Source organism: Marmota flaviventris, chromosome 2 (genome assembly GCF_047511675.1).
Source record: "Marmota flaviventris isolate mMarFla1 chromosome 2, mMarFla1.hap1, whole genome shotgun sequence".
NCBI classification, from domain to species: domain Eukaryota; kingdom Metazoa; phylum Chordata; class Mammalia; order Rodentia; family Sciuridae; genus Marmota; species Marmota flaviventris.
Genome location: NC_092499.1, coordinates 67,975,406 through 68,111,532, shown reverse-complemented (window position 1 = coordinate 68,111,532; position 136,127 = coordinate 67,975,406). Strand labels below are relative to the sequence as shown.

The window sequence follows — 136,127 nt, the reverse complement described above, 5'->3', positions numbered from 1 at the left end:
GGTTATCTCATCTGCACCTGCCATTCAGGTGTCTCCTTGGAGCTTGGACTCAGAGAGAGTCTGTAAGAGAGAAAAGGGGGCCCAGAGCCTTCAAATCCAAAAGAGCAAAAGAAAGGTGGGGGCTGGAGGCAGGGTGGCAGGCAAATGACCAATGTTGACAATCAGTGACACACATCTCATTCTCACACACATAGACTCACATCCAACACACCAACACACACACACCCAAACAGGAACACACACACAAAAAAGAAATGAGGTCCACTGGCCAGCTTGAGCAGAGCTGCAGTGCTGTAGCCCTTGCTCCTCAGAGTCAGAGTCACTTCGGACTCTTCTTCCCCCAATCTGACTAATCAATCCCACCACATCCTTTTGAGGTGAGACAGGAGCCAGAATTATCCACCTAATAATTGCACAAGAGAGAAAACAGGCCTAACACAGGATGAGGCCTCCCCAAGGTCATCGAGGAATGACTGCTTTGCTTAGACCAAAGACCAAACTGTAGCCTGGTTTGTCTCCCTCCACTGGAGGGCTTTTAGGGACACAAGGAGGGAAAGAACATGGCCCCTGTGGACCATTCCCAGCTGCTAGGGATGGGCAAAGGTGTCTGCCACTGGGGGAGGGGAAAGTGCAGGGTGTGGAAAGCAGATATCACCCTCAACACTGCATTTCCCACCATGCCAGGCCAATGCCCAAGCCCACCCTTGTCCTCTGAATAGCTATCCTCCACAGAGGACTTGATGCTTCCAGGACTGAGATTTCCCACTCAACTGGCTGAGCAAAGAGACCTGGGAAGGACTCTACTCCCCAGGCGTCCCCCCGGTCCCTTGAGGGGAACTACTACTGACTTGAGGTCAGAGCTAGAGGGACTGACGGGCTAACCACCTCCTGCAGGGCCATGATCCTGTCCAGCAGCCCCTGAGGAGGGCCGAGCTGCCAGACACAGACGGTGGTGGCGAGGTGAGATCAGCCCCTGAGCACAGGAGGTAACCAGACCCTGGCGCGTGCTTGCTCTCTCTCTCTCTTTCTCTCTCTCTCTCTCCCTTCATCCTGGGCTATTTTTAAGAGTGGCCGAGAGAGGCCCAGGCTGCCGGGCCAGGGAGTGAGATTACCTTAGCCATGGCTCCGTAAATAAGTCTGTCCCAGAAAGATGAGCCTGAGCCCGCAGACCAGCAGAACCAGCGTTCAAGGCAAGATTGATGGCCCAGGGTGCAGAAGAGCAGCAATTCATCCTGCTTAAAACGCCACCCTTCTTGAGACCGCGGCTCAGAGAAGGCAACAGCCAGGCAGTGGCTGTGCCGGGAATGTGAAAAAAAAAAAATGTGTGTTTAAATACACAACTGTTTGTTTGTTTTTGCAAGGGTCAGTTCCCTGAAGGTAAACACCAAAGAAAGAAGATTCAAAAATGAAAGTAAGACCCTCTTGCTCCTCCTGTCCCCACCCCAGGCCCACCCCAGCCCCTGCCCAGATGGCAAGGTGGGGGGCAGGATGTGCTCAGGCAAGGAAGCTCTCGGAGAATCAGGTGGGAGAAGCAGAAAGGAAGAAAACATGAAAACCGGAAAGCTACATACAGATGGTTATTCCAGAAAGAAAACCCCTAAGATGTGCCTGAAACCAAATTCAACCCTGCTTTCTCAGTGTCAACCATGTCTATTTCCATTACCGTCAGAATGGCCCTTCAAAAGCCCAACTATAAAGAAACCACCGTGACTAAAAAGAATAGTATGCATTGGGGAATTATGGAGGGGGCACCTAAACAGATGAGGAGCCTCGGAAATGACATTCAAGTTGAAACCTGAGGGAAAATTAGAGATGAGATGATCTGGTCACATTTTCAAGGATGTAAGTAATCTGTGCATCTAGAGTGGCCCTCCATGAGTCATAGAGGACCGCAAGTACATGGCTAAAATTAGTCCTCATGCCCCTGTTAGCAAACTCAGGGGATAAAAGGCATATGAAGTAGCTCTTTGTCCATTCATTCCCCAATGCACCCTCAAGCCCCCAAGAGGTCCTCCTCTTAAGCCACCAGATCCCCTGTCAAAGTGTAAGATGGGTATTCCCTGGTCTGTGTGACTCCATGCCCAGGGGAGTTCACCTGCCTTGTCTATCCACCTTCCTGTCTAGCAGCTGAGCAGTGCCATCTCCAGCCCCCTTTATCTGTGAATTTCTGCCACCCCCTGTCCCCAGGTTTTATTTTGAGTAGGATGGGGCCCTATAAACTTGTACATCCACAGAGCAATTCTGAAAAGCTCATCTGATTGCATGGGGCGCTCAGTCTCTAAAGGGATGCTTACTTGGTAAACGGGTTTCACAACATCACTGATGCAACCCCCAGCTCTGCCCTTCATGCTTGTCCCCAAAACCAAGAACCCAATGGCCACTGGGTTGAGTGCTATGCCTTGCAATCTCAGCCTCATGTGCACCTCACTGAGGTGGTGAGAGGAAGTGGTAGTGGCTGCTGCGCTCTCCCTGCCAGGCCAAGCTAGGTCTCACATCAGTCCTCCCCACAATTCAGAACAGAAGGGACACTCTTCTCCCCTCTCCTAACCACCCACCCCCTAACAAAGTAACTGGTATCCCCTTCTTTTCCATGGGCCACACATAAGCGAGAAGCAATAAAGCACAGATCCACTTCAGCACTGGGGAACGGGAGCGAAAGACGGTGATGCCACTCTTCTTTAGTGGGGCTGAGGTATAGGTCCATGCAGCCCTAACATCCTTAAAAAGAATTTAGATCCACTTTTTATTTTCACCCTACCTGTAAGCTTTGTCCCCTCCCTTGCTTTCTGGTTTGACCTTCCCTTATGCTACCCCAAACCTGCTTTTAACTTATTTGGGTTCCATGGCAACCCAAGGCAGGAGATTAAATCCTGAAGTTCCCCTGGTAACTTTTCTGCCAAAGCAGCACCAACGAAGGAACAGCCCCCTTCCACTTTCTCCGATCATAATCTCACCGAATATTCAGACACCTTAAAGAACAAATACATATATACACACACACACACACACACACACACACACTTGCTAAAACAGACACCATGCGGTCACCAAGTTCTTCCTCTAAATCTGCTTGCAGTCCTAACCTGCTCTCCAGCCCCATGCATTAGTCTGGCACTTCCATCCTCCTACCAGTCATCTCCACATAGAAAGTACAGCTCAGTCTTCATATGGCTAAGACTGAGTACATGGCTTCCAGGACAGCAGAATGGGGAAGTTCTACCACCATAGGGTGACAGTGAGGCCCAGGTAGCCATGCCAACTGTGGGTGGCCCTTCCAACAGGTGGACATCACCAGCGATGCCTGGATAAGCCATTCCTCCTCCCCAGAGCACATTCTGCTCTTCTGCGTCCTGCGATTCCCATGCTAACCCAGCCAGCTACTAGTCCATCAGCCACAGGACACGGTTTAGGGTTCTGAAAGCCCCAAGGTTCCTGTGCATGGCTGCCACCATTAAGGAGCCCCATGCATTTGCAATATCCTGGTCATTCCTGCTCACTGCTGTTGGGGGAGGCCTATCCTGGATCCTTCTGCTCAGGTTTCTGTCACTAGGCGGGGCTTCAGGCCCACATGTCATAACTTGTTCACTCTCATCATGGAAAAATCTCCTACTAAGAACCAGCTCCAGTTATGCTGCAGCTGCTGGAATAGCAGCGGGGTGGTGGGAGCCTGGCTCCAACCTTTCTTACAGGGATTTGGCTGGGGAACAGGTGCCACTCAGCTCTGGGACAGTGGTTGGCTCATCAGCCCTCTGTGTTAACAACAGCATCTATCAGCACCTCTCCTCCTGCCCAGAGGCAAACGCCCAGTGGGAAACATTAAAGGCAAGAGGAGAGATTCTATTCTTACATATAGGTAGAGCATCCCTAATCTGAAAATCCAAAATCAGAAATGCTCCACAATCTGAGACTTCTTGAGTGCTGACATGATGCCACTATGACCTCAAGCAATGGGTCATTGTCAAAATTCAGGGTCACTAAAAATATTATATAAAGTTATCTTCGGGCTATAAGATGTATAGGAAACATAAATAAATTGTACATTTAGACTTGAGTCCCATCCCCAAGATATCTCATTATGTATATACAAATATTCCAATATCTGAAATCCCAAACACTTCCAGTTCCAAACATTTAAGTAAGGGATACTCAACCTGTATATAGGCTTTCAAAGATTATTCTCTATTGAGATTCCTATATATCTACATTTACAAAAGACCATTACTATCCAGTCCTACGTCCTCTCATCTCTCCTGCTTCACTCCCCAGAATAAGTAGCATTCAATAGTAGCTGAATTGAAGTGTCAAATGCCCAATTTCTCTTGTTCCATGAGAACTTTTCCTCAATAACATATACTGACTTCTCTCTTCTCTGATTTCTGTGGGAAATCATGGGGTCTCAACACTGGAAGAGGTCAAGAATTATTAATGAAATGATTGATTCAGAAAAAAATCATTGAAAATAAAACCATTAGATAACAGGTTGATGGGGGAAGTTTACACAGGAAGGATCAAGTTTCTAACACCTGAATTCTCTGACAAATCTCAGTAGCACCAAGAACAGGACAAGCTGGCATTATGCGCCTCCTGACAGGATCCATCATGGAGGACACTGTGGTGTGTGATGTTCCTGACAAAAATGTGGGACCTCAATTAAGTCTTTCAAGCTAACTTTCCATTTTCAGAAATTAATAAGAAATTGAGAGATAGGTGGTGCAGGACTGTAATCCACCAACTTGGGAGGCTGAGACAGGAGGATCACAAGTTCAAGTCCAGCCTCAGCAACTGAGCAAAGCCCTTAGCAATGTAATGAGAACCTGTTTCAAAATAAAAAATTAAAAAGGGCTGGGGATGTGGCTCAGTGGTTAAGTGCCCCTGGGTTCAATCCCAGTGAAGAAAAGAGTTAAATGACAATATGAGGAAGCAGAGAGGCAAACTTGGCATGTAGGAAATTCTACAGGAACTGACTCAAGTTTCTTCAAGTCAGTGGCATTAAAACAAATAGGTAGAAAAGAGACAGGGAATGGGGACTGCTGCAGATCAAAAGAGACTTAGGAGAAGTCACAATGGAATTGATGTGTACCCTGTTTGGATCGTGATTAAAACCAACATCTATCAAAAAAACATTTTCAAAACAATTGGGGATACGTGAATTATAGACTCAATACTGGATGATCATCAGGAATGTTAGGTGTGATAATGGCATTATGGTTAAGTAAGAAAAATGAACCTACTGTATATTTAGACACGATGTCTGTGACTTGCTTCAATGTGTTTCAGCAAAGTAGGAAGCAAATGAGAAATGAAAACCCCCTAATAATTGACTTGGAATGAGCTACCTATGGGGGGTTCATGACACTATCCTTCCTACTTTGGTATATCCGTGAAATTTTGTATAATGAAACTTTTGATAAACATATTTAATAAGAAATTAAGTTTATAAACTATAGTAGCCAATGCTTACCCATGAGAGTTATTTATTTCTGAGATGTTTCCATTTAATATTTTCAGACTGCAGTAACCATGGGTCACTGAAAGCCTGAGAAGTGGATAAGGGGGACCACTGTTCAGTCATCTTCCCTAGACTGAGATGGCACTCAGAGTGAAAGTCACTCCTTACCATGGCCCTGATGCCTAGCATGCTCTGGCTTGTGCCTCCCTTTCCAAGCTCATTGCCCCTCCTTGCTACAGGCAACCTTCAAACCTTCTTTCTATTCTTCAGATTTGCCACTTCCTCCTTCAAAAGCTCAAGGGTGTTGCGTACACTGTGCCCTCTGCTTAGGACAGGGACACTTCCTGGAGCATCCTTTCCTGTCTGGCTCCTCCTCATTCTGCACCTCTCTTCTTAGACATCACTTCCTTGTGCAAGTCCTCCCTGGGGACCTTTCAAAGGTCTCGGCACTGTGCATGACCACGGCACTTACCATAACTGTACTTACTCATACATCTGTTGGTTTACTCCCCCCACACACTTTCCTCTCCTTGCTGAGTCCATAGGCTCCTTGTAGGTAGCAGCCTTATTCATTTTTCTTTTCTGCACTTTACTGCTGCACTTGGGATGTAGGAAGTGCTCAATAAATATCTCAGTCCTTCTAGAGGCCTAATCTCAAGCTACGGAGTTTCTTTAAGCCTCTCCCCACCATATTCCTTGACCCATGCACTCACTTCTTCAGTTATCCCATTGAAGTTCTCGTTCAACATCTATTCATCACCAAGGCCATGGTCATGCCTCTGTAAAGCATCTTTCATTCATCATTTCTTTGTTTTCTAAAGCTTCCAGTTCATTTCAGGCCCTCATCACTTTCTTCCTGGCCTTGTGGAATGGTCCCTCTCGGCCCATGTTTTGCCTCTTCAACCCCCTGCATAGCTCCTTCTAATAAATACCCCTCCTCTCTAAGCTTCCAGCAACACAGTCTAACCCAAAGCCACGCCACTGGGGCTGAGCTCAAACTCTCTTTTATGTTGACTCTGCTCAGCCTGGAGGGTCCACACCTTGAATCCTACTGTCTGTCATATGCCTGTACTTTATCTGTGCCACATCCCATACATTGAAATTTCACTATCTCTCCCCTCCACTGGCACCTTAAAACAAATACAATTATCAACATTTTAAAACATAGAGCATTTTCTCAGAGTCTAAGTGGGTTACCTTTTCCCTCCTGTCCTACTCCATGAGTCCTCTACTGCTTTTACATCCAAGGGCAAGGGACAGTCCAAATAGGCTGAAAGCTGGGGGTGGCCGGTGCACCAGCTCCCTTCCCCCCCAACCCCATTGCCCCAGCCAGATGAGGCCAGATCCCCAGCGTCCTTTTTCTCCCGCTTCTGGGAGAAAGATGAATGCTTAGCCTTTGCTCCCTTCCATTTTCATCTTAACATGTTCAAGTTCTTCCCACCTTAAATAAATCTCCTTGCCATCCTCATGTCTCTATTTCAGAGTCAAACAACTTGAGAAAATTGCCAAGGACAGGAACAGGTACTTTACAAAAGAGGAAACCCAAAAGGCTAAGATCCTGTGAAGACATGCACACTTGTTAGAGAGAAGCCCGGATTAAGGCAGGGACATGTCACAGGCAAACATTAGCCAGCTGGAGAATGCCAGATGTAGATGGTGTTGGGGAGAGGGCACCTCGAATCTTGCTGGTGCTGGTGTGGACTGGCCCAGCATCGTGCCAGACACCTGAAATGGGGCTAAAAACAATGTGTTGGATAAATAGTTGAGAACTGAGAAATGCAGAGTGCTGATCTGTAAGGACCACTTCTGTTGAGAACACGCTATTTGGAGCCAGTCTGTAGGTCCAGATGGCTGGAAACGCTACATGTGGCAGTAGTGCCAAGGATCCACCATAATGCCCTGGCCTAGTCACGGCAGCCCCTGCTGCCTCAACCACACATTCTCAGAGGCCTCTTCCTCTGCTGCTGGACAGCCTGGTAGAAGGGATGAGCAGTGGCCTTGAGGCCCAAGCTCCCACGAATCTCTCTGCATCTTGAAACCCCTCCGAGCAGCTCTGACTCAAGGGACACCCCAACATCCTCAGCCTCAACTCCAATGAGAGTGGCAGCCTCTCCCCCAACTCTGTGCTGAGAAACTTTTCATGTTTCCTTTCTCGTGTCACAGAAATGCCAGTCACGGAGTGGTTTCTGTCCTGACATCTCTGCCACGCAAACGAAAAGAGCTATTTTAAAAGTCTAACCCATAAATAATATATGAGTGAAGGGTGCCAATTTAGTTATTCATTCATGTTGGAGCTTTTATAATAATTAAAACTCATCTTTTAGAAGTTGCTGGAGCCCACAAGGACTCCTAAGGGAACAGATGCTGGCCAAGGGATTTTCCCATCCCTGGCCAGGGTGCAGAGCCTGACTCTGTAGGGCTGCCCTCTGGGGACAAATGGGAAGGTGTCTCCAAGGGACAACAGCTCCAGTCCTGAGCTGGATCCTGCTGGGCCTGTAGGGAGGGCACCACTCAACCACTGGGGTCTCTTCAGCCCTCTTCCCTGGGCTCCACAAATGGGGAAACACAATCTGTAGGTTCACAAAGTTACACTGTTGTCCACAGTTCTCAGGAAAGATCCTTGGCTCTTTCTAGGACTGTGTAGCAGATCCTGTGGCTAGGAACGGAACCTGGAACTTATTCAGACCTTTATGGATACTGCCCCATTTAACACACACCTGTGCTCACAAACTGTTAGGTATCATTATTGCTATTATCATTTTCCCATTCTATCCAAACAGAAGACCTAGGGGAAATCCTAACTCCTGAACTTAGTAGCTGTATATCCTTTTATAAGTCACCTGATCACTCTGTACCTCAGTTTCCCTGTGCTGCTGTGGCAGAGGCTGCTTGGCCCACCATATCCAAATGCTACTCTTTCTACACAATAATCAGAGACACTTTTCAGTCACCCTCATGGCTAGGTGAGGCTGTGACTGAATGAGCAGAAATGACATGTACCACTTCAAGGTCACAGCTATAAACCCTTCCCCGTTGTTGCCTTATTATTTCCCCTAAGTCCTGAGAATCTAGAGGGCAGGGCCACAGATGAAAGGAATCTGGGGAGCAAAGCTTCTCCCTTGATTCACATTGAGTTAGTTGTCCATGATATAAGCAAGAAATAAAACTTGATTTTGCAGTTCTTTATTAGGGCAGTTAATTCCTAATTAGTATCCTCACTACCTACTGCATAAAGTTGCTGTACAAGATTGCATGGAGTTACGTGACAAAGAGTCTAAACTATAGAACCATAGAGCCAAGGGTATTGTAATTAATAAATTACACACAGTATCTCTTTGTATAAAGTTTTTGAGTTTGATCAAGTTGTTCTCATGGTAAAAAGGAAGGAATGTAGTCGGTGGAGTTTATTATCATTACTCCAATGTCCCTTCTGTGGTCCTCTTTTCCCTTTACCCTCGCTCTTCTCACCTACCCCAAAGTCAGGTTCCTCAGTGAGCTGAACCACCCATGCAGCACTCCTTTCTCAGACTAGCAGCCTTGCCTGCTTCCAAGCAACACTGACTTGGACGACCTAATTCCCTATCGCTGTAAGGTCCTCGAGGGAAGGATGCCATTTCACTTTGGAGGTTCAAAAGGGCCTTCTGCATGGTAGGTGCTTGATTAATACATGTTAATCAGATGGAATAAATCTAAGTACCTATATTCCCCCCATGGAACAAATGATTAATGCCTTATGGAAATATAATACCTTACCCAAAGGAATGAAAGGCATGATGTAAAAGAAGCAGGTTTGGAGCCAAATCAGGCCAATGGGTGAGAAACAGTTGGTCAAATAGACTATTCAGCACCTCAAATCATGCAAGGGAGGTGACTATCTGTGGCATCTACTGAGAAAGCCACTTTGGCTCTTTCTGTCCCAAAAGGTGTGCTAGGAGGCAGACCCTGAACAGAGAGAAATAGCTGTTGAAATACATTAAAAAAATACATATGTATATATGTTTTTTTGTACCAGGAATTGAACTCAAGGGCACTCAACCACTAAGCCACATCCTCAGCCCTTTTTTATATTTATTTAGAGACAGGGTCACACTGAATTGCTAAGGGCCTTGCTAAGTTGCTGAGGCTGGCTGGCTTTGAACATGAGATCCTCCTGCCTCAGCCTCCCAAGCCACTGGGATTACAGGCATGCACCACTGTGCCTGGCTAAAAATAATTTAATTTTTAATCAAGATTAAAGAATGTGGCAGGGAGGGTATCAAATGAAATCCAGATTTCTTGCCTCTTAGAGTTATACTCAGATCTCTTACCTCACTGCTGACCTGTTCATAAGTGAGAAATTTGTTGAATTTTCCAATCTTATTCTAGCACCTTGTATTTGATTACAGAGCCAAGACAGGCACTCACAAGTAGGTTGGCACTGTTTATTTATTCATGAATTCAACAAATACTTACTGAACAATAGCATACCCCAAATCCATTAAATATTTATCTGTAAGTATACAAAAATATGTGCAAGATCTAAAGAGTGAAAAACACAAAATGCTGATGAAATAAATTTAAAAATCTAAATAAGTAGAAAGATATCCAATGCCTAAGGTATTAGAAGTGCCAATATTGTTAAGATATCAATTCACCCCAAATTGATCTATATATTTAATGCAATGCCAATCAAAATCCCAGCAGCACATTCTAGTAGAAATTGATAAACTAATTTTAAAATTTCTATGAATTGGTTAAAAAATAGAAATAGTAAAAAAACATCCTGAAAAGAACAAAAACTCATGAGAACTGACATTACCTGATTTAAAAACTTAACATAAAGCTTCCGTCGTGAAGGCAGGAAAGTTTAACAAAAGGATAGACATACATATAAATGGAACAGAACAGAATCCAGAAATAGATGATGTACATATGGTCAATGGATTTCTGATAAAGTGTGAAAGCAACTTCACAGAAGAAGGATCGACCTGAACAAACAGAGCTGGAGCAACTGGACAATCATATGCAAAGTCAATGAACCTTGATCCATACCTCACACCATACACAAAAATCACTCAAAATATTAAAACATTTAAATGAAAAATCTACAACTATAAAACTTCTAGGTAAAAGAAAGCAGGAAGAAATCTTAGTGATACAGGGGTAAGCAAGATATTTTTGAACCAGCACCAAAAGTGCAATCCATAAAAGAACAGGTTATCAGAAAAGAAAAATTTTTTAAAATGAGGCAACCAAATTTTTAAAAAGACACTGCTGAGAGAATGAAAATACCAATGGTAAACTGGGAAGAAATATTTGCAAAACACGTATCTGATAAAGAACATCAGAGTACAAAGAACTCTCAAAACTCACTAATAAGAAAACAAACCTCAATTAAAAAATGAGCAAAAGATTTTTGCAGATGGTTCACTAAAAAAGATGTATATATGGTAAATAAGCATGTGAAAAGATGCTTGATTTCATTTGTCAAATGCAAATTAAAACCACAAGAAGATACTGCTATGCATCCATTGAATGGCTTTAAAAAACCTGATGATTTAATAATATCGATCAGGATACAAAGAAACTGGCACTACCATACACTGCTTGTGGGAATGCAAAATAGTCCTGCCACTTTGGAAACAGTCTGGCAGTTGCTTATAAAATTAAACATGCATTTGCCATATGGCTCAGTATTCCTCTTCTAAGTATTTACCTAAGAGAAATGCAGACTTATATTCACACAAAAACAAACTTCTATGAAAATATTTATGGTGGCTTTACTTATACTGATCCACAGTTAGAAACAACCTCCTTGTTCATCAACTGGTGAATGGATCCACCAAATATGTTATATCCATAAAATGGAATTTTACTTAATGATAAAAAAAAAAAACTTGTGGAAACCTATAAAAATGTACACGGAAAAGAGTGAATTTCACTACATGTAAATTAAACCTCAAAAAAAAAGTCTAAAATCAAAATAATCAGACTAAAAACATAAACAAACATGATTAAAAAAATTCTGGAGCACCTACTACCTGGCAGGCCCATTGTGATTAACTACTCTGATAATAATAATGATATAGAATAATTATTACAGTTTTTTTTCAGTAATGAAAGTGTTTTCTCAGGCAAGGTACTATAATGGAGGCTATAAATATGGTATAGACATCAATTCTGCCCTCAGGTTGCCTAAGATTTAGTATAAATAATGGCAGAATAAGACAGAATTATGCAAACGTCAAAAGGGAAGCATAAATAAAGTGCCATGAGATTTCAGCAGGAAAGAATATTTAAAGCTAGAAAAACTAGAGACGTCTTTGTAGAAGGGACAGTTTATATCAGGGAATGATGTTTTTTATTGTTCAATGTAAACCATGTTTATCAGAAGGTTTTCCCATGTGACTTCTCTCTTTGGTCCTTCTTACCACCCTGTGAGACAGGAAGGATAGGAACTACTAATCTCAACTGCAGTTAAATAAACTGAGAGTTAGAGGTCAAGTTCTGGGACGGCAGAACCAAGATTGGAACAAGACTGCTCTTCAGAGAGCATGGATTGTGCCCTGTTCCATGGTGTGTCCATCTAGAAGCAGAGCTCTGCCTTCTCACAAGATAGACAGAGAGCGCTGATGTTCCACTTTCACTTTGGATCTCTCCAAGTGGTCAGCTGCTCCTTGCCTCTCCGGCCATTGAGAATACTCAATGTTACTAATATATTTATTTGAGTCCCTCCTGCATTTGGAGGGGAGAGCCAACAGACTGCAGGGTTTTGTGGCATTTATTTATTTATTTAGATGGTTTAAAGATCTCAAAGCATTTTTTTTTTTTCCTAAACACTAAAAAAGCAAAAGCCTTGAAAGTCACAGAGATAATACTAACTGCCTCAAATACATGATCGTCAACCAAGTTTTGTAGTGCAAACTCAGAAAGCTGTGCTCACTCTTGGAGGGAACTAGTTCCCAAAAAGAATGCTGAGGCATTCCAAGGAGCCTCCTTATGACCTAAAGGAGAACCCATGTTCACACAATCTCCTGGCTAAGCCATGGCTTCCAGAGCACTTTCTACACCATTCCTTCACACACTGGGCACATCATGTACTGAGCTCCTATGTCTATGTGTCAAGCACTGGACTAAATGAACAGCAGCAACAGAGCAGTCCTCCTGTAGGGAAGAGACCCTGGCACCAGAGGGATGGTGTCTATGGCATGTACATTTGCTGCTATCTCCATCCTTTCACCTCTAACTTTGAAAATAATGCACTGCAGTATCAATACAAACATCAATTAAATATTTCCAGAGTGGCTGCTGTATCTATGCTCATAAGGAGATGATCTGTCCTTGTCCTCAAGGAGCTTACAATCAGGCAGGTAACTTCACATTCCTCGTTGGCACAGCGGGAGAAACTGCCTCCTCTCTCTGTGCTCTAATTTTCCCACCTGGCTCACAGGGAGCAAAGTTTCCCAGCTATGAAGTTGTTGTCATCAAATATTTACTGACTAGGCTTTGCAAACACCATCACATGGAATCCTCAGAACATCCTTAAGAGGCAGCCCCCTCCTTATCCCCACTTGATAGGTCAGGAAACTGAGGCTTACAGGGCTCACTGACTTGTCCCAGCCTGTCGGCCTGTAAGTGAAGGAGCTGGAATTCAAGCCCAGGCAGTCTGGCACAGAGCCCCAGCCCCTTAAGTGCCTTGGTCACTGCCCATCCACCCAGCCTGACTCAAGCCCTCTGCAGGAAGGAATGTGGAGATCAAAGCAGTGGGGAGGTTATAAACAGTTTTTAAATCATCTGAGACAAATTCTTCCACATCCAGCTCAACACCAGGAACAAGGGCATCAAGAAAAGCAACAGGAAAGAAAGATGATCTTTGCTGGGAGGGCCCAAGAGGCCCTTTAGGGTCACAGCTAATCCGTGCTCTGGGATTTCACAAACAACAGGGTCTCTAGCCTGCACCCGATCCCCATTTCTTATGAGAGTCACCAGGCACCTTTACCCCCAAGTTGCCACAGACAGAAGGGACAATAGGCAGAGTCAGAAGGGACTGTAATACATAATCCCCCAGTGTCCCTCTTACATCCCCATCTTTAAGTTTTTAGGGTCTTTTTTTTTTTTAAAACACAGCACATCCACCTAATGGCAGAAGAAGGGAAACCCCAGTGTGTGAAACCAGAAGAGGGTTTCTAGCAGGTTTCCCGAGGCAGGCACTGTGGGTGATTAACACCCTCCCGTATCTGCTAAAGAGCGCGGAAGTGTTATCATCTGAAAGCAGCTGGGACAAGGTACCCCTATTTCTGAGGACTGCAAACAGGCTACCCAGAAGCTACCAACTGGACACCATGTCACTGCCTCACCCCGAATCAGGCTGAGCTGCTTGCAGAGTAACTGCAATCCACATTCCTCCCGTACGGCCATCTGACTCCAAATAAGCTTGCATGGAAAAAGGGGCAGCAAGAGCTGCTGAGTGCCAGCCGTTCCTGGGAAGGCGCGTGCGTATGTGGCCAGGGCAGTGGACACATAAGCCGGGGTAGGTCATTTGAAAGGTGTGGAGAAATGAGTGGTCATTGCTAAAATAGTCTTCAAACAAATCCAAGATGCCAGCCATGCCCCAACGTTCCCCGGTGGCAGCACTCCTCCATTAAGCAAGGGCTTGAGACAATTTCCAGAGAGAAGCAGAAGGTGGTGGGCAGGAGATTTAGTGCCAGAAAGAGTAGACTAAGGTGACTTTGATCTAGGGGAGTGAACCAGGCAGTGCGGTGTGATGGTTAGGCACATCCAGAGCTAGAGCACCTGGGGATAACTCTGGACTTAGCCACTTACTAGACTTTGGCACTTACTTAAACTCTTTAAGCCTCTATTTTTTTTTTCATCTATAAAGTGGAGTTAATGACAGTCATCATCTCCCAGCATGCTGTTTGGATCAAGCGAGTTAATGTGTTTAAGGTCCTTGACAGAGATCCTGGCACCACAACTGACGTGTGGGCACTGACACTGCTCTAAGTCACAGAAGAACAAATGGGTAACTCCTCTTTGTGCCTCAGTTTCTCCAAGTTATAAAATGGCAACTATTCCCCCCTCTGTTCAAGGCACTTATAAGAGAGGACATTAGAAGAGTGTGTGTGTGTGTGTGTGTGTGTGTATATTTTTTTTTTGTCATCAGAAATACGTTATCCAATGTTTACATGGCACCTACACTGGTACTGGCTCTCTTACCCTATCTGAACATCTGTGTGGAGTCCCAGAGTATTGGATGACAGATTTCTGATTAAACAAGTAGCATACACTTTGGCACTGCTCAGGACTTCTATGGTGCCAAAAGCAGACATGAGGAATCCATCTCCCAACATGATGTTCCAGACATGTCTGTGGAAGAGATGCTCAGAGGAAGGATGCACAGAAGCCACACAGTTACCACTCAAGATGGCCATGCTGTTACCCCCTTCTTTCCTTCAGAAGTAGAAAGAAAGATGCTTTTACTCCTTTGGGAGGAAAAAAATCAGTGTTTGAATGTTTGCCACAATTCTTCACAACAAGCAAAGCAGTCGCTTCATTACTGCCTCATTACTACTTGGTCACATCCCCATCTCAGCACCTACTTCCATCAAACCCGTTAGCCTTTGCTGCTAGGAGAAAGGCCTGGGTGTGACATTCTGTCAAGAATGTTACTTCAGGCTCCAGACTTGCACTGGTGGCTGCCTCCTCTGGACAAAGGCCACCAGCTGTCAAGTCCACTGAGGAACTAGGCTCAGAAATGAGTGTGTTTGCATAGCAAACGCTGCCTGGCTCCCTTCAGCAGCACATCTCACCTGGCTGGTTGGCAGTCTCAGAAAAACCAGAATTCTTCTCCTAATGTTCTTAGCATTCGCTAGTGGGCCTTGACCTAAACCACTCCATGCTCCACTCAGAATTTGCCCATTCTTTTGAGTGGACCTTGCATGCAGCCACTGCTGTCCATAACCTTCCATACCAGATAACAACTGTGTTTTCGTCTGTGTATAGACAGTGCTATTACTAGTTTGGTGTATTTTCTGTCTGTCAACATAGCATGTTTTATTAGATTTTGTGTATGGAGGGAGGATACTAGGAATTGAACCCAGAGTAGCTCTACCACTGAGCTACGTATCCCCAGATATTTTATTATTTTTTTACTTTGAAACAGGGCCTAAGCTGCCTGGGCTGGCTTTGAACTTGCAATCCTCCCTCCTCAGCCTCTGCAGTCACTAGGTTTACAGGTGTGTATCACCATGCCTGGTTCTATTAGATTGTTTTTAATCATAAATATGATATATGCCAGGCCTTCAGGAAATACCAACAAAAAAGTTTGTAATTCAGATCCAACAATAGTGGAGTCTACCCATCCTCAAAATGTACATCCCAGATGAAAAGAAGATCTCATGATGAACCGTGTGTGATGGCCTTGGTCTCTGAATTATGGCATAAAAATAATGAGCTAGGAAACCCACCCTGTGTCTATTTTTACAGTTCCTCTTGACTGTCAGTGAATGAATGCCTCAGTTGTGAATTATCTACACATATGTGAAGGGATCAGGTCCCCGACACACAACAGGAATTTATACCTCCAACAACAGAGTTTTGTAGAACACCAGCGACGAGAACAATCATATTTAGTCCATGTGAGGCACTATGTTAAAAGCCCAACGGAACACCTCCTGTCATTACCAGTGCACACCTGTGAGTGATTTTCACTGTTTTATAAATGTAGAAACTGAAGCTTACAGAAGTTAAGGAGCCACCCAAGGTCATACAACCATGAGAAGCAAAGGATGAAATGTGACCTACACCTACCTAATAGCAATCTGACAGAACAGCTTTTGTATGAATTGCCTCTAAGGATAAATTTCAACTTTGTTAGCAATCCAGTAATTCACACAGACCCTTAGCAGGGCCTTCATTGAAAAGAAATGTGAAAAAGATGTGAGGGTTTCCCATGAATATCTCCTCTTTGTAAAAATCAGAATTACTATTCTCCTCCCCCTCTTCCCACCCCATTTCTAAAAAAAAAAAAAAAAAATCCCAAACTCATCCAAATCCCAAATCACATTCCAGGGATGCCACCTGCTCTTCACGTTTGGAAAGATGTGTGGTTCCTATTCCTTTTATCCAGGATGCTACTTTTAAAATGGAGAGGAAGCTGCTGCTCCTAAAAGGCTTGAGTGTTTCATGTCACTAGCCCAACCAGAAAAAAGACGCAGAGTCCTGTGTCCTTGAATTGCTGCCATCCATTCTACACACAGCGCTCTCTGGTTAAAGAGACAGTCATGGAAACAAGCAAAATGTCTAGGCAATGAAATATCCAAAGTAATCAATTCATCACCCAGGGGCTATGTAATGAACTCCTCCTGAGCCCCCACCCCATTATCTAGGCATGGCAGAACTGGCCCACTCCCCTTCCTTATCTCTTTGTGCCCCACACAGTTTGCTCCACCCACTGCATGTGAACGTCCTTATCAGAAAATATCCACTTAACAAGTTTGGGCTTTTGAACAGAAGCAGCTGCTTAGCCCGCCAAAAGATGGATAATTCTGTATGTGCCTGTTGGAACGTGTACTACTGACACATACAAGAAGCTTGTGGGTACAGAACAGGCGCTGACTGCATGGCATCAGTGGCTAAGTGTCTTTGGAAACTATAAACCTACTCATAACCTAGGTCTTAACCCTTCTGCTAAAATACTCACCAATCTCCTCATCCCATCAACTAGAATGAATTAACCATATTAATTAACCATATGAGAATAAAAGTTTATGGGTCATTCCACATATCTTCTGAGCATAATGCTCTACTCGCAAATATCAAGTTTCACCAAACTGTAGGATTCTAGAGATGAAAAGCCAAAGGTTTTCTCGAGGCACTTTTGTGACACTACTATCAGGAGACAATGGGATTACCCGCTACCAGACTTGCCAAGCTGCTGCAGCCTTTGACAACATGAAATTATCATCTTCTGGATCAAAAGTTTCTGTGTGTGTCTGACTTTGTAAAATGATGAACTCTGCCCAGGCTCATCTACTCACTGCGTTTTTGAGTCAAGTTGTTTTTGAAGCTTTGAAAAGTTTATCATTTTAGGGCTGGGGATGTGGCTCAATAGGAGCCTGCTTGCCTGGCAAGCATGCGGCTCTACATTCCATTTACCATTTTGAGGGCTGGGATTGTAGCTCAGTGGTAGAGCATTTGCCTTGCGTGCGTGAGGCACTGGGTTCAATCCTCAGGACCACGTAAAAATTAAATAAATAAAATAAAAATATTGTGTCCATCTACAACTAAATTTTTTTTAACTTACCATTTTGATTTTTAATAAATATAGGTGATTTATTAAATATAGTTCTTGATCAGGCATTTGAGCCAATATCATTTTTTAATCCATTTTACATTTTGTACATAAAGTAGGCTGATCATGGAGTTTCAGTCAATTTGTATTGGTTTCACAGTCTTTAAAAGATTGAATACCACTAACGTAAAGTGCTGTTGCAACCACAGCCCAAAGCACCTAGCGCAACACTAGACACTACGTCCCCATATCACCCTGTGATCAGAATGAAAGCAGAGAACTGTTACTCCTGACTTGTGGTAAGTAACTTGATTATAATGCATCAGGATGGCTGGAATTCCCTTCTCCCTACACAGAGAAGCCTGATCTCAACCACACAACAAAGGCTACACGGTAATTAAACACCCTGCCCCAGAAGTGGAGCAGGGAATGGACTTCATTCTCTGTAAACCCTTTGAAAGGGAAAGGAAATATGGGGGTGGGAGGGGGAGGGAGAGTTGGAGAGACCTTCAAAAGGGCGGGGAGTGGGGGGTATGTGATATTCAGGCTGTGTGTGTATGTGCAAGATTAATGGGACCTCATACTTTGCAGAGCATGCTTGGTTAAAGGGGTCTAGACAGCACAGCTGCAGAGAGCCTGTGCTGTGTCGGGAGAGAGGAGGGACCTGGGTTCCTGCAAGGACAGGGGGAGGCACAGGTTGTCAGTATTCATAGCTGGGTGAAAAGCACAACGCAGATACGTGTGTGCACCTGTGCTGTAGCAGCTGATTAATTCAATTAATATTTATTGAGCACCTGGGGGATTCAGGGCCACATACTGTGAGCAAAGGAGGACCGAATCCGTTGCCTTCAGGTAACTCATGATCTCATTACCAGAAGACAATGGCCAGGGGAGAGTACATAACTGAGTCTATTCGGGTACTGTATGGACCAAAAACATTCATAGCTCATTTAAATTGGGTCTAAATACAGATGTGGCCTTGGTCTCGCTGAGCCTTTACAATCTTGGATGTTCACAGCAGTCAACCAGCAGATCCCAATCTGCTCTGGAGGTGAAAGTGAATATCAGGAGCTCCCGCCACAGCCTTGGAACAGAGGAACAGCGCATGTAGCAAGGAAAGTACTTGCCGAAAGCAGAGACATCAAGGTCAAGGGCAGTCTGTGGTTTGCCCTTGACCTTGAGCTTCCAGGAGCCAATCACCCACCTGTCATGCCTCTATCCTCCTATTTCTTAACAGTCACAAAAGTCACTTGTCTATGTGTAGGGTCACTGCCGGATGTGAATTCCCCAGTTTTCCACAAGCTTAGAACTCAATTAATTTGCTGGTCTTCTCTGCTAAAAACATCAGAGGCCAAAATCATAGGCAAATGAGAACATGGATTTCATTCACATGGAAAAGAGTGAGCAGCCTGGGGCTGTGGCATACACCTAATCCCAGCAATTTGGGAGGCTGAGGCAGGAGGGTTGCAAGTTCAAGGCCAGCTTCAACAACTTAATGAGACCCCTCAAAATAAAAGAATAAAAAGAACTGGGGCTGTAGCTCAGAGGTAAAGTGCCTCTAGGTACAATCCCCAGTACCAAAAAAAGAAGAGTGGGTGGAACGTATCTGCAAGCAGCCCTCTTCCAAGAGCAGGATGGAGTCTCAGGCTAAGAGGATCCTTATATGGGCATCTGGGGAAGGGGAAATTTTCCAACCTGTGTCCAGTGGGAATTGGGGGATGGGTGGCTAAGTAAGGAAAAGCCTGTTCATTTAGTCTTCAGACACTTGTCCAAAAGTTGGCTATAGCTCCTCTCAAGTTCCACTGGCTTCGCATCAGAACAGTGACCCAGAAGTGGGAGTCTAGGGCCTGAGAGGAATCACCAAACTCCTGAACCAAAATATCAAGCAGAACTCAAGAGAGTTCTGCAATGAGAACATTTACTACCATAAGACACCAAGCCAGCTGGTGGGAAATGCTGACCTGTCATATTTCCTTCCTTTTCCGGCCAGATTCTAAATAAACCACTTGAAACTCACTGCAGAGTTCATGCCTACTGGAGCGTCCCACCCTCTGCCATGGTGCCACTCAGCACAGACCAGCTCTGACTGATCCTGTGCCTTGTTTCCTGGGTTCTCACACCCCTGTGGCACACCCTGTCCCTCCCAGAGAGGCCAGGGAGGCTCCACACCTCTGCCTCCTCCTCCATCGGTGGCCAGGAGACCTCAGGCATCCTCCACCTTGAAGTGCTCTCCTCCCTCTCATCTGTATCCCCATATTTATACAGATCCATCAACCCAGGTCACTCTTATATATCTTCTGAAAGAGGGGGAGTCCATGAACCCCTTTGATAATCTTTCCTAATGACACACATGTATCACACTTGTAAATTTTATGTTTTGTTTTCACACCTTGCCAGCCATTTAATTCAACTTTTTAAAAACAACAACCAGCTGGGTGCAGTGGTGCACACCTGTAATTCCAGTAACTTGGGAGGCTGGGGCAGGAGGATCACAAGTTCAAAGCCAGCCTCAGTAACTTAGCGAGGCCCTAAGCAACTCAGCAAGACCCTATCTCTAAATAAAATACATATTTTTTAAAAGGTTTGGGATGTGACTCAGTGGTTAAGAGCCCCTGGGTTCAATCCCTGGTACCAAAAACAACAAAAAACAACCACCAGCACCAAATGATGATTTTTCTTTCAACAAAGGTAGAAATCTGATGAGGATCACACTTTTGCTTTCCAGTGTCTATCCCAATCCCTTTAGCCTTTTATTGTGGGTCCAGTTTTAAAAATTCATAGTTGAGTGCAGAGGCACACACTGTTAATCCCAGAAATTTGGGAGGCTGAGGCAGGAAGATTACAAATTTGAAGCCAGCAGCCTGGACAATTTAATAAGACCCTGCCTCAATTTTCTTTTAAAAAAGGCTGGGTATGTAACTCAGTGATAAAGTGTCCCTGGGTTCAATCCCCAGTACTGGGGGGAAAAAATCACACTCCTGTTCTTTGCTGTTGTTTCTCTTAATTCCCCTCATTTCTATTCAACAGGAACTCTCAAATGAGATTTTAGCCCACATAGGAAGCTGGCCAGATGTTCTGAGAGGATGACCTCATTGCTCCTCTCTACCATTTCAATATTGTTATTACATCACTTAGTCATTTTAGTTGGGACTAGGGCACAATAAACCTTCCCAGACATTTGATTTTCTTCAATATTGTTCAGTCAATTATTGTGCATATTATAGTTATACAATTAGAAATCTGCAAGATACCTCTACAAGTCCCATATTTGATTAAGTACATTTTTAGATTAGAAAAACAGAAAGATACGTCTGGGGTTGTGGCTCAGTGGTAGAGCACTTGCCTAGCACATGTGAGGCCCTGGGTTCGATCCTCAGCATCCCATAAAAATAAATAAATAAAAATAAAGATATTGTGTCCAACTACAACTAAAAAATAAATACTTAAAAAAAGAAAAACAGAAAGACGTATAAGGGCTGGTGATTTAATAGCCACACAAGAGTCTTGACTTAAGTCATCATGCTTATGTTAAACAGCTGGCTTTTGATGAGCACCTACTATGAGCAAGCACTATGCAAGGCTCTGTATGGCAGAGTGGCAGGGGGAATATCCTTTACACTCACACGGCATCCAGTCTAATGTAACAGATATCATATGGATCATCATCCCTTATCTTCAATAATTCTGACATTCTAAAAGCTCTAAAAGCAAAAAGTTATTTATAATTTATTTGGTGGCAAAATCTGTCCTAAATTGAAGTTAGGCTAAGTAATAATTTTTTTATTTACCTTCTTTTGTATAAATATTCATAAGTTCTGTTATAAAAATAATATGTTTGATTATGAGATGCCCTAAACACTGTCTGACATTTCTAAATCTAAAAATTCTAAATTCTAAAATACAGATCCTCTCATGGCTTCTAATATGAAACCATAGACCTGAAAATCAAGATGTAAAGAGAAACAGCACAAGCCCAACCTTCCCCTTTGAGTGAAGGATTAAGCAAAAGATGTATAAAAAATAAATTCACTAAAAATTTTTAAAATGTGTGTTAGCCCTGTTACTCTTTTAGTTCTCACTAGTATCTTAAATACTACTCTATAAATAATAACAACAAAAAAAGATGTCACAACAATATTTAAATTTACCCAGTCCCTTTGAAAAAAGATAGGAACAACGACAACAATATAATCCGAAATTTCCGCCCCACTTTTATGAAAACTTGAACCTGACTCAATTCAGACGAAGCAATATCTCTGCCTCCCCTCTTCACATTTTTACCTCCAGAATGGAATCTTACTCATTTTAGTTCATTAGCTCCAAATCCAATGTCAGGGACTCCCAGGTGAGTCACCAAGATGAAGGCCATTACGAGTGTGAAGTCACCTTCAGAATGAAGTGGGAACCCAGTCTGTTTTCATTAACCAAAACTCACCTCTGTGGCCACTGTTGTCAGGAGGCAAGGAAGAGGGGCTGTGTCTATGGCATTCTCTTCATGCCAAGCCACAAGTCCTCCATTTCCAGATTTGGCTCACAGTGCCACAGTCTATAGACCTCTGGTCTACTAGAGTGCTGACCCATCTCATGCCTTATGGGCTCTACTACTCAAAGACCAAGTTGAGCATATCCTGGGTCTTTCAATCACTCACTCTACAGGGCAGGGTCTGAAGCTACAGGTTGGTTATTACTCAACGCCAGAAATTATCAGATGATCGCTCCAGCCTGCTTTTGTACAGCCTGTGATCTAAGTAGATTCTGCATTTTTAAAAATATTTTTATTTATTTATTTTTAATGTGGTGCTGAGGATCGAACCCAGGGCCTCACACATGCTAGGTGAGCGCTCTACCGCTGAGCCACAACCCCAGCTCAGATTCTGCATTTTGAAAGGATTGTAAAACAAACAAGAATATGTGACAGAGACCATATGTGACTCATGAGCCTGAAAATATTTCCTATCTAGCCCTTCACCCCAAAAAGTCTACTGACCCTGCTTTCTCACCTAGGAAGAGTAAAGGGAAGTCCGAATGCCTACTGAGGTCAAACACCATGACTGCTTGTATGCCTTATCACCACTGTGACACTGGAGAGGGGACATCAGGTGGGCTGATGAGTGACTTCCAAAGCAGTCACAGAATATGGACCAGCCGAGACCAGTCTACACACACCTATGGATGGCTTCCTTAGAATCTCACCTTGGAATTCTCCAGCAGGATTTCAGAACTAGGCGATTCAACCTCAGACTTATTTTGAAGACATCCCACTGTTTCTTACCTTTCCCTCTTTACATCAATATAGACACATCAGCAAACACCTGCCCGTTTCAGGCCTCTCACCAGACCCCACCCCCACCCCTGAAAAACCCTGGCTTCTTCCAGAGCCCCCTGGCAGGGGCTCAGCCACTACTCATTCAAGTAAAGATTCCAGTTCTTGGAAGAAACCAAATAGTGGAACAACAACCCTTTGTATTTTCTCCCCACACTCTAGGTAACCTGTCAGTGTGAGAACTATGCAGTTGACAAAGTTGCTTTTATGGTGATCCCAGCTTTCCCTCCTTCTTAATGACCTCCTTTCCCAGTGAGTTCATAATTCTTTCTACTCTCCCGTCCTCCTATCAAGTCTTGTTCTTCTTAGATATCAATGGTGGCCAGAGTTTTTGATATGCTCCCATCCTCATCCCACAGGGTCATAGTTGAAGGACCCAATGGTTAAATAAGGTGACAAAGGTCACAAAGATAACATTAGAGATAGAAGAAGTATTAAACACAAGATGAAGCTGGCCCCAATCTGGTCCTTCTTTCTTTATGAACTTGACACAGCTTCCCAGGCAATAACTCAGAAAGCTGTGTGTGGTGGTGCATGCCTGTAATCCCAAATGACTCAGGAGGCTGAGGCAGGAGAATTGCAAGTTTGAGGCCAGCCTCAGAAACTTAGTGAGGCTCTAAGAAACTTCGCAAGACCCCTGGGTTCAATCCCAAGAACCAAAAGAAAAATGTTCAGAGAGACCCTTGCTTGCTCTTGTAACTGCTTTTGGATTCTTTTTACCTTCCAAGGACAAAAAATTCTATCAAACCCACCAAGCAACATAAAGAAAAAAGTTGAAAATATAGTTTTGAAAGTTCATGTATGTTATCTCTCATAACAGAAAGGCAGTACAAGGACTAAGAACCAGGGCTCTGGAGCAGACTGCTGAGTTCAAATCCCAGCTCTGCCACTTATGAACTGTGTAACCTTGGACAAAATAACTTAACCTCTCTGTGCCTTGGTTTCTTGGTATCTTCTTCTATAATATGGAACTACTAACATTACCTACTTTATGGGGTTGCTATATACACTTATAGACTTCACACATGAAAGCACCTAGAATAATGCCTGGCACTGAGAAATAGTGCAACAAATACCTGTCAGTGTCAGTAATAGAAATAGTATGAGTCTGTCCCTCAATCCCATTGCTTGCAGCTTATTCTTTCTTTCTTTTAAAAGGCACGCTATGGGGCTGGGGTTGTGGTTCAGTGGCGGAGTGCTTGCCTCGCATGTGTGTTTGACCCTCAGCACCACATATAAATAAATAAAAATAAAAGTAATATATCCATCTACAACTAAAAATATTTAAAAATAAATAAATAGATAAAATAAAAGGCATGCTATATGCCAGGCCCTTTGCTGGGATGGAGGTTTCAAAGATGACTAAAAGTTGGTCCCTGCCCTCAGCAGCTTGCAACGGAGTATTTGAGACTGCCACAAAACAGACTAGGCTCTAAGACCACACGATGAGAACAAGGAGAGAGAAACACCCAGGCTCCATGGTGCACACAGCTGCATACAGAAGCCCTTCTGCAAGAAGGGTAGATGGGGCAGGGATCAGGATTTTTATTTGGGGGGGAGGGGTTGTTTTGATTTTTCTTTTCAGTGCTGGGGATTGAACTCAGGGCCTCGCACATGCTAGGTAAGTGCTCTATCACTGAGCTACATCCCCAGCCCTTTGTATTTTTCACTTTGAGACAGAGTTTCACTACATTGCCCAGGCTGGCTCTGAACGTGAGAACTTTTTGCCCTTGAACTTGTGAACATCGTGCCTCCCCGAGTCACTGGGATTACAGGCATGCACCACCATGTCCAGATCAGAGCGGAGTCGTTAAGAAGGAGCTGCAGAAAGCTAGAGGAGCTGCGGTGAGCTAGGGGGGAGATGCCGATGAGGAGGCCGGCAAGGCAGGCAAGGGCACTCTGAGCAGGAGGAAAGCTGAAGCAAAGACAGCAAAGGAAGGAAGGGACAGCCTTGAGTCCAAGCCACCAACAACTTGATGTAGGACGAGAGATGAAAAGAGACAGATGAGAGAGACAGACGAGAGCCCGCTGCAGTGGGCTCTTTGAGAGCGTGCTAAGGAACTGGAGCAATGGAGGATTCTAAATGCAGTGGGGCATGGGGAGGTTTGCCTTCTGGAAAGAGGCCTTTGGCAGGTGGGTAGAGGGATTGATTTAAAAGAGGAAGGGACAAGATTACAGACAGGGAAAATGGTAAGGTTGCTACTGAAGTCATTCTGATAAAAGATGATGTGAGCATGAACTAGAGGTTTGTAAGTCAGGAGGTAAAAGAACGTTATATGCCAAAACTAATATACTGGTGGGTGAGTGGGGATGGCAAGAAAGAGGAAGGGAAGAGTCAAGGATGACGTCTCCAACTTAGGTAACTAAGGGATGGTGGTTCTGTCAACCAGTTTGGTGATTACAAGAAAGAGAAGGAGTTTTACAGGAAGAGATGATGAGTTCACTGGATTAAAATATGTATCAAGCCCTTGCGCTGTGGTAACCATGGTGTTAGGTGTAAGGGAAGCAAACCAGAAGCTCTTTGGATTTTGGTGCTTTCAGTTCAGTGAGGAAGACAAATAGCTAGTGAATTATTATAAACAATTAATTTATGATTTGCAGATTACAGGGTGCTGCAAAGAAGAACAGGTTTTAGGCAAATGTTAACAGGCTTTGCCTAGATAGGGTATGTGGAAGGCTTCCCCAAGGAAATGGCCTTTAAATGAATACCTATGACAAATAAATTAGATAAAGGAGGAAAGATCATGTACAAGGTGTGTAGCACAAATCTTGGACATCTTGTGGGATATGTGGGTGGAAATGCCTACTCTGAGGTTAGATACCAAGTCCTGGGGCCTGGGGAAAGGACTGGAGGTAGGAAATATTTAGGGTCATCTGCAGTATATATGGCAGCAAAAACAAAAAAAGTGGGTAATATCTACCAAAAGAAAAGAAAAAGGTATATGAGCTGGGTGCAGTGGCGCATGCCTGTAATCTCAGAGGCTTGGGAGGCTGAGTCAGGAGGATTGCGAGTTCAAAGCCAGCAACAGCAAAAGCGAGGTGCTAAGCAACTCACTGAGACCCTGTCTCTAAATAAAATACAAAATATGGCTGGGGATGTGGCTCAATTGTCAAGCGCCCCTGAGTTCAATCCACAATACCAAAAAAAGAAAAAAAAAAAGGCAAGTCAGGAGATGGCCGCATCAGGGAGACATTTCCAGAAGCAGGGAGTAAACAACAGTGTCCAATACTCCCAGATAGTTTAAGTTATTCACAACTGGTGACCATAGTGGGAACAGTTCCAGTAGAGTGACAAGGACCGGGGGGTGGGGGGGAGCCTAATGGTAGCAGGGAATGGAATGAGTGAGAGTAAAATAATGAGTAGCCCATTCCTTTAAAATGATTGATGGGAGAGGTGTGGAGAGTTGGGGACAGGTGGACAGGGTGCAGGGCCAAGGGGTAGTTTTGTTCAATAGAAGAATCCTGAGCTTGTCTACAGGCTATAGAAAAATAGTTAGGGAAGGGGAAGGATTGAAGATTCAGGTGCCATGTGCCAGGACTGAAGAGTTTTAGCATGTTTCTTATGTCTGCTGATCTAGCATCTCACACACAGTGGGAGTTTAGTAAAATCTAATCACTGGGCAAAAACATCCAATAGCCTTCGGGACCCTTGACCAGAGATGGTTTCCTCTCCAACAGAGGGTACAACTCTGGACTCCCCATATCAGTTACGCTTTAGCTGGTCTTGTGGAACTAGCTACCTGGGCGGCGCAGAGTCCAGAAAGCCGCATGGGTGAGAGGATAGAGCCTCAGATTACTCCCCAACCCACCTTCCAGGATGCTGGGTGGCTCAACCCCTGCTTGAGGTCAAAGTCTTGCCCTTCATTAAGAGGAAAACTGAGAAACTTGGTATTATTTCCTGGTGAACAGAATAGTAGCTGCTACCTCACCCCAGAAACTCTCCTAAAATGGGGCCTCTGAACATAGAGAGGCTGGCTGAGAAGGGCCGTAGATGCCCCTCAGATGGGCCAGGCTCCGTGATCACCCCTTTCAGGAAGTGGCGCCTGAATGAGATCATCCTGGGGCCCTTGCCCTGAATTTGCGGCAACTTGCCAGTCTGCAGGCGCCTTTTACAACCAGGCTGTGGTCAAATGACAGCATAGAGGCCTGGAAGAATGCTTTAAGGAGAGATTTTTTTAAAAAGTGCAAAAGTTTAGAAAAGTAGAAAGAGAGGGAGAGGAAGAGGGAGAGGCAAACAGACAGAAGACGGCCAACAAGGTGTCTATGAGAAGAGGAAAACTCTAGAAAGAACTATCGCTCTTACCACAAGGTGAGTCAACAGAGAGTGCCAGCAGCCAGATCCTAGGTTATCACCAGGGAGAATTTATTCTAAACACTTCTCCTTGTGAAAAATGAAAATAAAAGTCTAACCAGTTATTCTTAATGGTTTGAGGAGAACAGAGATAAATTGTATTAGATAAAATATTTGTATCATGAGATACCTGATGTCATTGACCCTTGTGTCTCAACTCAACATAATTGGAGAAAAATGAGCACTCTTCTGCACAAAATAGCCTCCAGGTTTAGGTTTTCCACACATTCTTCTTGAAGCCATTGGGACCATAAAACTCATGAAAAAAGAATACACAACAAAGAAAGAAATGAGGAAAAGAGGGTGTGCCTGAGAGCACCCTTCTAGGACCTCAGAGGGACCTGCTGGAGCCGCCCAGTGCCTCCAAAAGGGCTGGAGGAGGGGCACCTGCTCCGTGCTGCTGAGAAGATCTCAGGGCTGGGACGCAGGGCAGAGTGCGGAGCACTGGCTGAAGCCCAGGCCCAGCCTGAGGAGTGAGGCCTGGCAGATGGCGAGGACACTCACGGCCCAGCTGGCCTCAGAGCCTTCTTGCCCAGTTCAGGGAAGGAAAGAAATGGAAGAAAAAAAAAGGAGGTTAAGAAAAAATGGAGGGGCTGGGGTTGTGGCTCAGTGGTAGAGCACTTACCTAGCCATGTGAGAGGCACTGGGTTCAATCCTCAGCACCGCATAAAAATAAATAAATAAGGATATTGTGCCCGACTACAACTAAAAAAAAATATGTATATATATATACACACACACACACACACACACACACACATATATATATGTGCATATACATATTAAAAAAGAAAAGAAAAAATGGAGGTTTCAAAAAAGGAAAGCAGGGACCTAATGCTGAGGTCTGTAGCTCCTGCTAGCTTAAACAGGAAAAACTCTAAAGCCCAGACTGCTGAATCTCCAGGCCTCTCATCCCAGGAACAGAGGGGACTTCTGTAGTTTTACTAGGAAGCTCACCTCCTGGGAAAGGAGCTTCCTGGTGCTCACATTACAAGTTTGGGCCTAGAGTCTTTCCTGACCCTTCCTCACGGGGACTATTCACAGTTGCTACCTGAGAGGGAACATCCGGCTGCGGGGAGGGAGGAACCCACCATCAAGATCCTATCCTTACATTATCTTTCACAGCACCCACCTCTGAGCCATCAGCAATGATGCCCCCCAAGAAGTTTAGCCAAACTTAGCAAGGAAGCAAGAGTTTCAAGGTTTTGAAGGGAAAATTAAGATCTGCTAATAACTTTGGGATACTCTTAGCAAAGTCATTTCTCTCACTCAAAATCCTTCTTCAGTTTGAAAAGGAAGGGATCATACTACCCAACCTGCCCAGGAAGAATTAGCAAGAGCAGCCAGGCACAGTGGCTGGTACCTGTAATCTCTGTGGCTCAGGAGGCTGATGCAGGAGGATCACAAGTTCAAAGCCAGCCTCAGCAATTTAGCAAGGCACTATGCAACTTAGCTAGACCCTGTCTCAAAATAAAAAAAAAAAAATATTTTAAAAGGGCTGAGGGAAAGACAGTGGAATGAGTTGGAAATAATTTTTCTGTGTGCTTATATGAATACATTGTAGTGAATCCCACCACCATGTACATCCATAAGAATGGGGTCCGAACTAGAATAAGAAATATTCCATGTTTGTACAATAATATTAAAATGAGTTCTACTGTCAGGTATAATTAAAAAGAACCAATTTTTTAAAAAAGGGTTGGGGATTTGGCTCAGTGGTTGAGTGACCCTGGATTCAATCCCTGGGTACTAAAAAAAGAACTATTGCAAGAGCAAATTGCAAACCTGATGCCTTGAGTTTACTAACACCTCCCAGGTAGAACCATCTTCCATGCAGGGCAATGAACTATTCCCGGGGTTTGGGGAATACCCATTCATACAAGGGTTCAAGACACATGGAAGGAGATGGGCTCTGTTAAAGGCAGGTGTCCTTTTAACATTTCTAGGCTGGTATCAGAGTGTGGGAGAGCTGCTGTTAGGAGCCATGAGGGTCACTGGCTCAAGAGATCAAATGCAAACTGTGCCTATTGTTGATAAGCTGCGAGGACAAGTTCACTACTTGTGTGTTTAGGGAATAAAGTTCTTGGTTTGGGACTCAAAGAAAATGGAAGTTCCATGTTTTAATTTCTCCAGGAGGTCCAGTGAAACCTGTTCTGGAATTAGCACCAGGAATCAGTAAACAAAGACAGGATCTCCAACCAAGTCACTCCAGGATGCTCAGTATGAAACTCCCAAATGCAAAATGTCCTCTGCAAGCACAGATTTGATAGTGAGGGTGCCAGCAAGCCACCACCATATTAATCTGTGACAAACCCTAAAATAAGCTGGGAAGTCTTTGCTTAGAAACTCTGTGGTGCACACTTATGTCAATAATTAAACCACAAAGAACATTCCCTCACACAATTGCTGGATCTCAGGGTAGGGACAGATTCAGAGAAGCAATTGGAGTGATTGGAAACAATTATAGTCTAGAAAATACAAATTATTTCTAGCACAAGGGACTTCAATGAGATATCTAAATTCTTATCCTAAATTTTTGTCTCATTATTTTATTTATTACTGCCAGAAATAGAACCACTGGTTGCCAAAATAGTTAATTTCAAGGTTTTACATTATTATAGGGTCCATTTCTAATAGAATCGTGGATCCACTGATTCTTTGGTCCTTTATAACACAAAATGAGATCAGCTAAACACTAACAAATTTGCTAATGAGAAGCCAGGCTATCGTGACAATAGTAGCCAGCATTTTGGCTCAGTTACCAGGTGCCAGGCATCTGACACACATTTTTATCCACACCATAGCACAATCCTATCTGCAAGGTGGGTATTATTATTCCCCACTTTATTAAGGAGGAAAATAAAGCTCAAAAAGATTAAATTACCTGCTGAGGCCACTCAGCTAGTGGAGGGCTGGAACCTGGATTAGAAGTCCTTAGCCAAAGCATGTCCAGTCCCTGCCACGCCACACGGCAGGCATTCCTACTAGAAATGAAATCACCTCGCGAGGGATGGAAATTTACTATTCACTGTACAGTAAGCTGAGGGCGAGAAGTACTAGGTGACATCAAGGAAAGAGGCTGCTGGGGTAGCCCTGTTGAGCTTGATTTTCATTTAACTATTTTAAAGGACAGGTAGGACAAGTGACAGGGAAGCAGCAGGGTTAGCATAGTTTACTTAGAGGACCAGAGGGGAAGCCAGACAAGGACATCATCTAGAGAAAATGGAAATTCAAGAAGGGATAAAAATGAGACCTAAGTCAGGGGCAGTGGGAAGTCCTGTGGGGGATGGGAAGGTAAGCAGAGCCCAGACACCCACAGGTGTTTGGGAGATGAAAGGGGAATTAGAGAGGAAACTGCAAGGGGACACCAAGTCAATCAGAGAAAGGAAGGAAGGGGGAGGGAGAGCGGAAGGAAAGGAGGGAGGGTGGAAAGAGAAAAAACAAAACAACATGGCCATGTCATTCGGTCCCAGTATGCTTCATGACAAAAGGTTGGTGTCTGGCCCCAATCTGGGAGTAGAGGCAGGGACTCCCCTGGGCCACAGGAAAGGTCTTTTCCTATCTGTCAGAAAAGAATGGGAGACAGCCTTCCTCTTCCCCATCGAATCGTGGCCTCATTTTATTAGCCCTTAACAAAAACAGAACACCCAGCTTTAGCAGTCTACAAAGACTTCATATTATTGGTTAAAGCAAAAACAAAGAAGGAAAGGAAAACAACCTAACTTGGCATCACTTAAACATTAATTAAATAACATATGGTTCCTCCATAATGGAATATAATGGAACAGTTTTGAATGAGGTACATCTATAGGTAGGTGTAGGTAGAAGAATGACAGGTAAAATAACATATCTGTTAAAAATCATGTGAAGGCGCTGAGATTGTGGCTCAGCGGTAGAGCGCTCCCCTAGCACCGGTGGGACCTGGGTTCGATCCTCAGCACCACATAAAAATAAAGGCATTGTGTTGTATCCATCTACACCTAAAAAATAAATATTTTTTAAAAATCATGTGAAATTAAAATGTTTTCTTAAAAATAAGAAGCAATTATATTTTGTTGTATTTTTAAATTTTTTTAAATTACAGGAATATGCAAGAAATTGTAGTCAACAATTATCTATGAGATAAAGATGGTGGATAATGTGGAACTTTCACTTTCTATGGTTCATATTTCTGTAGTATTTTATATTAGTAAGACTTTATATCACATTTGTAATCAGAAAGAAGAAAAAGGGGGAAAAATTCAGTGATTCTGAAAAGACTACAAGTAAAAAGTTGTCTTCCATCTCATCTGAATGAGAAAAGGTAAAATTGCGTAAGACTTAAAGAAATCAGACACTTCCCACTGAATAAAATACTTGAGGGGCTAGGGCTACAGATCAGTTGGTAGAGTGCTTGCCTTGCATGCACAAGGCCCTGGGTTCAATCCGCAGCACAAAAAAAAAAAAAACCTTGAATCTCCTAGAAGCTAAGAGAATTACATCAAATATGGCCCAATCTTTGGGCTTCAGCCCTTCCCCAAAATAGAAATTGGTATGGCAGGAGCTGGACTGCTTAGCAAAGAGCTTTCTGCTCATTGGGCAAGAAGGAAATTCCCCCAGTGACATGAACCAAGCAAAGAAAGTGCATTCACACCCAGAGCGCTTTTGGGAAACAAGATCTTCTCTTATCACTATCAACCAGGAGACTCATCTTTCACCAACTCATTGAATGAGTCCCTTTGTTCCCCCTAAAGGATCACCATATATTCATTCCTGCTTCTACAGAACAGCCAGGTGCCCCAGAATTCAGCACTGAGAGGCCCAAGAGGCGTTCCAGTAAAAACTTGGGCACATTTTCAGGAGAAACAGGACCTGGGAGGGCAGGACCCTGGGAAATGGCAGTAGGCAGGGTGGGTGAGGGGACCTAGGTAGGTGCAAAAGTGTACAGCAAAGGCTTTACAAGTATGCTTTGAAACTTCCCTGGGTTTCTCATATTCTTTGTCCTATGTCATATGTCCTACAAGGAAACTCTTAAAGAGAAGGGATAGAGCCTGCCCCCCAGGAAGTAGCAGGGCAGGTGCAATGACTCTATCCGCCTGTCAACAGACATACCCTCTAGCACAAAGAACACGTTTCAAACAAAAGTCCCTGACCTGGTGTAAGTGTGGGATGCCCCTGTGCCCCTAACCGTGGTACCTGGCACCTGGTACCATGGCACCACCCACCATGTGGTAGGGGCTCAGCCACTGCTGTGGAATTCACACCGCTCGTCTACAGCACAGCACGAGCATGGTCATGCTGACCAGCTTCCCTACCCTTGCTGCTTTCCAGCCATCTAGACTCTTCCACCACCAAGAACCCTTCCCCTTCCCCTTCCTCGAAGCTTTCTCTCTCTCTCTCTCTCTCTCTCTCTCTCTCTCTCTCTCTCTCACACACACACACACACACACACACACACACACACACACACACCTCATGTGCTCCGGCATACAAAACTTCCCTTGACCTGTCTCAAACCATCTTTTTTTTCCCAAGACCTCAAAAAAGCAGTCCAAATTCACCCTGGCTTGACTCTGTAATTCCTGACAACTGAGCTTTGATCCTTCACTAAAACTGCCCTCTTGGGGTCACTTAGGCCTCTTTTGGGAATAATGGCCTCCTCTCATCCCCTTCCTAGGAGATCCCTCACCTGCATGAAACATGACTAACCATCCATTTCTGGGAGCTGGATTCTCATGGCTTTGGACTCTCCTGATTCTTCGTCCTTGGTATGTCTGTTACATCCCAATCACATTTACCAGGTCTTCTTCCTCTCCCGGTGCCATGCTGAATGTCAATATTACCCAATCAGGCTTCTGTTCTGCTCTCTTGGGTGCTGACTGAGGTCTGTTAAGCTGACACCCCCAGCCCCAGTCTCTCCTGGGCTCCAGACTCACCATAGCACTCTGTAGCTACTTGTTCCTGCGACTTCCTATCTAACACCATCAATGCTGAATTCTTCCTTTGCATCTCCTCCCCATCCCCAGGACTGCTTCTTCTTTTAAGACTTAAATCTCCAGAAATCAACAACACCAACCTTCCAGATACCTGAGCTAGAAAATTCCAACCACATTCAGTAGCTCTCTTCCCTCTCTCCAGAGCACAGGTACCTACCAGTTTCTGAAGGATCTGCAAAGCAGTTTTTAAGATTTGGGGGGGGAAAGCCCAAACAGACTGTCTTCAATGTACAAAATGAAAACTGTAAATGAAAATTAATTCCAAAATCCTTTCATTCATATATATATATATATATATATATATATATATATATATATATATATATTTTTTTTTTTTTTTGTCAGCAAAACACATTTAATATGAGACCTGGTCCTTTATGTGATGGGTCCTACCACCCAGAGGCTCATTTCTCAGAAGCTCTTATGTTCACATTGTCCATTCCATCCTACTGCCTATTCCGACCTCTGGGGCCCTTTGTTACATTCCTGTAGGATGTTCTAATACACAATGATGCTGTATCACACCCGTATTCAAAAATTCTGATATGTCCCCAAGATCTTTGATATAAGTACAAACTCTTTATATAATACTAAAATTTAGCCCCAACCTAGCTTTTGGATCTCTTCATCACTACATCCTTCCACTCATCCTCTGCCAAAACCATCTAGACTCACTGTACCCCACAAACTACCCGCTGCATTTGGCCCATCGAATGCTATGTCCCTACTTGGCCGGTGGAAAGCTTGCACTTATTTCATGGGTCCAAATGGCTGCTCCTCAGGGAAGGCTGCCTCCCCTGCATCTCCAGCCCAAACCAATTTTGGTCTCCAGAGACCCTGGAGCTTTTTGGAGCCCGACAATGGTACCTGCGTGACTCTATGTTACACTCAATTGCACCTGTGTCTGTGCCCACTTTGATATCACAAGCCTTTCAAAAGCAGAGTGTGTTCCTTCATTGATCACCTCTGTATTTCCCTCCCCTAGCACATACCAGATGATGATGTGTCCTGGAGAGCAGCTGCTTCTTGTTCCCACCTTCCTGCATCATTTCTATCTCTGCTCCACTGTATTTGGTACCTTGACATTGCTGTGTGCACAGTGAACTTCTAGCTAGGTCTATGCCAATCAAACTTGGAAGCTATGGAACCAGATTTGAAATGCTTTGCTTTTTTCAAATCTAGAATCTAGCACTCAATTGGCTGTGTGACCTCAAGCAAACTAGGCTTAGTAACTAAACTTGGTCTCCTTGTTAGTAAAATGGGAATTATAATATCTAAAAGGACTGTTATGAGAATTAAAGAAGTCAAAGCACTTAAAGCTCCTAGCGTGGCCTCTCGCACATGACAGGAACTCCAAAGTAAGTTGTAGCAGCAAATAGAAACAGTCTCAGCTTTCTCAAACCATGTGGGCCACGTGACTATCAGAAGCAATCTTCCTGGGTATTCATAAAATAGAGATTCTTTCTTCAGCATCATGAATTCAGGACTCAAATTCCATGATGCTGCTTATAATTCTGAAAGTCATCGTGAAGAAATAGAAGGAGCATGAGACACTATGCAGCTGTTAAGAATGAAATAGGTCAATCTCTACGCCTGATATGGAAAGATGTCCAAGGTGTTTCATCATTGAGCAAGAAGGCAAGATTCAGTACAGTATGAAATATAAACCCCATAACAACCACAAGTGTACCATGTGTATACCCACACACATATACACAAATGCTTACTTATCTATACCTATGTGCATGTGCCTAGAAATTCTCTAAAGAGATATGCAAGAAATTATTAATAGTGTTTACCTCCAATTAAGAGTCCAGGAGTGGGTTGTGGATATAGTTCAGTTGGTAGAGTGCTTGCCTCACATGCACAAGGCCCTGGGTTCAATCCCCAGCACCATACACACACACATACACACACACACACACACAAAGAGTCCAGGATTGCCATTTATATTATTCGTCATTGTTTGGCTTCCTTTTACCATAGGTATATGTTTGTGTTATAATTTCTAAAAGCTGGTATTTAAAAAGTTGTAGAAGATGAAGAAGGAAAAGGAGCAAGAAAGGGAAAGAGAGAGGGAAGTCTAGGCTGTGGATCAGGAGACCTGGGTTCCACTGAGAATCCTATAACTAACTTGCATGGCAACTTGAGGCAAATCACCTCCCCTCTGTGCATCTCCCTATTGGTAAAATAAAGTAATGGAAGCAGATGCTCTCCTGGGACGATTTTTAGGTTATTAGATGATGCCTACAAGGTGCTTTGAGTATGTTTGATCATAGAGCATCTCTTTCTTTGAGGAGTTTTTATGCTTTAGGCATCAGGTTTTAAAAGAAGGAAATGCATATGTGATTTCATTTTGACCCCCTTTGCAATTCAATGAGAAAGCTTTCCCACTGTTTTACAGACAGAGAAACCAAGTGTAGACTGTAATGATCACTTGCCAACCAAATGCATTGCTCACTAGACTCTGCTGTTTGCAAAGAATTATGACTGCCAGGAGTTTTTTAGCTCCCAATTCATTCTGTGCTTCTTCTGCAGGGGAGGCGCATGGCTTATGCAAAACAAGCAGAAGGCACTCTTTGCTGGTGGAAACAGGGTGAGATGTAAAGTGACTTCCTCTGGGTCACAGCATAAACAAAGCTCACTCCCAGCACAGTCAGGAAGTTATTGAACCCCTGGGATCAACTCCGCATCCCGCATCCCTCCCCCACCCGGACCCAGAGCTTCACCTTGAAGATGAGCACTTCACTGCAGTCATTTTCCGAGCGTTTTCTGGGTCAGAAGCAGTGAGAGCAGCCAAACCGAGGCTGCCAGTGGAACTGCTACATCGAGGGCGCGGTACTCTGTTAACATCTCTACTACACACCCAGAGCTTACCCAGCAACCCCATTGAGAAGGTCCATCCCAACGAGCCCAGCTGAGTATTTTTCCAGTATCCTGGGCAAAGTGACTTTGCAGAGCTTTGCAATGCAAATGACCTGGGTTGTCCTCACAGGTATGGGTCTCTGTCTTGAAGGGTACTGACTTCCTCTCCCAGAGCCCTTGGCTTTGACTCTACCGCAGTACCTCATTCCATCTACCTGAAAATACTTCCGTACTCCTCAGAACTTCACACAGTGAAGAACCCTCTGCATCAGATGTTAAGTTAAACACCAGGACATTGAGACTTCCCAAAAGTTGTAGAAAAACACGTACACAATAAACAATACATCTATGTTGCAGAGAAAGGCAGAGTCTGATTTACCTACTCTACAAATGGTAGCCTAGAGTTTAAAAGAGAAAAACAGAACAGAGCATGGCTGAAACCCTATAAAGTAAACGGTCTCTGAACATAGAAAAGACTGTTCACTAGTTATTAGGCCATTAACAAGTTGCCTACTGGTGACTTCTGCTATGGCACCTGCTAATGCTTGAGGTGGGCTGATGATCACTGGCTTCTAGAAGGGCTACTTGTGACTCTCACTGTCACCTCGGGATCAAGCTTGCTGACTGTTGTCTGCTTATCACTGGCCTCATTACACCCCACTGAATTCCCTGGGACCTTTGCCTCTCTGCTTCAGGTCTCCCTCACAGGCCTAACTTTGTCTTCTGCCCTTCTGGATCGTGGGTCCATCTCTCCAAGGCCTTTGAGGGCCTTCATTTATCCATTTTTTTTTCAGACCCCACACATATTTATAAAGGCCTCCTAGCTCCACTCCCAGCCTTTGGCAGTTAAACACCAGCTCCTATCAATCACTGGGCCCAGAGAAGGGCAAGAGAAGGGAGACGCTGGATTGCAGTGGGAGTGTGTCCATGACAGAGAGTTTTGTTGAAAGAAACAAAACACGCTCAAAGGCCTGAGCTAGCAGAATTCTGGTGAGTCCAGCCATTGGTGAAACTCATTTTTTGTCCAGGTCAGGCAGAAATGAGGGCAGAACAAGCTAACTAACTAATAAGTACTATAATATTACTTTGACATGCCTTAGGACAACCAACCAACCAAGCAGGTTAAATGTACCCAAAAAAATCAAAACCTCTATAGAGAAATGTTGGTCTTTTTTCTGAAAGTTTTTTCTTAACTCTTTATCATGATAAAGCCCATCTTGTATATATGGGTCTGAACACCCACTCAACAAGAGCCTTTCATAGCTGCATTCTGAGGGTCAGCCTCAAACATTCACTGAAAATATGAGGTGGGAGTGACTGTCTACTGGATGAATACATTTTTCTAGCAAAAGACATATTCTGATGATGTAAGTTAAAATCGGTGGTTACTGTTTCCTCCAATAAATGGAGAGAGCAACTGGAGGACACAGAGGTGGGAAGATAGCCTCTACTCAGGCCTCAGGTCTGAAGTATTCCTCCTTGCTCCTCGCCCCACCCCAATGGTAGTAAATGTCTTCCATGAATCCTTCTTCAGCATCTTGCGTGGGTCATCCGTGTTTGGATTATGTACCATGCTGGATACTCCTGAAACATGCCCCATCACCCAATCCAACCAGCATTTCTGCAGCTTCACATATGAAAAAGGTACTGAGTTGGGCACCAGGGTCCCCAAGGGACAGACACTATCCCTTCTTCAAGAAACTCATAATCCAACAGAGAGGCCTGTACATGACCAACCAGTATAAAAAGTGATGAGAGAATTTGTGTCCTCCCATGTCAGGGAAGAGGGAAATAGGGTCAGGAATATGTCCCAGAGGGATGAGCTGAGTGGGGCCTTAATACATTCCAGACATAAGTAACAGTAGAAGCAAGGTCATGGAGAGGGGAAGTGTGCCTCACCTTGAGTAAGTCTCAAACAACCAGGGTTGGGTAAGTGGAGGGGGAACCAAGCTGGAGACGTTGGAGCAGACTATGAAGGTCCCTGCCTGCCCATTTAAGCTTTATTTGAGGGCATTGGGGAACCACAGAGAATTTTTAATCAGTGAAATGATTTGGTCAGACATAAGTTTTTAAAAATAATTCTGAGGCTGGATGCAGTGGTGCATACCCTTAATCCCAGTAGTTTGGGAGGCTGAGGCAAGAGGACCACAAGTTCAAAGCCAGCCTCAGCAACTTAACAAGGCCCTAAACAACTCAGTGAGACCCTGTCTCTAAATAAATTATAAAAAGGGCTGGGGATGTGGCTTAGTGATTAAGTGCCCCTGAGTTCAGTCCCTACTATCAAAAAAAAAAAAAATTAAAAAAACTGAGGTCAGGGCTGGGGATATGGCTCAAGCGGTAGCGCACTCGCTTGGCATGCGCGCGGCCCGGGTTCGATCCTCAGCACCACATACAAACAAAGATGTTGTGTCCGCCGAAAACTAAAAACTAAATATTAAAAATTCTCTCTCTCTCTCCCCCTCTCGCTCTCTCTCTAAAAAAAAAAAAAAAAAAAAAAAAACTGAGGTCAGGTTGTGGGATGGGTTAGAAAGGTAAAGACCAAAGATTTGAAGACCAGATTTTCAAACATAAGAAGAATGACAGCAGAAATTACAAGTAACAAATTTGAAAATATTAGAGGAAAATGAACAGGAGTTGGCAGCCAAGTGGATCTGGAAGTGGGAAAAGCAGCACAAAAAAATGTTGCCGAGGTTCTTACTTTAGGGGACAGTGACAATGTGGACCTAGCTATGACAGAAGGTCAGGAGTAGAGCTGGAGCAGGAAGCTGAGAGGTCTCACTGCAACAAGTTGGTATGAGACATCTGGATACAGCCAAATGATGAAGCCAGGAGAAAGCTGAAAGGAAGACCTGGAACTGAGGGAGGTGGGGCTAGACATCAGGGTTTAGATGCACTGGCAACCCCAACAAGAAAGACCAAAAAAAAATTTTTTTTTAAAGGTAAATAGTGATAAGCAAGGAAGAAGGGAAAAAAAAAGAAAAAGGAGAGTTTGGCCACAGAACCTGAGGCAGGACTTAGTTTCAAAGCAACAGTGGTCAAATATTGCGGGGAAGTCAGGAAACCTAGAGTCTAGAAGGAGGTCATCATAGTTGACAATAATTTAGAAATTATTTTTTAATACTTTTTTAGTTATAGATAGACACAATACCTTTATTTTATTTATTTATTTTTATGAGGATACAACCCAGTGCCTCACATGTGCTAGGCAAGCTCTCTACCACTAAGCCACAACCCCAGCCCTAGACTTTCCTTAAGCGGTTTTAGTACAGCTGTCTTACGACACGGGTATATCGTGCAGTACTAATTAGCATCTCCATCCTCAGATGTCGAAGAACTATGTTGTAAGCAGGATTCAGAACATTAATTATTTATTAAAAGCTAATAATGGGATTCAAGCCTATTAGGTTAAACCATTGCAAACATAAAGCAATAATTAATTACCTCTCATTCAGACTATTAATGATGCAGTAGAGGGGACAGGGGTATGGCTCAGCGATAGAGCACTTGCCTAGCATGCCCAAGGCCCTAAATTTGATTCCCAACACTGCAAAATAAGCAGGGTACAGTGGCACACACCACACTTGTAATTTCAACGACTCAGGAGGCTGAGGAAAGAGGATCATAAATAAGTTTGATGCCAGTCCAGGTAATACAGTGAGACCCTGTCTCAAAATAAAAGATAAAAAGGGCTGGGAGTATAGCTTGGTGGTAGAGTACTGGAGGCAAGGAAAAGCAGGATAAAAAAAATAGAAAGGAAACTCTAAGAATTAAGAGCAATGTAATATTGACCTCCACCCCAATATCAGCTGGCACAGTTACTCAAAATAAGCATTCTAAAATAAACATACACAGGTTCAACTCCAGCTTTAACCTTAGTAGGTGGGTAACTGGATTAATTAATCTCTACAAAGCCTGATCTTTTTCATCACTGAATTAGGATAATAATATTATGGTTTTTGGTTTTTTGTTTTGTGGTGCTGGGGATTGAATTCGGGGCCTTGTGCATGTGAGGCAAGCACTCTACCAACTGAGCTATATCCCAGCCCTAGGATAATAATATTATGGATATGACATTAAATAAATACACATGAAAACTTTCAGCACAGTGCCTAACACGTAAGTTCTCAATAGATGAGGATTTGTTGTTATAAATGCATTATTGTAACAGGGCTTCATCTCAAAATTAAAATATGTGTTAATTCAGTTACACATAAATACAAACATTAATTCTTTAGTTGTTTAATCAATAAATATTTATGAGCCACTCCCCTCTGTATACCAAGCATGGATCTTGGTGCTGAGAATAGTAAAAGATAAAAATAACAAAAGAATAAGACCCAGTTCTCCATCACAAGAAGCCTGGTCAAATGGTATAGAAGGCAAGTTGACAATAACAAAACAAATGACCCGTCCTGTAACAAAAGAATGAGAAAGGTACCCTAAAATACAAAGGAGGAGGCATTCGGTGCCACCCAAAGACCTGATAGGGAAGGGACTGTCAGGAAGGCAGTAATAATGAGCAATACTTCAGCTTTACAGGGAAATCTCCAAGGATAATTTTGAGGATAATAATAAATATTAAGGTGTCATCTCTCTCTCTCTCTCTCTCTCTCTCTCTCTCTCTCTCACACACACACACACACACACACACACACACACACACAAAATCCCTGAAAAAAAAATGTCAGAGAAAGAGGAAGTTCTTTGCCCAAGGGCAAACAGAAGAGAAAAGGAGCTGGAAGCAATCCAGACTCATGTCATCCTATTCAAGGAGACTCTCCGACTGAAATATATCACCAAATAATATTTACACCTTCCCCACCTGAGTGTGGGCTACATGCTCTACAAAGCAAAGTAAAAACCTACCTGTCCTCCAAAAGTCTACAGTCTAAAAATAGCAAACTAATCTATGAACACATCCAAGAACTTTGATGACAAACTATCCTCCAAAGACAGTATCCTCAAATACTTTTCAAGTTCAATGTGGCCCCAAAGGTGAAGACATTAATACATGTTTGCCCTTCCCTCTGGAGATGTAAGACATCAGGGGAAAATATTAAAATTGATGGATGGGGGTCCTCAAAAATTAAAAATAGAATATGATGATCTAGCAGTTCTATTCCTAGGTATTTAGTATCCAAAAGAAGAGAAAGCAGGGTCTTAAAGAGATACTTGCACAACATGTTCATAGCCACATTATTCACAATAGGCAAGAGTGGAAGCAACCCAAGTGTCCATCAATAGATGGGGAGGAGAGGGAATGTGAGTTAGCACTTAATAGACAGAGTATTTAGGAAGGTGGAAAAAGTTCTGGAAATGGATGATGGTGATGGTTAGAGAGCATGTGAATGTCATTGTGCCACTAAACTGTACACTTAACAATGGTTAGAATGGTAAACTGTATGTTATATATATTCATCACAGTTTTTAAAAAAATTTTAATTGCGTAGTGGCCATGTTCACTTAACAACTATTCATCATCTTTTAGGGGAAAGGAAAAACATTCTGTTTCTGACAACTAGATGCAATGACATCTGAAGAACGCAGAAGAGCATGAGTCAAGGCATGTCAGAAAGTTCTTTTGTTTGAAGGAACAGTATCTAGTTACCATGGCTTGGGGATGAATGCCTTTGCAACCCACTAAGAAAGTGGCTTTGTAGGCAGCCATAATCTGACAACTTTTAGTTAATTTAATCCCCGTGTGCCAACACCATCTCATTAAGAGATGATTGCCAATGTGCACATTTCAAGAATCACTCTAAGTATAAATGTCAATAGAAAAATTAAAATTAAATAATTTTTAAAAAAATTCTAATTTCTACATGCAAAAGGCTTTATATAAGAACTAATTATGATTCATAATTAGTTCTTGCCCTTAAGAGCAGGTGGCACACACTTGTAATCCCAGCCACTTGGGAGGCTGAGGCAGGAGAATCATCACAACTTGGAAACCAGACTCAGCAACTTAGTGAGATCCTGTCTCAAAATAAAAAACAGGGCTGTGGATGTAGCTCAGAGGTGGAGTGCCCAAGGGTTAAATTCCAGTAAAACACACACACACACACACAAATATGGTCAGCATTTGTATTCAAATAAGTGGTACCTGTAACCGGTCCTTTAACACATTTGAAGAAGCAAAGATCACTGTGGGATGGATGGCCTGTTCCAGGAAGACAGCCCAGCCTTTTTTTTTTTTTTTTTTTTTGGTACTGGGGATTGAACTCAGGGGCACTCACCCACTGAGCCACATCCCCAGCCTGATTGTGTATTTCATTTAGAGACAGGGTCTCACTGAATTGCTTAGTGCCTCGCTTTTGCTGAGGCTGGCTTTGAACTCTGGATCCTCCTGCCTCAGCCTCCCCAGCTGCTGGGATTACAGGCATGCACCACGCCCGGCCTGCTCAGCTTTTATCCAGAGTTCTGACAGATGTATGGGACTCAGCAAGCAGAGGCAGGCAAAGCTGGTTTAGGTAGAGGGTTTGCAACTGTACAGGGTAAGAGACAAGGGGAAGGAAAAAAAAAAGGCCGGGGGTGGGGAAGCTAAAGCCAAATAACAAGGGTTCTTAAATGTCAACTTGATGAGTTAGGATTTCCTCCTCTACCCAGAGAGTCACTGGAAGATTTTGAGAAGGGTGTCTTGTGGTGATAATGGTTTGGAGAGGGAGATCCTTCATTGATAGAAAATTGTTTTCTTAAAAAACATACAAGAAATGGTTGACAGTGGTAGCCTCCTAGACTAAGACTAGAGTAGGGAAGACTCCTATTTTTCACTATATACCCTGTATAATGAGGATAGACATTTTAACCACGTACATGTATTCATTTTATAAACTTCAAAGGTTTTCTTTAATCTGAAAGCACTTAAGAAATGTTTGGGCTTTAACCAGAAAGTTCAAAACACTTCTAATCATAAAGCAAAGTGTATTTCAATCTTGTTTTTACCCTATCTTCATCTTCATCACATAGCAGAGATGTTGTGACAACAGTGTAAAAGAAATAGCACAAAGGGCACAGCCCATCTAAGGCTTCACTTCCAAACAAACAGATGTCATGAATCATCCACAATAAAACATCTCCTTTTGGATATGTTTAAATGAAAACTCTGCCTGAGACTATTCTAAATCAGATCTTCAAGGAAAACAGAAATCAAAAATAATAGACAAAGGTAAATTTGATAAAATATATCACCATCTCAGTAACTGGCCTTTTTATTCTTCCAGTTGTTTAAACCAAAAACAATTAAGATGTCCATGACATATTATTTTTTCTCTCATCCTCTTTATTCAAATCCCATCAACTGTACCTTCAAAATATACCCAGAATCCAAATGCTTATCACCACCATCATCACCTTGATCCATTCTCTCTCACCTGCACCACAACAGTAGCTGTCGTTGGGTTCCCTTGCACTCTTGTTCCCCACAATCAATCATTCCTCAGAGAGGTCCTCATTAAACACAATTCTGACCAAGCCACTACCATACCACAACTTTCAGTGGTTTCTTATCTCGCTCCAACCAAAATTCAAACCAGCATCTCTTCTCCCAAACATCCAAGGGCATCCTCCTTCACTTCCTTTGGGTCTCTGCTGAGATCAAACCTCATCAAAGAATCCCTTCCCATCCATCCTACCCTGCATAACTGAACTCCCCACCTCTTGATGTCACACTGCTTTATTTTTCCTTTATTTTTTGGTACTAGTGATTAAACCCAGGGCCTCAGGCATGCTAGACAAATGCTCTTCCACTGAGCCTCATCCCCAATCCATTTTACTTTTCATTTTGAGAGAGGGTCCCACACAATTGCCTAGGCTGCCCTTGAACTTGGACTCTTCTTGCTTCAGCCTCCTCTGAAGCTGGGAACTCAATAGCTGGGTTTTTTTCTTTTTTTAATTAATTTTTTATCTATATATGACAATGAAATATATTACAATTCTTATTACACATATAATGCACAATTTTTCATATCTCTGGTTGTATACATAGTATATTCACACCAATTCGTGACTTCATACATGTACTTTGGATAATAATGTCCATCACATTCCACCATTATTTCTAACCCCATGCCCCCTCCTTCCTCTCCCATCCCTCTGCCCTATCTAGAGTTCATCTATTCCTCCCATGCTTCCCCTCCCTATCCCACTATGAATCAGCCTCCTTATATCAGAGAAAACATTCAGTATTTGGTTTTTGGGGATTGGCTAACTTCATTTAGTATTATGTTCTCTAACTCCATCCATGTAACTGCAAATGCCGTGATTTTATTCTCTTTTATTGCTAAGTAATAGTCCATTGTGTATATATGCCACTTTTTTATCCATTTATGTATTGAAGAGCATCTAGGTTGGTTCCACAGTTTAGCTATTGTGAATTGTGCTGCTATAAACATTGATGTGGCTGTGTCCCTGTAGTATGCTGTTTTTAAGTCCTTTGGGTATAGACTGAGGAGAGGGATAGCTGGGTCAAATGGTGGTTCCATTCCCAATTTTCCAAGAAATCTCCATACTGCTTTCAAAAGAGGTGAAAGATCTATATAATGAAAATTACAGAACCCTAAAGAAAGAAATCAAAGAAGACTTTATGAGATGGAATATTTTTTCTTTTTATCACTGGAAATTATCATCTATATCCATTTGTTGCTTATTGCTATCGTTTAGTACCCATGTCTGCTCTATGATGTCAGATCTTTTTTTTTTTCCATATTCACAGATATATCCCCAGGGCCTGGATTGTGCCTGGTAAATAAATGAGAGTTCAATAAATATTTGTTGAAGATGAAAGTAAATGCAAATCAAGGCGCTTGAGATCTCTGGACAAAAAAGAGGTTTAGACGTCCAAAGTAAGGCATAAGCATAATGATACTTAGTAAACTTGGGAAAAGGGATTGGAAAAGGCAAAACAACAGTTGACAGGCATAAACCCATCATTTATCTATGTAATGCTACTGGGAATCCATTAATTTCTGCTTCACAACAGCATTAATGTATACTCCATAAGACCATCCCTGAGTTTTTGTGGCTATGTTAAAAAGTAAATACTGCAAACTGTTTCCCTCTCCCTCTCTCCAAAACCAATAAACTTGGAAAGTTTTGCTGAAGAAAGAAAGCAATCACTGTCCCAACCAGAGAGCCCAGAATATTCAATTACCCCATGGAGGAGAGGATCTGGAAAAAAGCCCCAAATATGGAGCTAGGAAACTGTGTGAAAGTCAAGGTTCTGCCATGAACAAATAAGAGGATCTTGGGCAAATCAGTGTACATTTCTAACCCTGTTTTCCCAACTATAAAGCAGGAATAATGAGATCCTCCCCTAGTGTGTTTTTTGTAAGAGGTGGAATACAATAGCATCCTGAAAACTGAGTGGGCTATACATCATCTGTGTGATTGTCGCCTTGCACTAGAACGAGTCCACCTTGTACTGAACTCTAATTCACATTCTCTTCACCACTATTAGGGAGCTTTGTCTCAACAAAGATCTGAATCAGGTCTTCCCACTCCCCACAGCTCCATTGATTTCAACGCGCACTTCAAAACTTCACAAACTAGCCACACGCTGTGGCGCACACCTGTAATCCCAGTGGCTCAGGAGACTGGGGCAGGAGGATCCCCAGTTCAAAGTAAGCCTCAGCAAAAGTGAGGCATTAAGCAACCCAGTGAGACCCTGACTCTAAATAAAATACAAAATAGGGCTGGGAATGTGGCTCGGTGATTGAGTGCCTCTGAGTTCAATCCCTGGTACCACAAAACAAACTTCACAAACTGATCCCAAACCATCTTCATCTTCTGGTTACACTCCATCCACATGGAACTGCTCCTCATTCCCTAATCTACTAATCTAATTTCACATCTGTGCCTGGCCATGTACCTACCCATCTCCCCTTCTTTCATTATGGAAATCCTAGGCAATTCAAGAGCTTCCCAAGACTCCCACCTGCATTAGACCTTCTTCTTGTAGTCTTTCTCTCAGAACATCGTTCTTGCAAGCATGCTATTGAATCCTTGTTTGCAAGTCTGCTCCCCAGCAGATCAGTGGGTCTCCGCCTGACCCCTTTTTGTATTCTCAGCCCATACCAGTGTAAGCACACAGTAAATACTCAGTGTTTGCTCTTCTTGAATGTATCCCAGTTGCTCCCTCAGGCTTCCCAGCTCTGGTTCTCTATGACTTATGGCTCGCAGCCAGCATTACGAAAGGCCTTTTCTTACTTTTGCACTCCTGAGGAAATAGGCTAGAAGGGGAAGCTGCTTCACCATTCCTAAGGGCCTTCTGGAAACAAGCAGGAACTGAGCACAGGGGCAGAATGAGGCTCCAGACCTCTTTCCAGTTCCCACAAGGTATGTGATTAAGCATGCCTAGTTTTATTTGTAGAGTTATGAATTCTCAAACAAGATATACCTATATTTAAGCCCAATACAAATAGAAATCATTTTCAATTTATTCATTTTCAGGATTATTCAAGTTTCTGCTCCTTTTCACAATGGCGGAAACTGCCTGGACTGACTATAACTCAAAGCAATTATTGTTCTTTGACTGTCAAAGTGTCCTGTTCTTCTTTTCATAAATATTCTGGATGATCTGAGCCCAGTTCAGTGCTAAGCCTCTTTTTTTTCTAGTCCCATGCCTTTTCACTTGCTAAATTTATAGCTCTCCAATGAAAGAAAGAAAGGAAGCCCGCTTTTGCCCCCACTGCTAACACGATATATGTCTGGGTTTTAATTGCGCTTTAATTATACCCTCAGCCAGGTCTGCACAGGTAAAGTGGAAATAAAAATTATGGCAAAGCCTCAGAAGGGCTTGTGGAGGTAGGAAGAAGAGAGCTTTTAATATTTTCTGTAACCAAGGGAAGGAAAAAGCAAAGTTTGAGATGGTCTGGGAATGACATATCTAGCCATGCAATTCACTGAGGAAGCATTTTCTGTGGCTGCCTTTGCTCTGTGAGCTGCAGGGCTGGTGAACCCCTGGTGGTCTGATGTTCAGCTAAGGTTGAGTGAAAATGGAAGAACTTGAATTGCTTGGCTGAATTAAGAAATAAGCACAGTGCCGGGCGTGGTGGTACACGCCTGTAACCCCAGTGACTCGGGAAGCTGAGGCAGGAGGATCGTAGGTTCAAGACCAGCCTCAGCAACTTAGCGAGGCCCCAAGCAACTTGGTGAGAACCTGCCTCAAACAAAAAATAAGCAATATACATTCTAATGTCATGTATAACTAATTAAGCCCAATAAAAATTAAAACTTTTTAAAAATTAAAAAAAATTAAAAAGGAGGGGCTGGGATTGTGGCTCAGTGGTAGAGCGCTTGCCTGGCACGGGCGGGACCCAGGTTCGATCCTCAGCACTACATAAAAATAAAGGCATTGTGTTGTGTCCATCTACACCTAAAAAATAAATATTTAAAAAAAAATAGTCTGGGGATGTAGTGCAGTGGTTGAGTGCCCCTGAGTTCAACCTCCAGTTACAAAAAAAAAAAAAAAGAAAAGAAAAGAAAAAAGAAGAAGAAGAAGAAAAAGAAAGAAAGCAAGCAAGAAAGAAAGAACAGCAACAAAGGGAAGTACTGCGACATTTTCTAAATATTTACCACGGGAGTTGACTATTCGGTGAGTAGAGTCAGGTCTGTCAGTGGATTCCCCTGACCCCCTCCTACTTTCTCCCTTGATCTCCATCTCCAAAGCCAGGAGACCTTTACCTCCTAGGGTTGTCAGAGAAAATAGACATCTCTGAGATAACCCCAGTGAATGGTGCCTGATGATTCTGGCTCACAGACCACTGAGTGTACTCCTTCTCCCCAGATTTCTTTAATATAGAGAAGCAACCAAAGACTTGTCTATAAAGACCAACTGAGTCAACACAAACTACTTTGAAGATAAAATACCTCTTTGCAAGTATTCTCTGGCCTACATTTCTGACTTCTAATATCTGCATGGTTCCAGAGTCTAGTATCCATGGACTTCCCTGCTAGGCCTCATCATAAAATAAAATTTCTTATCAGCTCACACAGCACAGTTATTTTCACTCCCAATCCTCCCAAGTCAATTGATAAATGGTAACCTGCAGGTCTGAGGTTATTAAAAAAAAAAATCATGGATAATGAAGAAATGTATTTTATATCACTTCAAATCTCCCACTGGCTACATTTCTACCTTCTCAAGCCTTGAGCTGAGAGTAACAGTTTGGGTTTAATTTTGAAATTTCAAACAAAACTCTTCAAAAGCAATTTGATGATTAAGTTTAGATTAAAACAGGTATCTGATAGTCCCAAAAGTTCCCTAAAGTCCTCCCCCAGAAATGCCACATGATTATTTGTCTTAAGATTTACAATGTCCCGGATAGTAGTGTGCACGCCTTTTACGTAAAAATGTTTACATCTGTATACCTAACTAGCAAGAGGAGATTAGACACTAAATTTAGCATTTAACGTTAGTGAAAGTCTCCTCTCCTGCCTGTCCCCAATACCTTTTCTTTTTTTAGATTTCACTATGGTGAACCTATCGGATATTAAAATATGTCCTCTCATAAGCTCTCCAAAAAGGAAAGAAAATCTCAATAGTTTGGTTAGGCAAAACTTCAGGAGATACACCATACTGCAGAGACAGGGAAAAAAAGAGGAAAGAAATGGGCTAGAATGATAAGAAGTACAGAAGACATAAAAATGACCAGCCAGGTCTCACCTTTAAGCAAGTAACTACACAAATAAAAAGGTGGACTCAATGACCTCCAAGGTCCCCTCCAACTCCAGTCGTGTCTGCCTCATGAATTTTTTATAGTCATCCTCTGTCCTATCACACTGTCCCTATGCATCATCAAGCCCTCCTGGCCACTTCCAGAACTGAAAGGAAAATCTGTTTAAAAAAAAAAAAATCCATGCTTTGACTACTGCCAAAATTACAATTCCGTCCTTGAAACAATGACCTGAAAATAATGGGCAAGGCTAAAAACCTCTGAGCAAATAAGTGCCCAATACTGTCTTCAGGCAATATTTTTTAAGCTTCTCCGATATAAACAAAATTATTACCTGAGGTCCTGGGAGCAAAGGCTGTGAAGCTAAAAGACAATGCTACACCCAAGTCTTTCCAAGCTGCACTTCTATATCCCCTGCTGAGTGTCTAACCTCAAAAAGACAGTGGAACCAAACAGCTGAGCTTGAATACTGGCCCCATCTCTTATCAGCTGTGTGATGTGAGGCAAGTTATTTAGTTCCCTGAACCTGTTTCCTCACTTAAAATGCTGACGATATGAGCTAACTTGCAGAGTTACTGTGACAATAGGAAAATATAAAGAAAACTCTGACCACTCATTTATTCATTAAACCAACATTAACTGAGGATCCACTAACAGTCAAGCACCAAGTTAGGCACTGGTAGGTAAAAGACAGAACAAATGAAATCTATTGTTATTTTTATTTACTAAAAACAATCTGTTTCCAGAACTGTGGCAGACTGTCTGACTTCAGTTCAAAACTTTCATTCACACCTTGTTTCCTTAAAAATAGTCATTTTTATTTTGCCAAATATGATTCCAGGTGGGAATCTGCCCTCTGCCGTGTCTTTCCCCCCAAAGTTAATTATCCAGCAGGTATTCTGCTATAAGACACCTTCGAGACACTTGAAAGAAGCAACAACAGGAGTGAAAGGTTGTATCCCAGCTCTCTGCTGGGCAGGCCACTCGGGAAAACTTGATATGCCTGTGCTACCAGGCCCAGCCTGAATGCCTGAGAGTTTTTGGGTGCTTTCAATTCCATGAGCGCACTCTGAGTCTTCCGAGAACTCAAGATTACAGGGCTGGCTCATCCCCAGACACTGCCACCGGGCCACTGATAAAACTTATAGCAATAGCTAAAGGATCACATTTTCATAATATAGGGTTTATGTCTTTCAACTGTGCTTTAACTCAAGAGTTTAATGAAGTTCTGTATAGATGACCCACCTAAGGAATCGGCTGGCTTCAAGGCTGGTAGGCTCTTCTTCAATGTAAGCTTAATTCTCCTTTTGCTAGCTACCCTGAAAGCCTCCTGGGAATCACAGCCTCCACCAGGTTGGGTGCTGGCTATTCAGTACACATTAACAAACGTTTTGTACTTAAAATGGAGTTTTCAATGGCATTCTGGAACCCAGGACTCACTGCAAGAATAAAAGTATGATCCTAGTATAGAAGATGACCTGCCCTGGATCATAATGTAGGGAGTGGCCAAAGAGTGATTTCTAGAATAAAATTCAGAATCATCTGTGAAACTATGGATAAGTTAGTGGGCAGTATAGATGTGCCTAGAATATTTTATGTGCAGACTCCTCTCATTCAGGGGCTACCTCAATCACCTAAGAAACTTAAGTGTACTTCGTGACTGCAGCAGGCATGGGTTTTGTACCGCTGACTCCTATCTGGAGGTGACAGCCTACGCCTCCCCACAAAAGTTCTCAGCACAAAAAGACTGTCACTATATTCTCCCACCCCATCCCCCAAGAGGATGCATCTAAAATTTTACAAAAAGAAAAAAAAAAACCAGTGGCTTCTTTACGTTTTCCTTCAGCGTATTAAACTTGTTATTATTAACTCCTGGCACCTCTAATTGCTCACTGAAAACAGTGGTTTAGATATTAATAGTCTATAAATCAAGGCTCTACCTAAGACTTGTTGTCAAGGCAACAGTGCTCAAGCCCTTCAGCTACTTCCCCCACTTTGGAACTCTGGGTGAGTTGGTGGGAGTTGGGGATTGTGTGAAAGGTCTTGTAATTTCTCCACTTTCTGCTATTTCTTGGGGCCAAGTTGTCAGAAGAGGAGGAACGTGAGGGTATCGTGGACTGTGCAAGCCTGGAGAATAGGAACTCTTACGGGGAGAAAGGGTCGGGGTCTTTAAAGTATGACTCCGGGCACTCAGATCTTTTTTCTGTTCGCGTCCTGCCCCCACGACTCGCCTAGTGGTGCCCAGCGCCTGGGGACCCGGCCCCCTCTGCTGCCCTGCCCTGTCCTCCCCGCCTGGGCGCAGAGCGGCCCGGGAACACGCAGCCAAGTTCCAAGAGAGGACCTGAGCGGCCCCAAGGCTGTGAAGCCGGACAGTGGGAGACAGTGGGAGCAGGGCGGAGGTCGGATCCCCTTGCTCCCAGGCGGGGGTCCTGGAGGAGGAAGCCATGAACGCTCACCCCCTCACCTCCCTCCCAGCGTCCCCAAGTGACTCTCTAGGAGCCGCCTCTCCAAACCTGGCGCCCAGCTTGCCAAGCGCCTCAGAAGCCCGCACAGGTTCCCGTGTCCCGGGATGACTGCTGTCGTAGCCGCCAGGGCCTCCAGGGCCCTGCACCCGACCCACTCCACGCCCGACACCTGGGACAGGGCTCCCCCCTTGATCCCCTGGGCCCTGCGCTCGCACCGCGCGCCCCAGCCTTGCGCACCCGCACCCAGCTCCCTCCGGCCACTGGGCCCTCTTGGGACTCACCTGCGCTGGGGCTGAAGCCGCGGCCACCCCGAGCCTGGGGGCGGCGGCGGCGCAGGGGGAGGAGGGCAGCGCGGGGCTCCTGGCACAGCGGCCGCCGGGCGCCTGGTGCTGCCGAGCCACAGACCCGCCCAGAGATATAAATAACATTATCTGAGGAGGGACATTCCTGCCGGGGGACATCGCTGCTGCCGGGACCAGATAGTCCCGCGGCGGGGGCGGGGAGGCGGGGCCGCAGCCTCCTGCAGCGCCAGGCCCAGCCCCCGCCTTCCCCACCCACTCCTGCACCTGCCAATCAGCCTGCGAGCCCGGGGGCACCTGCCGGGCCTCCACCCGCTGCCGGGGCCGGCCTCTGCCTCCCAGCCTTCCGCTCGAACCCCGGGCGCCCCCATCATCGCTCTTGTCCCCTAATCCCGCACTACCCCGTGCCCCCTGCAGCGGAAAGACAGCTTGACTCTGCAGCTCCGGCCTAATTTGTGCGCCCAGAGCGGCGAGCCTGTTGGCAAAAATGAGTCCTTCAGCTTTTCCCGCCCTGCATCCCCACTGTATACAGTCCGGTTTTTAAAATACATTAAAAGACACTCTTAGGACGGAGGGTGGGCAAGGCAGGCGCCCGGGCAGTGCGCCCCCGCCGCGGCGGGTTTGGGAGAGACAGATTGTTACTGGGGGCTGGTGCGTTAGAAAGCATGCTCCCGGGCGGGGTCCTCCAGGCCGGTGGTAAGAGCAGACGCTGGGAGCGCAGGGGGTGGGCACTGGGCCCGAGGCACCCGCCCCCAGCTTGCCGGCTCGGTGTTGCTGTTTCTGCCTGCATATCCAGTGCAATCCGGGAGAACCGGGCATTGCTGGCGGCGCGCAGCCTGCAGTCCCATGGCGATCGCATATTGCACGCACCATAATCAACAGGCAAGCCGCCACACCCGCCCACCTGCACCTCTTGGTATGCCCAGGTCTCGAACCTATGGGGGCTTTCTCACTGCAAGTCAGGATAAGGTGGGATACTGTAGGCCAGAGTAAACACTAAAACCAATGTGCCAAAGAGGAACAACAAGGCACCTCCAGGTCACCTCGGGAGAGAGACACAGGAAAATACGGGCAGCTTGCAAGGCAGTCCATTTTCTTGACTTTCTCACAGCACAAGGTCATTGCTCAGTAAGGTTTGTTTTACACCTTGCTCTAGCTTTCATCTCTCTTCTCTACCTGCTGTGCCTAGAATGATTTCTCATCAGCCAGCAACCCAGATAATCTCAGGTATTATGGAGATGGCAGTGGAGATTAAAAGAGCATAGATGTGGAAGAGAATTTTAACTTTGATGCTGTCTGGTATTCTTAACAAAGGAACAGCCTTACTCTTGAGTTATTTATTTGAGAGTATAATTATGCTGTTTTCCAGAATTCATCAGGGAAAGGGTGTTCAATTGCCAGATGTTCAAGCTTAGTTTATATATTGAATATATGCAAAGATAGTTCACTGCTGCAGCAACACTTCTTGAGAGTAGGGATTTGGACACTAAGTGCTAAATGGGGCAAATTTGACAGATATTACAAAGCCACAGGACCCTTCATTCCATCCCCTCTTGTCTGGGACCTTATTACAGCTCAATTTCCCAAGAGACTCTAGTAATATAGGAAAGATGATACAAGAATAGTCATGGTCATCCATTAGATTAGCAGTCATGCTCTCCCCACTTTGCTGATAACATTTATGAATCCATTTGTAGGGGCTGGGAATGTAGCTCAGCATGCTGAGGCCTCTGGTTCAATCCCCAGCACAAGGAAAAGAACAGAAAAAGAATCATTTGTTTATTACTGAGTTAGAAACAGGTTTCTTTTGTGGAAAAAAATTCTTTAAGAACCATTTTCTGGCAAGGAAACTCAAGAAAAACAGGCCAACTTCAAAAGCCGAGACTGTTATGTATCTCAAGTAGAAATCCTTGATCTATTTTTGAAAGGGAAAAAAAGAGGGAAATTATGTATTTATGTTTTTCTTAAAAAACTTGTATGAATAAACTTATTAAATAAATTAATGATGCCTTAGAATTGCAGCTCTGCAGTACATAATTATATACTACCCCAAAGAGATAATTCCTTAGCTATAGGTTTGTGGCGCTTAACTGAATAGTTGCATACATATTTTTCTTTGTATTCTTAAAATTTATAATTTTCAACCATAAGAAAAAAATTAATATGATAAAAGCTCCAAAGCAGCAGACAGATTACCCCAAGATTTTACAAACCAGCTCAGCTGCTTTAGTTATCTCCACTTTAGCTGAAAGCTAAATAATTCAATACAACCTCATTTGCTACAGATCCTGTTATCCTGACAGCATCCTCAAATGCTTTACGGCTAATAGAGTTACAGTGAAATGATAAATCAGAACTGAGGGAGAGAGGAAGTTTAGAAGTACAGAAGGGAAGGACATTGTCAAATAAGGGAGGAAAAAAGGCAGATCTCAGAGAGCAGGAATGAGAAATTAGGGAGAGTTAAGGAGGTAGAAGGAAAGGTAGATAAAAGGATTCATTCTTGAGGTCATCATTGTGGACAATAGGGGGTCAAGCCTGCAGGGTCCTGCTCTGCGATGTTTAGAATGTCTCTCAGAATTATCTATGTGCAGGGTAGAAAATTGGTCCTCATCCTGTTGGTGGAGAAGCTTGTCCTGCCGACGTCTCTGTCCATGTTTTCAACCTCCTCCATCCACCCCAGGCAATCTGCGGCACTGGGAGAGTTCTGGAACCAAAAGAGGAGGTTATACATTGGAGGTTACAGTAAATGCTATGATCCAAGGAGTGGGGGAAGCCCTTACAGAAATCTCTACCCAACTGTAGTTGAAATCAATAGGTGAGGCCAAGAGCATATAAATTGGAACACTAGAGACTTCTAACATGGGAAGGAACTTTCATTGGCTATTTCCATATTCTCTGAAATTTTCACCAGGAGCTTGTATTATTTGGTAATAAATAGAGACAATAAAGGAAACTATAGCTGAAGGTTGGGTGGTGATGGTGGATTGAATACGAGAACTGAGTTTCTCTTCCACTCTAAACTACATAAAAAGATGTGTTTTAAAGAGAATAGGAATCTAAAATCATAGGGAAATAAGGGAAAAGGTGATACTTCTTTTCAATGTTTAGGAAATACTGAAATATAGAAAAGAGGCAGACTCTGATTCACAGAGGAAATCAGAAGAAACAAAAACAGGTTCAAGCTGGGTGCAGCGGCACATGCCTGTAATCCCAGCAACTCAGGAGCTAAGACAGGAGGATCTATAAATTCAAAGCTAGCCTTAGCAATTTAGCAAGACCTTGTCTCCAAATAAAAAATAAAAAGGGCTGGGAATATGGCTCAGTAATTAAGTGCCTCTAAATTCAATCCCCAGCAACAAAACAAAACAAAAACAAGTTCAGAAGAAGCATTTAAGGAAATTTTAGGCAACAGCCAAAGGATACAGAAAGAGAGGGTCCTGGGACAGAATAATTAATTGACCAGACTCCTTTCCCTTGCTTCCATTAAATATCAGGGGTTTGCCCATGGAATAAGAAGGTAGGTGGAATTCTGGGACACAAAGAACAGAGCCCAGATATCTACTCACTATCAGAAATGAACCTTCAGTGTTTCAGGATAGCATGTCCCAATGCTCCACAGTCCTTGAGTACAGGCTATGATAAACTGAATGACTAGGCAAACCTATTCTCACATAAGAGATGACTGGGTCATCAAAATCACCAGGAGGGAGAAGGGAGACCAATACTATGAAAGAGAAGCACCAAACAACTAATAGAAATAATATCAGAGGAAACCAAGTTAAATAGAGGAAACAAGATAAATGATAAATTTTATTCAGTGAGGTTTGAAAGGCTATTTCATCCATGAGAAAAAAAAAATAAGTGAGAAGTTTTAGATGCTAAGAAAAAGTTCTGATACTAAAAATTCATTAGTTGATAAGCAAAACAGACCAAGTTACTGAGTGGATTAGTGAAAGCAGAAGCCAAAAAAAATCTTCCCAAAATGCAGGGCAAAAGACAAGAAGATTAGAAACTCTTTCTTTCTTTTTAATATTTTATTAGTTGTTGGTGGCCCTTTATTTATTTATTTATTTAATGTGGTGCTGAGAATTGAACCCAGTGCCTCATATATGCTAGGCAAGTGCTTTACCACTGAGCCACAACCCCAGCCCCAGATTAGAAACTCTTGAAAATGGTTGAAATGGAGGTGAGCTTTCCAAGGTCCAATATCTGTCTAATAGAAGTTACAGAAGGAAAGAAAAGAGAACGGAGAAAGAAAATAAGAAGAAAGAAGAATAAAATTTCTCAGAATTGAAGAAAAATATGAAGTTTTAGATTATAAAATCCTACCAAATTTAGAGCCTGATGAAGATTTTTAAATATAATTTGCAGTTTTATGAACAGCTTGAAGTTTATTATTTTATTTATAAAATCTAGGATCTTGAGTAAAATTAAATCATAAATCAAAACTGTATTGAACTAGACTAACACTGTGCCTTGAGTTCAACTGATCCTAAAATAAATAAATAAATAAAACTTATTTTTACTGAATCACAGAACCAAAGCCATTTATTTGAAGTAAATAAATTAACCACTTTAAATATAAATTAACCACTTTAAATAAACATGAATATTAGAAAGCTACTTTAAAACATAAATAGCAAACCAAACCTGAACAATTCAAATCCCTGCTAATGACAATGAAGGAATTGAGAACTCAAGACACTAGCATATGCAAGGCCCAGGAGTCCATGCCCAACACTGCAAAAACAAAACAACAAAACCTCATAATACACAGAAAGCATCAGAATAATACACATTAGTTTCTTCTTCTTTATTCTTTGCCCAAGAAACATTTCATGATACTAAGTTGACACTTCCATCATCTAAGGGCATTATATTCTCCACAGTTTTCAAAGGTCAAGAAGCAGTAAATTGGGGCTGGGATTGCGGCTCAGCGGTAGAGCGCTCACCTAGCATGGGTGGGACCCGGGTTCGATCCTCAGCACCACATAAAAATAAAGTCATTGTGTTGTGACCATCTACACCTAAAAAGTAAATATTTAAAAAAAAAAAAAAAGAAGAAGAAGCAGTAAATTGGAGCCTGGTGCCAGGCATGGTGGTGCATGCCTGTAATCCCAGCAGCTCTGGAGGCTGAGGCAGGAGGATTGCGAGTCCAAAGCCAGCCTCAGCAATTTAGCAAGGCCCTAAGCAACTCAGTGAGACCCTTCTCTAAATAAAATATAAAAAAGGACTGGGGATGTGGTTCAGTGGTTAAATGTTCCTACCTTCAATTCCTAGCACCAAATAAATAAATAAATAAATAACCCAAACTAATTTGAAAAGCCCACATTTACAATAGAGAGGAGCTTAGGACCAGGAATCCAATTATTCCCTTCGGATACTTCAAACAGTTGTTTCTGTGGCCTCCTAACCATTCTCCCATTCTCTGGTTTCACTCTCCTTAAATTCTTGCACTACATAGCCAGTCTACTTTCTAAAAAGGAAATCTGATAATGTCACTCTACTACTTTAAATTGTCCAGTGGGTCCCCATTGCTTTTAAGAAATGGTTATAAGACTCCTAGAATTTAGCATAGTAGTTGACACATCTTATGATGAACTCAATCAAGGCCTGATGAGTGAACGAGTGTATGAAAATATGAACAAATGAATGAATAAACAAATCATGGAAACTAAAACAGCTTGCAATTGTGGAGATTAACCAGAGAAGTAAGTAATACAAAGTCACTTCTATTCAGCTTAAATATACACCTTTGTGATTTTCTCTAAGAGACTCACTTTTCCATTTATGTTTGAATAACATTATTAAGTGAATTCACATTCCCTGAGACATATTTGGCAGTACTTGTGCCTGAATTTCACCAGCTCCTCAGCTGCCTTAGCATATCTGTACCATTTGTGGGTGAGGAATGGAGTCAAACAACAGATCTTACTCTCGAAGTTACCTGTGGGGTAAGTTCACCTGTGGGGCAGGGGTCTCCCATCTTCTAGTGTCATAATAAAGTATAGTAAGCTGTAATGGTTCAAATGGCTTGTCTGTTTGCTCCACCCTCAGTGCCATCTTTAGACCTCATCCTTGGCTATTGGCCTTGTTCCAGTCCCCATGATCAAATATACCCATGCCTTAAACAAGCAGAATTAAAAACATGGAAGAGACGGGTATGGTGGCAGGTACCTACAGACCCAGCTGCTTGAGAGGCTGAGATGGGAGGACTGCAAGTTCAAAACCAGCCTGGTGAGACTCTGTCTCACAAACAAAATGAAACATAGTAAAGTGGGCCAAAATAAATGATAATGAGTAAGTTAATGTTATTTTGACATTAACACTCTATCCTGAGACAGCCTGTCTGTGAATAATCAACAGTACCCAATCCCAGAGCCTTTGTTCTTCCTTTATTAATATTTATCAAGCCAGAAACTCAAATCAAGGGGAGGAAAAACAATTTAAAAATCGAATTTGTTAATAAGAAGTGACAGCTAGCATTCTAACAACTCAACCAATTAAACTATTTTGTGTTTATGTGATAATTATTGCCAGCATAAATGGTCATGTTAATTGCTTTTATTTGTCAGTGAGCAGTTTACAAATTCACAAGTATTTTCTCATAATACTAACCAAGACCTTTGGGAAATTTTCAATAATGCTGGGGAAGATATTACAATAAAAGGCTCCATTACCTCTGCAAATTCATTTCATTTTCTATTCTTTGGGATATTTCTGCAGCTGTTCAACTTCTGTTTGAATATTTCTTTCAGTGCTTTAAAGTCTACAAGAAAGTACAATTCAACTCAAACATGATATATTTTATAGAATACAACTGATTCTTAACAAAAACATCATTTTTCCTCATTTTCTTTGGCATGTGACAAATTCTATTTTTAGAAGATTATTTGTCATTTTATTTTTGCCAAATGCTTTGCAATGATTTTTATTTGATTTTGTGCAGTAAATTGCTATCATTACCCTTATTGCTAAATAAAGAAATCAAGAAATCCAGGAGTTTAGGTAATTTTCCAAGATCAAACAGAACTTCAAACCTCTTATTTATTAGACTTGTTTATTCAGGAATCAGTATCTCATGATCCTTAACTGAAGAGGCTATCAGGATTCCATCACTGACCTGAGCACCACCTAACCTATTTCTCAACTCCCACCCTGCATCTCCACCAAATACTGCCAGAAACAAACAAGTAGGTCATATGATTTTCGGTACTTGATAAATCTCCTGCTCTCATCCCAAAGATTGTACAGGAATCTGTTACCTTATTCCATAAATACCTAAATAAACCATCAAATGCTGGGGAGAGTTAACTTTTAAGGTACAATTTTTTGGTATTGAAACAAGAAAGAAAAGTTGGTGCCACTTAGCAAGATATTAAGAGCTGAGAACTTTTTCTTTTCTTTTCTTTTCTTTTTCCCCAGACAGTAGCAAGGTGAGCTAGAAAGAACAGTAGATGAAAAGACCTGGATCCTACCTCCCCTTAACACTCTGCATGTTTCTCATCTGCAAAATGATGGCATTGAATTAACTGGCCTCAATGCCAGTTTGTTTCTTTGGTATTGGGGATGAAACCCAGGGATGCTTAACCACTGAGCCAACCCCCCCTTTTTAACTTTATTTTTTTTTCAAATATTTATTTTTTAGTTGTAGTTGGGCACAATACCTTTATTTTATTCATATATTTTTATGTGGTGCTGAAGATCAAACCCAGGGTCTCGTACGTGTGAGGCAAACGCTTTACCGCTGAGCCACAACCCCAACCCTAACTTTATTTATTTATTTATTTTTATATGCTGCTTAGGGTCAAATCCAGTGCCTCACACATGCTAGGCAAACACTCTACTACTGAGCCATAACTCCAGCCCAACCCTTTTAAAATTTTGTCTTGAAACAGTATCTTGCTAAATTGCTTAGGGCCTAGCTAAATTGATAAGGCTGGCCTCAAAGTTGAGATTACAGGCATGCTCCACCATGCCCAGCTAGGTCTAACTTTTGATATTTTACACTTGTACTAATAACATTCAAAAATATGATCCTATGTTGATTATAGTGAAAATTATAATTCACTTCATTGCTCATCAAAATGGAATTGGTTAAACCAATATTAAATAAAATCTGTGAGATGTTACGGATTTGGACTAGACACTTCATCAGGCCCAACAGATCAAATCCTGTAGAGTTCTACCACAGTGACTGAGCATTGGCTGGTTACAAGAGGCCTTTAAACCAATGAACTGGTTAGTAACTGGTTGATTGCCTGATTGACTAAACTATAGCAAATAAGTTGTTTTCTATGCCTCACTTCCATTTTTCTATAAATGCTGTCTAATAGTGTCGGCTGGAGTTCTCAGAACCTTCCCTGGTTCTGGGAGCAGCCTGATTTGTGAATCATTTTTGTTTGCTTTGTCTTGTTATGCTTTGCTCTGAATGGGCTCTACTAAATTTAATTGGTCTATAAAATTTCCTTTTTAACACCAATTATGGTGGGTATACATATACACATAATGATTACTTAAATGATGATGAGGTTTTATAATTACTGAAAGGGGAAAATGTCATGACATATTGAATTTTTTAAGGCTCCAAATAATTTCTATTTAACAAAGAAATAAATATTTCATTCCAGGCAGGACATGATGGTGCATGCCTATAATCCTAGCTTCTGGGGAGGCTGAGGCAAGAGGATCATAAGTTCAAGGCCAGCCTGATCAACCTAGTGAGACCCTGTCTCAAAATAAAAAGGGCTGGGGATTTAGCTCAATGGTAGAGCATCCTTAGATTCCATCCTCAGTACTGAAAAATAACAACAACAAAAATTATATCAGGAAGAATACTCCCAAAAATGTTATTTTCAGATGGTGGAATTTAAAGTAATTCTTATTTCCTCCTGTGATTTTCTTTGATGTTTGGATGTTTCACAAGCATAGAACATTTTAATAATAGGTAAGCAACAAAGCTATTTTGAAAGTGTAGTAAAGTCCTTAAATAGAAAATATTGGGCTGGGGATGTGGCTCAAGCGGTAGCACGCTCGCCTGGCATGCGTGAGGCCCGGGTTCGATCCTCAGCACCACATACAAAACAAAGATGTTGTGTCCGCCGAAAACTAAAAAAAAAAATAAATAAATAAAAAGAAAATATTAAATCTTTTCTTGCAAACGAGTTTTTTTTGTTTGGGTTTTTGTTGTTGTTGGATTTTTTGGGGGGTGGGTACTGGGGATTGAACTCAGGGGCACTTAGCCACTAAGCCCCATCCCTAGCCCTATTTTGTATTTTATTTAGAGACAAAGTTTCACTGAGTTGCTTAGCAGCTTGCTTTTATGAGGCTGGCTTTGAACTTGCAATCCTCCTGCTCAGCCTCCCAAGCCTGGGATTACAGGCATGCACCACCATGTCCTGCAAAGATGTTTTGATAGGGAGGACAACCAGGACAAGAACAAAATAGCAGTGAACTCAAAGAAAACAACACCTGAATATTTTCATCAATAACTCATAGCATGGAGTGAAGAACTTGTCTTGTCCCACAAACCCAACACAGCTGATCTGTTTTCCTCAGCTGGAGATACCATCAGCAGTGTGGAGATGGATTGGACTGACCCAGGCTCTTTTCCTCACCAGTCCAACCCCTGAACAATGGGAAGATTTGTCAAGCCATCAGATTGGCCCTGAGATCCAATTTGAGGCTATGGAAAGAAATAATCCTAACTACTTAAGGGACAGGGCTGATCTTCATAACTTTGTTTTCCTTACTAACTTGCTTTGATTATTTGAGTTTCCTAAGGTTGCCTAATAAATCCTGATAATTCACTTAGCACTCAGATAAGCATGAAAAAATGCAGAATTATTGGAGTACAGATTAAATTAAGTAGGAATCCATATATGAGAAATCAACAAAGGAGGAAAAATGAGCTTTCTAAATATAATTGAACCCAAATTAAAAACTGAAAGGGAGAAAAAAAAGAACAACCTTGTGGGAGGTCATAAATACAGTCAAAAGTGTGGGGTGTGGCTACAACATCCAAAAGGAGGATCTCAACATGGGATCAGAGATCTGTGGCTAATTAAGCTCCTTGATGGATCTTTCTGTTACTTCTCAAGTGTTTGGTTTCACCAAATGTATCGGGCCTCCCATACTGAAATTAAGTTCATTGATTCAATTTGAGGGTCGATGGCTATCTAGGTTAATTATCTAGGAGCTACAGAGGGCGCCTATGAGAGGAGCCATTCTCACAAGGAGGAGAATTTCAAAGGTTCAGATCCAGAGCAACTCAGGAAGTCAACTGGTGTCTGCATACTGAAGCGCTGGAGGAATGCAAGCATTACGGTGCAAAACTACAAAAAAAGTCGCTACAGGTCAAGGACAGCCTGTATACAATTTAGGGTAGAGTTTGTTAGTAGTTTATTATTTATTTTATATTTCATACTCTGTTCCCTGAAAGGATTTTTGAGGAGATTCTTGCATTTTATTTACCAGAGCAACTTTCTATATCAGCCTTCTCTTTTCCACCAGATTATATAATGCTTGACACTTAAAAATCTGTCTTAAGTTTCTTTTCTGTTGTTTAAGGTACCTGTATGGTGTTGAACAATGATAGATGGGCATACACAAAAATAGGACTGATTTTTTAAAATAAGATTTTAATATTCAGCACAAGTACATAGTTAATTGCTGTTCGTTCTGAGTAATAAAGCCATGTTGCAGATCCTAGCTCTTCTCCGCAGAAGAACTGGTGACCACAGGGTGACCACATATCCCTGTTTGCCCAAGACAGTCTTGATTTGTACCTGTTGTCCTGGCATGACCATTCAGAGAGCTCCCTTGCATTCTCAAAAGTGTGCTGGTTTGGACAACTCCAAATACACAAAAATTCCAATACACACACAAAAAAAAATGGCTTTAGCAGTAAATAAAAGCTTTGTAGCAAAAGATAGCAAGTACAAAATTAAGATTACATTATTAATGACTTGCTTTTTACATTATTTACATTATTACCTACTTGCTATTATACAATTTATCTGTATATAAATTTAAGTCAACTCTGCCCTCTACTGTCTTCTGACAGTATTATGACACTGTTCATTAATTGAATCTGACTGTTACTCCTTTAGATTACTTTAGACTGCTGGACCTCAACCTTGCCTGTAGCTAGATTAGCTTTTAAAATTTCCCACTGTGATGCACCCCACAACAATTCAGTCAGAATCTCTGGTGATGAGACCCAAGCATCAATGTTTTAAAAACCCTTTAGTTGGTTCCAAAGCACAGCAAGGTTGAGAACTATTGTTTAAAATGTCAGATCAAATAGTCTATTGTGGTTCACTTGGCTTTTTATTCCCTAGTTCAAATTATACTCTTCTCCTAATCATGTCTGGGTAAGCTAAGGAGATTTGAAGAAAAAGAAGATTATATCAGGACAAATCTACATCACTATAGGGAAAATGGTATTTAAAAAAAAACTTCCCAGGCTGGGGTTGTGGCTCAGTGTTAGAGTGCTTGCCTTGCATATGTGAGGCACTGGGTTCAATCCTCAGCACCACATAAAATAAATAAATTAGTAGAACAAAGGTATTGTGTTCAACTAAAACAACAACAACAACAACAAAAACCTTTCCAAATGTTGATGTTTTCCATGAACATTAAAAATACTTTTTTTTTTTAACTTCAATGATAGAAAATGAGTCCATTCAACCATTAGCCTTGATGCCACAGGTCAGCCCTAATTCTCTGTAAAAATTATCTGCTGAGGAAGCTCCAGGATAGCCAAGAAATTTGGATCAGAAGATGGGGGCAAGTGAGGTAGAGCTCATTGCATTAAATAACTGCTTCCTTTTTCTTGAATGTTCAGAGACTTGTTAATGGAGTTTATCATATGGAAAAGCCCAGGAAATCTGCTGGAGTGGAAGTTGCACTAATTAGAACATTAACTAAATTAAGTCACTAGGGAGGACTGAATCCCCAAGGGAATCAAAGGGAGAAAGGAGAGAAATACAGAAAAATCAGTAATCATGAGTAAGAGAGGTTTTGCAGAGATCTAACCAAGAAGAGAGTTTTTAACAATAAGCCAAAAGTTTGCCTTCCACTCCCTTTTTCTAAACTTCACAGGGCAAAGCTAATGGATCCAGTGTCAGAGATGGGTGCTGTTAGATTTTATCCTCTTAAAGGAAACTCTTAACTGTGGGCTCAGCTAGAAGGATTGGCATGAGAAAGAAAGAGTCATTTGGGAATTTTGATAGAAGCACCAAGGTAGAAACTGCTGGTGAAAATAGCAGAGGCCCATAATGCCAAAAGGAGGAGGCCAGAGGAGGATATAGGTGACAAATATGAGTTCTTTATGCACCTTGTCTGTGATTGCATGACGCTATTCTTTAGTTGAGCGAAAGGCAAGACTCAACGTAGGCAGGCACAGGGTAGAGGTTTGGAACTAACATTAGGAATTATCCTAAATGATTTTCTGTAGCTATATTTGTTGTCTGTGGAACAACTGTTGAAGTTCTTTTTAAAAAAAAAAAAAATTCCTTCACAAGTAATCAACAGGGACAAAATAAAAACATTTCTATTTTGTTTTTATTGCTCTGAGTCCTGCAAATGGGTCTTACTCTTTCCTGGGTAACAGACCAGTATTTGTATATTTGAAAGCTGTTTTCCCTCTCCTTTGGAAAAAAAATGAATATTTATACATAAATACTTAATTTTACATATAGTTCTATTCTCATGTAAGAATCCTTGATTGATAAAATAACCTGCAAATAGATTTATCATTAAAATTATTAAAAACACTACTAATGAGGCTGTGGCTGTGACTCAGTGGTAGCGCGCTTGCCTAGCACTTGTAAGGCACTGGGTTTGATCCTCAGCACCACATAAAAGATAAACAAATAAAGGTACTGTGTCCATTTATAACTAAAAAAATTTTTTTAAAAGAACACTACTAAGAGCATAAATTCACATAAATCTGTGAATTGAGCATTTGATAAATTAGGTTAACTTGTAAAGAGTGCCTGTCTTCTAACTTCTTATAATCAAACTCATAATGTTTTTATAGCCATGTGAAGAACACACAAATGCTACATTAAAAATAACATTTGCATTTTAATCAGAAGGGGTTAGAACATTTTGAGAGGTGGTGAGCAAAGGCAACACACAATCTCCTTTAATTATAGTTAAGGAATTTTTAAACATGTATTGACTTGGAAAGCTGAAGGAGGAAGCTCACAAGTTCAAGGCCAGCCTGAGTAATTTAGTGAGACCCTGTCTCCAAGTAAAAAAAATAAAAAGGGCTGGAAATATTTCTCAGTGATAGAGAATACATGGTTCAATCCCAGTACCAAAAAGGAAAAAAAAAAAAATTATCAATGCTCCCAAGTGCATGACACAGTACTAGAGCTTGAAGGGGATCGGAGATGAGGACTGTTTAGTCCTATGGCTGCATCCACTCTAGCAGGGTGGGGATAGAAGCACACAAATGACTCCCATATAAGGCAGAATTTGGTACATGACATATAAAAGTTACAAACAAAATATTGCAGGGGAGAGTGCAGACAACAAGATCACAGTTAGCAGAGAGTGAAAAATGACCTTCGCATCTTCCACCTGCCTTCCTGTGTGAATCACCACCTATTGTTTGGGGGAAATTTTGCAAGTCTACTCCAAATGGAAGGGCCAAGTAATGCTCCCTTGCCATGCCGGTAGATCAGTTTGGATATAAGGAAATTGTAGAAATTTGGACAAAAAGAAGTAAAACAAAACTATATTTGTAACTGGCTTTAAAAATCAAGGTGAGAAAGACTGAAAGCCTAATGGACTCTGCTGAAGGCCTTTAGGTAACATACAGATAGGATCAGAATGGTGCTTTTGAGTCTGGCAGCAATGGCAGGAGTGGAGAGTGACAGGAGACGGGGCCATTACAGCAGTCAAGGGGACAAGTAACTGGCCCTAAACTAGGATAGTGGCCCGGATGGCAGGAAGTAGGATGGATGTCGGGCTGAGCAATCTGTAGACCACTGAAGGTTTTTTAAGTAGGAGGTTGATTGAAGGCTTTAGAAAAATGTCAAAGACAAAAACATAGAAACAAACAAATTCCTCAGTTTTTATTTATTTTGTGGTGTTAAGGATCCAACCTACAGCCTCCCGTGTGCTAGGTAAATTCTCCACCACTGAGCTTCTCCCCCAGACCCTTTCCTCAGTATTTTAGAAGTGTTCCTCTCCTAAACTGAATGTTTGCCCCAATTATGGATACATATGGTTCCTGTCTGAACAGAAAGGGGCTCCAGCAACATGAGAAAAGATTAGGTTCCTTTTAGTCACCCACTGAACTTCCTGTTGAATCCTTTTCAAAGTTCTTCTCCTAATTGTGCTTTCCTCCACTCACCCCTATCCCTGACCCCCTTGTCTTAGTTAAGCTTCTTGGCTGGAATTCAGAGGAAGAGAGGTACTGTGAGCAATTTGAAAACTTGGAATTTTTTCTAAGCAAATAAAGTACTCCCCATGGTTCAACAGAGAGCAAGAGTTTCTTATGCCCTTTAAAAATACCTTTCCTTAATCCTGGCCATTCCTTGAACTTTCTTCCGATTTTTTTCTCCCTTCTCTGCCAAATTCCTTACAAGACCAGACTTCATTCCTTATCTCCCTTGACTCACCACCTATTCATTCCTTAACCCTTATTGACGTACACTATAACAGGGAGCCCGCTTATACAACTGCAGCAAAAGACCTCCAAGTTATCCTCACTGGCAAAAACCATGACTTTTCTCAGCCGGTTTTGCAGGCACCTCTCCAGGATGAAGCCTCCTTTTCCTTTGATCCTCTTAACTCCACTCTGCCCTACCTCTGGGCCTTCTCTTTTGCTACCTTTGCAAACTGTATTCCTTCCTACTCTATAAAATATAACTGCAACCCAAGTGATAATCTTGGACTATTTATAATCTTGAAGAACACCTTTTCATTCATTGCTCCACCGAACTCCTTAATCCACATCTCTAGTAGGACCTCCTGTCTCAGCTCTATTTTAATATTTCCTCTTGGACATTTCCAGATGGATGTCTCAAAGTTATCATGTCTGGAACAGAGCCAATCTTTCCCCTCAAAAGTTAACTCCTTCTGTCAACTTTTCCACATTTATCAATGATACCCTCCCATTTCTCAGTTACTCTGGTTTGAAAACTTGGGGGTGGTTTTTTTCTTGGGTTTTATTTATTTATTTTTTGAGACAGGTTCTTGCAACATTGGGTTGTCTTGAACTACTGGGTTCAAGTAATCCTCCCACCATCTCAGCCTCCCAAATAACTGAAACTACAGGTACAGTAGGTTTCATTACCACCACCGCCCCCAAGTACGGGGGTTGGAACCCAGGGTCTCCCGTGCATGCTAGACAGGTGCTCTACCACTGAGCTACACACCCCCAGCCCAGAAATTTTTCGTCATTCTCGATTATCCTCTCTCCTAGCATAGCTGGCCTATTACCAAACCCTATCAGTCTTGCCCTTGCCACTCTCACAAGTCTGTCTCCTCATATCCCCTTCCTTCTGCCACCACAGTACATCAGACTCATCGTGTCTCTCCTAGGAATTTCCAACACTTCTGAAACTACTTCTCCTTCTGCTTTCTTTTTCTTTCAATACAGTGAACAGTTTAGTTGGGAATGTTAATCTTCCAAAAACATTTTGTTGTAAGTATCACTCCCTGCTTAAATATCTTCAATTACATTCCTGTTACCCACGGGATAAAATTTTAATTTTTTTCTTTCTTTTTTCTTTTTGAAATCTGCATGTCTTGAGCTGGGGTTGTGGCTCAGTGGTAGAGTGCTCACCTAGCATGTAGGAGGCACTGGGTTCAATCCTCAGCACCATATAAAAATAAAATAAAGATGTTGTGTCCACCTAAAACTAAAAAATAAATATTAAAAAAAAGAAATCTGCATGTATTTTATGTCTATTAGAAAAAATATTGTTTATATAATTTTGGCCCTTTACTTCTTTTTTAAAAATTTTTTTTAAGTTGTTGGTGGACCTTTATTTATTTATATGTGGTGCTGAGAATCCAACCCAGTGCCTCCCACACGCTAGGCAAGAGCTCACCACTGAGTCATAACCCCAGCCCCACCCTCTTCTCCTTTACTTCTACCATTCAAGATTGAATATTTATTTTACTTAAGTAAAAGCAGAATCACATGTTTAACATGAAAACTAAATATTTCACATCATTTAATTGAATTAGATTTGTTCTTCCTTATCTTTGAGGAATAATAAGTCATCTTTCCTATGTGTTATTTTCCCTGTACTTTTTTTTATTTAAGTGACTATGTAATGAGTGTCTCTTCTACCATATTCAGCAATGAGTGTACATAGCTAAAAGTTATAGCATCAGTAACTGGATTTATTACTTAATATTCAATTCATGTGAAATCTCTCTATCATATAGTATTCCCATGATAATTTCAGATATGTTAGTTACATGTATATTTTTCCAACATCAATTATAAAAATCAAGATGTTAATTTTTTCTTTTCTTTTTTTTTTTTTTTTTTTTTTTTTTTGTATCAGGGATTGAACCCAGGGGGACTTAACCATTGAGCCACATCCTCAACCCTATTTATTTACTTATTTATTTATTGAGCAGGGTCTTACTAAGTTGCTTAGGGCCTTGCTAAATTGCTAAAGCTGGCTTTGAACTTGCAATCCTCCTGCCTCAGCCTCCCGAGCTCCTGGGACTACAGGCATGCTCCACAGCACCCGGAAAGATGTTAAAGACATAATGAGAACAATACTGTGCCCACTTATTGTCATGCAATTATGAGAGGTCCTTGAATAGATACTGCTTCAATCTCAACATATGCTTCTTTGGGAGCAACCTGGTGAGCAACTCTAGTAGGAAAATTAGTATTGAAATGCTGTTTGTAGATAGATTTCATTGTCAGTATTGAAATCATTTATGCCAGCCAGCAAAACAGTTGTTTTGACCCATTAGTGAAGTCCCACCCTGCAGCTTTCAGAATTTCACCCATGTTTATAAGAGTTTATTCAGTTTCTGCTGCTCCCCCTCCTGATACAAGCTGTTTGTTAGAAGGGTGTATGCCTCTCTGTTCAGAGATGTAAGTGGTCCTGTCCACTAGCTACTTTATTATAGGGACCAGTGACCCCTGGAGCTTTCGTGGTGCTGATCACCTTTTTGATCAGGGACAACATGTCTAGTCTTTCTTTCTCATGCCCCTCAAGGAGAAGAAACCCCTACAATCAGACCCACTTGTTTCTCATGTAAAACTTAAATTTCTGGCATTTTTATCCTCCACTGTCTGTTCTGTACTTATTTCTGTTCTTACACAAATTCTCTTCTCCAGTTAAAGTAATGTTTCAATTACTTCCTAAATATATTATACCTGAAGAGCCAACAGCTGCACCATACAGAGGGGGCCATGCGGAGAGAACATGATGTGAACCATGTTCCCTGGAGTTATGCTGTGGCTGTACTTTATTCTCATGTACAGCCTCCCTGTAGGCTGCTCTCTTCTTGCCTATGTCCTAACTCCTCCTTCAAGGCCCAACGCAAGTTCTACCAGCTCCCTGAACTCCCCACCAAATACCCTCCGCTTAATTCCCAGAGGACTGTTCTTTACATATGACAACCATATAATGAATGTATCACCCAAATTGTGATGGTTGAGTGTTAAAGGGGGCACAATTACTCTGAACCATAAACTGGGCATGAACTCAGACTGTCCAGGACAAAGTGGGCTGTATTCTATGGTCAGCCTACTTACAGAATATTCACTTGATACTCAGTTATCTGGCAGTTTTTATTCATTTGTTAAAACATATAGAAATATATGTATGTATATATATATATATATATATATATATATATATATATATATATATATATGTTATGAAATACATACGTTTTAACAAATATGTATTTTTTTAATCCTTTTTTTTCCCCCAGGGCTGAGGACCGAACCCAGGGCCTTGAGCATGCTAGGCAAGCACTCTGCCACTGAGCTAAATCCCCAACCCCGACAAATATGTATGTTTTATACACATACACACACACACACACACACATACACATATCTTTTTTTTTTTTTTTGCAGAAGTGGGGGTTGAACCCAGTGCCCTACATGTGCTAGGCAAGCACTCTACCCCTGAGCCACATCCTCAGTCCATATATATGTATTTAAATGTATGTGTCCTCTGTCTTCAAAATAGTAACCCATCTGCATGTGAATCATGTATTTTCCCTCTGCTCATCTGGTGTCTGGCCAGAATCTTACATGTATGATACACTAAAAATAATTTGTTCATCATCATGATGTCTTTACTCTGTTATTTAGGAATGAAATAGTTAAGAGTGAAACTTAAAAAAAAAAAACTTTAAAGCAATAAATTCACCACCTGCCAAATTATTGTTCTAGTAGGAAGTAAAAAATCTCTATGTCCCTAGAAACAGATATTGACATCAAAATTTCCTCAAGATTTTGGAGAGGCCTGGGTTGTGGCCACCAGCATACAGTTCTGCCTTGTTGCCCGGTCACTTGGTCTCTGTCTTGACAACACCTTCTTTCCATTGCTCTGTCACACAGAATAAAGAGGACATTCCCAAACAGGGGGCTTTAATGTAAGTCACATTAAAAAAAAAAAAAAACTAAACTAAAAAAATGCTGCTGTGGCTAACTAGCCTGAAACCAAATATCGGGAAGTTTTGATTTGCTTGACTTATTTTGCTTCATTAACATCTGGTCCCAGTTCAGCATTATGCCTGTTAACCCACCAATAGCCAAAGGAAAAGGAAGAAGACATAAGAACAGAAAAAGGAGGTAGGCAGGCAGGATAGCTTAGGCTCTGCAAATAAACTGGAACACAAACTGAAAAATGAAAGACATGTGGGAGAGAGAGAATTAGGACAGAATCAAATCTCAGGATTAAATACTTACCAATGCTGCAAAAGAGCATCAGGTCAAAATCAAATAGGGCTGTGAGTCAATGTTGGAAAACTCCTGGAAGGAAAATCATTTTGTTCAAACTACAACAGTTTAGACCTCACCAAAAATCCCTCCTACCGAGTAGGTGACTGTGGCACTGCCAGTGTTCGTCAGTTTTACCTGGGGTAATAAAAGGATGTTTGTCTTTGACTGCTCTAAAATTTGGTTCTTATAGAGATTTCCTCTGACATTTTTGTTTCTATGTAGCAGCCCCGATGACATCAGCAGTCTTAGGAAATAAGAATCTCTCTAGAGGCCCTCTAAATATTCTCCAGACTTTAATAAAGAGTTCCTTAGAAAAGAGGACTCCCGCTGGGAATGGTGGTGCACACCTATAATCCCAGTGGCTCAGGAGGCTGAGACAGGAGGATCACAAATTCAAAGCCAGCCTCAGGAAAAGCAAGGTGCTAAGCAACTCAGTGAGACCCTGTCTCTAAATAAAATACAAAATAGGGCTGGAGATGTGGCTCAGTGATTTAGTGCCCCTGAGTTCAAGGACTGGTACAAAAAAAAAACACACAACAACAACAACAAAAAAACAACCCTAAAATATTCCCCAACATTCCCTAATGTCTATTCAATTTTAAAGAGTCTGCGGATGCATCAATGCTTCTGGAAAGTCTTTGCTGAGTCTATATCCTCTCTCATCTCTAACCTCTCCAAACTAGCATGTCTACCCTTTCTCTGGGCCCCAAGAACATCCCAAAGAGCAGCTACTGCACTGTATTGTGATCACTGGTTTTTCTTACTGCTTCCACAGTATGTAAGCCTCTTGAAGGCAGGCATGGAAGTATTCCAAATATTAGTCATATGAATTTAATTGAATTCCTGAGCTTTAGTGTTATCATACACTTTTTAAGGTATATTTACATTTGGAGCACATGTTTAATTTGGAAATGAAAGGCTCTCTGATATAGACATCTCAAGTATTAACTGACTGACAGAGGAGTCCTTTATCTTCCTTCAACTCAAACCAACAAATTGTTTAATTTCTTAGTCTGTTTGCTGTTGCTCTAACAAAATACCTGAGGCTGAGTACTTCATATAAAAGAAATTTGTTTGGCTCACAATTTGGAGTGCTAGACCCATGGCCAAGCCAGGCATGGGTCTGGCACTGCTAAGTTCTGGTGAGGGCCTTCTGGTTACATTACAACATGGCACATGGCATCATGATTGGGAGTATGTATAAAAGATAGAGGTCACATAGTGAGACAGGAAGCAAGAGAGAGTCAGGAGCCAGGCTTACTCTTTTTATTGTTCCCCAGCTCTTAATATCAGGTCTGGCACACAATGAGTGCTCAGTAAGTATTTCTTTTATTGATTACAAAAAGTTACACAGTTTTACACATCCTACCACATTCCCCCAAATTCTATGGACCAAAGCAGCCACCATTCTAGCTGTCTTATTTAGACTTCCTTGTTTATTCCACAACCTACATTCAAAAGGTTTTAAAATTTCACAAGGAGAGCAAGTTCTTTTAAAAGGAATTTTGGCTAAATAACTGTTTTTAGGTCCAATATCCTTTTTTCAATAAATCATCTGCTCTAGGATCCCATGGGAACAACAATAATCTCTTCCAAGGGTGATAGCCCAGTGACTTAAATTCTACTAGGCCCTATCTCTTAAGAAATCCACCACTTCTCAACATGGCCATACTGGGGACAAAGCTTTTGGCATGTAAACATTTGGGGAACATACTCAAACCATATCCAAATCATGGCACCATTATAGATCCAATAAGCTACAAAAGAAAAAGAAAAATTAGTGAAAAAAAAAACAAAACTGAAGTCAGGAGGATGTTGCTAAACTTCCAGGAATAATGTGACAAACTGAACTCTAAGGTTTACAGATCATTTCCTAAAGAGCTTTGGAATGTTCAATCAAACGATTTTAGGGCATATTGTCCCTCTTGCCTTAGGCAGATCTTCCTTCTGGTAGGTAAAGCATGAAGACATGGCTCAGCAATAAACTTTTGGTGATGTGTTGAAGAAGAGGACATTGAACTTCAAAAAAGTTTTTTAACCAAAACGCCTTTTTTTTTTTTTTAAGTTTTTCTTTTTTTCCCCTCTGAAACGTTAAAACCTTTTGAAAGGACCTGGAGCGAACAAAGTGAAGTCCCTATGAGATAGAATGGTGGCTGCTATTGTCCATGGAATTTAGGGTAAGGTGGTGGGATGTGTGAAACCGTGTTCAGCTTTTGGAATCAATAAAAGAAATACTGAGCACTCATTACCTACCAGACCCGATGCTAACAGCTAGGGAACCAGCACCATTCTCAAGGAGTTCCCAATGCTTCCATGAAAGGAGAATGAATAAAGTGTTATTATGGAAACTTAGGATGGGACACTGATGTCTACTCTTCAGGGAAGAGGTGATGTGGGAGCCATGTCCCAGAAACTGAATAGGAGTTCTGTAAGCAAAGAAAGGGTCATTGTGGGAAGGGGGAAATGTTGCACAAAATAAAAACTAGAAAGAAGACTTGTTAAAAATTTGGTCCTGGTATGGTGGCACAAACCTGTAATCTTGAGAGGCTTGGGAGGCTGAGGCAGAAGAATCACAAGTTCAAAGCCAGCCTCAGCAACTTAGTGAGGCCCTAAGTAACTCAGTGAGACCCTGTCTCTAAATAAAATATTAAAAAGGGCTGGGGATGTGGCTCAATGGTTAAGCGCCCCTGGGTTCAATCCCTGATCCAAAAAAAAAAAAATTTTTTTTTGGTGTAGTTAGGGTCATGAGGAAATTATTTAGACTAGAAATAGGAGATGTGTGTTGTCAAGGAAAGGACAGAAGGAAGAGCATGGGAAGTAGCAGACATGGGGCTAAAGAAGTAGACTGAGGCTGAAGTTTAATAGACTTAGAAAGCTGCAGTAAGGAATGTGGTCTTTCTCCTGAGGGAACATGGAATCTTTGAAAGAACTGACATAATGAGGTTTATAATAACCTTTACATTCTTGTCACTGTCCACCAGGCTTGGTTTTCTCAAACCTTACCATATACTTCTTTGACATCGATGATTTTGTAAAGAGAAAGAAGTACAAGGACTCTGTGATTAGTTGTGAACCCAAAGCGGCATCTACAGAGAAGGCTCCCTGCCTCTTGGTGCCTTTAGGTAACTTTCCAAGTCCTCTTCCTGGAAGAGCCTGGCCATTGGCTCTGCCCATCTCCTGGGGCTTCCCTCCCTCACACACTCCGCAGGGCACTGTCCTCTCCAATGCAACGTGTTCACTCCGTCTTCAAGCACACACAAACCATCTGCAAGAAACCACTAGGGTACCGGTCTCATCCCATTCTGTCAGACAGATTCCCACATCCAGCAGGCTTTAATCATTCCCAGCTCCCTTTCCTCATTTATGAGCCTCCCTTCTACCACCTTAAGGCCAGAGTTATTTTTAACACCCTTGAGTCACATGTAGATACTCATATATCATACCATTTGTGAATTACCTTATAAAGCAACCCTGTGAGAGAGGTATATTTGTTATTGTCATTATTTTACAGAAGAGAAAACGGAAATTCATCCAGTAAGCAATTTGCTTAGGGTCCTCGTGTTATTAAAATACGATCAGAACCAATCTAAAATTTTCACCCTAAGTCACCATGTTATTTCTCAAATATCCCTGGCAGCTTCTGTTCACCCTTTCTCCATTCGAAGTCAAAACTACTCTTTTCCACACTACTTAGGTTTTTTGATTCCAGTGTGGTTTGTGCCCGAGTTGTCTTGGAGTAAGGCTTTCCTCTCTGCACTCTCCCAGCTTTTCTAAAAAATGCTAAAACCCCTTACTTCTCAGAGTCAATAAACGTGGGAGAGGACAAAAGTCTGCTGAGTGCTATTATATCCCCAGGGCATATATTAAGGGAGAAGAAGAAGAAACCTACAACAAAATAAAAATATGTCTAAAACCTGGTTGTCTAATCCATTCGAATCCATGTAAGATTTGAAAGAGAATATTTCCTAGAAGGCTACTACATCAGAGATTTTTGACATATATCATGAAAATTTCATATGGAAATGACAATCCATATTCGAAAAGAAAGTGAACAGAGCTGAGGAAAATGGAATCAAAGATAAATGGTGGAGATCTCTTTTAAATGTCATGTGTTTGAAAGGCTTGCATTTATAATCTATTAGGAAAGTAGTCCAAAGCAGCCTACAAACGAGAAAGTCCAACTTGGCCACTGAGCTACAAAAAAATAAAATTAAAAGTCTTGAACTTTTAGGATCTTGGGTGTACCCATCCTCAGCCAGACTTGCCTGTTTTACTGTGTTAACCCAGAACTGCCGCTAATTCATTCATCCCAGGCAGGTGATACCAGATAAAGTCAGCCACAGACTCTTATTTCACACTGTCCTTGACACAATGGAAAGAATGACATATGCTTCACCAAGCAGTTGAGCTTCCTTCCCTCCTTCTGTGAAACTGACCTGACAATGTTACCATGAAGGCTTGAAGCATTTCTTTAACCCTTTTAAGCAAAGGATAGACAGGATAGATATGATCAACCCTGTATCCTTCCAGCCTCTTGGCTTGGGGCATCATAAAAGGCAAAAGAAAAGACATAATAGGGGGTATTCAAGTCAGGCATGGTGGCACACACCTGTAATCCCAGCAATTTCAGAAACTGAGGCAGGAAGATTGTCAAGTCTGAGACCAGCCTGGGAAACTTAGCAAGAACCTATCTCAAAATTAAAAAGTAAAAATAAAAATGGCTAGAGATATAGCTCATTAGTAGAGTGGCCCTGGATTCAATTACTAGCACACCCCCCCCCCACACACACACACACAAAAGAGGGTATTAAAAGGAAATTCAGGAGTCTAATATGCCCATGTCTTCAGCATGTAATAAATTCTGTGTGTTCTTTTTCCTGCTTTTTTTTTTTTTTTAATAAGCCAGGTGCACTGGTGTATTCCTGTAATCTCAGTAAATTGGGAGGCTGAAGCAGGAGGATTGCAAGTTCAAAGCCATCCTTAGAAGCTTAGTGATGCCCTAAGCAACTTAGTGAGACCCTGTCTCAAAATAAAAAAATAAAAAGGACTGAGGATTTGCCTCAGTGGTTAGGGGCCCCTGACTTCATTCTCTGGTACCAAAATAAATAAATAATAAAAGTTGTAGGGCTGGGGATGTCGGTCAGTGGTTGAGCAGTTGCCTAGCATGTATGAGGCCCTGGTTTGGATCCCCCAGATCCACAAAAATAAATAAATAAAAGGAGATTCAAACTGCACTCTTTAGGGAGAACTTTAATCTTGCTCCAAGGATATAATTTAGCAATTAAACCAGCAAGTAGGATGATTTTAACATTTAGATTTTCCTAATTGATTCCTTTTTTTTTTTTTTTTTTGGTACCCAGGGACGCTTAAGCACTGAGCCACATACCCAGACTTTTTAATTTTTTATTTAGAAACAGGATCTTTCTGAGTTGATTAGGGCCTCACTAAGTTGTTCAGGCTGGCTTTGAACTTGAGATCCTCCTGCCTCAGCCTCCCAAGCTGCTAGGATTACAGGCGTGCACCACTATGCCCAGCTGATTCCATTTTTCAAAAGACAATTTTATGCAAAAACTGCAACACGTCCTGGTATATTTGATATATACCACTGATATCACATATTTTTAAATGATTCATATGGATAGGATATGTCCCAGAGAAAAAATTATTAGAAGATAATCCTAAAATAGTTTTGCAAACTTTATTTTATATAGTTACCCACATAAGAAAATAGAGTTGTTGTTTTTTTTTTTTTATGCCACGACTTGTTCATTCCTATTAAGTGCTAATCTCCCACTTTATCGTCTCAATTTTCCTTTCTTTCACCTGTCACCCTCTGATACTTTTATATTCCTATATTACAATCTCACTTAAATTTCTGGTCCTATCCACCTCCTCCCCCAGTCCCATTTGCTATCCCTCTTCCTGAAAACATGGCTAGATCTGAATGGAGGACTTTCTTGAGCAGATAGTCCTCAGCTCTGTAACTTCTCTTCCTATGACTAAGATGACTTTTTTTTTTTTAATCACTTGCTCATTTTAATTAACAAGATACAATATTACTCTCGGAAAGGAAAAAGACACTTGTAAATATAATTGTTTTCCAAGCTTCAAAACATGTAATCAGTTTATGCCAAGGGTCATGCTTTCTCAGATTTGTGAGCATGATTTTTTTTACTTATCTAATTTTATTTTTTAATCATGTATGCTCTCTACTAGAATGAGGCAGAAAGCTATACATCTCCCCCTTGTGGTACTTGTTGGTATCTGCCTTTGGTATCTTCCATTTCTTCCAGTTTCTATCAGTCCCAATAAAATGCTGCTAAAATAATCCTCAACTACAACTCTGGCATCACTCTCCTGCTCGGACTTTCAGTGGCTCTCTACCACCTGCGAATAAAATCCAAAGTCTTGGCACCACCTGAAATTTCTATGTAAACTCTGCCTTTTGAAATCCTTTATGTTCTTCTGGAACAAAATTCCTCTTTCCCAATCCCCCACATGGAGTAGTCTCCACATTTTGTGCTCCTTCACTGCAATCTGAGTATAATTAATTATAGGTATTTGTGATCAATTATCTCTCAGGCCATTTTGTAAGAATCTGGAGAGAAAGAAATGACAATATCTTTTTCATCTTCCCATCATTTATACAGTAGTTGCACATATCAAATATATTACATAAATATCTAAAAAATTAAATAAAATAGATATGATGGCTAGTAAAACTAAATGTTGTCATTAGACTTTAAAAACAGAGAAAGATTTAAGAACTTTATTTTATTTATTTATTATTATTATTATTTTATGTGGTGCTGAGGATTGAACCCAGTGCCTCACACATGTTAAGCAAGTGCTCTACAATTGAGCTACAACCACAACTCCACAGAAAGATTTTTTTTTGTACTAGTGATTGAACACAGGGGTGCCCCAGTTCTTTTTTATTTTTATTTTGAGACAGGGTTTTGCTAAATTGCTGAGGGTCTTGCTAAATTGCTGGGCCTGGCCTTGAGCTTGCAATCCTCCTGCCTTAGGCTCCTGAGTCACTGATATTGCAGGTATATACCACAATGCCCAGCTAAAACAGAGAAAGAATTTAAAGATGGACCAAGAAAGAGAATTGTACAGACTGACCCTATCCGATAAGAATATTATGAAAGCTACATGTGTAATTCTGAATTTTCTAGTAGCCACCTTTTTAAAAAGGTGAAATTAACTTTAATAATACATGTTCTTTGACTCAATCAAAAAATATTATTTCAACATGTAATCACGTAAAAATTACTAAGATATTTGACATTCACTTTTCATGGCAAATTTAGCATACATATGACATATCTCAATTTAAACTGGCCACATTTAAAATATTTAATGTGGGCTGGTGGCTACTGTGTTAGAAAGAAGTTAAGCCAAGAATAGGAACAAGGGTTCTAGTCCTGGCTAACTTCTGAATAATTCTGTCACCAAAGACAAGACCTTTAACTATTTCCTTCATTTCCTTATCTGAAAGGGGGGGGGGGGCACATACTTTTCTTACCAGTCTTATGGGGCTGTAATTGCACCAAATTAGAAATGAAAATGAGAACACTTTGAAAGGTTGTTGAAAATGTCAGACAAATGGAAGGCATTATAATTATTCCAAGAATAAACTCTGATATCACTAGTTTGTACAGTGTACTGAAAATCATAGGTGTGATTTTTTTCAATAACCATTGCAGATCTTTCCCAGAGGCTGAGATACTAAAGGTTATTTCAATGCTCCAGTGGAGACATATTACCATATTAGAAAACCCAGTTAAACTGGCTTGCTTTGAAATGATTATTAGGGTCTTCTCTAAAGAAGAGAGATCCCAAAGTCTCATATGCTCCCCAATCTTTCTTTATTGATTTGACAGCAATATTATAGGGTTAAGGGATGATGTTGATGTTCCCATTAAATGTCTCCATTGGAGCAGCAGAGTATGATGAAGATGGGTATATCAGAAGCACAGAGACAGAGTTTGGAGATCTGTATTCAGGTTAATTATATCATTGTGAATAAGATGCTTTCAATACAGAGGGAAAGGAAGAGGCAAGGTGTCAGTCATAAGCATTTGGAGAACCAAAGGAGGATCAGGAAATAATGCTGGCTTTCTGTTTACATAGTACCTGCCCACCACTGAGGTGCTTCTGTGATACAGAAAGAGATAGAAACATGTTTTCCACTTTTAGGTCCTATAGAGGACGCCAGGATGGTCATTTATTAACATTTTAAGTGCTCTTTTTAGGAGATTCTCTGAAGAGCTCCAAACGCCTCTTTTTAAACACTTCAGCTATTGTTTAATCACCCACCAAGATCTGATCCCAAATCACTCTCTCTGCCCTAAGAATGGTACAGAATAAAGTATTTTCATTTCCGTTTTATATGCGGAGTAGGCAGAAGCAGCGAAAAACAATTCTCTTGTCTGTTGGGATTGGCCTTCCTGGCAGCCTAAGCTCGGTAGGCGCCTATTTAAAAGTGAGCTCAGTCCAAGACCCACTTTCCCTTTCCGCCACATCTGCGGGTCCTGGGGCATTTCCCCTTTCTCAGAAGTTTGTTGACGTCGGACACCCAGGCCCGCAGTGTAGCCCGGGAGACCCTGGTGCACCTTGTCTTAACAACAGTTGCTAGGGGGCGGAGACTTTGAATCTGTTCGCGAGGCCAAATATCCCAGGGTCGGACACATGGGGCGCATGCGGCCACCGTCTCTCAGCTATCGCGAGGTTTCGACTTCCCGGAAGCGGTGGAGGACGTTCCTTATAAAACGGCGTCGCGATGTGTGGGGACTGTGTGGAGAAAGAGTATCCAAATCGGGTGAGCAGGAGTTCGCCGAGAACCTACCCCACGCGGCCAGCCCTGAGGCTGCTCATGCTTCCGGCCGCCCTTCCCGACCGGCCAGGCGCTGGGCAGACTTGGCTGCGCTGTGGATTGCAGTGACCCCGTGGCTGTATTTAGGCCTAGGTCAGCAAGGCTGAGTGTGGCGGTCCATACCCGTCGGTCCCCGCCCCGGTGGCTGACATCAGCCGTCATTCCCGTTCTCTTGAGCGCCCGGGGACCTCATAGGAAGCCTCAGCACCAGCACCACCCAGGCAGCAGCCCCCCACCCCGGGTTGTCCTCAAACTTGATTTGATGCAGTTCGATTTTCTTACCGAATTCTAGCGCTGGAGGGGACCTCCTTGGTCATCCCTTCTAACCCAGTTTTGCAGATGATGAAACTAATGCTCAGAGAGGAATAATTTGTCCAAATTCACATTCTAGGTAATATGAGAGCCAGAACTAGAATTCAAGTTTCCCAGTTGCTACCTTCATTCGTTCGTTCATTCATATATATTGGGTATTGAACCTGAGGCGCACTACCCCTGAGCTACATCCCCAGCCCAGATCCAGAGTTCCAGAGGCTGGCCTCGAACTTGTGATCCTCCTGCCTCGACCTCCTGAGAATCGCTGGGATGACCAGCTTGTTACTTTATTTTAAATCTCTGTTTCTCTCAGGCCCAGGTGGTTTCAGACCTTGTAGAGCTTTGTTAATTGAGGGCATACTTATTGAACATTCACGTGTGTATAGGTCACTTTGTGAGGCTATGAAAGAATGTGCTGCTGAAGAATTTACAGTGTGGAGGAGTAAGTGGCTAACGGAAATGAAAGGACAAACCATGTATAAAATGAAGTTTAGAGAGAGGAGAGAGTAATAGGGTATGGGATAGCACTGCTACCCCCCATCCCCGCAAAAATTGTGGACTATCGCCACGACTTGAAACATAGTTGTGATTAGGTAGAAAAGAAGGAAACATGGAGCTGAAGACTGGGGGGAAATAACAAGAGCAAGAATTCTTGCATGGGTTGGGAGTAAGAAAATCTCTATAGTGTTTTTTCTTCTCTCAATATGTTATGAGCATTATTTAGTCTTTTGAGAAGATTCTATAGTGTATGTTCTCATATGGTACAACCACTTTGGGAAAAAAGGTTTAGCATTATACAGTAAAGCTGTGCCCACTGAAATGACCCAGCGGTTCTCATTCTGGAAAAACGCATGTGTAAATTCTCTTGGACATATGTATAAGAAAGTTTGGAAGGGCAATTTTCTGTAGTAGACTGGAAAAGTAACTTTGTAGAATGGAACATCATAAAAGAATGAGTGATGGAAATGAATGATATAGAGCAGTGGTTATTTACCAGGAATGACTTTGTCTCCCACTGGATATTAGCAATATCTAGATACATTGTTGGTTGTTACAATGGGTAGACCACTCCTCACATCTGATGGGTAGAGACCAGTAATGCTGCTAAACATCTTGCAATACACTGGATAGCCACCACAACACAAAATTTTATGCAGTTGAGGAACCCCGAATTAGAGTAATAAAAATACACCAAAATTACATACAACAACTGGAATTAAGTATTACAAATACAGTGTTGATAAAAGAACACAGTGTAATTCAAAATAAAATGAAATGTATTATTTAAGAATGTTCCTGGGTGGTAAAACAATAAAAGAAAGCAAGTGATTATATTAGTCTTAATATTGATTACTGCTAAAGGATTAGGGTGTGATCAAGAATGGTCACATAAGAGGCTGGGGCTGTAGCTCAATGGCAGAGCACTTGCCTGGCACATGCAGAGGCACTGAGTTTGATCCTTAGCACCACATAAAAATAAACAAATAAAACAAAGACATTCTGTCTGTCTACAACTACAAAAAAAAAAAAGAATGGTCACATGAGGGGACGTCTTTGGGGGTGCAAAGCAGTATTTTCTTTCTTTTTTTTTTTTAACTGTGCTTATTCAGTTTTTCCTGGAAGTTTTCTTTCTTTCTTTCTTTCTTTTTTTTTAGAGAGAGAGAGAGAATTTTAATATTTATTTTTTAGTTTTCGGCAGACACAACATCTTTGTTTGTATGTGGTGCTGAGGATCGAACCCGGGCCGCACACATGCCAGGCGAGCGCGCTACCGCTTGAGCCACATCCCCAGCCCCAGTATTTACTTCTTGACTTGGGTGGTGATTCTAGGGATGTTCGCTTTGTAATTATTTATTATACTTATGTATGTTTTGTTTCATATGTTTTTCTGAATTGTGTTCTATTATATACATTGTTTTAATTTAGAAAGATTTTTATGAATCTAATAAAGAACATTACATATTAGACCATGCTGGGAAAGTTTTCAATAGAGGGCATTACAGAGATTAGGTTGAATTCTTAAGAGTGGAACCAATTGAAAGATTTAAATCATATTAAGACATTACTATAGGCAACCATCACTGTAATAGTGAATAGGGAAATGATCTAAAATCTCTTATTAGGAAAATGAATCTTGGCTGTATGTTGGGATGATGGGGTGAGGGGAGTAGGAAAGGAGACTTCTGTAGAGCATGGCAACAGTATAGCCATGAGATAGTGAAGGCCTGATTTCAAAGAAAGAATTAATAGGACTCAACCAATACAGTGTTGGGGAGAAGAATGGAAGAGATTTTTAGTCTACGCAACTGGGAAGTTGGAAGTATTATTACAGAAATTGTAGGTATATGGGAAGAAAAATCGAGTGGGGAGCAAATGGTTAAATTGTTGTTATGGTTGAGATTGAGAACTTAACATCTGAGGAGTCAAAGATATAGCATTGCAAATAACAAAGATGTATCTGTCTGTAAGATTCAGAAAGATGAGTCAGCCAAATCAAAGTGTCAAAATAGAAAGAATTTGTTCTCTAAGGAAAAGAATGTGGAGAACCAAAGACTCAGTTTCAGAGAATAAATTAATTTAGGAAATAGAAATTTTAAAGTCTCAAGAAAAGTGCTCTGAAGCACTTTTTCTCTGCTTTTATTCTCTCCTGAAATAATTAAAGGGCTATCATAAGGAAGAATTAAACTTTTTTTTTTTTTTTTTTTTTTGGTACTGGGGATTGAACTCAGGGGCACTCGACCATTGAGCCACATCCCCAGCCCTATTTTGTATTTTATTTAGAGACAGGGTCTCACTTTGCTTAGTGCATCGCTTTTGCTGAAGCCGGCTTTGAACTCGTGATCCTCCTGTCTCAGCCCCTCGAGCTGCTGGGATTATAGGCATGTGCCACAATGCTCAGCTAAACTTTTTTTTTTTTAATTTCAGAAAACAGATTTAGAAATAAGTAGTGGGTGGGTGTTATGAGTTTGTAGACTTTGAATCAGAATAAGGAACTTTATAACAGATGTTCAAAAAGGGAATGAATAACATTTAGAGGAATTGAGTTGTCTTCCTGACTGACAATTTAGCATCTCAGGGACCCTTTCAACTCTGGAATTTTTTGAAGTTTAAGGACAGAGTAGAAACCACTTTGCTCAAGCTTAGTGAAGGAAAGAGTAATAAAATGTTGGCAGCAAATATGGTCCACTAATTCAAAAAAGATTGGCAGAGAAAATAGATTAGCTTCTCCAGAAGCTCTAAGTGCACAGAAAGTAAGTAATATTTAATTATTTATTTTTTGTTACATAAAGTTATCCGGTGTTTTGTGTTGGATGTTTTTCACAGACTAGAAATACATGAAATCCTAACAGGTCTCTGACCTACTTGCTTGTAATGTTACACTGAGAATTGAACTCAAGCATGAATCTAGTTGGAAATGAACCATACTAATTTTCTGAACCCAAATGGATTTTTGCTCAACTATGAACTAAAAAAATGTTTTCTATCAGAAAAGTATTTAACAAACCACTTGGAACTAGAACTGTATTGTATTTTTCATAATAACTGAACAGGCCAAAATCATAATAAAATATTTTTCAAATCAAACTGGAAACAAAAACCTGTTTCACATATTTTAAGTTTCAGCTTTAAACATTTTAGTAATTCAACAGCAATGCAGAAATAGTTAATTTAGATTAATCAGAGGGAAAAAATCAATTGTGCATTAGTGATGTTTAAATTTAAAATTATGTGTTTTAAAACTAACCCATCAAGGGGCTGGGGTCGTAGCTCAGTGGTAGAGCGCTTGCCTAGCATGTGCAAGGCACTGGGTTCAATCCTCTGCACCACATGAAAATGAATAAATAAAATAAAAATGTTGTATCTGTTAAAAAAAGAAAAACCTAACCCATCTAAGTTTATGTACTCAAATGGTTACCTGGTTCATAGAATTAGACAAATCTAATTTAATTAAATGTTGAGTTGAATCTGTAATTACTAAAACAATTGTATGTGGACAGGTATTTTAAAATGATATTCTGCATTTTTAGAATTTGAGGGTTTAAATGCCTGTATTAAAAAAGAATAATCATGAATCAATAATTAAACTTTCACTAAACTTTCATAACAGAGGAAAAACAAGAACAAACTAAATATAAATCAAGCAGAAGGAAGGAAATAAAGATTGGAAGTTAATGAAATACAAAATTGAAAAGCTATAAAGAAATCACAAACCAAAGCTGCTAGTTCTTTGAAAAATATGTTCTTTTTTTTTTCTTTTTCTTTTCATTGCTGGGTATTGAACATAGGACCTCTTACATGCTAGGAAAGTGCTTTACCAGCCAAATATTTTCTAGTCATGTGTGTATATATGTATGTTTGCAGTACTGGGGATTGAACCTAAGGGCACTCCACTGGCTATGTCCCAGCGCTTTTTTATTTTTCATTTTGAGACAGGGTCTAAATTGCTGAGGCTGGCCTTTGAACCTGTGATCTTCTTGCCTCAGCCTCCTAAGTAACTGGGCTTAAAGGCTTTGTGCCACTTTGCTGGGTTCCTCCATTTTTAATTTAAAAATTTTCCTGCAAAGCATATACATTAACTTACATAAACATTAACTTACATTTATTTATAGCTACATTCACATGTACCATCTGAAATAATACTTTTCCAGAAAAAAACAAATTTGTCCAGTTCTTGTCAAAATAATTGCTGATTTCACAAGTTTATGAGACTTTATGTTGTAATTGTCACATTGATTATCATCTGTACTGCCATACTAATTATAATCATAGTTTTCAGCCATTTCTTTTTGCATACTTGTTTACCTTTACAACTCTTCAACCAGGATTTATCTGAATCACATTCTTTTTTTGGGGCGGTGGTGGGTACCAGGGATTGAACTCAGGGGCACTCGACCACTGAGGCACATCCCCAGCCCTATTTTTGTGCCTCACATTTTCCTAAGGCTGGTTTTGAACTTGTGATCCTCCTGTCTCAGCTTCTGGAGTCGCTGGGATTACAGGCGTGTGCCACCACACCCAGTCTGAATCCCATTTTTTAAAGGCACTTAACGTGTTGACTTTTTCCTCTTATTCTTGAAACTGTTACAGTTCACTCTTACTATGGAATTGATTTGGATTGCAATCTTTGTTTCCCTGTCATTATAGAAACTTCAAAAGCTTCCTATACTTTAGTTTACTTTCCCAAATTTGAATATTAATAGTCTAATGGAAGAGCTGTCTTACTAATGAAGTTTACCCTCATTTCTTTAAATGACTAGGGCTCTTAAGTTTCTTACATACCATACTTGGAATTTGTCATTTCAAATATTTATTTACTTACCACATAACAGATGCAAATATCTTTCTCTTCCCTGTGTTTCCTTAGAGTTTACATTCTGCCTACCTACTTACAAGGTCACATTATAGAGTTCAGGCCACACTGTATAAGGTAGCTGTGTTTCTGTGTGAAATCTAGTTCAGAGTTCTATTTATTTGTAATTAGTATTTAAAATTCTTTAGTTCTTTTATGACTGTATTGCTTTCCTTAATTTCTTGAAGTCCTTAGCAGTTATCTTTTATATATTCAAGGCAGTCTCAATTCAAATTACAGCAGGCTTTTTTTTTGTAAAAATTTATAAACTGATTCTAAAATTTTTTATGAAAATGAAAAGAACCTTTAATAGGTAGATTATAGTATATAAACTATCTGATTTAGATTCTTATTGTAAAGCTACAATCAAAAGAATGTTTCATGAGTGCAAAGCTAGATAATAAGTCAAGAGAACAGAGTAGTCAAAGTAGACCCTTATTTATGTGGTTATTTGTTCTACAAAGGCACCATTATAATTCAATGGAAGGATAGTCTTTGAACAAACGTGGCTGGAACAACTGGATATCCATATAACTTTGATCATTACCTCAAATCAAATTATTTCAAAATATGTCATAAACCTAAACTTACAAGCTTAAATTATAAAACTTCTAGAAGAAAACATAGGAGAAAAATCTGTTCAACCTTGGGGATAAGCAAAGATGTTTTAGGAGACAAGAAGCACAAATCATTAGAGAAAAGAATAAATTGGACTTTTAAAAGCTCAACACTGTTCTTCAAAGAACATCATTAAAAAAAGAAAGCAAACTAGGGCTGGAGATTGACTTGGTAATAGAGCACTTACCTAGCATGTATGAGATCCTGAGTTTAGTCCCCAGCATCTCAAAAACAAAAAACACAAAAAAGAAAGCAAATTAATGACAAGGAGAGAATATGGCATAATGTATTCAGCAAATGACTTGTATCAAAGATATATAAAGAACTTTTATTACTCAGTATAAGAAGATAAACAACAAAGAATGGGCAAAAGACTTGAATAGACACTTCACATAAAGAGACATTTTAATAGGCATCACAAAAATATTTCTCCACCATTAGTCATCAGGGAAATGTAAGTTTAAATGATAATGAGTTTTTACCGCTTTACATCACTAGAATGGCTAAAGTAAAAAAGACAAACCTGGTATCAGTGTATATATGGAACAACTGGAACTCAGTGCATTGATGAGAATGTAAAGTGAAAAACTTTGGAAAACAATTTGCCAGTTTCTGAAAATTAAATATACCATTTTTAGCAAAGAATTTAGCAATTCCATTTCTAGATTCTTTCCCCAAGAGAAAGGAAGACATATGCACACAAGACTTGTACATGAATCTTCATAGTTGCTTTATTTTTACTAGCCCCAAAGTGAAAAAACCCAAATGTCCATCAACAGGAATTAATCCATACAATGGAATACTACTTGGCAATAAAAAGAATTGAACTTTACCAATATATTCAGCCACATAGATGAATAACAGATATTATGTTGAACAAAAGAAACTGGATACAAAAGAGTATAATAATTCTGTTTATGTAAAATTCTGGAACATGCAAGACTGTAGAGAGAGAATCAGATTATTGGGTGCCTGATATGGGTTGGAGATAAACTGCAAAGCATGAAGGAACTTCCTGAAGAGAGAGAAATATTCTGTATTTTGATAGGGATAGTGCTTATGTGGGTATACACATTTGTTACACAAGTCACTCACCTGTGCCCTTAAAATATGTGAGATTTTTTTGTCTGTAAATTATACCTCAGTAAAATTTATTTATTTGTTTATTTATTACTGAGGATTTAGCCCAGGGATGTTTTACCACTGACCTGCATCCCCTCTCCTTTTTATTTTTTATTTTGAGACAAGGTGTCACTAAATGCTGAGGCTGGTGAAACTTCTGTACCTTTTGCCTTAGCCTCCCAACTTTCTGGGATTATAAGTGTGTGCCATAGCACCCAGCAAATTTGCTTCTACCAGAGCTAATCTCATCCTCAATACATAGAACTAAGAAGCCTCTCAGAAGGGAGAGATTAATTGTACTTCTGGGAATCCAGGAAGACTTCATTGTGTCATTGAAGGTGGGTCTTAATTCCCTGATATTTCTTAAATTCCATGAAGTTGGAAACTTCTTTGGCTCATCCTTGAATCCTCCATGGTGCTTTGCATGGTATCAGCCACATAAAAGCGTTAGAGAAAATGTTGATTCTAATGATTTTGTAATCATATTAACTATTTAAAAATACTCTAAATTTGTTGCGTGGAATTAGACTAGATTATCTGTAAAATGACTTAATTCTTAACAATTATTTATAAGCCTTTAGCAAAGATTTTCCTTAAATCGGGAAAACGAGTTGTTTATAATTTCTTAGTGATGAAGCAAAACTCTTTCTTTCTTGAATGCTGTTATGTTAGTCTGATGAATTGCAGAACTTGCCTTCTCTGCCTGAATCATATGTAAAAGATTGACATCTGTAGATCTAGATACTTTTGTTTATTTTGTGGTTCTATTAAAGCTTAAGAAAAAGGCTGTCAATAATCAATTTAACATCATAGTAAATGAGATCATCTTTAGCATGGGCTCAATCTTTCTATTTTAGTTGAATTTTTAATTCTAGTTTTATGATATGCCTCATTTAATAGTAGGCTTTTAAATTTTTCTAATTTTTCCTTTATATATTTTGTATTATTAAGGTTTCCTTATTGTTTCTATGTCTATTTGTACTTAGTTCTCTTTTTTCTATTCTTCTTTAAAATTTTGTTCTTTTTATTTATACATGACAGTAGAATGTATTTTGACATATATGCATGGAGTATAACTTCCCACTCTTGTGGTTATAGATGATGTGGAATTACATTGGTCGTGTATTCACATAGGACTTAGTTCTCTATTAAACACAGCTGCAGCCCTCAGAGACTTATACACCAACATTGCTTCGATTTTATTTTATTTATATATATATCAGTATTATCTAGGAGAGCTGGTAATTTCAAAACTTACTTATTATAGCCTTAAAGCAAGTAAATTCTGACCATATATATATATATATATATATATATATATATATATATTTGTCTCTGGAAAATTTTAAGCCTATTAATTGTTTTCATCAAAGATTTCAAACTGTAGTCCTGGACATGATGACACACCTGTAATCCCAGTGACTGAGGAGGCTGAAGCAGGAAGATGGGAAGTTGGAGGACAGCTTCAGTAATTTAGGGAGGCCCTAAGCAATTTAGCAAGACCCTCTCTCAAAATAAAAAATAAAAAGTTCTGGACACATAGTTAAGTACCCCTGGGCCTCATCCCTCATACAAAACAAAACAAAACCACACACACTTAAAAACAAAAACAAAAAAACTCAAAATGTAAGAAAATTGAATTCCTATTTCTGATATTTTAGGGTAACACCTGTCTGGAGAATGGATCTTTCTTACTGAATTTTACAGGCTGTGCAGTATGCAGTAAGAGGGATTTTATGCTGATCACAAACAAGTCCCTTAAAGAGGAAGACGGAGAAGAAATAGTTACCTATGATCGTAAGTAGAGGTTTCTTTTTTTTTTTTTTTCCCTCCTGAATTGGGGATTAAACATAGGGACTTTTTTTTTTTCTCTCTTTTTTTTTTTTTTATTGGTTGTTCAAAACATTACAAAGCTCTTGACATATCATATTTCATGCATTAGATTCATGTTGGTTATGAACTCCCAATTTTACCCCAAATACAGATTGCAGAATCACATCGGTTACACATCCACATTTTTACATAATGCCCTATTAGTAACTGTTGTATTCTGCTACCTTTCCTATCCTCAACTATCCCCGCTCCCCTCCCCTCCCATCTTCTCTCTCTACCCCATCTACTGTAATTCATTTCTCTCCTTGTTTATTTTCCCATTCCCCTCACAACCTCTTATATGTAATTTTGTATAACAATGAGGGTCTCCCTCCATTACCATGCAATTTCCCTTTTCTCTCCCTTTGCCTCCCACCTCATGTCTCTGTTTAATGTTAATCTTTTCTTCCTGCTCTTCCTCCCTGCTCTGTTCTTAGTTGCTCTCATTATATCAAAGAAGACATTTGGTATCTGTTTTTTAGGGATTGGCTAGCTTCACTAAGCATAATCTGCTCTAGTGCCTTCCATTTCCCTGCAAATTCCATGATTTTGTCATTTTTTAGTGCTGCGTAATGCTCCATGGTGTATAAATGCCACATTTTTTTTATCCATTCATCTATTGAAGGGCATCTGGGTTGGTTCCACAGTCTAGCAATTGTGAATTGTGCTGCTATGAACATCGATGTGGCAGAAACATAGGGACTTGTGCATGCTAAGCAAGTACGCTACCATTGAGCTACATCCCTAGTCCTTTTTATTCTTTATTTTGAGACATGGTCTCCCTACATTGCTCAGGCTGGCTTCACACTTTGAATCCTCCTGCCTCAGCCTCCTGAGTAATTAGGAGAGATTTCTTTTTTTTTTTTTTTAATGCCAGTCTGTTAGCAGATATCAGCTTTTGGAAGTTGATATGTTATGCAAATTATTCTGAGGCCTCTTTCAGTCATTTAGCAATACTCAGTTATGAACTAGGTTTTTAAGAAGAAAATATAGTTAACACCTCTTTATGTAGTATCATCAAATATTCTACATGAATTATTTTTTTGGAGGGTAGGTAGGTACTGGGGTTTGAACTCAGGAATGCTATATCACTAAGCTATAATCCCAGCCCTTTTTATTTATTTGTTTGTTTTTTTGAGACAGGATGTTCCTGAATAGCTGAGGCTGGCCTTGAACTTGGCTTTGCCTCCTGAACCAACCTGCCCTGCTCACATAAATGACTCCCCCCCCCCCCCCCCACTATTGAGGGTTGAATCCAGGGACACTACCACTGAGCTACATCCCTACATCCTTAGCCCTTTTGTTTTTTATTTTCAGACAGGGTCTCACTAATTTGCTCAGGCTGGCATCTTCCTGCCTCAGCCTCCTGAGTCACTGGAATCACAGGCATGCACTAACACACCCAGATACATAAGTGACTTTTGCAGGTAACTGCAGCTTATGATTCTGGCTCCAATTTTTTGTATTAAATTATTTTTTTCAGGGACATTCCAAAAGCCTTTATATTACCTTAAACAAGATACAGGGACTTAAAAAAAATAAACCTTAGGATCATCTATATGAATTTTCACTTTCTACTATTATAATGTAATCTATTGATGTCTTTGGAGCAGCTATTAAAATGTATAGGGCTTTCCACCCCCTATACTAAATGACCCTGAAATGCGATTTTTTTTCAGACTCTTTTTTTTAAAAATATTTTTTTAGTTGCAGATGGACACAATACCTTTATTTTATTTGTTTTATTTGTATGTGGTGCCAGGGATCGAACCTAGTGCCTCAGGCATACTAGGCAAGTGCTCTACCACTGAGCCACAACCCCAGTCTGAACTTTTTTGGTCTGTTTTTCTTTTGCTTCTATAACTTTGCTACTTTCTTATGCTACTCCTTGTCCTCAATGCTGGGAAACCAAATAAACTATGTATAATAAAAATAAATAATTTCTGAGGTTGGTGCTAAGAATTTCTATGAGTGAATTTAGTATATGTCTGGTGCCCAGACATGGTGACAGATATTTAAACCATTTATAGCCCCCTTTTTGCTTGTCTCCACGTTCTTCAGTATGTTCTGAATATATATGAGGACTAATTACGCAAATATTGAAATTTTGAAAGAGGGTATGAAAGACACCAGGACTGCAGAATAGACTCAAATACTTGAAGAGTGTTCTAAGAGGAATGGTTTTCTTTCTTCTTAAGCATATATCCCTTTAAACTGTTTTATTCCAGGGAGTACAATAGGACACTGGAGTAAGAGCAAGGGCTCTGGAGCCAGAGGGTTTGGGCTTAAATTATGGTTCCAAAGCCTCCTACTTAAGTGGTTGTCTTAACTACAGTGTACCTTTATTTCCTTGTTTCTAAAAAGGTGGTAATGATAGTGTCAGTTGTTTTTTGGAAAGATGTAGTGAGTAAACAGGTAAAGGATTTAAAAAATATCTAGCATATGATAAGCATGCAATGAATCATAGTTGTTATTACATTGTTTTTATTAGATTCTTTGGTTACCATTAAATTCACTCAGTGTCCAGATTGGTTTTTATTTATGTTTGGTTACAATAATACCGTTACTGTCACTTCTGAGACTAAAAGCTTTTACTTAGTTAGATAGACCCAGCTAGCTTAAAAAACACATTTAAGTAATCTGTTAATTGATTATCTTAGACAGCTTTCAATGGGAATTAATAAATGTACATTAAACCTCTAAGTCTAGACCCAGGTATATGGTGTTGCTACATGACAGATTCTGGATTTCTCAATAAAGTCAATCTAATAATGGGTTTCCTGCTGTGTTGCATATGATAAGAGTTAATATTCTTCTTAAGTGATATCATGCTAAGAATAGAAATTTTACTATTTTAATTTAATTACGTAAGTCTCTCTTTGTTTTGGCAGATCTGTGTAAGAACTGTCATCATGTAGTTGCCAGACATGAGTATACGTTCAGTATCATGGATGAATTTCAGGTAAATGTATAAATTTAAGGGTATATTATTTGGGGAGTGGCAGATATTAAAAATCACTTTGATAATCTAGATATAGTTTTTTTGTAAATTAAGTTCTAGCAACTGTTAAGAGACCATCCTTCTCTTTTCCTTGTGCAAGCTGAGAGAGAAAAACTTTAAATATGGATGGATCTGTGCAAACCTGTTTTCATGAAAGTCTCAAATCAAAATGTGTGCCTTACAAATGAGAGCTCAATACTGTCATTTTTATTTATAAAGAGTAGCCCATTGGGGCTGGGGTTGAGGCTCAGTGATAGAGTGCTTGCCTAGCATGCATAAGGCACTGGGTTTGATCCTCATTACCACATAAAAATAAAATTAAGATATTGTGTCCACCTAAAACTAAAAAACAAATATTTTTAAAAAAACGATTAAAAAAAACAAGTAGTCCATTATGACTTCTTATGAATTTACTATTGTGCTTCCTTTTTCTTTGCCATTCTGTGATGGCACAACTGTTGACTTTAAATGTTGGCCAGTCCACCTAACTATAATTGCTGGGCATGGAAATTCCAGTAAGAATATTATTTTTTTAATATAAAAATACTTTAATTCATGTTGTTCTCAAAGAAAAGTAAGTGATTTTTCAAGGGATTAAAAATTGGAGAAGAAATTAAATAGGGGTTATTTTTGTTTTCCCTAGTTGGTATATACAGTTGAACAATGCTGTAGTCTTAGTCTTGGTAAGAAATTGTAATATCATTTGTCAAATAAAATTATAAAATTGATATATCAAGGTGGAAGGAGAAAAGTTGAACCAGTACAGAATTAGGGATTTATTATAAGGACTTGTGTTCATGCAATTGTGAGAGCATGTGAGGAAGTCTGTGGAGTTTATGGCCAATAGTGCAGGGCTATTCATAGGTCTGATGATGAGGAAGAAAAGCTGAATCTGGGAGACCTAGGACAAACTAGAACCTTTTATTGTTCCTCACTGCCTCTACTTTTAAGCCTTCAGGTTGAGTTACTTATTTTGTATGAGCTACATGTTTATCCCTAGGATATAAAGTTCAGAACTTTTAGTTGTCAAGGGAATTTTTTAAAAAAAAAATCCTTTAAATTTGAGTAGTACTTTAATTAAAAAAAAAAAAAAAAAACTCCCATAACAGAATCAAAAAACAGTATAACCCCTCTCATTCACTCTTAACATGGAGGAAAGTACTTAGTCACCTGTCATAGTCTGATATGTGCAGTTAATCTAAATAACATCTTAACTATAACTCTTCAACCTCCAAAAATTATGCCTTAAAATATTTATAAGAATGTGTGACTTAGGGCAAAATCAAGATCTCACTGAATTAGTAGTAGCCAAATAAGGGAATAAACATATCATGGGCTTAAAGATACAGCTGTGTCATTTTATAGAAGGAAAGGAGGGTGCTTCAAGCTATTTGCCAAAAGCTCCTATGAGCTTTTTAGAGCCCCCGAATGGATATTGAGATTGTCTGTTTATGTCCCGACAGAGCCATTTAAATCAATGTCATGGTCTGGGGTTGTGGCTCAAGAGGTAGAGCCCTCACCTAGCATGCGAGAGGCACTGGGTTCTATCCTCAGCACCACATACAAATAAAATATTTTATTCTATACTGGTTTTCCTTTATGACTGAATGCAGCAGTCTACAAAGATGTCCCAGAAAAAGGTAAAGGAAGATAGCTGGTAGTCACAATGCCTAGACAGGGTGAAGTGCTTTCAGAAGAACTCTTTTAAAACAGACTCTATCTCCAGTCTCCTCACCCAACAGCTACTTCCCCCAGTCCATATTCTGTACTCTACCATCAGAGGATTTTTGTTTTCCCATGGCTCAACTTTAGCTGTGGTATAATATCCAAGCTTCTCATTTCAGGATTCTCCCTGGGCTGACTCAGCTTCCTTTTCTCTTATTTCCCATGACTCTTCCTTACCTACAACATGGGTGACAGTGTCCCAGCTTTAGACTCTTCCCTCTCTTCTATCAGAGAGGGAGATTTTTATTCTCTCCTCTCTAATGATACCCCATGTCATTTCCTCATCAATCACGTTGACTCTTTCTAGCATCCTCTTCCCACCGACCCCATGGGATTTAAAAAAATTTTTTTTACATTAAACATATTTAGTTCTTTTTTATTTGTTAAAAATAAACTTAAATTCTTTTATTTTACTTCGCTACCTCTGTGATTCATCCTATAATCATTTCTTTCCTTTCTTTGTTTCTTTATTTGAGTAGGTCTATATAAAGACTTACTGTTCTCCTTATTTCCCTATATTCCTCTTAAATACCTACAAACTGATTTTCATTTTTGTTTGATTTGAACTACTGTCCCCTAGGTTTCCTATAGTCTAACCAATGATTAGTGATTTTTGCCTCTGTTCCTAATTCTCTTAACATCTCTCTGGATCTGATTTTGTTAACCACTGTTATCTTTTTGCAGTATTTCTTCCCTTGGGGTCAATAGCACTTGACTTTTTCTTCTCTTTTATTAAATCACTTTAACTGCTCCTTTGCTTTTTTTAAAATATTTTTTTAGTTGTAGTTGGACACAATATCTTTATTTATTTTTATATGGTGCTGAGGATTGAACGTAGTGCCTCACACTTGAGAGGCAGATGCTCTACCAATGAGCTACACTCCCAGCCCTCCTTTGCTTTTTTCTCATTTCCTTTCCTATTTTTCCATGATACCCCTGAGCTTTGGTCTCTGGTCAGGAACTTTCACTATACTTCCTCCTATAGTGAGCACACATGCACTCAATCTTAGATCTTCCAAATCTCCTTCTCCAAGCGTAACACCCTACCTGCCCTCCTTTTATCTTTTGCTTCTGACTAAACTACTTAACTTCTATCTTCCATGTCAACAACCATACCCACTCAAACCTAAACTACTGCAGCAGCCCCTAAACTGTAGTTCTATATACTGCAATGGAATTAATCTTTCTTAAACATCTCATCCCACACTCCCCGTTTAACCTCTAAGTACAGTTGTTTTCCCTCTTACTACCTATGTCACCTGCTTGCTGTTTTCATGTCACATTTATTCATGCATTTTCCTTGATTTGAATTGTTCCTTTTCTGTCTTCAGGCCAATTAAATCATATCTCTTTCTATTGGAAGTTAAATTCTGTCTCTTTCTTGCTCTTGATGGTACAGTCTGTGTTCCTTTCTCCCTTTTCTGAACTTTCCTTGTACTTGCATCAGGCTTTTAATCAAGTAAATAGCCTCTTTGGAACTTTTGTATCATCCTGATCATCACAGGAACTCTTTTTTCTCAGCTACCATGACTTATTATCCTCATCCCCACCCTTTTATTTTATTCCAACTCCTTTTGGTGGGTGGGTGTGGTAGGGGATACCAGAGATCGAACTCAGGGGTACTCAACCACTGAGCCATATACCCAGCCCTGTTTTGTACTTTATTTAGAGATGGGGTCTCACTGAGTTGCTTAGGGCCTTGCTAAGTTGCTGCGGCTGGCTTTGAAATAAACTCACGGTCTCCTGCCTCAGCCTCCCAAGCCACTGGGATTACAGGCATTCGCCACCATGCCCAGCTATTCTAATGTCTTATGGGAAATTTAAACAATAAAAAATAAGCAGCTCCACTGCCCAGCTTCAAGTTGCTTTGCTTAAATTCACTCTTAGCTCATCTCTCCACAAGACTATTTTGAAGTAAATCCCAAATATACTGCTATCTCTGTAAATACTTCTAAAAGATCTCTAAAAGATAAGAATTCTGTTTTTGTCACACTTGGTAGCACATGCTTGTAATCCCAGCTACTTGGGAAGTTGAGGAAGGAGGATTCCAAGTTCAAGGCAGTCTGGGCAACTTAGTGAAACCCTGTCTCAGAATACAATTTAATATAATTTTTTAAAAGCCTGGGCATATAGCTTAGTGATAGTGCTTGCCTAGCATGCAGAAGGCCCTGGATCCAATCCCCAGTGCCATGAAAAAAAAAAGGATTATGTTTTTTAAATAACTTTAATACAATTACTGAACAAGGTAAGATTTTTCTGATGGCCAAACTAGTGGGTAAGGTGGAGACAGATTTATAGAGTTCAAACAGAAAATACATTATAAATGGTTTACAGGTTGTTTTTCAAAATCCCTTGGCAAAAAAACTCTTAAATGAACTATGTGTTTACCTCAAGGAATAAGAGAGGAACTCCTGTTAGATTGCTTTCTGTTCCTCAGTGGGCCAGGGGAGAGGACATGGAGTCAGAATTAACAGAGAAAAATAGGCACCAAGAGACCCTCAAATAAACAAAAGATAACAATAAAACAAAAGATCTCATCTCACCCCAAGGTGATCAACCCATTCTTCCTCCCAAATCTCTAACCATAGGCCCTGCCCAGATGGAGCCCTTGAGGGTTCCCATGAATAACTGGGCAGTGGGGCATGGTGGGGAGGGCAAGTATTATTCTCCCTACTTGGCCAGTTTTGGTAAAAGATGTCCTAATCCCACCATATTCCTGGAAGCACAGGGAACTGTGTTCCTAGCTTCCCAAGTTAAAATTCTAGATATACTTTCCCACAGAAGCACTACTGTAGGTTAGATTCTATAGCACTTGTACAATATAAATTTAAAAGACTTTCAGATTTTCCTGGGAACCTAACTGTCAAGTACATAACATCACTTCTTTGGGAAATTGCTTTTGAATTCCAGACAACTGACTTAACAATGAAGTTTGGATTCCAGACCGCCTATTCAGTAAAGATTATAGGTATAATTGGTCTAACTGATTTAATAATCTTGCCAGATGATATAATGTGTTTTTTTCTTCCAAGTAAGATTTTAAGTTTTTTAAGGTTACACTTTGTCCTTGCCTTCTTTCTTATCTGCCAGTGCACCTAGCATATTGCACAGCACATAGGCACTGAGGAGAAACTTGACAAAGGAAATAGTAGTTGAAAATTCAGATACTTGTCTAGCTTCACATGTTTTTCTTTTTTGCGTCTGTTGCTTTTTTCTTGAGGTTGCCATCCTGCTAGTAATGTCTGATGGATTACAGCAGTAGGTATATTTGAAAGCAATAAAAGTCCTTGGAGAGGATAGATTTTTATTTTATTTTTAATTCATGAGACTTGTATTTATTCTCTGAGCTCTAGCCTCCATGAATTTCTACTCTTGAGTATAGAGTAGAATTTAAAATTAAGTGTGAGCGCTGGATGTGTGTCTCAGTAGAACATTTGCAAGACCCTATTCAATCCCTAGCACAGTCAATCAATCAATAGAAAAAATTGTGTGGTCATTAAGAAGCAGTCTTTCTAGAGCCACAACTAAGCCCCTTCTTTGAACTCACAGTAGGAAATGGAAAGGCAGTAGCCTGCTTCTGGGGCTTTGTGCCATTGCCAGTGTTTACTTCTGTGACCCTCTCTAATGACTGTCCAGGCTCAGGAAATATACTGCCTTTCTCTCCAATTTCCACACAACCAGCAGCCTCAACATCAACTGTAGAAATACTAATAGATTTTATATAGATCAATGTTTGTTTTCCCAAAGGAGATAAAAAAGCTTTTTAAGCAAAAAGTTTAAAAGAATTATGTCTCTATTGTTTATGACTTTATTAAATATTCTAGAAAGAGCCAGCTAGGAAAATAAGACGTTGCCTAATGACTTTTCTTAAACTCACTGCTGTCACATCTGGATATTTATGAAGTCTAAGAAACATGAAACTCCTTAAATAAATGAAATTCTAGGCAGTTAGGTATTTATGTATGAGGCACAACATACTAGTGAATTTAACACAATTTTCCTAGAGTAGATTAAAAAACTTGTTTTAGTTTGGGAATTTTCTCCTTTTCCACTGTCTCCTGTTACATATCAATGTTAAATATCCTAGAAGAGAACAGCTCTGAGAACAGAACGTATACTTAGGGATCCAAATAAGAACATTATCATGTATTTACTTTATATAAACAAAAGGCTCTGGGCAGATGTAGAATTAACCTAAGACATTGCTAATAGGTATTGAAGAAACTAATCAAATGTACAGAAAAATATCCATGATAATTTGTAGAGAAGAGCTTTACTGAACAGAATCAGTTATGAAGCACCTTCCTCCCTGTCCCTTAAGGTAATTATGCACTTTGTCTTGTTCTAGGAATACACCATGCTGTGTCTGTTATGTGGCAAAGCTGAAGATACTATCAGTATTCTCCCTGATGACCCCCGACAAATGACTCTGTTATTCTAAGACTCCTTCTGCAGTTCTGTTGTAACTATGTTATGTTGGTTCACAGAAAGCCTGATAGTTTGTTTAATAATGAAAAGTTCTCTGCATATTTTCTTTCATGCTAAGACCTAAATATTCTTTGAAATAAAAGTAATTTGGGAAATTATTGTCCCTAGAGTTGAGTTCTTCTGTTGAAGTTTCTAGTTCACATCAGTGTAACCAAAGTGAAATATCTTTGTTGTGGTTATTTGACCAGAAAAATAATTAGAATGAGTGCACACCTAGTGCCCAGATCTTGGTTTCTCCTAAAAGGAACCAGGACTTCTTGGAAAAATGTCTGGTGGACTAGAGCAGGAAATAAGTATCTGGAAATGAGCCTGGAGCATCTTGTGTCACAAAAAAAATTAAGTGCTAATTTTAAAAATGTCAAAATTATTAGGGCTATATCAGACAAAGGAGTCAAATGGAGAAGCTTCCAGTGACCAAAGCTGGAACAATTTGAGCAGCAAAATAAAATTATATTGGATTATAACCCAAACTACATAATAAATAACTGTGAGTCCTTCATTACCGGTAAATAAATGGTTGAATAAGGGAATGAATAAAGAAATGGGAGAGAATAGACACATCTTCTGTACAGAAAAATTCCAAATAATTTCTGTAGATACTCCCCACCTGAAGCATAGGCTGTTCATAGTGACTTCCTTCCAAGAAATATGGAACTGGGGAATAGCTTTACAGTGGAGAAACCTGATAAACATTAGCTGAGCCAGGTTATCAAGGTTAACATCATCAGTGATGAGCCATGTTGATAGCATGTACTCTTTTTTTAATATTTTTATATGTATGGACCTTTATTTTATTCATTTATTTATATGTGGTGCTGAGGATCGAACCCAGTGCCTCATACATGTTAGGCAAGCGCTCTACCACTGAGCCACAGCCTCAGCCCTGATAGCATGTACTCTTGATGTGATAGGATGAGAATGGTGCTTTACCTCTGTGGTATTCCTTCCAAAAAGCCATTACCCCAGTCTAAAATCATGAGAAAAACATCACACAAATCCCAATTAAAGGACATTATGCAAAGTACTTGACCAGTACTCCTTGAAACTGTCAAGTTCTTAAAAAACAACAAAAGTCTGATAAACATTCACAGACAAGAAGGGCCTAACAAGACATGACAATTAAATGTAGTGTTGCATCCTAAAGGGTATCCTGCACCTGAGAAAAAAAGGACATTTGGTTGTAACAGGGGAAACTCTGAATAGCATGGTTTCAGTCACTCCAAAGGGATCTTAGAATGTATTATTTTGCTAGTTAAAAGAGCAACTATGGGGGTCATAAACTTAAGCATTTAGGTCTCTCTGCTATTTGGTATCAATATAATCATTAAACATAGCATTGCTTGGGATTTCATTGTCCCATTCCTATAACATTGGGTTAATAAAATGTGATATACTCATTTTGCATTGTTAGGAGATCCAAATGAATTAATGTAAAATACTTTGGAAAGCATATAAAGTACAAAGTACAATGTGGTGGCTTCAGTTAGTTCTTCTCATTCTGAAACCAGAACTTCAGGGGTCCAGCTTTAGATATTGTTTCCTCTTTACATATAAGAGATTAGAAAATTCTGAGCTAAAGGTTTGCTTATAAGGAAAAAAATTAGCCAATTATTCATTGTTGATACCAGGGAAAAGCTATATTATGTAACAGCATGGTAATAATAATAGCTGAGGTTTATTGAGTACTTCCTCTGTGCCAACGGACCATTTAAAGCACTTATTTAATCCTCATTAACACCACCATAAGATAAGTACCATCCTTATTCCAACTTTAGAGCCAGAAAAAAACTAAGACACAAAGAAGTAAAATACTTGCTCAAGGTCATACAGCTACCACAGTGACTGCTTTCCAGCAGTAGTGTTTAGTAAATATGAGGTACAAGGGTCTGTCAAGGTTAGAAAGAGGTTAAGAATATCAGTGACAGCACTCCAAGGAATCTCGGCATGTCAGATAAAGATTTATTACTCAGAAAAGTTAAGTCAGCTGCTCCTTAGGGATCAGTTGTTTTATTCCTGGAAAATGTTTTCCATTTTGCTGCAAATCTATATCTGACCTGCTGAGGAAATCGTTCGGTGAAATGAATCCAAAAAGCAGAGAAAATGCTTCATTACTTTAAATAGCAGCCCTAGGCCCATTATATCCTCTATATTCCAGAATTGTCCTGTCTTGGAATTTGCTAATGCTTCCAACTTTGTCATTCGAAGCTCAGGTGTATGATCTTATATGCCCTTGCTGGTATCCTTGTCTATAGCAGAATATCTGTTTTGAACTATGTATTACAAAAGTTAAAAACATAAGATCCTATCCATGTATTTGATTATTATTCAGTCAGCGTGATGATGTGTTTGTGACACTGTCTTTATCATCTTTTAGACCCTTTCTTGGGTCAAATGGAATAAAGACCTCTTGAATCCAGTTGCACTGAATCCTTGTTTTTCTGTTCAAATAAAGAAACCAGACAAAAGCATTAGTCTTCTTTACTCCCCTTCCTGAGATTTAAGAAGGAAAAGAAATCACCTGTGCATGTCGTTGGAAACCTGGGCTGGTCCTCATTCTTTTTCTACTTGCTTCATCATGTACAGATCTGGCTTCTTGCTAGTAAGATTGTTGAAGTTAAAAGCTTGTTGTTGTATTATCTTAGCTAGCTCTGTCTTTCTCAAATGTTCTTGGTATCTCCCAATAGACAGAGCCTTCCAGTACTGATTAATTGATATATTAATTGATATAGCTTGTGTACAATCAGGTATATTCTGTTACTTGTAATTTATCATGAAGAGGTGTATGTTCACATTTCTTTATTTCAGTATATCAGAAATCCTTTCAGTTTCATTCTTTCATTTTGTGAGCAAGGTTAGTTTCTTGTCTGAATTTGAAGTTCTCAATACTAAAATGTATGTTTCTTGCTGTAGTACAAGTCTCCATTATGAGATGGTTGGTTAGAAAGGAAATCAAGAGAACTCAGTCCAGAATAGGCTTTACCACTTGTTAATGGGGAGACATTGTACCAGTTATCCTGTCTGTACCTCACTTTCTTCAGTAGAAGAATGAAAACAATTAAACCTCCTCCACAGAATTTTAATCAAATCAAATGATATAATGTAAGTGGAAACATTTTGATGTTGTGTAGTGTTGGGTTCAGGCAGCTCTCGGTGCCCTTTATGAAGGGAAATCTAAGCTAGAAGAAGCACGGTTGGAGTTAAGAGTAGATGTTTTAGTGTTAGACTGATCTGGCTTTAACTTTTGGCTCTGCTCTTTATTAACCTTTTGTCTTTGGCAGGTCTCTTGCCCAACTACTTTCTCTTTTAATAGAAATAAAAATTCCTCATGGGATCTGTATGAGGATTAAATAATCTGATATATGGGACAGTGTGTGAACATAGTTAATATTCAATAAGTGGTATTTTGGATGATGGTTGTGATGGTGATGATAATAAAGTTCTAGAGTTTGGCTCAGTATTTCTTAAACTAAGAAGATATAACTGTGCGAACATAGTCATGAAAACAGCCAGCAATTTCAGTCTCTAAACCTTTGCCCCCTAAAATCACTTCTTCCTAGCTATATTTTTTTTTTGTAAGAGCCCTTAGAGAAGCAATTCTCTGTCATTTCTCTAAATTGAGCAGCATTACCTCCCTACTTCTGGCAGAGCCTGCTAATGAGACTTCTCTCTACTTCTGAGCACCCCCAGGGAAATTTGATTAAAAGATTTTGTTTATCCAGGAAAGTGGGTGATTACATTAAAGCTTTGCCTCATGACCATTTCCAGGCTGCTGCTTCTGAGGATGAAAGGGTGGCAAATGAGATGAGGAATAAAAGAAAGGAACCCTTTTTGTGTGGTTTTATCAACACAAGAAAACTTTAGTAAAGCTGAAGGCCTTGTAAATCAGTCTCCTCCCAATCTCCTCTCCTGTTTCCTCTGGAGCCAAACTGATCAGGTCTTGTCTGAATCACAGCATTTCCCCTGCCCACGTGAGGAGTCTTCTTTCTAGCATTATGGCCCCTTTGATACTCTGCAAAATTACAGACACCCAGCTTCCCATTCCTTTGGGAATCCCTAAATAATTCTTTAAACTAGAGCCTCATGGGAACGACCCAACACCCCACAGTGGCATATCAGGCCCTAAAATGCCTGTGGCATAACAACAATATCTGGGAGAGCTGGCTGTTTTGGGATGTAACAAGCTGTAGCACTATCAAGATGATGCACAAATCATACCGGCATCCAATATGAATTCCCACTGTTATCAGAGAAGCAACTTATCTGCAGTTACAGCTCTAAAATCAGTGTCTTGCCCGCCCCTCTCCCCAGCAGTTGGCTTTAAGAGAAAGAATCTGAAAGGTTCAAGTTTTTAGAAGAGTCAAGTTAAGGTCAGTCTTAATTTAGCAGAAGGCCCTGCAGAAGGATGCCAGGGAATTCCCACTGTAATGCTCAGGTTACCTTTTTGAAATATAGCACCATTGATGACAGCTCTCATTGAAGGTTGGACAGTATGGATTCTTAACCTCTATTCCACTGTTTGCTTCTCAGATAATACCAGTGCATGAAAAAATGGTTATAGGGTACAGATTCAAGGAAAAATACTTCCCCATTCAACATTGGGATTCTCAAGCAGTGTGTCTAGTTTGTAGAACTGGCCCTTCAGAGCTTCAGTGAAGAGAAGTGAAATATTCCATCTAGTGGTCAAAGAAGGGAAAGTTGAAATGAGAAGGTTCCAGGATGAGGTTTGTTAGGCATAGTGATGGGACAGTGGCCTCTTAGCAGGTATCTTCTCCAGAACATGATAGAACCTGGCCTTTGTGGTATTGATCCATTCTGAATATGCCTGCACTATAGAAGGACTCTGGGACACCCTCCCTGCTAAGCCACTCAGCACACAGGGCACCAATCGTGTTTTGGCAGATTGTAAAATGTCTCTTCTCAGGGAGGACTTCCCTCTCATGTCCCCACCCTCATGGAGGAAGAAGTGAATCCAATCATTCATGCCTCTGTTTGTTTGAATTTGTGAATATATGAATTTGAGAAGAGTAATGGTAAATATGAATTTTAAAGGGATGGAGGGTCATTCTAGCTAAAGATCAAAAACATCCAATAAGTTAATCAGGGGGAAAGATAAAGTGCTCTTTGTTTCCAGTAACTGCACCCTCTATACTCTTGCTGTCAGTAAATGTTGACCAAACTGCCTTTCAGGAATGTGTAGGTACAGGTAATATCTAGTTGTCTCAGTATTCACAGTGATATGAAGTCTTCCTGATTATAATCTTCCAACGACCTCCCAGCATGCTCAGCCAAAGGGCCCACTGTCTTTTCCTCTTCTTCACTACTTCTTCTTCCCCACCCCCAGTTTTGAAGAGCCATAAAATAACACAATTCACATTTTCTGCCACTGCAGACCGTGACCAAAGCCTGCTGTCCAGACAGTAATCAGGGTATCCCCTTGATCGGAGCCTCCCTCCACCACACCTTTGTGTGCTGCCAGTGCCCCTGTCCCACCTGCAGTTTGTACTACCCTCTACCCTCTGTCCAGGAAGAAGACACAAAGAGCCTGGCCATTTCTACATCAGCCCTTTATTGGACTCATCCGGCAGGCTGGCCATGGGCCCTTCACACTTCTCAGACACCACCCATAAGGATTTAGGAAGGTGCCATCATTCTGTGAAGGCCCAAAGCCTGCCCAGTCTTAGAGCCCCAAGTTGGTCTCCAGAGGGTTAAGAGAGGAAAAGGAAAGAGGCAGATGGGAGAGGCAGGGCTCTTCAATGAAGGGGTGACATGGAGGGAAGGCTTCGGTCCAGCAGTGGCTCCCAAGGGGACGCTGCATCCTGGGGAAGAAAACTCAGGGACTGGATAGAGCAGGAGATCGTGTGCGGAGCAGCTCCCATCTATATGGCAACTTTGAGGAGGCGCTTGATGTCTGGCTCGATGTTGATGGTGGGGAAGATGCGGCTGTAGCGTCGGAAGGGCTCCCCCTCCGGCCCTATGAGGAACTTTTCAAAGTTCCAGGACACATCTGAGCGGCGCACTGGACTCCAAATGATGAACTTGGGATCGGTCATGAGGGAAAAAGGGTCATCATACGGGTAGGGCAGCTTGTCCTTCAGGTAGGCGAAGACGGGATGCTCATTCTGCCCATTCACCTCACACTTTTGGACAAGAGTAAAGGTGGGCTGGTATCCACCCCCCGGGCGGACGTACTTGAGACTGTTCAGGATCTCCTCATTCTGACAATTCTCCTGGGGGAGGAAGGGGAGGAAGAAGACAGAGCGTGGAAAAGGGTCAGGAAATGAAGGTTCCACAGCATGCGAATCTTTCACCCTCCTACACTCCCTTCCCAGGATCCTTTTTCCCTAAATGGGTGTCCTCCATTTGCTCGGCCCTTCTCTAGACTCGGTTTTTTTCCCCTCTCCTAGCTATTGTTGATGGTGTGCTAGGCCATTTCTGAAAGTTCTTGGCGTTCCTAGCTTGGCTGTTCTTATACTTAAAAATTTAGTATGTTTGAATCATTTCTTCTGACTCCAATGATCCTGAGCAGTGTTTTTTTTAAAGCTTCAAGTGACCTTGAGTTCCAGGCAGACAAAGAAAAGAAAGGGAGGCTCAGGTCATACTGCCCAGAACCTGTCGGTCTACTTACCTCCCTGCCTCCCTGTCTACACATGTACACACATGCTCTGCACTCCCTACCCCCATTCTCCCTTTCTTCTACCCTGGTTGTGCCTCCCTTGCTTCTGATTACACATTGAGTACAGCCTTTGCCTCTGCCCTGCTCAGCTCCTCAAAGCAGGGTGAAAGTGAGGCCCAGGGGACTGGACTTAGAGCGTCTAGCTTTCCTCCTGCCTTGTCCTAGAACTGAAGTGCAAATAGGACAACAGTTTGGGGAAGAAAGACCCCAACCAAGAAAATGTAGTTTTCAGATGTCATAAAGGCAAAGCAAGTTAGAGACCACAATGATAGTCTAAATGGAACTACTTAGTGACCATCAGGAATGACTCAAATAGGATAGAGGGTTGAGGGTTCTAGGATAGGTGTGTGGAGGGTGGGCAGTAAAGGAAACAATGCTTGAAAGTTAAAGATTGTGAATATGTAATTACTTTCTCACTTGTAGGCTGCTGTCCAAAGCTCCTCCTCTCTACTGACCGTTCTCGGCTACAAAGGCTTTAGCTCAGAAACTGTTACCTATCTTTCCCTTCCCACTGCCACCCCATTCCTGTTCCCACTCAGCACTTCTCACCCCGACAACTCAAAAAGGCTGGTGAGATCCCTTATTTTCCACCCCTTCCTCCCCAGTCTGAGAGTCAGATGTCTCCCTCTGGGAAAAAGTCCCCACCTCTGATCTACCAGAACCTGCGAGTGCTGTCAGTTCCCAGCCATCATAACATTCATGAGCCTGCTGACTCTATTAGATTTCTAATCTCTTAATGCATGGCTGGCTGGCTCCTAGGTTGTGGTCCCTCTGGTGACTAACTAGGCGGAAGTAACAGGGTAAGCCTGGGGTACCTCTAGGGCAGGAGGTTTTACCCATTCTGTCTCTCCTGCCTGGTAAAGGCTGGCAGGGAGGGAAGGAACAGTGAGAGCAGTAATGGTTGGACTCTGGTTTGTCAGTCAGTGATCCTTCAGCCTTCCTGCTTACATCTTGGTTAATTCTACATGGCCTTTTTATGCCATTGCGAATCGAACTTAGGGGATTATAATTAGAGTGTTTGCTTGGGGACATTCTGCCTACTTATACAATTAAAATCACAAGTAGAAATAGAAGAATCCCTAAGAGATAACTTAAGGTGTGCAGGCTGAAGATTCATAACAACTCGACCTGTTATTCAGAGACAGGTGTGTGTGGTGCCCAGAGGGGACACACATGCAAGTTACAAATCTTTCCCTTTCATCATATTCACTTTCCACTGACTGATTTAAACAATCTTCAATCCAAGTAATAAATTGCTTACATTTGCATAATGCTTTATATTTTTCTATTTACCTTTTTATATCTCACCCCATGAATCTTACAATAATCCTGTGAGCTAAGTGGTATTATCTCCAATTTACACATGAGGAAACTAAAACAAAAATCAAGTGTCTCTTCCAAGGACACATAGCCATTAAAGAGAAGAACTTGAGTAAGTCTAATTCTAGTTTGATTCTTGACCTTCTGGTTCCTCCATTCATTCATTCAACAAATATTTAATGAGTGCCTTCAGTACCCTAGGCAGTGAGGACACAATGGAGAGAAAAATAGACCTGGAACCAGCCTTCATGGACTACAGTGGGAAGACAGTAAATAATAAACACCCACCCCAGTGTTTAGTCTCATAGCGTGTCTACTGCCCCTAAGTATTCACATGCTCCCAAAGACCTAGGTTGAAGGACATGCCCACAATTCTTGACACTCAAACACGCAAAGTCATTCACCCCCTTCCCTTATCCTACTCAAGCTTCATCAGCCCAGTTCCTTGGGCACAACACAAGGGACACCTCACCTGATGTCCAAATTGGTTGCAAGGGAAACCAAGAACCACCAGGCGCCTGGGAAATCGGCATTGCAGCTGGTTGAGTTGGGTGAAGTCCCGGGTGGTAGTGCCTCAGAGAGAGGCCACGTTTTCAATGAGCACTGCCCTGCCTCGGAAGGTGTTGAAATCCACCTTCTCGCCATCCAGGCTGATGGCACTAAGGTCATAGAAAGACTTGGCGATGTAGGCCATGGTGAAGCGCAGAGTGAGTCTTGCAGAGTGCTGTGCACCCACTTACAGGTCTCTCAAGGGAGTGGGGAGGAAGGAGGACCTAGGAAGGACAGAAGATCTCACAATGGGCCTTTGAGTTCTCAGGATGACTTAGCAAAAGCAGGACTCACCTGTATGCATTGTTTGAACAAGGTGATTGCTCCTCCTACTTACAGTCGCCTCCCGGCCCCACCCTGCTGGCAACCTGGAAAGGACCAATTTGATAGCTATGAGCAGATGTAAATAATTCACTACTTGCAGGAAACCAGAGACCTAAAGGTCGCATAGGGAGGAAAAAAGGGAGGGAGACATACAAGATTGACTCCTGCTTTCCCCAGCAAGTTATTTTCACTTGGCACAGACATTTATTGAATGCATTTATGGAGTGCCAGTCTGAATTGTGCAGAGAGGTGAGTCTGCTGAGATCTGAAAGATGAGGAAGAGAATTGGGGAGTGTGCCCACCTGACTCAGATGACCCCTGAAATGTACATATTACTCTTCACCTATTTCTATTTGGCTATTACCTTCCAGAAGCACAAAATCCAAGGTACCCTTGGGAGGAGTTTGTGTCATTTCCTAGAAAAAATGACTTCCAGTGCCTCAGCTTGCACAGGCAAAAGAGATGAAGACTTTCAGTGAGTGGTAGTCCCTGTCCTGCCTTGTCCCTGCCTTGCACCATCTCCTGTGTTATAGCCTCCACCTCCACCTCACCTCCACCCCCAGTCATGAGGATGGAGTGGTTGCTAGGATAACGGTGAGAATGAATCACAGAACAGGTGGGTAAACTGCATCCCTTCTTTCCCAAAAGGTTCAGTCCCCAAGAGTTGTTTGTTTTTTCCCCCTTGGAGGTGAATGTGTGTGTGTGTGTGTGTGTGTGTGTGTGTGCTGTGCTGACCCTCTCCCCACAGAAGAGTGCATCGAGGCTGGGCATGATGGTGAATACCTGTAATCCCAGTAGCTCGGGAGGCTAAGGCAGGAGGATCACGAGTTCAAAGCCAGCCTAAGCAAAAACGAGTTGCTAAGCAACTCAGTGAGACCCTGTCTCTAAAAAGAATACAAAATAGGGCTGGGGATGTAGCTCAGTGATTGAGTGCCTCCGAGTTCAATCCCCAGTACCCATCCCCACCAAAAAAGAGTGCATCAAAGCATGGCTACTGTCGTTCTTGATCCAAGTGGGCTGTCCATGATGTCAATACCAGTCACACAGCCTGGCATCTTAGGACTTGCTAAGGGCTATCAGGGGAATCCCCCCCAAATAAAAAGCCCACAGAAACTAAACAGACCTTAAAGCAACTTCATTCTTTGATGTACCCACCAACCAAACAAATCACTTCTTAAAAAATGCCTTGGTTTCTCAGTAAGACTGGCTTTCCCTGGCTTTGGGATTTTAGTGTGAAATTTCAGTAAGAAGGTAGATGTTTTCCTGGAGAGTGTTTCCACAGGTACACACCCATTGGGAGCTGCCTCTTAGAACAAAGAGTAAGCAAGACTGGGGAGCAGCTGGTCTTGAGAGTGATTTGTTGAGATGGAGGAACTACTCACCAGGGAGCACCTAGCTGTTCTGCGTTGCGGCGTGTTCATGGCTGTTTAAGTGCACAGGAACCCCATATCTCATCTGGCTGCTCACTGAAAGCAAGCTTCCATGATCTAAGTGGGAATGGAATCTTTTGCCACCAGAAGGAGTGGCAGGAATAAAGTGTGTCCTCTGCTAAGACTGGAAAGAGTTCCTGGATGTCACCCAAAAGTGTCCATACCAAGCCACTGAGTCAGAGGGACTTGGCTCTGACAGTGACTGAAACCTTGACATTAACTTGCCATATTTATCTTCCTGCCTAGAGCTTCCCCTAGTACCTGGGCTCCGGAGACACCTCTTAGTGGCTGCCCCTTTGCAAGCCTTCTTGGGCCAGGCCATAGGAGCTCAGAGTATGGCGTTGGGGACACCCTCCCTTTCCTCCAGCTCAACCTAGGATCCTTAGGAATCTCCTAGTTTTCTCAATTCTCATAATTGATGAAGACTGGTGAGACGTTCCTAAAATACTTCCGACCCCAGCTCTGCCTCATAGCAGCCCCACTTCTCAGCAGCTCATGACTTTGGGCCTGTACTTCAAATGTGTGATTTGCACAGCTTTCTGCAGGACACTGGTTATTCTGGAAGCAGCACTGGACAGAAAAGCTCAGGTGGGTGGTTCTCAATTCTGACTATAAATGAGATTTCTTCTTTCTAAATTGAAATGCCAAACCTTCACCACTACTACAGTGGTTTCCAGCTGTAATTCCACAAGTTACTTGGGGCCCTGTGGCAAATCCTTGAAGTTCTCCAAGCAGTTTCCTTATCTGTTGAGTGCGGATAAAGATAACCACACTCCCTCTCTCATATAGTGATTATTAGAAACAGAAGAGCCAAGTATCACAGTGTTCTGTAAAGTATGGTTAAGATCTTAAGACTACTGATTGTCCTGCCCTCGCTCCTTTCTTTCTTCATCTTTCTATCCTTACCCCCATACATTCTCTAGCTCCTTAACCAAATCCATATCCCAAAGTGTTTATTATTATTATTTTTTTGGCAGTACTGAGGATTGAACCCAGGGCTTCATATATGCTAGGCAAGTGCTCTACCACTGAGCAACGTCAGCCTCCTTAACTACTTAGAGTCCTGAAGTTTCATGTCTGCCTCTCTCCCCTAAGATATCCAATTACAAATCTGAAAAATTACTCAATCCCTTCTCATGCCTTTGGGAAGACCTGTTCTTAATTCACTGAACAGATGAGAACTATACTGGCCTCAAAGACCCGTTTAGACTTGACTGGGATGTTCAGCTTCCTCTTCCCTCAGACATGGATGTTCAGTTCTCTCAATGACTGTGCTTCATCTTATTTCTTTCAGGGCAGGGGGCCTTTGCTTTGAGTTCCTCTACAGGTAGCACTAGAGAAGGCACACACACACACACAAAGGACAAAGTTCTCCATTTCACCATCATTTTCCTGCTGTTGCTTTAGAATTCTGAGGCCTCTTCTACCAGAGGCCTCCCCCTCCCAGGTTACCACCAGGGTCCCAGTGAAACCTCCTCCCAGGAACTCAAACAGCCAAGCATACCTGTGGTTTGAAATATTCTTTATTTTGTAAACATCTGTGTTTAAAATAGATGAACCCTGCTCACAATTCATATAATGGACCCAAGACACAGTACACAAAGTTCACCCATCACAGGGAGATGGTGGGGCTCAGGAGCAGGTGGTGCCAGGGGCTGAGCTGTCTCAGGACAAAGTGGCAGAGGTACTGACCAAAAGACAGGCTGGGAAAGCCTGCTCAACATTCCTGGTCTAATGGCAGCCCAGACCACCTCCTGCACTAAAGTTTGGGGGCAAGGAGCCGACTCTGGTACCTGGGGAGTGCAGCTGCATCCTAAAATCCCAGCCCTCCTCTGCTCGCTGCCGTGATGCTTGTGGAGAGAGCTCATCAGTCCATAGACTCCTGGGCCCATGTTCTCCCTTCTCAAACCCTTAGGATACAGTAAAAACAGAATCCCTCTTTCCTGAGGGGGTTAGGAGAGAGACGCTGGAACTCTGCCTGACTTGCAGAGGAAGTGACAACACTGGCTCACAGGTTGGAGCCAGTGCCTAATATAACTTCTCCTCTCTCTCATCCTTCCTGAGGATAGGCAGGGTTGGCATTACCACTCCCATGCCCAGGGTGCTGCTGCATAACTTGGTCCTTGAGGAAGCGCCCAGCCACTCATGGCTTCATCCTAAAGAACCAGCTCTCTGAACTTATAGCCAGTGATTTGTTCCCCTCTTCCTTCCACCGTGCTCACCTGTCCCCCATTCCGAAATCCTGAGCCACCCTCTCCCACTAGCCGTTTTTCCTGGTTTGGTAAGCCTAGAGAAAGTGCCCAGTGATTTTATTCCCACCTCCTTCTTCGAAGAGTAAGAAATAGGGCTCTTCTCTTCCACAGGTATGTGCCCTGGTTTTGGGTCCTTGGGGCTCAGTGCCCAGTTCTTTGCTTTGGCTCCAATCCTAGCATGTAGTACAGACTAGGAATGATCCTCTCACCTAGGCTTCTCCCACTCCAGAAAGGTCAGGAGGAACCCAAGCAGGGCTGGCAATTGACTTGTTCCCTCTTGAAAGGGAACAAGGACTCTTGGACTATTTTGGGGTTAAAGAAAATTCCTGAACACAGAACTCTGGAGACAGAAGTCCTTTTCCCTCCCCACAGTGCAACTGGCACACCCTCGAGCCTACATAGGAGCAAGGGTGCACTTTGACTCAGGCTGAAGAGAACAGTCCCAAGCATTCCTACCCAGGGCCTCCTTCCTTTCTTCCCATGAAACCTTTGCTTTTCTCCCACAAACTCTGGGACCCAGGAAAACCCTGACTGCTGAAGGCTGGGTTTAGTGAAAGAAGAGTGATGTGGTTACATCACCTCTCACCTCTGCCAAGAAGTATGGGGAAGTTCTCTTCTACCACAAGAGAGGTAAAGCAGGGCTGGGGACATGCTCAGTGGAAGAGTGCTAGCCTAGAGTGTGTGAGGCCCTGCTGCCACCACATCCCCTCTACTTTACAAAATGCTGACCCTGGCCTGCTTGCCCTTGCTCTGGCCCTGACAGCTAGGAGCCAGTCCTTCACTTGTGAGTGCTCCTCTTTCTGGACTGCACAGTTAGTTTGCCAGTGCTCTGGGCCCAGGGATCTCCTTGCCCCTGTGGTACCCTCAGGCCTTTAGACTCAGGGGCCCATGTGGTGAGAAGGTGTGTACACCCTGCATGGGAGGTAGAGACTTGAGGTGACTTTTTATCCCTGCAACCCCTCATCATTTTTTCTCTCTGAAACACCTGCCTCTGAGCTCAGTTCCCACAGAGGCAGGTGGGCAGCTAAGCAAGGCCAGAGCTCAGGCAGGGGGAGCACAAAGAGGTAGGACAGCCAGCCCCAGACATGAGGACCACCAGTTGGTGTTTCCTTCCTACCTCCATGATCCACTTTCCCAGGTCACTGGGGAGGCAGGCCCATGGCACAAGAAGGGGCAGGGACAAGGAGAAGAGGAAGAAGCACCCTTGGCCTTTGGCCCACCCACAGAGCAGGTGGAGGTCCCCCATGGAGCAGAGGATGGAACATCCCTATGAGCCTGGGTCCACTCCCTTAGGCAGGGCTGGGAAGGAAGGAGCTGCTCTGGCAGCCACACAGGAACACACAGGCAAGGGTAGGAGGGGCTTTGAGAGGAAACACATTTGAGGGAAGGAGGTGAAGAGCGGGAAGAAAAGAGAAAAAGCAGAGAGGACCAAGATGCACTCAGAAAGAAGGAGCCTTTAAGCAGTCTTGACTCCAGCCTCAGCCATTGTCCAGGGAGCTCTGGTGGTGGGACGGCGCTCAAAGCACACCATGGGGGTCACAGCAGGCCCATGGCTGGGGAAACAGGCTGAAGGATACCACTCCAGGGTAGAGGGGCTGGGGGCAGAGGCTGCTCAGAGATGCCAGCAGAGTTGCTCTCAGGGCCAGGCAGGGGAAGAGTAGCAGCTACTGATTTTTGACAGGGTCGTCAAATGAGAGGACAGCAGTAGGCAACGCCCAGGCTCCCCTGTCTGCCCACAGGCCTCTTGAGGGAAAGGGGTTTGTGTGGGGTGCCCCACACAGGACCCTCAGCACCAGCAGGTTTTTGAAGAGTTCGCTGGGCCCTCGGGTTTGCCCTCCTCCTCTTCCAGCTCTGCCAAGGCCAGCTCGTTACTGGCTCGTATCCGGAGACCATCCAGCTCCTTCCTGTGGGCCTGCAGCACCAGCTCTGTCAGACGCGTGAAAGACTGGGAAACCAAGGGGCATGGGTTAGCCAGCGTCTTCTCTTCCCGGCAACTCTGTAACTGCCCAAGGGGCCAGTCCTATCTTATCTTGGCTCCTGTCTCCACCTCCTCCTCTCACCTCCCCACTCTGCGGACTCAGCCAGAGGCAGGGCAGCTGCTGCCCAGTGGTCTCACCTCTTTAATATTGAGGTTGGTGCAGGCACTTGTTTCATAGAAGTCCATGCCGTACTCCTTAGCCAGCTGCAAGAGAAGGACATTTCTGAAAGAGAGTCAGTAAGGGAAGGGAGGCACCCACGCCACCTGGCATGTACACTCGCAGACCACGCTGTACAGTGACAATTTCTCAGAGCAGACCACTTCTCAGATGAGACTGGGCTCCTTCCAAGACACAGACTGGCACAGAATGGGGAAAGATGATTCACAAATATACCCCACTCCTCCAACACGCACGTACACCCCCAGTTCCCCTCAGGAAACAAAGATGCCAAAATGCAGTGGTAGTGCGGCATGTTAGCAAACACTATGGAGTGACTCTGGAGTGCAAGAGACCCAGATGAGGTTCCCTGGGACTGCCACACAACAGCTGTAGGACCTTAGACAAGCTACTTATTCTCCCTAAGCCCCAGCTTCCTCTTCTGTTAAAGGAGAATGACAGTGTCCATGACCTAAAGTAATGGGTTGATTAAATGGGGTCATGCTCCTAAAAGCACTTATTGAGCACAGTGCCCTACATGTGGTGCTTGATAAATACTGTTATTCTCACAGGGTTACCTCTACTTCCACATTTTCAATGACTATGTATTATTTTTTGTAACCAAAAAAATCAATTTTATTTTAAGGGCTAATGGAATGCTATTGACTGAAGAGGGAGAGAAAAACTCTCGAGGTCCTCAGAGTGGGTGGAGGACTCTTGTCTCATACTATCAGTCTTTCTTCCTGTTCTCTGGGAGGATGGTCTTCCTGCATGCTTGAACATTCCACACCTGACTGAGGGCCTTTCACTGCCTCACTTTCCTCCCTACTTCTTTCCCAGCATAAGGAGGACAGGAATCTGTTTCCTCACTGCAAAACATAGCTATGCCTGGATGTGATTCAAGAAGACATTAGCAACTTGAAATCCTTCCTCATCCCTAACAGGGATGCTCTGGTAAGTCCCTGTTTTGAGGAACTTGGACCTTGGACCTACAAAAGTTGGTGCCCAAGAGGTCTTTGTTTCTGGATGGACCCCAAATACTGTCCTGAAGGACAGAGAGCAGCCTCTCAAAGATGGCAACTCCCCAGGGCCTGAAGGTGCTGTGGAACATGTGAGAGGACCTGACAATGGTGAGTGCACTCCCAGTCCCCACTCCCAGGACTGGCCCTGGAGGTGCTACAGAAGGACTCCACCTACCTGCTGCCCTTGCTCTCTCCCCACCTGCCGTTTCTGCTCTTCATCAGCCTTGTTCCCTATAAGGATCTTCTGGACACCTTCTGGTGCATACTGGAGACAAAGGAGAAGCAGAATTGTCATTGAGAAATGCCCTTCCCTCCCATCTCCCCTGTCCCAGTCTACACTGACCTCTAAACCACCACCAAGGTTAAGAGCCCTAGGGACACGGTGAGGTGACCAGAGGCAAGTGTCAGGCTCTACCAAGTACAGGGGTCCCCCATTATCTGTGGTTTTGCTTTCCCAATTTCAGTTACCTATGGTCAACTATGGTCTAAAACTTAAATGGAAAATTCTAGAAATAAACAATGTGTGTTTAAGTGTTAAGTGACTTTTATTATAGTATAATTATTTTATTTTACTATGTTATTGTTAATCTCTTACTGTACCTAATTTATAAGTTAAACTTTATCATAGGTATGTTTGTATAGGAGAAAAAAGGGTCTATACTATCTTTAGTTTCAGGCATCCACTGGGGTCTTAGAATGAGAGTCTTAGCAGATAAGGAGGAACTACTATACCTTGACTGACCCCAGAGTGTCCCAGAGGTGGCTTAGGATAGAAGACACTCTGGCTAATCCTAGTGTTTTGTTGGGTTGAAAAAATGGTACCTGAGTTGGAAAGGTCATACTTAAGACTGGCAGCCCCTGTTCAACAGATATAAGGAACTGGGACCCAGAGAGCTCAAATGGCTTGCCCAAGGCTCCCCAGCTATCGGCAGAGTCACGGCTCTGGTCTAGAAGCCCAGTCCTGTAATTGCACCCAGTCCTGAGATTTCAAGAAGGAATCTACTCCCAGGGCAGGTATGGAACTAACTTATTTCCAGGAGAGACACAGCATGGAGGTCTGGCAAGGAACAGAGCATGAGGGCATGGCCGCTTCAGCTTGCTCTGCATGACTCACCCACCCAGAGCTCTTCTTCCAGCCGGCAGAAGGCAGGGTTTAGGTTTCCTGGTAGCATTGACTCACCAGCCCTTGAGAGCTTTGGCCCTTCCCATCTGGCCTGGCCCTTGCTTTACCGTCCCCTGAGGTGCCCTTTCCCCACCCATCAGTGAGGTGGTGTTTCCTACCTCATCCACATCACTGACCCACTTCATGATGTGCTGGTAAGAGCGCTCACTGCTAATGTCGTAGACTAAAAATATTCCCTGAGAGAGAAAAAAAAAAAAAGAGAGAGAGAGAAAAAGAGAGATGGGGGAGGGAGATTGCACACAGAAAGAGTGCACTCATGAAGCCAGATGGGGGAGGGGGGTCTTTACACACTGGGCCACTCTCCTTGCTTAGTATAATGAGGACCCCTCAGTATCTAGAAATGTCTCCTTCTCTCTCAGACCCCCCACAGCTGCTACTTCCTAGGACCATCACAGAACTCTCTAGGGTAGGAAGGCATCACATGCTTTGTCCTGGGTCTTTGGCCCAGGGTGGAGGGTGAAAGTTAGGGATGAGGGTAGGGGACCTACCAACAGTAAGTGCTCCATGAATAACTGAGGAATGACTGATCAGTGGGTCTCTGAAAGACTGCCCTAAGGTTCCCTCCTCTGAAGGCAATCCAAGGGGGTCAGTGACCAAAATAACCACAAACACCCCTCAAATACCCATAGTGAAAGTGGGGTGGCAGCTAAACCTCCACTACCTGAAAATGGTGGCTCACCTGGGCCCGTCGGTAGTACTGCTTTGTGATGGTCTGGTATCTCTCCTGGCCGGCTGTGTCCCTGCAGTAGAAAGCCAGTCCCTCAGAGCAGCAAGGACCGTGGGAGCAGATAGGGAGGGAGGAGCAAGAACTGGGAGACCCTGTGCCTTTGTTGGAAAAACTGGGGAGCTGCAAGGTGAAAAATCAGTGGTGCTTTGATCCCCAAAGGGGTCTGAGCACAACTGACTCTGCGATATGAGGTTAGCTCCTCTATACTGGCAATGACGAGGCCCACAGGCCTAGGACACTCCTGATAACTGTATCTGCACTGCACCAACTGAGCCTTGGACAATTCTAAAATTTGGCCATTATGGCCAGACTTGGTTGAATGGGAGGATGATGCTCCACCCCCGGTGCCCATGGGACCTCCAAAGGCAATGTCTTTACCATCCCTTCTGGGATTAGGAGGTAGCTCCACCTGCAAAAGTAGTGCTCTCAAGACAATCAGGTGAGAGGGCCACAGCAGCCCCTGGTGGCTACTAGTGGCAACTGCATCAGGCAGTAAACCCAGGGTGGAGCCTTCTATCCTTCTGTCTTACCCAGTGTGACACAGCCTGAGGATAAAGCCTAATTCTACAATAAACCCACAACAGTTAGTTCACCAATTCCTTCTAATTCCTACCCTTTGGTGATTTGTTCATCTATTCCATGATGTTTGTTAAGCAAGCTAGGAGGTTAAGGCTCACTCTTGGGATGGACTTTTTGACTTCTCGCCTTCATAGAGGTGTCCAGTTATCCCAGACGAGGCCTAGGGATTGCCCATGACTGTGGTTTCTAAACAGCAGCCCAGGGTCTTCTCTGCCCAAGCCTGCCTGCTCCTACCCAACTCACCAAATCTGTATCCGCACTTTGATGCCATCAACCTCTATGGTCTTCATCTTAAAGTCAACACCTAGGGAGAGAAAGCAAGCATGAAACTTAGGAAGGGCACCTGCTGAGAACAGATTAGGGAAGGTCCAAGGCCCTCACAGACGGAGGGATTTCCTTTTGATTAAAGGTGGTAAGGAGATGACTCGAGATAAGGGCCTCCTTAACCATAAATGGGCCCCAGGGAAGTGTCTAAGCTTTGAAGGGGGCTTCCCTTCCTCACCAGTTGAAAGTTGCCAGCAGTGGGCAACGGGGAGGCAGTGTGCAGACAGGGGAATCATGGCACATTCTAGTCACGTGTGAAGCCTTCATATTTATACTTCTAGAAAAAAACATTCGTATTCACCCTTCCTGAAATCTGAATCTCTAGGAATAGCAATCTACCTTATTGGCCTGGATGTTTCTTTCTCTGCCTTAAGATAACCAGGAGGGGTTGTAGCACTGTTGTGATGAGGGTAAGGCACAGACCCTGGTCTTAGAACCCTCTGTGCACAGAGCCCTTGGCACCTTGCAGAAGCCCATTAGGGAGAGGACCTCCGTGCACCTGTTGTTGACCGACACATTAGAAGAAGCACAGGCTTCACAGTCGGGAGCCAGCTGGCTGGTCACTGGACTCGTGCTATACCTTGGGTACTTGATTCCCTGGCCCTCCCATTTTCTCCACAGTAAAAAGCTGGGACATGACAAACATCTGAGGGCTGCTGGGAAGACCCAGTGAGATACAGAGGCTGCCTGCATAACCCACTGCAGCTCTCAACATGGTGCCTGGCATGTAGTAGGTACACGAGTGACTAACAGATGGTATGACATGTTCTTGGAGGAGGCACAGGAAGCACAGAGTTCTCAGGCCCTTCTGCCCAAGGGCTTGAGGAACTAAGCTGCCCCAAGACACAGGAAGCACAGGGAATCTGGCAAATGGCCCAGGGCTGACACATATTTGGGGAAATCAGCACCACCCACAGCAGACAGGCTTGACTGTGGGTGCTGACAGATGAGGGGAGAAGTGTCGATCCCTGTGCCTCTTCCCCAACCCTGACTGTGCCCAGTGACTCTGAGAGCTGTGTCTAGTAAAGTAATTAACCCTAAATCTTCATGCATTCTTTGGAGACAAGTCAGGAGTGGGCATCATGAACCACAGTTTTGAGATGGGGAACATTGGAAAGGCAAGGTTGTGGGCTGTTCATTACCAGGTTGCCCATTCCAGAAGGACCCAAGGGTACCACCACTGCCGCCTCCTCCTCCTCCTCCTCCTCCTCCTCCTCCTCCTCACTAGTGCTTTGACAAATGGGAAAGCATCCCCTTATCCATCCCATCCCCGGCCTTCCACAAATACAGACAGATTAAATTCAGACTCTTCCCTCCTACCATCAAGACCAATCTCCTCTAATTAGAAGGGAGAAGAAGACTCAGAATGGACAACCTGCACTAAATCAAGTTGGTCAGACATGAATTATTTTTCGCCTGCCCAAGCTGATTCATATCTATTGAGCTGTACTTTTCCAAACAGGCAATGTCTGGCAGCCATTCTTCCCTGTGTGCAGAGAAAGAGGGATGAAGAGGAGGAGGATGAAAGGGAAGAGGGAGAGGGACATCTGGCCCTGGAGGGAGGCAGTAGCATGCTTACTCCCTCCCTAGACAGTTACCAGGAATTTGCTTCTCCCCAGTACCTGGCATAGAAGGGAATCAAGGGGACACGCAACAACAAATCCCACTGATATGAATAATGAGAATCCACCAGTAAAAAGGGATTCTTGTTGCTTGACAATAGAGTTGCTTCTTCATAGAAGAACCATATTTTTTAAAAAATAATAAACCTAGCTCATCCTCATACTAGCCAGATCAAGAACAATGCTTTATGCAAAGTGGTCACAAAGGCGGGGGTGGATAAGAGGTTAATTTCCATTATTCCACAGGCATTTATGAGAACTAACTATGTTATGTGCCCTGAACAGTGCTCACCATAGACAAAGCAGCAAAAAAAGGACCTATGGTTGGGCTGGGGTTGTCACTCAGTGGTAGAGTGCTTGCCTGACATATGTGAGGCCCTGGGTTTGATCCTCAGCACCAAATAAAATTAAATAAAGTAAAAAACCCATTGACAACTAATAAATATATTTTTTGAAAAAGCACATATGGTTCCTGCCCTTACAGAGGTTGAGAGAGAGGAAATGAGCCCAGAAAGGCAAATAATTAGCCCAAGGTTGGCACAGCATGTAGCAAAGATTCAAATGCAAATCTGTTTGAAGCCAGTGTCCTGACTACCTCTTGCACTATTTGTTGGGAGAAAGAGAGGAGAGTTAAGCATTAACTAGGAATGGAAACCTCAATAATGCTTCATTTCCTGTCTCCTGTTGGTCCTTGAGAAGGGATCTGCTGAGAGACCATCTTCCAATATTAGGGGAACTTTTTCCTTATGAAAGAAAAGGAGAGGGAGGGCAAGTTGGAAGCAGCTGCTAAGAGGTAGAACAGGTCCTGATGCAGCAATGCATACTTGTGGTCCCAGTGACTTGGGAAGCTGAAGCAGGAGGACCTCAAGTTCAAGGTCAGCCTCAGCAACTTAGGAAGACCCTGTCTCAAAAAATTAAAAAAAGCTGGGGATACAGCTCAGTAGTAGAGCACCCCTGAACTCAATCCCCAACACCAAAAAAAAAAAAAAAAAGAGGTAGAACAGACAAGCAGATTCGAACCTACACAAACCTGGTGGTGGGTACTAGGCCTTGCTTCCTTCTCCCTGGGCCCTCACTTAGTTCTGTGGCAAAGAGTCAAGGTTGAGGAATTCTGGGGCTCACAGCAACCCCACCACCACCATGCTGCATGTTCTCTCTCACACACACATTCTTGCAACCAAGGCCTACTGACAACACAGTAAAATTTTACTTTAACCTGTCAAGAAGGAAAATGCTTTGAGTTGGGATATTCATGTGCATTAATATATGATGGACGAAACAGTCTGTATCTTCTGAAGGATTTCCCCCACCTTTTTCTTTAAATATAAAAAGGTTAACAGTCTAATGATCTTCCAGTGGCATCTAGTCCTTCTTCTCTCTGTCCCCACACACCTTAGATCTTTCCCTGACCACTCTACCAATGAGGCCCTGGCCTGCAGGACCCTGTGCCCAACCCTGACCATATCCTCTCCTGCGTGGCTGTTGGGTTTTTTTTCACTGCCGCTCTGCAGGATGAAGTCAAAACACTGGCCTGATTGAGTCCCCTTCAGATTCATGCCTCCTCACCTCGCAGGCCCTTCCAGCTGCTCGGCCAACTGCTTATTCCAATGTGTGTTTACCTATCATGTTGCCACAGCCACGACCTCACCCAGAGCAGCACTGCCCACCCCATGCTCTCAACAGAATGTCTCTCCACTGCTTTTCCTCTGAGGCCCATCCAATCTCTCCAGACTTCCCTCTGTCATCTCTCTGCCCTCCTCAGGGAAGGGCCCTCTACCCTTTCCAAGGTTCATCTCTCATCTGTCCTCATCATCTCCTCCTGGATGCCCATCGGTCCCTCTGTTGCCTTTTTGGTATCCAGGGGAAGAAGGGGTTCTCCAGCTGCCTCTCTCCTGGTGTTTGCTCATTCTGGCTCCTCCAAGACAGCATTAAGATGCACACATTAAGGGGCTGGGGTTGTGGCTCAGAGGTAGAGCGCTCCGCCTAGCATGTGTGAGGCACTGGGTTCGATCCTCAGCACCACATAAAAATAAAATAGAGATATTGTATCCACCTATAACTAAAAAATATTAAAAAAAAAAAAAGATTCACACATTAAGGTAGGAATTGTGGGGCTGGGGTTGTGGCTCAGTGGTAGAGCGCTTGCCTTGCATGTGTGAGGCACTGGGTTTGATCCTCAGCACCACATAAAAATAAAAATAAATAAATAAATAAATAAAGGTACTGTTTCCAACTACAACTAAAAAATATATACATTTAAAAAAAAGGTAGGGATTGTGATAAAATAAAATGCAGATTTGGATTTAGCAGATATGAGAAAAGGCCTGAGAAGTTACATTAGCTTCCAGATAAAGCTGAGGTTGCTGGTCCTAGGACAGTGGTCCTCAGAGTGTGTTGTCCTCAGATCTGAGCATCAGCACCATCCGTGACGTTAAAAAGACAAGTGCCCTCCCTATTAAATGCAAGCCCTACCTCAAATCTACAGAAGCAGACCCTCTGGGGGTGGGATCCAGCAGTCTTTTTCAACAAACTTTCCAGGTGCTTCCCACACAGACTGACATCTGACAACTATACTTGGGCAAAAGCTTTGCACCCAAAGTGTCAAGCCAGGCACCCTGGGCATTCACTGTTTCTCAAATGTGCTTTGCAGATCCCCCAGCAGAATCAGAATCACCCCAGGAGATATTTCTTTTAAATGCAACTACCTTGACTTGCCTACACATACTGAATCATAATTTGAGAGAAATCCAGAAACCTGTATTTTTAACAGCACTATGCATGTTGGGTGGGGGAAGGTCAGACAGAGGAAAGTCCGAGAGCCGCAATAGAGTGAAAGAGACAACAATTGGCACTGGACTCAGAAAGACTTGAGTTCAAATCCTGTTTTGGACACTTGCTGTGTGACTGTGGACTAGTCTTATTTGTAGAATGAGAACACCTAGGAGCTGCCCCCAAAGGGCTGATGTGGGGTAGACAACAAAAACCTCACTCTGGTTCTCACTCCCACCTTCCCTGTGTTGAATAAAGGCTCCCTGAGGAGCAGGGAGGAAAGCAGAGAAAGGATTACTATTCTGCTACCCTTGCTAAACTAAGGATGAGTGGCACCAACCTCACCAGGGAGCTTTGAAGAAATAAAGATTCTCAGGGCTCCCCCAGACCTACCCCATCTTATGCACACTGAACCTCTATGTAGCCCATCTCTAGGCAGAACCATACCTGAGCCTCAAATATTTCTCTGTCCTGGGCTGGGGTTGTGGCTCAGTGGCAGAGAACTTGCCTAGCAGATGTGAGACATTGGGTTCAATCCTTAACACCACATAAAAAATGAACAGATAAAATAAAGGCATTCTATCCATTTACAACCACAAAATTTAAAAAACATTATATATGTGTGTGTGTGTGTGTGTGTGTGTGTATCCCCGCCCCGGCGGGGAGCTGGGGTTGTGGCTCAGTGGTAGAGTACTTGCCTAGCATGTGTGAGGCCCTGGGTTCGATCCTCAGTACCACATAAAAATAAATAAATAAAATAAAGATATTGTGTCCATCTACAACTAAAAAATAAGTATTTATTTATATATATATATATATATGTTTTTTTTCTTGTCCTATACACATCCCTTAGCCACAAAGTCTCTGAAGTAGGCAGAGTGGGTATTGTGACCATAAGGCACGAAAGGGCCAACTTAAATCCCCATATCCTATAACTGAGCCAGAGCTGGTAAATAGGTCTCTTAAAACCTACCCATGATGCTCTTCACTCAACCAGTAGTTCCCAACCCTTAGGCTGAGGAATTACACTGCTTTATCATTCGCATCCACCATACCCCACATCTATTCTGATATTTTGAGATATTTAGAAGTGAGGCAGTGGGCACACATGACTGTCTCTACAAATGTCATACATTGAAACAATCCCCAGTGCAATGATGTGGGAGGGTAGGGCCACTGGGAGGTGATTAGCTCATGAGGGCAGAGTATGGGATTAGAGCCCTGAAAGAGGCCTGAGGGAGCATGTTATCCCCTCTGGCTGACTGCTATGGAGGACACAGGTAGAAGGTGCCATCTCTGTAGCAGAGAGTGAGCCCTCACCAGACTGCATCTGTTAAGCCCTTCATCTCAGACTTCCCAGGCTCCTAAACTGTGGACAGTACATTTCTATTGTTTATATAAAGTACCACTCTAAGGCACTTTGTTACAACAGCCCTGACTAAGATACTCACTATAACCTATTTTGGGGGGAACTCTTTGTTCCTCTGACTCTAGTAAGCCCAGATTCATCACCCTGTCAACCTCTAAGTCCCTACAAGACAGTGCACAAGTATGCAGAAACAAGCAAAGCCCTTATACACAGCTCCAGCAGAGGTTCTGGGAAACCTGGGAGCCCCAGGAAGAGGAAGTCAGGAAGAAGGGGGGCCCTCTCCCAATTGAGGGCCCAAAGCCCAGCGAACCACTTATCATTTTGTCCCAGAACACCTGATATGGCCATCATGATGTCTGCCATAGCCAGCGCCCTTTCCCTTTAAAACTGCTGAGTCCAAACCTCTGCTCAGGGAAACAGGGCTGGGTGGAGCTTGTCCTCTGTGGAGAAGCAGCTCCTGACTGGCCCATCAACAGTCTTGCTGGACCCACAAAATGACCAGGCCAATGAGGGCAAGGGAGCTCAGCTAAGCCTGTCAGCTAACCTGCTCCCTCCAGGCCAGAAGCAGTAGTACATGCCTGTCGTCCCCCGCTACCTGGGAGACTGAGAAAGAAGCATCACTTGAGCCCAGGGGTTTGAGACCAGCCTGGGCAACAGGTGATACCTTGTCTCAAAAAGAAAAGAGGAGGGCTGGCATTGTAGCTCAGCGGTAGAGCATTCACCTAGCACCTGAGAGACCCTGGGTTCGATCCCTAGCACCACATAAAAATAAATAAATAAGATAAAGGTATTGTGTCCAACAACAACTAAAAAAATTAAGAAAAGAAAAGAAAAGAGGAAAGGGAAGGGGAGGGGAGAATAGGGCAGGGGAAGAAAGCTTCCTCCAGACTCGGCAGAACTAGAGGCTAGCTGGGTCACAACCAGAGGAGCCTGAGGCAAACAGATGCGTAGAGACAAGCAGAGACGCCGAAAAATGACAAGCGTGCTGGCAAGAGATGGCACTGGCCAGGCGCGGTGGTTCATGCCTGTGATCCCAGAGGCTCAGGAGGCTGAAGCAGGAGGATTAGAAGCTCAAAAGCCAGCCTCAGCAACTTAGTGAGGCCCTAAGCAACTCAGCGAGACTCTTAACTCAAAATTTAAAAAAAAATAAATAAAAAGGGCTGGAGATGTGGCCCAGTGGTTAAGTGCCCCTGGGTTCATCCCTGGTACTAGAAAAATAAATAAATAGAACTGGTGCTGAGGCTGCTGGATCCTAGCACTGCAATCAGTCCATACTAGACCCCAAGTTCAGCTACTGGTTGTCCTCACAGCATATGCCCTTTCCTCAATGATACCTGAGAGCATCTCACTGCCTGAAGCTTCATAGCTTGTGACAGTGCCATTGCTGCCTAACGGTTCCCCAGGATGACAGGTGTGATGCTTCAACCACCGAGCAGGGAGAAGACTTCTAAAACAATATTCCCTTGCTCTCCTGCTGCCTACTATTTTTTGTCTTCTAATCCCAACTAGACATAAAGCATCTAAAGATCAGAGAGTATTCTTTGTGTTTGACCAAGTTTTGTTTGTTTGCTTTTTTTTTTTCTTTTAAATCTCTGCCCCTGTGCAACACAGTACCAGGGACAGACATCCCTTCAGAATCCCCCTGCACCAAAGAGCATAAGAAGGGACAGGTGCCTACACCTGCAGAGCAGAGATGGTTTCCTCCCATCAGAGCATCTCACAAACACTGACAAGAAAAACTCCTGAGTTAAGTGACAGTACGGGAGGCTGGGGATATAGCTCAGTTGGTAGAGTGCTTGCCTCACACGTACAAGGCCCTGGGTTCAATCCCCAGCACCACACACACACACACACATAGACACACACACAAAAAGTGACAGTATGGGGTCCTGATGCAGCTGTGGACAGTGCCCTCACAACAGACTGTGGCCTGAGGCGGTTCTAGGTTTCTTGCTCTTCCTGCTATGCCTTGGCCTCTGCCCCCACAGCAGCAACCCCTAGTGCCTGCCGGGCCACAACCAAAGTCCTGGAGCACAGTGACAGCACTACTATGAGAAAACTGGGAGGACAGGCAAGGTCCTCCTCAGGGTGCTAGGGCAGGACACTAGGGCTGGACCAGAACCCTTGTGTGAGATTAGTGCCCTCATGAAAAAGGCCTGAGGGAGTGTGTTAACCCTTCTGCTTCTGCTTCTGCCATGGGAGGACACAGCTTGAAGATGACATCTTTGTAACAGAAAGCAAGCCCACCTTCTCCAGACACCAAATCTGCCAACACCCTGATCTTGGACTTCCTGGCCTCCCAAACTGTGAGGGGAGACAGGCTGGCACTCCTGTGGCTCTCAGGATTATCTTGCCCTGGGTAGGCAAACAGAAGAGCTTACTGCCTCCCGAGGCCAGCAGTGGACATGCTGGAGAGACAGCGGAAAGAAGGCCACAGGGTACATCCCCTGAACAAACACTCCTTCCAGTCACAGTCTGCCTCCAAAGAAAGCCCTGGAAACAGGCGGGAAGTGCGACAGGACAAACAGAGCAGCACGGCCATTAACAGATGGGAGTATGGTTCCAATGCCGCCTTGTCACTGCCCATGTGGTCTCGGAACACCAGAGAGCCTCTTGGCCTGGGCTTTCTCACCTGTTAAGTGTGGGTGGCAATGCTGATGTCATAGTATTTCTGTGTGGATGATGAGATAGAACAGAAAACCCATTACAGGATCTGCTACCCAGAGCTTTGTAAAGTGTGATGCTGATGTCCCTACCTATCTCCCCTACAGAAGTCTGAGACTGTCATACCCGCAGTCATACCCTGGGGGACGGAAAGAGCTCTGGGAGATAGAAGGGGGCTCCTGCTAGGGAAAGGAGGGAGGGCAGGGTGGGGCAGAGAGGTGAGGCAAAGAACGTTTCAACTAAAAATGTGGAATGTTTCAACAGAGAGAAAATGCCACCCACTGTGGACCTCAGACAGCTCCCAGAGCCTGGCTCCAACCTAAATCCTGGCAAAGCTGGGGTGGCCCTATTAGCAGGCCGGCGCTGGTCTCCCTCAGGCCAGCACCTCAAGGGTTAATGTTGGGTGCCAGCTTGCCTGCCCACCAAGTGCCACACGTTTTAGTGGAAACAGGGCTGACTCTGGTGCCAAATGTTATCAACATGATCAACCGTGGCCCAAAGGACCCGAAGTGTGACCTGAGCCTTTACATTAGCAATGAGACTCCTCAACAAGGAACAATTTAATACACCTGAAACCCAAGGCAGACACCTAATCTTTGGGGCCATGCTGGCTCCAGTTACTAAGCACCAGTCCCAGAAATGCCCCCAGCTCCTCCCCCTGCAGGAATCTAGCATGTGATGGACATGTGGAGCTCCCTCAGGGCTATGGCAGGAGGTCACCTCCAAAGGGATCACCCCGAGAAACCCCTCCCCAAAACAAGCTTTAGGAAAAGGCAGAGCCTGGAGGGAGGTGGCTGCCCGACTCTGCCATCCCAAACAAGGCATGACAGTGATTCCCATTTCAAAACCCCTCTCACCTAAACATTATGCAGGAGACCAATAATGCCATTTTCCCCCTAATGGACATGGGAAGGGGAGAATAGGAAAGAGTAGAGAGAGAGAAGAGAAAAGCCAGGGACAGGATTCAAGACAAAGGATCCTGACACATCTCGACCCCTCACAGCAACTAGGGGGTGGGGACATTTTTTCCCAAACCTGCTACTTGCTGCTTTCTACCTTCTGTCTGGTAACTCTTAGCTTGTTTTTTTTTTTTTTTTTGCAGGACTGCATGCTGCCTGACTTCCTCCTCTGTGAACTGCAGACTGGCTGTCCCTCATATTGGCTTTGTCCTGGGGAAAGGTAGACACCGGCTCTCAGAACAAATGCATTAGTCAGCGTGCACCATCTTGTTCTGGCAGTGACAGGAAGTAGAAATATAAGTGGCCCTGCGCTTGAGGGACAGAATCCTGATCCTCTAACTCACTTGAAAGTCATGTTTTAATCTCAAGAGTGATGAGATCAGGGGCTAGGGCTGTGGCTCAGTAGTAGAGGGCAAGCACGAGGCACTGGGTTCAATCCTCAGCACCACATGAATGTAAAATAAAGATACTGTGTCCACCTAAAACTTAAGAATAAATATTTTTTTAAAAAAAAGAGTGCTGAGATCAAAGGTTCTGATTCAGATGTCTATTCACAAGAAATTCTGGAGATTTCAGAAGGATATTCTATGTCTTAAAAGGGTCAGTCTCTGGAAGCCCAGGACCCAGGACCCAGACTGTTATCACACAGTGGGATTTCCCAATCGGACACTCACCCTGGTGAGTCTGGAGGGAATGAATGGCTCAGGGATTGAGCTGAGAAGCTCCTTACCCCAGAGCACCCTGGCTGATGAGCTGGTCCTGGCGTGGTCACTTAGGCAGCCACGTTGAACTGATAGGCATCATCTGTCACTAGCAGTGACCCCAACTGACAAGCAGCACTGACCTTAGTCTAAGACATCAAGCCCTCATCTTTGCACACACCAGAGTACCCCACTCACACAGGTGCCTCGAGAACCACCCTCTCCCTCCTTGTATGAGCTTCCCCTTAGGGCATGTGTCAGAGCAGAAGAGGTTGAAAATTACTGGGAAAAAAATTCCCCCCTTGCAGAAGTCTCCCCTGTCTTCTCATGTCCCCAAACACATGCCTGGTGTTGTCATGTGTCCCAAGAAACCAATACTACCATGACTTTCCTCCGGGAGGAGCAAAAGTCTTCTAGGGAGATGTATTAATTCATTTACTCATTCAATTAGTAAGTACTTACTATGTGCCAGAAACCCCAAGACAAGCAGCAGACAACACAGAACACAACCTTGTCATCAGGGAGCTTCCATTTTTGTGGGAGTGGACAGATAAGTAACATTTATTTATTTATTTTATTTATACCAGGGATTGAATCCAGGGGCACTTAACCACTGAGCCATATCCCAGCCCTTTTTAAATATTTTGTTTTGAGACAGGGTCTCCCTAAGTTGTCTAAGGCCTTGCTAAGTTGTTAAGGCTGGCTTTGAACTTGCAATCCTCCTGCCTCAGCCTCCCAAGCTGCTGGGATTACAGTTGTGCTCCACCACACCTGGCTAGTAACTTATTTTTATTACTACATCATGGATGGGAATGATAAGGCTAAGAAGCAAAATCAGGATAATGGAGCAGACAGCAAGGATAGTGTGCAAGCTACCTTAAGAAAAAATATTTTAAAAGAAGTGACATCAGAGCTGAGGCTTGAGTGACAAGAAAGTACTCAGCAGGGAGAAGATCTGAAGGATTGAGGGCCCGGACAAAGGAAGCAACAAGTATCTTCAGGCACTTTCAGTCAAACTTATAGTTCTCAGGAAAGAAAAGCAAGAGGGACCAACATTATCCTTTCCTGTTACAAAAGGAGAAATCACAGTAAGGCCCTAGCATTTTCTCAGATCTCATGGGGACCCTCATATTTGCACATGGGCATATACACACAGACACTCATCTATCCATCCGTGGACACTTGTGTGGAGGCTGTAACACGAAGGACACACCAAAAAACATCTGAGAGCAAGACCAACTTTTGAACTCCTCATCCCGGTGCCCTGACAGCTCTCTAGCCGCACTGTGGAGCACGTGGGTAAGGCTTCACCATTCTGCACACAGTGGGTATGAAGTCAGCACTCAGGAAATGGGGCTTCCTTTCTCTTGCTCTTCCCACTGCCTTGGGCACATACCTCCATGCAGCCTCTGTGACAAGTGGGGTGTGCTCCAGCTATGCTGTGCCACTCCCATGTACCAGACCCAAGGACCCGGGCATCACCTCTTTTGAGCCTGCTGGTGGGTGCTCAGTGGGCACTGCTGAGGCAGTCAAGATGTGCTGGGCTACTAACCACTCACTCCTACAGCCTCCTTCTGGGCCTGTTTCTCAGTTCAGAGAAGAAAAGACTTGGCGCCTCCAGAAGAAACACCTTGGATAGGACAGTATCTCCAGATCATTTGCCCCACTCATAGCCAGCAAAGGGAACTTCCAGCAAGTACCTACCTGAACTGAAGCTGGCATGACCATAGTGTGGCCATTACTAGCTGGCCTCAGCCAGGCTGGAGAGCAATAGTCCCAATCTAGAGGTGTTTTCCACAGCAGTTCCTCCTGGGAAAAAGATATGTACCTCCCCTGATCCTTGTCCCCAACTAAGTCTTCAAGACCCCATTCAAATGTCACTTCCTCTGTGAAGTTTTATCGACCTCCCCTGGGGGGATTTTTCACTCCTCTATAATTTCTTTTGCATAATATTCTGGCTGTTTGGAAGCCTGTCTCCCCAGCTACACTGTGAGTCTGCAGAATGCAAAGCAGCATCTTATTCATTTCATATTCTCATTGCCTGGTGGAAGGCAAATCATTAAATATTACTCAACAAAGTTAAATATGTGCAATTAAAAAAAATGAATGAGTGAGTATCCATGAGTGAATGAATGAAGTCAGTACATGACAGCAGAAAAGAGCAGCAAAGAGAAAATTTTAATCAGGGAAAAGAGATCAGGGAATGACCCATGTTTCAAAGCCAACTATTGGCCTATCTATAGATCATGGTGTCCCGGTCACTCAGTTCTCTTTAAATCCACATCAAAATGGCAATAGGAGAGCAACACTCAGATCCTATACTCGGAGGTCTCCTACCTGGACTCCTCAGTCACAGGCCTCTAACTCTCTTCAGGGGTGTGTGTAAATGAAGCAGAGCCCTAACATGAGGTGGGGGAGACATGCCCACTCCCCTTTGGCTGGCAGGGGAGGCGTTCTACTTGGCAACCTGTGGAAGGGACTTCTGGGATGAAAAACATGCCCAAAATCGCTTTGGAGAAAATGGAGGAGAGAAGATGGCTCAGGTTTGGGTCACTTTACATACAAGATGGGAGTCACTAGTTCTCTAGGGTCCTCAGTTTTCCTAGTTACAAAATAGGGTGGATGATTAGACCTATCCTTCGGAGTAGAAGGAATTAAATGTCTAGAAAGCCCTGTGACCCCTTGACAAAGCTCACTGACCAGGCAGAAGAGCCAAGGAGAGGTCAGAGTCCTGTACAGAAAACTGGCAGTTTTACAGGGAAAAAAGCACGAATATTAGATTACAGAAAAGACACTCTTGAGAAGAGCTGGCAATCAGAGTAGAAGGGTAATGACCAAATATCGACTTTCATGTTATAAAGCTCATCACCAATCTGTCTGGGGGAGGGGAGGAAGAGGAGGGAAGAGCAGAAACCAAGGAATGCAGGCAGGCAAGAGCGAACGGGGTGCTCAAATCTGTGGGTGAATCTGCAGATCTGCAAATGTGGCACAGATCAGCCGAAACCTTCTGCAGGTTTCAGATGTGTTCATTCTCAGGGATCATGTCCTTGGGGAGAGGGATGGGAGGCTGGATCTGTGCCTGTGTCATAAGGAGGAATGAAGGAGCAGAGGCCTAGGCAGAGCAACATCTAGCAAAGGCCCCAGCCTTGAAGCAGAGATGCCCCCATCCTCCCAGGCCACCCCTCTCCTCTCCACCTCCTCACCCACTCACTCTTCCTTCCAAGACCCTGGCACTGCATGGGCCAGGGGGGCTTGGAACGAACACAGAGCCTACTCACATGCTCCCCTGGAATGGAAGACAACTCCTTGATCTCTGTTTTGTTCACCACTGTATCCTCAGCTCCTAGCATGGTGCCTAGCACATAGGAGGTGTAGGGTAAGTAGTGCCTAAATGATTCCATGAGTGATGGACAGGAAGACCTCACAGCACATGATTGACAGTTTATTCATCACCACAACATTCTTCTGCACTAGCAACAATTGTAACTATGAAGATGGTGGCAGCTACCATTTTACTGAGGACTCTGCCAAGTGCTTTGTATCCATTAGCTTCTGTAATCTTCCCAATAATCATTAAGAAAAAGATTGTCTTACCATCTTCAATTTATAGATGCAGAACTAAGTACGAGGATGTTAAATAAGTGCCTGAAGGTCACAGAGCCAAAAAGGCCACAGAGAATGTGCATGTCTGACCAGACTCTTTCCATCCTACTCACTATTTCTTCGCTTCCCATCCTTTCTACAGGGCAGGAGCACAGGGTAGGAAGACACAGGTCTCCGGCTGCCTAAGGGCTACTAAGACCAGAAGGCCCAGCTCCTCACTCTAGAAATCTACAAATCCCAGGGCTACAGATACCAAGCATTCACCCCAAATTCTGTTGGGTCACTCAATTCCAGGTCCAGATCTAGGCCCCCTGGTCCTTTCCTACCCCAGTCAACACAAGCGCCTGTCACAGGCAGAGCCAGTTCCAGCAGAACTTCCTGAGAAAGATGAAAGTACCACAGAAAACCCATCCCAAGCAAGCAGCCTCAAGCCATGGCCCAACCGGTCCAACCGGATCATCATAGGCCATAGCTTTCCTCCTCACTCAATAGAGGTGCTGCCTGAGGGTGGCTTTTCAAATGAAAGATCCAGAGGCCAGGTGGCAAGGATGGCAGGGAGAAAATCAGCTCCTGGGCAGTTACTTGGATTTACATCCCACTCCTGGCACCTTGCAGAAAGGCCATCAAACTTCTCCAGAACATAGACATCCACATATGACTCTGTGCCTGGGCAAACAGCACCAGCTCCATGAGACCCTTTCAGAAGTGGCCAGTTTGATGGGTTTGAGCTACTCCCCACTTCTGGAGGGAAACCAGAGCAGGTGATTGTATAGGCTAGTGCTGGTACCATCAGAGGGAGTGGGAGGAGGAAGGGGAAGGAGCTGGTTGAGAGGTTCCTTCAAGCCCTGACACCAGCACAGCCCTTGACTGGTCCCCCTGCTTCAAGTCTTAAATCCTCTTCGAACCAATGTTGTTGAGTACCCTGCTCAAAACCCTTTCCTACCATTGCTAGGTTCAAGTCCCACCTGCTCAGCCAGGCCCCTGATGCCCTCTGCCAACCAGGTCTGATACTCTTTCATTAATGATCTACGAGGGTTAAATGTTGCCTTCCCTGTACTAGGGCCTATGAAAACAAAGAAGGATAAGATGTGTCTTACCCCTGAGACACTTCTAGTTTGGGAGACAGAAAGAAGAATGTTCTCGCACTCCTCCATAAACTCCCTCTGCAGCAGCCAGACTGCAGGAGTCCTAGTCCCATGGACACCCACTCATTTCACACCTCTGTTATCTCTGCTCACTGTGCTCCATCTGCTCCCTTCCCTGCAGGCACTCACTGCAGGCTGCTTCAGCCTTCCCTGCTAGTTGGAATCCAGGGTCTCTTCTTCTCTAACCTCAGAGAGCAAAAGCACGCTCTGGGGCCATTGCCATTACTGGCTGCCTCATGACACATCCTACATGGATAATAACTGTGTGACCTTCGTCAAGAGTAGCAGTAATGAAGGCTGAGGTTGTGGCTCAGTGGTAGAGCGCTTGCCTTGCATGTGTGAGGCACTGGGTTCAATTCTCAGCACCACATATAAATAAATAAAATAAAATAAAAGAGTAGCAGTAATAATTATAATCAAGCCCTTACATTTGAAGAATGCTTTTCCAAGTACTTTCAGATATTTCATCTCATGTTGGCAACAGCTCTTTTTTACCTATATCTTGCTTCTCCAACTAGATTATACACTTCTGTGGGCAGAAAAAGGTGGAGTGCAATATGTCTCTGAAATGCCTCACACGTGTTTGGTAGGAATGTTCAGTTACTTTACCTGATGAGACAGACCTGTCAGGAACTAGTTGCAGGCAGATATTAAGGCTCTGACTGTCCTCCTCTGCACCGCTCTGGGAGCACAGCTACATAGAAAGGGAATGCCCACGGCACAGATCCAGCACAGGGCCACCTGTCCACCCACTGGCCAGAAAAACGAGGATGGGAGAAGGGACAGTCAGTGCCTCAGTCTACAAGGGAGGTCTCCTCCCTGTGCCCCAGCAGGCTTTTTTATGGAATGTCACAAGCTCTTATAGTAAATACACAACAAATTACAAAAGAGCCAGCCAAGAATCTGAACTCTATCTTGGCAATAATTGGGGAACTGTCTTGTTTTCCCCATTTACCGAAGCGGGGTTCGGGAAAACCCTTGGGAAAGGTGCCTAGATCAACGTCCAGCACAGTGAAAGAATGTATCTGGGCAGTTTGAGAGCAGCGATGTTTATTCATCTTGGAACCTCTGGAGACTAGCATATAAGGTGTGCACGCTTTTTGTGTGAGCAGATAAATGAATGACCATGACCTGGTAGTTCCTATTTCTTTGGCTCCTCCATTTGCTTCCTGGCTACCCCTTCCTTGGGAACCTTCCAAATCACCTAAAGAAAAAGCTTTTCTTGACCATCCAATCCAACTCTTTTCCTTCAGTGTTAGTTAATGCTGAAAAACACAAATCAAGATGAGGGGGAATTACAAGCCATTAGTAAGCTTTAAGAAAACATCTTATTAATAAGAAACCCAGTGGAGCAGATTTTAAAAGGCTATAGGAAGAAAGGCAGGTTTCTTTCTCTTCCAGGGAATCTAAACTCCAAAAAAGTCCCCCCTTTTCCAGGAAAGGGGGGAAAGGGGGACCAGCCACGAGAAGCAGAGGAAGAACTTTGGAAATAGGTTTTAGGCCAATATATATGAAGGGCATTGGAGGGAGAGGGTGCTGTGGAGACACCCCACCTATTTTATTGACTCAACTCTGCCCCCAAAGTGATACATTTCAGGTTTCTGAGGAAGTCCCTAGACCTACCTAGCATTCCCCTATTAGCAGTAAGAAGGAATCTAAGAAAGGAGATTGTTGCTCCCTGCAACAAGGGTACGTGGGAGACAGGCAGGACCAGCCTGTCGTCTCCGAGGGGCTGAGCGAGAGGGTAAGGGTCGTGGCCCAGTCCCCACCCCAAGACTGGGGAGAAACCACACTGAGCCGGGAGTTGTGTCAGTGGTGAAGGCACAACAGATCTCAGCTTTACTGTGTCAGGGACAAGGTTATATAGTGATAGAAGGAGGGAGTAAGAAGAGAAAGTAGAGAGAACCAATAGGGGACAGTTACGTTACTATCACTAGGGGCCTAGGCAGATTTCAGGTTAAACCATTAGGCAGGGCTAAGGTCAAAAACCCGCATGCGCCAATCCAGCCAGGTCATCGAAGTGCTCTAGAAGAGCCCATGAGGCCACTCAGCCAACACCCAATAATGGCCGCGGTCCCAAAGGAGGTAAAAGTTTCCAACAGGAGATGACAAGGTGAAGGGACAAGAAGGGATGGTGATCAGATATATGGGGCACGGGGTGATTCACTTTAAGAAAGCATACTGTAACATTTTATAAACAAGGGTTCCCTCATTTATCTGCTGAGAGGGTAAATGAGGGAAACTAGGGGAGGCTAACTCCTCACAACATAAGCAGTAGTCCTAAGAGCTTCTGAAATGAAGGGGATGTGTGAAGCCCTCAAAGGGAAAAGTTCAGGTGACTCCTAGGACTTGGAATGTGGCCAGGACACCAGGGTGCAAATGGCTGTTCCTCAGGCAAAAGTCAGGTAACCTGCTGCCCTTTGCCCCAAGCCTGCATCCTGTCCTCATACCCTATCTGGTTCCTCAGCCACTCCCTGGCTCACTCCCATGCTTTGCCCCACACCTGCCTCTTCTCTGAGCTCTCTCCTGGCCAAGGCTTGGTGTCTGTAACCATCTCTCTGAAATGTCTTTCATCCACATAGTGGCCCAGCCCAAACTCCTATATCTCCTAGGAGTTAGCCTTACAGCATCCCTGAAGAATATGGATGGATTCTGTCCCCAAACCTAAGTCCCATGAAGATTGTGAAGCAAAGAGAGACCCTAAGAGCTCAATCCTAATTAACAACAGTAATAACAGTCAGCATCTAGCCAGCTCCCCCATGTATCAGACTTTGTACTGAGTGCTTTACAAACATTATCTTGATTGATCTATTATTACATCCATTCTACAGATGAAAAACTAAAGCTCAGAAGCTTAAGTGAGAGTCAAGGTCATGTTGCCCCAAAGGGAGATCTCCAGGTATGTGTGATCTCCAGGTATGTGTGAAACAATACCTGTCTCTTAACCACCAGGCTCTGTTCCTTCTGGCTGCATCTAACTGCTCCCTCTTCTCTCTTAGCAAGGAGTGTGTGTTGAGGGGAAGCAGGGAGAGGTATCCTCCAGAGGAAGCTAAAAGCTGGAGTCCTCCCATAAGGCAGCAGGGGCTTCTAGGACAGCATACCAACTGGATGACCAGCCAGCCCACAGGAGTTTCCTTTCAGGGGCCTAGGCAGTGAGGAGGCTACTCCAGGTTTAACCAAGCATAAAACCTGTTAGGTATGAGTGGAATCCCCTCAATTCAGACCTCCCAGAGGAGGAGGCCCTTCAGAACCCATAAGGGAGAGGCTCTCTCTGAGGAGAGGCCTCAGAACCACTCCCAGAAAATAGGTGACCCTCTCACAACACTGCCCAGGATGCCACCAGGCCTTGTCCCTTTAATCACAGGCTCCTGGTACGGATGGATCAGAAATAGAGATGGATTAGAGATAGAGTCAAGGTGGGTCCTGCCTGCCTTCTGATCCCCCCAGGTCTGCAGCAACATTCCTGACCTTCCTCCACCCTCCTCAGCCTCCTTCAAAACATACTTTAGCCAGCTGGTTCCTCCCTTTCTCAAGCTCTGGGGCTTCTCATCAGTGCCCTCCTCCAGGTGTCGCACCTTGAGGCTTACCTTCACTACCAGTCCCCTGGTAACTCAATCCCTTTGACCCCTCCCTTCCTCCTGTCTTCCCCATCCTGGCTCCACATTGGCTCACCCCTGAACTGAAGGTAGCTTTATGACTGGCTCCCCACTCTGACCCCTTTTCCTGAGCACAAGCTTTACTTCCCCTCCCCCTCTTGACTTGGGGCTGTAAGGATGTCATTTCACTGGCTATGATTCTCACTGCCCCATTTCGGGGTACCCTAGCCTACACCCTCCCCCGTTTTACTGGCTTGGATGGGGAGGTTCTCAGCTAGAGGCCAGAGATCCCACCCCTCAGCCCCTGGCAGGCAGTAGGACCCCCTCACCTGCAGGAACCGAGGCTCTGGTCCCCTGCAGGTGGCCCGCTCACCCGGGGGTTTATTCTCTCATCCTGGCCTCGCGCGCCACAGCCTCTAGCCTCTAGGGGCAGATAACCCCTCTCAGCCTGGGGAAGGGGAGACAGGGGAAGGGGCCGCGGGGCAGGGAGGGTGGGGCGCCCTGGGCCACCGCCCCTTACCGATGGTGGAGATGTGCGAGGAGTGGAACTCGTTGTCGGTGAAGCGGCACAGCAGGCAGGTCTTGCCCACCCCGGAGTCTCCGATCAGCAGCAGCCGGAACAGCACATCGTACTGCTTCGCCATGGTTGGGGCCCGAGGGGACCAGGGGCTGCGGGCGGCGGCGGACTCAGCCCCGCTCGGCTGCTCCCATCGCGGCCCGCGCCCGCCCGGGGACGCCGCGGGCGGCGAGAAGGAAGCTGGGCCGGGGCCCCGCTCTGGCCTCGCCCGCTGGCTGGGCGCGGGGAAGCGCGGCTGCGGCGGGAGCGCGGTGGCGCCCGCTCAGATGGGCTCGGCGCGGCGCTTCTAGCGCGGGCGGTGGGAGGAGAAAGCGGCGGCGGCGGCCCCTGCCCGCCCCTTCCCGCTTCGCCTTCCCCTTCCCCTGCGCCGCCGCGGACGCCCGGGGGAGGGGGCGGGGAGAGCGGGGGACCCCGCGGCGGGGCGGGGCGGGGCCTCACCTCCCCCGCGGACTCGCGGTCCCGGGGCGCGGCGCAGGTGGGTGCCAAAGGTTTGCATCTGTCCACCGACATTCTGAGAGCGGGAGTCGGAGCCATCCCCCTCACTTCTACCAAGCTCGACTTTCCGGTCTTATCACTTCTCCCCAGTTCCCATCCCAAGTCTAGCCTTA

The 136,127-nt window shown here is 42.8% G+C and overlaps 3 protein-coding genes, 1 long non-coding RNA gene and 1 pseudogene across 4 annotated transcripts; 2 read left to right on the top strand and 3 right to left on the bottom strand.

Annotated features, from left to right (window-relative positions):
* Nucleotides 1-68,449: 68,449 nt before the first annotated feature.
* LOC114087941 (2-iminobutanoate/2-iminopropanoate deaminase pseudogene) lies at nt 68,450-68,852 on the bottom strand (annotated as a pseudogene).
* Nucleotides 68,853-79,347: 10,495 nt separating this feature from the next.
* Nucleotides 79,348-100,412, top strand: Churc1 (churchill domain containing 1). Its single transcript, XM_027929447.2, has 4 exons — nt 79,348-79,454; nt 88,572-88,707; nt 91,674-91,744; nt 97,857-100,412. Exons 1-4 carry the CDS (start codon nt 79,416-79,418, stop codon nt 97,947-97,949), a joined length of 339 nt encoding a protein of 112 aa, XP_027785248.2. The 5' UTR covers nt 79,348-79,415; the 3' UTR covers nt 97,950-100,412.
* Nucleotides 100,413-103,543: 3,131 nt separating this feature from the next.
* Nucleotides 103,544-106,900, bottom strand: Gpx2 (glutathione peroxidase 2). Its single transcript, XM_027929441.2, has 2 exons — nt 106,462-106,900; nt 103,544-104,223 (listed from the first exon to the last, which is right to left on the bottom strand). The coding sequence occupies exons 1-2, from the start codon at nt 106,681-106,683 to the stop codon at nt 103,873-103,875; spliced, it is 573 nt and encodes a 190-aa protein (XP_027785242.2). The 5' UTR covers nt 106,684-106,900; the 3' UTR covers nt 103,544-103,872.
* A 247-nt stretch (nt 106,901-107,147) lies between these two features.
* On the top strand, nt 107,148-114,239 carry LOC139704700 (uncharacterized). The gene is made up of 2 exons (XR_011706624.1): nt 107,148-108,880; nt 113,520-114,239. It is a non-coding gene; the product is annotated as an uncharacterized lncRNA (long non-coding RNA).
* Rab15 (RAB15, member RAS oncogene family) lies at nt 109,798-135,668 on the bottom strand. Its single transcript, XM_027929439.2, has 7 exons — nt 135,463-135,668; nt 116,434-116,494; nt 115,564-115,624; nt 114,983-115,060; nt 113,877-113,966; nt 112,661-112,726; nt 109,798-112,489 (listed from the first exon to the last, which is right to left on the bottom strand). The coding sequence occupies exons 1-7, from the start codon at nt 135,584-135,586 to the stop codon at nt 112,331-112,333; spliced, it is 639 nt and encodes a 212-aa protein (XP_027785240.1). The 5' UTR covers nt 135,587-135,668; the 3' UTR covers nt 109,798-112,330.
* Nucleotides 135,669-136,127: the final 459 nt, after the last annotated feature.

Coding starts and splice junctions, on each gene's coding strand:
- Rab15 (XM_027929439.2), bottom strand. CDS start 135,586: ATGGCGAAGCAGTACGATGTGCTGTTCCGGCTGCTGCTGATCGGAGAC. Junction 116,495..135,462: donor CTCGCACATCTCCACCATCG/GTAAGGGGCGGT, acceptor TTCTCTCCCTAG/GTGTTGACTTTAAGATGAAG. Junction 112,727..113,876: donor GGAGAGAGCAAGGGCAGCAG/GTAGGTGGAGTC, acceptor CTTCTCTTGCAG/CTGGCTAAGGAGTACGGCAT.
- Churc1 (XM_027929447.2), top strand. CDS start 79,416: ATGTGTGGGGACTGTGTGGAGAAAGAGTATCCAAATCGG. Junction 79,455..88,571: donor AGAAAGAGTATCCAAATCGG/GTGAGCAGGAGT, acceptor CTGATATTTTAG/GGTAACACCTGTCTGGAGAA. Junction 91,745..97,856: donor GTATCATGGATGAATTTCAG/GTAAATGTATAA, acceptor GTCTTGTTCTAG/GAATACACCATGCTGTGTCT.